Source organism: Balaenoptera physalus (genome assembly GCF_965194825.1).
Source record: "Balaenoptera physalus genome assembly, chromosome: 9".
Taxonomy (NCBI): Eukaryota; Metazoa; Chordata; class Mammalia; order Artiodactyla; family Balaenopteridae; genus Balaenoptera; species Balaenoptera physalus.
The window spans coordinates 39,596,443-39,740,621 of record NC_138888.1 but is presented as its reverse complement, the minus strand read 5'-3'; the positions used below and the strand labels follow the sequence as shown (position 1 = coordinate 39,740,621).

Here is a 144,179-nt window from a genome sequence, read left to right as displayed (position 1 = left end):
TATGCTTAACTTTTTGAGGAACTGCCAAACTGTTTTCCAAAGTTGCTACATCATTTTACATTCCCATCCGCAATGGATGAGGATTCCAATTTTCGAAATCCCTACCAACACTTGTTACTGTATGTCTTTATTACAGTTATCCTAGTGAATTTGAAGGAGTATCTCACTGTGGTCTTGATTTGCATTACCCTAATGGATAATTACATGACCATATTTTCATGTTCCTATTGGCCTTTGTATATTTCCTTTAGAGAAATGTTTATTCAAATTATTTGCCCATTTTCAAATAGGTTATTTTTATTTTACTGTTGAGTTGTAAGAGTTAATATCCTTTGAAGCTCAAAGTTTTTAATTTTGGTTAAGTCCAGTTTATCTAAGTATTGGCAAGCATGTGGAGAGACTGGAAACTTCATATATTGCTTGTGAATGTGACATAGTACAACCACTTTGGAAACCAGTTTGGCAGTTTCCTAAAATATTAAACATAAACTTATGCAACCCAGCCATTCCACTTCTAGGAATCTACCCAAGAGAAATAAAAAAGTATGTACACAAAGACACATATACACAAATGTCCATAGCAACATTATTTATAGTAGCAAAAACTAGAAATAATTCAATTGTCCATCAACTGAAGAATGGATAAACTAAGTGTGGTATTCTCATACAATGAAATACTATTCAGCAATAAAACATGCTACACATGGATGAACCTCAAAAACATTGTTGAATAAAAAACCCAGACACAAAAGAACTATATATTGTATAATTCCATTTATGTGAAATGGTATGAAAAAACAAATTTATGACAACAAAAACAGATCAGTGGTTGCCTAGTAGTGAAGGTGGGAGTGGGGATTGACTGCAAATGTGAACAAAGGAACTTTTGGGTTGATGGAAATGTTCCAAAACTAAACTGTGGAGACATTTACACAACTCTAAAACCTAAAAATCATACTTATTAAAGTGTGATTTTATCATATGTAAGTTATACCTCAGTAAGGTGTTTTCTTTAAAGAACGAAAGTAAATATTTTAATGACAATTAGCAGCATAACTTTGATTGAAATCAAAGACAAAGCATTGAACATTAGAGTTGAGGTCCTAGTAAGCTTATTAAGAAAAGATGAAGATAAAGTAAGATTTAAGAGTAAGAAACAAACTTTTATTATTCAAACATTATTTGACTCTTTTATCTCCAAAGAAAACCCAAAATAATCTACCAGAAAATTGTTTTAAATAATATAAGCACTTAGCAAACTGTCCAGATTTAAAATCAATATATTAGTATTAATTAAATTATACTATGTGGATACAATTTAAATATTTTATGTATAACACAAAAATATATTTATATATTACATATATTTAAATCTATATTTATATATTTATATTTATATAAAATATATACTACATGTTTTTTATATCTAAATACACACACAAATAGATACACATAAAATATAAGGTATCTCAGAATATACCTAATAAAGTGTACAATAACTCTATATAGAGCACTATAAAGTATTAATGAAGACATAAACAAAAAATTCCCCATTTACTGTATTTATTAATCACTTGCTAGTGGAGAGGAAGCTTCAATATTCCAAAAAATGTCAAATTTACAAGAAGAGACTTGCAAAATTAATACAATTCCTATCAAAACCCCAACAAAGTTCTTCATAGAATTTTTCAAGCTGATTATAAAATTTATATGGACAAGCAAAGCCCAAAGATAAACCAAGACACTTCTGAAGAATAAGGTGGGGGGGACTCTTGTCCTGGAAAACGTTGAGTTATTATCATTTATTAGTAGTTAAAACAGGGTTGTATTGGAGGAGAAACAGACATACCTATTCACATAAACATTATGAAGAGCCCAAAATAAACCAAAATTACATAACTTATAACATAATATTGAGCCAAATATGACATTAAGCCACAGAGAACTACATTTAGTGATTCAGTATGAAACCATTTTTATAAAGTTTAGGAACAAGTGAAACTAAAATACATTGTTTGTGGAGATATATATATACTATATTTTATAAAGGAAAGGGAACACTAAACAATAGATGTATGCTTTCTTTCATACTATAACTGTTAAAAGACAATGAAACTGAAGGCTATAAAATATCTGATCATGAAATACTTACTAGTTTTCAAGAATTAAGAGGCAGGTCATGTGACCTGCAGTGCTTGCCAGTGAATGCAGTATAATATTTTCCTGCCTCATTGACATCACACTTGGCCATATGACTTACTGTGAATGACCACAGATGATGCAGGAAGTATAGAGCAGGATATTCAATTGTGCAGTAGCAATTGTTCAGCACAGTTGTATCACTGACCTGGGTCTTGCTGCCAAAAGGACTGAAGGAGTCCGCAGAGCTCAGCACGTGTACTTCATCTCCTCATGCAGCACATGAATCCCTGTCCTGTTGCCAGGAGCTAACTGGCAGACCCACTCTTAGATATATAATTTCAATGCATTCAAATAAAGGGCAAGGGCTAACTTTATTGTCATGCATGTGGATCAGAGGTCAGGGTGTAGAACACATTTATCTCCCTTTATTCCAACAGAGAGCTCTCCACCTAATTTAATACTGGAGTTCTCAGAGCACAGAATATACTTGAAGGGGTTCAGAATATGGCAACCCCAAATATGTCACTTTGGTATACTGATTATTTTGAATTAAAGGTACATAAGAAACAGCCAGTGCATGAAGGTCATTCTGACCTTCCTTTGTACTCCTGAAAGCAGGAGATAAATATTCTATGCGAAAGGCACCCTCCCTGTGCCCAGAGAATAGAAGACAACCTTATCACCAGAGACAGGAAATTTAGGGCTGTAAAGGCTGTTAAACTAACCCTTATCTTCCTGGTTATTTCTTCAAACCCCTTTGTCTTGTCAATTCTTCACAAATGTATTGCTTCTTTGTCTAAAAGATGTAAAAGCTTCCTGCTCTGGTCACTTCTTCAGGCTTTCTCTTTTGAAGGCTCCCATATGCATGTAAAAATTCAATAACATTTGTATAATTTTGCCCTGTTAATTTGTCTTATGTCAGTTTAATTCTTTGGCATAGCCAGAGACCCAAAGAAGGTAGAGAAGAATTTTTCCTCTGCTACATACTTAATGTGTTATTTTAAATTTTTTCATTAATTTTTAGATCTCAATCTTTGTAAGACAATCTGTCACCCTCGAGAAGTTGCCTCGCCACCAAGACCCCCTCTGTATCACTAAGATATAAGCAATTAATGCCACCCCAAAATTGGTCATTGGATCCACTGAGTAAACTTCCCTCCAAATAGTTATCCCTTCACATAAGCAATTTTTGTTTCTCCAGAAAATTCAAAGGAATAGGAAAATAACACAGAAGAAACAGTATGATTAAGACAAAGATGATCAGAAAGAAGAAGGGCTAAGATTCAAAATAATTCCTAGGTTCTTGCACAAAATTTTCCTAAAGTCCTAATTAGGAATAGAGTCCTCATTTTACTTCATGTTGAAGAAGAGTGCTGTAAAATAATTATAACCAAAACCGAAGGATTTTATCATGATTACACATGATTACACTTAGACTTAGCATTCCATTTAACTTTGATCAAAAAGTGGCAAACAATTAACTAAAGAAATGAAGACCACTGAAGAGTATTTACAATCTAACTGAAGGACAAATTATACTGTTTTGTTCAGATTTTTAAAAAAATAGAAATCTTTGTAAGTGCAGAATAAAATAGCAAAGCCTTAGGAGATTTATAATTTAGATTTTGGACAACTAAATTTGGGAGTACAGGTATTCTGTGCTGCTGCCTGAAGACTTGGTACCAAATATGAATGTTTTTATAGAGTGCAAGTCAAGAAAGTACATTCAATTAACCAAGAGGTAAGCCCAGAGAGGAAGGAACAGAAGGGAAATGAGATCCTCTCCAGAACCCACACAAACTTGGATGATCTGTGCAAGGTATGAGGCTGCTAGTGGGTAGGGGCCCCAGTAAAGGGCAACCCACATAGAATACAAGGAACTCATAGAAAGAAAGCCTAGCACTTGGAAACTTGAGGGTACGACAGGTACATATGTACCAAGGTACTAGGTTCAGAGAAAACAAAGAAAACTCTTCATTTCTTCCTCTCTTATAACAGGAATCTCAGGTGGGACTGAAACTATAGAAAAGGATTATTAATCCCAGTGATAGAAGAGACAGGAGCCAATGTAGACATTGTACCTTATTCAATGTCTGGCACAAGGTCAATGCCCCAGATGAATTTGTTGACTTTAATTGATATAAGAAGGACATTTGGCATGGTCATTTCCTTGTAAAGTAATATACATGCAACCCTTTAAATAGAACAAAAATCTAGATGGAAAAAGAAGAGGGTGATAAAGAGTTTCCTTTTTCACATCCTAGGAAATGACTCTCTCTTAAGTTTACGTTTCTAATAGCTTGTTAGCTAACCTTAGTAATCCAAGCAATCGAAGGGTCTAAACTTTAAAATGGCACTGACAGCAAGATATAAGTAATGCCATAATGCAATCCAACAAGAATGAATCATTTCTTTTAGGTGATCTTTTCCCTATATTTTTGAAAATGCCCAAAAGTGAAATTCAGTGACACCCTCAGAAGCCTCCCAGGAGTAAGGCTCTCTTACTTTGTTAATTAGGTACATCAAAGACAAACATAAGAAAAGTTAGATATACTTTGCACACTACATTCTCACACTACACTACACACTTTTCAGTTTATATTTTCAAATTTAGAGGTTGGGTATTCAACCTATTTGGTTAAATTGGCATCAGTGTCAAAACCAAACTCTTCTGATCTCTTCTGTCCTCAAAAGGCACTGTGGTAATGTACCCTCTGTGACCATAAAAGCACTAAGAATAATAAGGAAAAAAGATATGTGAAAGCTACAGACATTATGCTACAAAAAAAAAAAAGATTATTTTTAAATGATGCTATGATCCCTAGGAAAGATATTTTAGTCACTTGAAGTTTATTAAAAACATAATTATACTCATTATAAAACAAAAATTGTCAGTGTTGTTATTCTCTCAAGCCTTCAGCCAGAGGCCAATGCAGCAGGTTTATCCAGTTTGAGCATCACACTGGCCTTCAGTTATTTCCCTCTGCTCAGATTTGGAACACTGAAACACGGAAACAAGACAGGCTGACACTCAGGTGAATGTTCTAGAGGTTTTGAAAATTCACATGGAGGCAAACATTTAAATCTATAACTAATGTGAAGTTTCAGGAACTTCAATCTTTCAATTATTATAGTTCATCATACAACCAATTTAGATAAACTTAAGTAATATAACACAGGAGCTAAAAGCACAGGCTTTGGAATCAGAGACTTAAAATGGAATCCTCACTTTGTCTCGTATTAAGTAACTTGGGATACATTTTTAAACCTCTCTAAATCTCTGTTTCTCCCTCTATAAAAAAATAAAAATAATATTATTAGTTACCTTGTGGCATGTATTGAAGATTAAAGTAAGATTATATATTTAAAGAACTGAGCATTGCCTGGTACAGAATAGGTGCTCATTGTTCTAGAATCTTCATTACTCTTATTCTTATTCTTATAAATGGGGTAGCTCTTAGGAAGACTTCAGACAAGTGTTGGAGATATAATTCTGATTTAGCAGATAGCAATGCCAGACACTGCTACGGGGGCAGGCAACCACTGATCTGTACCAGAAAGCCCCTGTGGTTGCTGAATGTTGGCTCCCAACACTAGCCCACACTTCAGCTAATGGAAGAGGCCCCCCCGATAAATGTTACTAATGTTTCTAACTTGCCCACTAAGTACTGGAAGAGAAATTCCAAGAGCTCTTCCAAATCTAAACAAAATTATTGGATTTGATTCAAGCAAAAAGTCTGTTCATTCCCAAACTGTGTGAACCAATCCCCAGAATTCAGAGCAAAATGGTTCTGGTTCTTTTTAATTAGGAGTCTCTTTTTGATGCCTGTGTCATCTAACAGCAGGGGCCTAAGGAATACTTCCCTTGTTAGTCATTAAAGCTGAAAGCTACAAAGCATTCATAAAACTCAGACTCCAGCCCTCAACAATCATCAATCTCTAAATCTAATAAACTTTCTAACCACAGTCTTCATTGCCAGTATAATGAGTGACCAGCATACACTAAATGAATCAGGGTTCTTTGTCTGGCAACACATTGATTCTGACAGATGGAAAAGGCCAGCACAGAAGAGACTCTTGGGGGAGTTGTTGAGAAGTTAACAGTATTGCCTATTAAACACCATTCATCTACACATACTGTGAAAAGTCTGAAAAATCATGTTATTCTTCTCATGTGCTCATTCCAGTGTACACAATTAATTTAATGTAGAAGGTCTTCAGGGATCTGAATCCCTCGTCTTTTTAACATTCTATGTACCACCTAGACAAAATGGAGTACAAGGAAGAATGACTCCTTCTGTGTGCCTAAGGAGAATGCAAAAAGCATGTATTCATAGCAGCCCTTATGTGGTACTACATTTGGATTGGAAATTAGAATTATTTTCTACTGCCTTCTTACTTATTTCTTTAAATACAGGGTACAGAATGGAAAGAAAGGGCAATAGAAGTGAAACAAGCTATTTGCCAACAGATAGAAACAACTTCACTTGTATCACACCTTAATTATTAGTATAATTTACATTTTGCCATTTCAGTGCCATTTCTACCCTATACTGTGACAGTTGGGAAGAATCATCTTCTAGATATCAAGCTACTGTCAATCAGGGGAAATTATTCCCCAAAGACAATGCAAGAGTGTTCAACTCTACCAACTTTTGCAAACATTCGAATAGGGAACTTTCCAGTCACTTCAAGTAGAATTCTACCACTATCCCCAGTCCTCTTGAGCATTAACAGGAATGCAGTGTTAGCAGGTAGGAGGCCCCTCCCCCTGTCCTCCACTCACAGCCTGCCCCAGCCACGCAATGATGCTCCATTGCTACTACTGGGTGTAAATACCCTTCCTTATGCTCCTGTGGAAGAGGAAAGGGAAGTGTCCTGTCCAGTAAGTCCACTGCTACTGCAGCCCTTGGTGAAGGACAGTGGGAAAGGCTTTCCTGTGCCTGGAGACAGAGCTGGGGGATGGGGAATTCTTGACTGGGGGACTAAATGAGTTGTGGGTTGAAATATGTATTATCCCAAAAGAGGCAAGATAATAATATGCAAGGAAGATAGGAAAATAATACAAATACAGTGTTTTGTATATGCTAATAGTACCTACTGTTTTATGATCACCACAGGTAGTGCAAACTTCCACAGATGACATATAAAATAAGCCAATTTTTCAGGAAATACCAACACAGGTGGGAACTAATTTTGAAATGAAAGGTAAGAAAAAAATAATAAAATGCTCTGAAATTTTTCCAAGTTTTTAATAATTGTATTTTATTAAATTAAGAATATTTCTTCAGCAAAAAAATTATTTTTATCAGGCTTTTAATGAGTAAACACTAAACTAAGTATTCTCGAAATTATCTGAGATGTGAGCAAAAATGTATTCACAAAGAAGTGTTAACTTCAGATTAATTTATACTAGTAAAAAAACATGAAACATTTTCATGTCCAAACCATTGCTGATTAAGAAAATGACGTATTTCAATATTATGGAATAATATGTAGCCATTAACATGTTGTTCATAAGGTTTTTTATTTATATGGGAAAAGTAGTGTGAAATAGAAAACTCAATATGTTTGATGAGAGTCAAGTTATTCTGCCGGAGAGAGTGGGAGAACTTGTTTTCTTTCTCTCATGGGAGAAATAAGATTTAGAAGAGAAGGGGGGAAAAGTAGTAGGAGAAAGAGCCAAATAACATAAGGAAATCACCCAGAAACTTTAAAGAATAAGAATTTCTAATATTCAATTTTAGGATTTACTTTAGCTTTGCCGAAGTAAACTCGGTTTGGTCCTCTAAGACCTTCACTTAGAGTCTCACACAAGCAGAGTTCTTATAAGAGAAGGGTATTTGGGAGAAACACAAAGACAGATACTGATTTCACCTATGGGTCAAAGTTCGGATAGATACAAAGAAGAACTTCAAATGAGAATCTGCTGAAGGTGGTAAGCTGGAGCCTGAAGTGACCATGACACTTGGGAAGGGCCCTGGGCTTTCCAAAGAGCATGTGATCCAAAACCTTACAGTGAGCAAGTGGCAGAGCCAAATCCACACATGCTCTTAATATAATGGTTGCCTTTTTTTCTACTCAATTGTGCATCTGTGAGCTTTCCAAATCATTTTTTTAATGGAAATGATTTCTTTGATAATTAGGAAAAAGGGCAGTAAAGAATTGAAATGAAGACGTTTCAGTACCACATGAAAGGACTGTTGAAGCTGTCCAAGGACACTTGGGTAACATCCATGCCTGAAAATCAAGTGGCAGATAGCATATCACTTGGTTGGAAAGGGAACCCAAATGTGGGTAAGCAAAGAAAAGACAATTTAGACCAAAGAAAAGACAATTTAGACCAAGGAAAGAAAAGTCAGCATCAGAGAAATCAAGCAGAACATGACTGGGTATTTTAAAGGAACAGAAAAATCTGGGAAATACAGAAGATGTTGTAGTTGATCAAATGGTACAGCCAGTTGGTAATAATAATCATGGAGTGTTTACTGAGAAAGGCCCTGTGATAAATGCTTTATGTGTATTGTTTCATTTAAATATCTCAATAAATCTGAGATAAATGCTATGGTTATCACTATTTTAATTTTTTTTAAAAAGAGGTACACAAGGATTAAATAACCTATGCAATGTTACTCAGATATTAAGTGGTATAGCAGGATTTGAACCCAGATAGTCCAACTCTAGATCTGCAAAAAACAATAATAATGACTTACTATGTGCCGGGCACTGTGTTAGAGGTCTCACGTGGATTACCTATATAATCCACAAAACAACCTATTGAGATAAGTACTATTATTATTTACATTTATGGGCAGTAAAACCAGGTCATCCTGGCTTATGGGAAAAGGTAACTTAACTGGTTCATAATTTATCTAATTTATGGTGCAATGATTCTTTATATTCTCCCATTTGAATATAAACTTTGAGCCCCATGGACATAAGGCACACTATCATCATCATAAATCTGTTTATCTGTATAATTATGTATTTATTCATTTAGAGGACATTGTGTAATAACCAGATGTTAGTGTTTTCCATGGTAAAAACGTGAAGGTAATTTTTAGGCAGGAAATGTATTTCAGCACATCATACTTGCTTAGATATACCTGCATCATTTTGTGAATTACTTATGTGCTTATGATTCATGGTTGCTATCAGTAGTTATGGCTCAAGTGATCTCAACTGATTTTAATATTGGCTGACATAAAGCATCATTAAAGTGATACATTTTGTGGAGTTGGAGGTAATATGAGGAGAATGGAAAAGAAGGAAAGAAAAATGAAAAAAGGAGAACATTTTAAGAATTATGTTTCCAAAGCCAAAGTCTAAGCTCTTGGGAATACCTGAAGGTTGGGCTGGGCTGCTGTACTTCATTTCAGATGACTATAGCACCCCCTGGTGAACAACATTAATATTTCATAATTTTCTCCAAATAGCATACGCTGCAAAATCTACAAGTGGCTTTTAGAAGTAGCTCCTTTGGTCTCTTTTTTCATTTTTGGTTAAGGAAGCATGTGCCCAAATTGAATTTAATTCATTTCAGAAGCTGTTCTAATACCAAAGTGAGTTTTATGTAACATGCAAATTTACTTCCAGAAACAAATAAGAATTAGGGGGACTTGAATACCTTGGATTAATCAAATTAGTTGCAGAACATACTAATTTAGAAGAAGCAAAAGCCTGAAAATTTTATCTACAAAGTACAACAAAAAATTTTTCTTCATTTGCATAATAAATTGCAAATTTTCACTTGGCTTAAGCACATAAATAACGTCACACACTTTGCTTCCCTACCTCTTTTAGATCTTTACTCATATGTCACTTTCTCAGTGATGTTTTTATTGATCATCTTATTTGTAACCGTAGACTCCAATACCCTACACTCCCTATGCCTTTCTCTGCTTCATTTTTCACCACAGTTAGGATGGCCAAATAAAATTTTGCCCAAATCAAGATACTTTTGAGAGTGGAAAATGATGCTATTAATATTTACACGGGGACAAATAGGCAATGGGTACACTGTAACATGGTCACCTCACTCACAGTACTTATCTTCTAATGTATTATATATTTTACTTTTTATTTTCTTTCTTTTCTTGGTAAAAACTCACAATGAGCAGGGAGTTTTGCCTGTTTGGTTTTTCTCTCGGTTTTGTTTTTTTTTTTTTTTTTTCTTATTGCTCTAAACTCAGTGCCTAAAATAATATTCATAATAGGTGCTCCATAATATTGGCTGAATAAATGAACATGTTTACCTGCTGTGGTCATTCAAAATGGCTGCAAATACTTGGTCACTTATTTCATTGAGAGGTAGCACTTATTTCTCCTTTCCTTGGATCTAGGCTGGATCTCTGACTACCTCAACCAATAGAACGTGGCAGAAATGCACTGTGACAATTCCAGACCTGGCCTTTAAGAGGACTGGCAGTTTTTGTTTTCTGACTCAGAGCATTAATTCTTGTTCTTGGCATGCTTCCTCTTGCAATCCAGCCACAGTGCTGTGAGGAGCCCAGGATATTCGGGTAGACCAGCCCCGCTGAGCTTTCAGCCTACAGCCAGGATCAATGACCAGGTTTTGAGTGAGCCATCTTGTCTGTTCCAGCCCATTTGAACCCTCAGGTGACTGTAGTCCTAGCCAACATCATGTGGAGCAGTAGAACTGATCAGGTAAGTCCTGAAGAAATAAAACAGTTGCTGCTATTAAGTCACAAAGTTTTGGATGGTTTGTTATGCAGCTCAGTAGATAATTGAAACATCTGCTATATCTATGCTGAGCACCAACATGAAGGACACAAAATGAGGAGGAAAAGATTGATCTTAAGGAACTATGAGTTTAAAGGGAGAAAAAACTCACTTATATGAATACTGTTTTCTTGTAAGTTGATTACTGCTATAAAAAGCCAAAAGTAACCTGGAAGTTTGTAGGAAGGATGTGTTCAAGGGGAGTTTAGGGAAGTAAAGAATTCATTCATTTGCTCAAGAGTGAGGAGATTATCACTAGATAGAATTTAACAGTTAGAGGTGAGTGGCAGAGTTAGTGGTGGAAGCAGAGCTAACAGCATGAGCACAGAGGTTAAAGAAGCATGAATACCTATTCCTCTAACAGCAAGAAATTTAGTTTGACCAGGGGATGGGATCTATGAAGAGAAAGGAAAGGCAGAAAGGATGATTAGGAATAGGTCATGGTGCCTTAAATGTTGTTCCAGTAGTTGGATTTCTTTCATGGTCAGAAGTCAGATGATTTGTTTTTTAACATCTACTGTTTTCCATCACTGATTATATAAACATTATGTGTAATCACTGTAAGTAAGAACTTTTTTTAAGTATAAAGAAGAAAATAAAATCACTTCAGATTTCTCTTCCCAGAGTTAATCACTGTTAATCTTTTGTTCTTGTGTTTCCTCTACACATTACTACAGTTGGGATATGGAAGACAGAAACAGATTGTATCCTCACTCTTTCACTAACATTCATTTCATGATTACCCACCTAATTAAGGATTCTCTGAAGATAGAGTCTTAATATTTACATAAAATTTATTGTATGAAAATATCAAAATTTCTTTAGTTCATATCCTGCTAGTAAATATTTATGCTGTTTTCAAATTTAGATTTAGCTATTATCAAAATGAACACCAGTTGTACATTTACCCAAATGTACTTGGGATACTGTCTTTGGCCTATACTTAAGGATTTTATAAGAAATGGTCTTATGAAATATTGCTATAGCTGTTGTGTCCTGGAATGTCTGTGTCCCTCCAAAATTCGTATGTTGAAGCTCCAACCTCCCAGTATGACTATATTTGTAGACAAAGCCTGTTAGAAGATGATAAATGTTAAATGAGGTCATAAGGGTAGGACCCTAATCCAATAGTGACCCTAAAAGAAGAGGAAGAGACACCAGAACTCTCTCTAAGAGAGGACACAGCAAGAAGGCAGTCCTGTGTAAGCCAGGAAGAGAATCTTCCCCCGGAACTGAATCAGCACCTTCATCTTGGACTTCCCACCCTCCATAACTGAGAAATAAATTCCTGTTGTTTAAGCCACCCAGTATGTTGCATTTTGTTATGGCATCCAGAGAAGACTAAGACAGTTGGCATAAATATTTGGCTGAGAACATTGTTAATTACATTGTACAGTTCATATTTAAGAAGAAAAAATTACTTTTGTAATGAGGAGAAAATAATTTTTTTATTATTTCATGGACATTTAATTGAACAGGAATCCTAATGCTCAATTTGCTTTGTTTGCGTGAAACCTTATAACCAGATATGTGGCTCTTTTCTGTTTGCCCCAATTTTCTTATTTATTATTTATTTAATATTTAGTTATAGTATATATATTTTTATAGATAACATTAGTCGTGTTTTGGAATAGGCAGTTTGCAAATAAATAAACAGATGAAATTAAATGAACATTATTTCAGCCACTTAGCAATAATTAAATTCAAAAGAGTAGTGATATAATGGAGCTAAGCATTATGCAAATTATTGAAACAGAATCATTATGTGAATTGACAGATAAATATATCTGTATTTTTCATATCTAAATGTATATGGTAGGATAGTTACAGAAATCATAAGAAATTGCATATTTAGTTAGGGACAAACTAAGGAAACATACTTACTTTCCCAAGTCATAGCCAGACAAGGAAATGAGATTTCAAAAATTCCTTGAATAAAGAAAGGAGTTTAATAATTTAAGGAAAGGCAAATGCTGCCTTCATAACTTTCATTGAAAGAGAAGACTGAGATGCAGGGAGGGTACTAACTGAACAGGACTCTAAAGGAGACCCATGTTAAATAAAATAGATGATATAAACACTTCTAATTTGATCTTTATTATAGGTATGATATACTTTAATGTAGAATAAACAATCTAATTTTTTCACGTCTCTAAAATGGCATCATACTAATGATATGCAACTGTATGGAATACATTACTTCCTGAGAAGAAGTGCAAGAGTTTTCTCTAAAAATATTACTATGTTTTAAGAGGTTCAATTAGTCACACAACATATCTGATCAGCTTTGTAGATTTGAGGAGGTTTTAGGGCTAAGTGAATGATTGCAAAATGGGAATATTTTGGCAAGAGCACAACAGTACTTTGAAAATTTCAACCAGTAAAAGTTAAATGCAAAATCTGTCTGGATATCATCTGTAATACAACAGAAGAGGAAGAGGCGAAGTTTTTAGAGGATTACAGTTCTTTAAATTTTAAGGGGAAATATATAATGTATGCAAAATGTCATTTTCCAGGAAGCAAGATCTTCAATTCAACCAATACTTCCAAATTAATATAAATACCTCCTTTTTTCTGAAAATATCTAGTGAAAAATTAACTAGAAACAGTGAAGTGTATTTTTAATAGTTATGTCTGAAATTAGTGAAACAGGAGAAAGAAAAGAGGGTTAGTCCATATAGTAAATGGTATTTCCTATCACATCCATGTGGCACAGTGGAAAGAACGTGGCTTTGAGAACCAGATGTCCTGGCTTCAATCCTTACCTCTATGATCCATGAAATATGCAAAGCTGTATACACATATACATTTCTATATACATGCACTTTCTAATCCTTAACAACGTTAGCTCATGTTATGAATGAGGAGACTGACAGGGCTTATTAATTTGTATGAGATCACAAAGCAGGTAAGTGACTGAATTTGAATTCTGGCACAATTTACTCTAAAGTCTGCATTCTTTCCACTCCACAGAAAAAGGGGTGAATAGTTGCAAAACCTGTGAAGAGTCTGAGATTTTAGCCTTTCTCAGTTTCACACATGCTAGCAGAAGACATGAGACTCCTGGATCAAAGACAAAGGGCTTTTTCACTCACAGCACAGCAAGCAGTATGAGTTTCATGTTTAAGTCAGTTCTCCCCCCACCCCCAAACACCACAGGGCGGTGTAGAGAGGCCCTGGTGGATGCTGGGCAGACAGTTGGGTTTGTTGAACCTCGAGTTCAGGAAAATCTTCAGTCTTATAAAGAGTGATGCCAGATAACAGTGTCATTGTTTGTCCAAGAGGGAGATAAAATTTTTACGATCCTGTTCAGGAAACAAATCTGCCCTCTACCTCTATAGGGTATATTGAGACTCTATCTTCTAAGACTGTTTGATATAAAAACAACCTTTAAAAGATAGCGTGGAACAAAAGCTGTCACAGTCATATAGAAATGCTATGAAGAATTGCCCCCCAGCAACGGTATCTGAGGAAAAAGTCTAAATAAAATAGATCGTGAGGTTTACTGGACAGTCTGACAAAAGCCCAAAGAGGTGTGATGAAGTTGTACTTGGTGAATGTTTGCATATATTCATATCTAAGTCTGATTCAAATGCAGTTCTTGGGGTCTGGTGTCCATGTCATCAACCCATTCACAACAGGACATAAGGCAGAGATGATTGGGAGAAAGGAAAAGACGAGCATCTTGGTGAAGGAGATTAGCAAAATTAGGTAAGATGTAAAGGCTCCAGTCAAGGAGAGTATGCTTGGGGCAGAAATTTATCCTAGACAGGAAAATCTAAGCAGAAAATCAGTTGTACGAATTAAGTCCATCTGTAAGGACAAACTCCATTCAATTTACTGAGCACTCAGGAAGTTAGTGTCTCCAGGGCAGTGGCAGATTTGTTTCCTGACCAGAATAATAAAGGTAATGTCTCCCTCTGGGGCAAAGATTGTGAAGTTTAGTTTGAAGCCCCAGATAATAGCAGGAATAATTCCAGGTTTGGTGGATTTATAAGCTTTAATGCACTTCTTGCTCAGATTAGAATTAGCTTGCTAGCTGGGCAGGGCTGCACTTGTTGATGAAAGGGTTTTCAGAGGACAGAGACTGAGCGAGGCAGAAATTGACAGAGAGACGAGATAAAGAGCAAAGCTGGGAGGTCACTTTTTCAAAGAGATAGTAAATGATCAAGTGAAATGTCATCAGCGAAAAAACGTGTCTTTCTGCACAAGCTAAACTGCTGCAATCTTTGCCCAGGAATTAGAAGTGAAATGTCAAGCTAGCTTAATAGCAGATCCTACATGATAGCAGAGCCAAAGGATTAGAATTTGCAGAGAAAATGTCTCCTCCTATTTAAAAGAAAACATTATTAAACAACTCAATTAAGTTAAATCCAAACCAGTTTGGAATCAAAGACGTTACCCTTTTCTTGTTAAATCCCTAGTCACTAGATAGCTAAACACTTGCATGGTCTTAGGAAAGCTGTTTTAAGGCACTGTATTATTTGGGAGAATATCATCTTTATGCACTTGCACTCTGGCAAGTCATCTCAGAGTCTGTTATATTCGAATCCTGTAATCATTTCTTGTAAAAAGGTAATATCATCTGCCATATAATATTGCAGTCATTTCCATAATAAAAGTTATAGTTAAATCTGATAACATCACTAATTAAAAGAAATGTATAAATATATATACATATATATATATAATTCCAATAAATTCCTAAGAATAACTTTAAGAATAAGCTAAGGGGCACCATTTTTATCTACTTATGAGTCATTGTATTCTCTCACTTTAATTTAAAGTTTTTATCATAATAAACTTTTTCCAGGTCTGAGATAACAAGAGCAATAATGGCTTCTCTTCAAACTTTGTGTGGAATAAAGAATAATTCTCATTTTAACTTCATAAAATTGATATAACAAGTGAGAAAAGATTATTTTTGATTCAAGTAACTTTAACTTTTTCATGTTTAATAATCATGCTTGCATAGAAAAACATATAAAAGAGAGAGAAATAAAAATGAAGAGAATGTAGTCCATTTTCTCAGCTATAATTCGTTGCCTAAAAAAACTGAAATTATTTTAATTAAATACACTAATATAGTTTGGAAAGAAATTCAAAAAATAAATATATTTGTTTCCAAACTTTTAGTAGAATTAAAGAGATTTCCTATACTAGTCTGCTTTAAAGATCACAAATGTAAACATTTCATTTTAAAACTTATCATATATGGAAAATTATTCCTGTAAGATACTTCAAGGGCTATTGTCAGTTTCCTCTATTTTTTTTCCCTAAATCTATTGTACAAGTGCAAAGAAAAGACAGGTTTTAATTACTTTTTTAGGATTGTTTCAGTATATATATATATATTCAATGAGAATAAATGTTGGCAAGGATGTGAAGAAAAGGGAACTCTTACACACTTTTGGTGGGAATGTAAATTGGCACAGCCATTATGGAAAATAGTGGTATGGCAGTTCCTCAAAAACTTAAAAATAGAACTACTATATATTCCAGAAATCCTACTCCTGGATATATATCCAAAGGAAATGAAATCGGTACCTCAAAGAGATATCTGCCTTCCCATGTTCATTGTAGTATTACTCACAATAGCCAGTACTATATGGAAACAACCTAAATGTCCTCTGATGGATGATGTGGTGTAGATATAAAATGGAATATTACTCAGCTATAAAAAAGAAGGAAATCCTGCCATTTGTGACAACATGGATGAAACTGTAGGGCCTTATGCTAAATAAAATGTGAGACAGAAAAAAGACAAATACTGTATGGTATCACTTATATGTGGAATCTAAAAAAAATAAATGAAAAGAAAAAGCAAATTTCATAGAAACATAAGGGTGATTGCCAGGGCCTGGGAGCAAGGGGAAATGGGGAAATGTAGGTCAAAGGGTATAAACTTTCAATTACAAGAAGAATAAATTCTGAGAATCTAATGTACAGTCTGCTGGTGACTAGTAAATAATATTATAGTTAATAGATAATATATTATCTATAAGAATATAGATAATAATATTGTATACTTGAAAGTTGCTGATGATAGATCTTAAATATTCTCATCACACAAAAAATAGTTAACTACATGAAGTGATGGATATGTTAATTATCTTGATTTTAGTAATCATCCCACAATGTATATGTATATAAATCATCATATTTTACATATACATTTGTCAATTATTCCTCAATAAAACTGGAGGGGGGAGTTCTATAATTAATAAAAGATATGTGATCTTTACTGTCAAGACGTTTTCTTGAAAAATCTTGATAGGTTTGAAAGTATTTTATAATCGCAGTATTACATTTATCATTTATTCTTAACATCCCTGGAGTGAGAAAGTCAATGTGAGGCATACAGGAGACAAAAGTAAGTAGGTCTACTGAAAATATTAATATACCACAGCTTTTAGTTAGCACAATTTAAGTTATGAATTTATGGTGCCAAGAATATAATGAGATTATCTGGGGAAATTAACTCAGGTCAAAGAAAACTATCTTTAATGATCTACAAGGAAGAGAATATCTCTGCAAGTGTGGAAAGTCCTTAAGTCTAAACCAAATGTTCTAAACCATCGAATTGCAAAATGCTGGAAATGTTGGACCTAAAAGTTATTATTACTCTTCTAAATTGGAAGAATATAAATATGTCAAAGGGATACAAGTGTTTTTGAGTCTCTGAGTTAGGACACTAGAATAGAACAGCCCAAGTCACAGATATATGATTCCTGGATTGACTTTTCCCAGTTGAAAAGATTAGAAAAGTAGAAAAAAAAAGCAAAACTTCAAACTCAAGGTTATATTGTTAATAAAACATGGATAAATAATTAGATTTTAGCCCTAAAACTAATGAGTGCTTGACTCACTACTTCCTCCCACAAACTAAGAACTTTACCTTGAGCAGGTAATTTTTAACATTTAAAAAAATATTAAGCAATAATTAAACAATTTCATCTACTAATTTAATAAAGAAAATCTTTATTTTCAATATGTAAGGGGAAAATTATGCAGCATGTTACAAAGGAAGCTAAACTTTATGTTCTAAAATCTTAATATGAAAACATCTTATCTACCCAATACGCTAAGATCATAGGAAGAAAACCAGAAAGAGAAGAAGGATTTTTTTAAAAGAATTATACTGAACAGAAGTTGTCTGATTCTAGAAAAAAATTTTTTTATCCAATTCCAGTCTCAAAATAGATTAAAAAGCAGTAGATTTCAAGATGATACAATTTACCATAAAAAACATCTTTTACCCCGACAGTAGTAAGAAGTGACTGATGTGTCAAATCCTCACCAACCCCTTGGAGCTGAGGCTGGTCCTTCACCACCTTGTGATATTTCTCATCTGCTCTGCTAAAACCAAGCCAGTTACCTCTGAGGGCCCTACACCCAAATGATTGGCTTCAAAGTTGGGATATTTCAGGTCATCAATTCCATGCATGCATCTTTCCTCTTTTAAGTTTGGTCACTGCCTTTTCCTGAACATAGTCTTTTGAAAAAATGGATCATCACCTAACTACCTTATGCTTTCTTTACATCTCTGCACAATTAATTGCCTTTCTCCCTACTGCTCTTCTCTTGCAATCCAAATTCATGTCACAGGGCTTTCTGGAATCTCTGTCCATTGTAAACACTCACCATTCCCGTCTGAAAGTGCTTTTTCTACTTCACTATTATGAACAAAGCCTCCTCTCCCACAATGCCACTGCCTCTAGTGCAAAGTGTCTCTTCTCCTACCCATCAGTCACCTCAGAGCCTAGAGAGAGCATTGCTTCTCTCCCAGCCCTCAGTTCTCTTCCATCTCTATGTAATAACTCACTGTGGATTTTTTTGGTGGTTTTTATTTATTTTAAATAGAAAGATTTAGTCAATCTGAGCTTCTCCAGATTTTTATATGAAAGAATAGATTTCTGGTTAGTTTGCTCCCTTTTTCTTTTTTTTACTTTCTCAAAGTTTATTCAAATTGCTAATTACAAAAAATGATACAAGCTTTGAAAAATACAAAATATGTAAAGTACAAAAGAGTATCTTACCCACTTCAAGTCCCATTCTCCAAAAGTAATCATATTAGAATTCTGGGGTGTTTTCCAGACCTTTTCTACACACACAAGTACATATACACAAAGATTTTATTTAAAATACATACATTGTTCTACAACTTTATTCACCCAACAATGTATTATTGACATCCATCCACATCTGTAGAAACAGATCCACTTCAATCTTAAGTGGATTCTACAATATGGATTCTACATGGATTCTACAATACGGCTGCACCATAATTTAACCAGTCTCTATTAATGGACATTAAAATTCTCTCTCCTTTTTTTTTTAATTACCAAAATGCTATGCTAAGTATCCTTGTGCAACCATTGAATAACTCATTGTTTTCTGAGTCTCTTTCTTCCTCTTGGCCGCTATCATCTGCTGACACTGAGCAACTCTTCCTATTCTTTGGAAATTTGCCATTTGACTCATAGTCTTGTCTCCACCCCAAGTGCTTTTGTTATTGTGAGTCATCTCAACATCTAGTCATATTATCCAACTACACAACAGCATTATAACTTCTGAACCTCTTAGCTTCAGCCACCTTCAACCTACTCTCTGCTTCAGTCACCGCCTCCCAATGCACATCCTTGTCACCACAGGGAATAGTTCCCTGTTTGGTTTCTTTCAAACAACTCTTCCTCCATCACTATTTCTTTTCCTTTCAGTTTCTCATGCCCTTGTTGACAACATCTTTCCACCACTGAGAAGGGCAAAGGCCCTTGAGGCCTCCATTTCCTTCTAATTTATCAATCCTTTTCTATCCACTTTTCATTCCCTAGAGCCCATGGTTTATCACCAGAATTTCTCTAGCCAGCATTTCTAAGTCCCTAGTACCCAAATTATTCCACTAAAACTAACCAGGCAAAACTCTAACCTTGAAGAATACTACAAACTCATCTTGCCTTTTCCTGTACTTGGATGACCAGGTCTTGCTGGAGAAAAATCACATGACTATATAGCTTAGATCAACCATGAATTCTCATCTCCAACCCCAGCTAGGCCCTCAGCACTTCCTGGCAATCTTGTTATGGCATCCTCTTCAATTATTTATAGTTCGTTTCTTCTTCTTTTTTTTTTTTTTTTTTCTCTTTTATTTTTTTTAACATCTTTATTGGAGTATAATTGCTTTACAATGGTGTGCTAGTTTCTGCTATACAGCAAAGTGAATCAGCTATGTGTATACATATATCCCCTCATTTATTCTTAATATGGCTAATTCATACTTCTTCCAAGTCTAGATGGAATTTGCTAATCAATCAATTTTTACCACAACCAACGTTATCAAAAATAAAGTTGATATGTTACTTTTACCAGGTTTCCAGGGGAACAGAGATAGTTAACCAAATGTCAACTGCTCATACATAAAGCAGAATGGTTTTATTAACCTTTAGCCACACAACAGTTGCATATTTTATTGATATAGGTCTGCTTCCATGTCTATTTTCCACATTAATCAGTAACTTCTTTGAAGAAAGAACTGAATCTTATTTGTATGTATAGCTCTTCATTACGTAGATACTCAATAACTACTGCCGTCTGAATATATTTGGAGAGCAGTGAAAGAGCTTTCCTAAATACTTTAGAAGCCTAAAATTAATCCATGACTGAAAGTACAGTTTATTTTGAAAATCAGAAAACACTAGTATCAAGAAAATATGAAAATATGGTTTGAATACTATGTTCTAATTAAAGAAGCAATTAAGTATGAGATATGAGTTAGTAGTTTTTTTTAATGTTTTTATATTTTGAAAGTTTTAGCATTTGAATGGGTAATTCAGTTTAAAATACATTAAGTATCTGTGATAGACTGATAATGCCCCCCAAAGATGTTTCCATGTATTAATGCCTAGGACCTGTGTGTATTACCTTATATGGCTAATAATGTGATTCAGTTAAGGATGTTGAGAGGAAGAACTTCTCCTGTATTATCCAGGTGAGCCCTAAGTGAAATCGTATGTATTTCCTTAGAAAGGTGGATGGAGTTTTGAAACAGATGCACATAGGAGAAGGTGATGTAAAGATGGTGGCAAAGATAAAGTGCTGTGGTTACAAACTAAGGAATGCCAAGGATTTCTGATACACATCAGAAGCTGAAAGAGGTATGGAACAGATTCTCCCCTGGAGTCTCTGGAGGGACCATGGCCCTGCTGACACCTCAATTTCTGATTTCTAGAAACTAAAACTATGAGAGAATAAATTTCATTTTATGCCACCCAGTTTTTGGCAATTTCTTACAGCTCCCACAGGAAATAAGTATAATATCACTGTTTTTCAGGCACTAAATGAGTCTCTAAAGATATGAAGATTAAAAAATAAAGGTGGAGAGGAGTGTGTTCCCTGACCACTGTTAGGTCCCAATTTAGTGAGGGAAGCTAACATAGAAATTAAAAATCACCATATGGTATGGCTTCCATACTGGAAACGTACTGTGGCCCTGGAAGCAGAGAGAAGAGATCTAGTAAATTGTTGAGGAGTCATGACCACATGGAACAGCATCTGGGAATCAAAAAATTAAAAGAGCATGATAGGTCTAGAGAATGGTGAACAAATTAAAGTGGATCATAGGTGGTATGGGAATTGAAGGGAGATGAAACTGGAATGGTAGATTATAAAGCAATGCATTATTCTTTAGACAATGGGCAGTCACTGAAGGATTTCAATAAGAAACCAACATGCCTTGATTTCTGTTTTAAAAAGATAATTCTGAAGCATTTATGTGGAAAATTCACTTAAGTGGAATAACTCATTCCCTTGACGATGCCTGAAAAATGAAGTGTTACCTAACTAAATTGGTTCCAATAGCAGGCAATGAATTTTCATTTGTTTTGGCAGCATAATCGCAAGCTCGTATGCTTAAATTCAACTGCTAGACAGATCATTAACATTTCTTTACTCAGCCAAACTAGAATTTTTAATACCTCTCATTCCTAAAAGAGTAGGTAGATTTAAATAGAGAGCCTTAATTTATCACATGGAGTATTATTGAAAAGTATCGAAATGGATTTTTTAAGGCAAGAATCTGGGAAATGTAGCCTCACAGAAAGGATTTCTTACAGCCTGATTTTCCCCCCTTCTAAATACTGAGTAATTTTCTCCAAAGGCTATTGAGTGGAGAATAAATTCATTATGTCCTATGGGTAAGAAATTATTAGCCTAATTGAGTCCCTGACTTATTCTTCCAGAAAAAAAAAAATCCCTAAGACAGAAAACGTTGAGAAATTCTTAAGGGATAACAAACGCTGGTCTTAAAAAAATACAGGAAGTAATATAAACAAGCTGCTTCTGTTAAGCAGTGGCCAAGTTGCACCAACAATGATCTTGCAGTTCCCACTGAGGAAGTAGAGAAAAGAAAAACTACTTCCTAAAGTAGCCACAAGTGAGTGAACAGAAGTTAGAGATAAAAATCTACATTTTGTGGGTTTAAAAAATAATGCAGAAATGCCAGACCAAAGAAACATTTTGAAACTGTTCTGTTCATCCAACTTAGATGTATTTGTTACTTAACAAGCCCACTTTTTAGGACTTTAGTGCCCAAGCCAAGCACTGACTGTTGACCAAGAATCACAAAAGCTATAGTCTTGAATTTTCAGCATTAGCACCAGTCCACAAAACTATGAGACCATGATCCAAGTTATATTTCAAAGATAAACATTTTTATTTTCAATGATTAAATCAAGCCATAGATCTCTGCTTCCCTTTTATCCTTGATCAATATAGCCCAAAGTAAAGGGGCCAGTAAATATCTGAGAGGAGGGACAATGGACATAGACAAATAAGCCTTTTATTGTTGCCTGAATATTCTAGATTTACCAGTTAGTTGCTAACTCTGCATTGCATGTTTTGCTTTGCTGCCCCTAATAGGTCTTTCTTCTTTTTTTATTTAATAGACCCTGATTGTACATATGGGAAATTCAGTGAATGGAGAAGATAAAATAAATGTTAATGAATTTATCACTATATTTGCACTAGTGATAAATTCACTTGTAAAATTCATGACTCTCAATGAATGTTTGATTGGAAAAAATAATGGTATTTGAAAAACAATAATTATCTACTGCTCTATTCTACCACACACTACAGACTTGGCACGAAGCAGAGAAAAAAGTAAACAGTCCTTGCTCTCCCAGTCAGTAAATCTAACTTTACTGCTGAATCAAAATTTTACAGCCAAAAGAAAACATTTGTAATACAATAGTAATTCTTTAAAAAAAAGATAATGGTGAAGGTGTTGATAGATATGCATTGGAAACAGGATGTTGGACTTGGAAATCAATGTGACAGAATCACTGTTTCCCAGCAAAGGCCCACATACCACAAGGGTCTAGTTCATTCTAATCTTGATCATACTTCTCCTTAATTTACATAATTGTGCTAATTCCTCTGAACTTCAGTTGTTCATATTACTTATGTACAAAGCATGGTGAGGGATATCAGGTAGATATGTCGAGGGTAGAGACCGTGCAGTATGGGGGCAGTGGTGAGGATCTCTGGAAACCCTACCCAAGGTTTCAGATCTTGCCTGTGTGTGCGTGTGTGTGTGTGTGTGTCTGTGTGTGTGTGCGTAAGGCTTTCAATTCTCCCTTGTCCTAAAATCTAAGGAGTTTATACATTTAGAATAACCTTGCAGGATTATCAAATCCACACTTAGATATAGGATTAGAAAATCTTCAGGACCATCAGTTCTCAGCAACTCTATTTCATTCTTCCAGAGTCATAAAAATGATGCTTCTGAGGTAAGTATCTGAGACAATATTGGACTAAAGGATCTCAAAAGAAGAGCGTTGAATTCAACATTGGTTGGGTCAGCAAAAGATTTGCAAAATAAATTTGGAACTGCATTTTCTAAGTTAAAGAGATGTTTTCCAGAAAAAGAAGAGTGAATGGAATTCTAGACAGAGGAAAATACATGCTCAAAGGTACAGAAGCACGGAAAGTTCAGGGAACAGAAAGTTCTGCACAGCAGTAGGAGTCTAGAGGTTTGGAAGAAGATGAAATATAAATTGAGCTCCCTGACTCCCACACCAAATGCTCAATCTTGGATTCTCATCTCTGCTCCCATCCTCTTCCTCAACATGCATTCCAATCACATTCCCCAAATATTTATCCCCAAGTGCTGACCTCTCATCTTGCTGAACCTGTACCTCCAGGCAGCATGTTGTATTAGGAAAAGCATGAGTTTGGAACTGGACTTTTGTTTTTGGACTTTTTTTGGGTTTGAACTGGACTGTTTTTTTGGATTTGCATCACTCTTTGCTAAATTATTAGCTGTATGACCTGAAGAAAGTTACTTAATCTCTGAGTATGAGTTTCTTCTCATGTAAAATGGGGAAGATAACGTCTTTCTCATAGTATTGTTCTGAAAATTAAACGAGAACATGCCTCTTGAAAACATAGGGCATATAGTTATGACTTTAAAAAAAAGTTAGTCCTCCCTTTCCACTAGAAAGCTCTAGAAAGGCATGCCTTTGAAAGGCAGATCATCCTGTTGTGAATTCTAGCTTCTTCTCATACTACTAGCTATATGGCTTTGGGTTTAACTCTCTAATCCTGTTTTCTTTTAATAAAAGAGAGATAATAAATCCATTCTGAGAAAGTTGTATCGATTAGATAAATGGCACCTCTTCCACTGCCTTGCAGTTATAGATTCTCCTCCCCTGAATATTCTCTCAGTACCTATGAGAACGTGCTGATGACTGCATAAAGATTCTCACAGTCCTACTCTTAAGGTTACAGTCTAGTGGGAGGAAAGGAAGGATCCCATGTACCAAGTGCAATACACAGTACATAGTTTCTTTTATCTTTATAACAACCTTGGAAATAAAGTAGGTATCAGTATCCACATTTTATACAAGTCCAACTGAGTTTCACAGTGGTTAACAACTTGTCCAAGGACACCAAAAAATAGAGGTGGAGTAATCTTCAAATAATATTTGTGTTTACTTCAGAAAATCAGTTGCCTGTTTCATCAGTCTGCAGCTCTTTCCTATGTAATAGCACTGTACATTTATATATGCTATACAGCACTGCCTCCAGCTTTAGGGATTGCTCTTACTTCTTTGAGGAAACTATCTCATTATCTCCTGAACGGCATGGTTCAGCAACATGGCACAGAAATTCAGGCTAATCTATGGTGGAAAATAGTTTGTCTAGCTCCTGAAGTCAATTTAGGAGTATATTCAACATACGTATCTTATAATGGTCAGAATAGCCTCTGAAGCAACTTTCAACCCCGTAAAATGGAATCGGAGCTCTTTCCAGCCTTGAGTTCATCCCATCATTAATACTTCAGGATTTTACTAAACAGTGAGAATTCCAATATTTTAACAAGCCAACAAACTCTTTTGAAACCTTGTAGCAATATTCAAATAACCTACTTTACAAAAGAAACAAGCTTTAATCTTATGTCTGAACAACAACATAAAAAGTAAGTCTATGAATTAACAAGTCTCAGAATCACATACTTAAACATTACTGCAAAACACAGTGCTGTTCTTGGCCATCAAAGTTTAAACAGAAGATTCTACATGCCATGAATATATTAGAAATGTTAATAAGGGGCGTTTTATAGCATTGTTTTTTAGATAGAATAAATTCATAAACATGGTATCAATTGAGAAATGACTAGTCATAAATCTATTTCTGAGCAGTGGGTAATTAAGAGAAACATATGAAATAAGTAGAATTATCCTCTTCATCTTTTTTTTTTTCTGTGAAAGGCCCAAATCTGGTTCCAATCAATGGGAAGATCTTTGCAAACTCTACCTTTGCAAGACTGATTAGAAAATTTTTAAAAATCCCACAAAACAACAACAAAAGTGAAATCTGTTGAATAATATAAGTTTTTCTCCAAATTATTTTTCCAAATTCTCTGCCAAAGCAAACACATGGTACGTGTTAGTCAGCTGGGTCTGCATCAATTCATCAGTTGTATGAACTGCACTGATTTTGTTGCCAAACCTATTACACTAAATCCCACTGTTTTTAAAACCTGACTCCAAACATCCTTTAAGCTTGTAGAACATTCTAAATGTAGCTTAAATGTACACTATTTTTAAATTACTTTTTTAAAGCAAACTTTGGGAATATTCCTCTTGGATAGATCCCACATTATAAATTCTTTTTGTACCTGCTAACAGAAATGTACAATATAAACCTTTGTTCTTTTGGCACAAAGTATAGAGAAAGGGAAAAGCTTGTTTTCTCTATTTTTGTTAAGATTTTATTTAAACATTCCCAAAAGTAATAGAAGCTGTTAGAATAGTTTGACAAGAAATGTTGTCAGATAGTTGGAATTGAGAATTTTAATATACAAATGTGTATTTTATTCTTTCTCCCACAGACTCCTGTCACTGAAAAGGTCACTTATTCTATCACAAAATAGAAATTATTCATTCACCCTATGATGATTTTAACCCTCACGTAAAGAACATTATATTTATTGCTGTCCCTGATCTTCAAAGATAAGGTTGATAATGATGATTACCACCTCCTTGTTTCTGAAGAAAAAAGACCTAGAAGAGAACAATAGCTCTTTCCATGAATAAGCATAAATTTTTATTATAGCAATAAAAAAGTCACTATTTAACAGACATAATGTGAATCTGCTACAATTTTCAAAAGGTTTTATTCTCAGTTTATGCCACATTCTAGTCTTTAATTTTAAATTTTAAATTGAGTAAGTCTGCAATTCAAGATACCTGAGATTTATCTACCTAATCTGAATATTATATAATTTAATGTAATATTATATGCCAACATCTCAGTGAGTAAAAATCTCAGAAGAAAACATCCACAAACCTTCACCATTTCATCCCTCAGATACTTGAATCTGTTCCCACCTACTCTTTCTTCCCACTGGTTAAAATGGATGAACTCTTTGTTCATCCCTTGCTCTTAGCAAATGCCAGCTCCTCCATTTGCTTTCTAATTTCATCTACTCTCTCCAACACAAGAACACTGCTTCCACAATACTCACTTCTCTCTCCTACATCATCCGTTTTCTCCCCCGTCTGAATTGTTCCATCAACATATAAAAATGTTGTTCTCCTATCTAAAGAAAAGGCCTCTCGCCATCATTACTCATTTCCCTCCTTCAGTAAACACTCCATATACTTCTTTCACTTTAGAGGAAAACTCCTCAAAAGATTGTCTCTGCAAATTCTGTCTTAAATCCACTCTGTTCAAGATTTTCTCCCACTACCCGCTGAAACTGTTGTTGTTGATAACCTTCATGCTGGTCAATTCAATGGCCACTTCTCAGTTCTTGTATTACTTGATCCCTCAGCAGCTTTCCACACAACTGGTCACACTCACTCTGCTTGTAAACATTTTCTTTGCTTCCAGGTCACTACAATCCCAGTTATCTTCCTTCTTTTTGGCCCCACTTTTTATTCTACTTTGAAGTTTCCTCTTCATCTCTCCAACAACTGCTGAATGTTGAAATACCCAAGGCTCAATCCTTGTATATCTTTTGTGTCCTCACTAATTCCCTTTCATCCATTCTCTATTATAACTCATGTTTCCCAATATGGCCTCAACTTCTCCCCTATGCCCCAGGTCCAACTACACAACATATCTCCACATGGATGTCTAAGAGACATTTCAGTTTACCATATTCAAAACTGAGCTCCTCATCTCTATCCTCTCTCCAAACCTGATCTTCCCATGTCAGTTAAGGGCAACTCCATAACTTGTAGTAGTTCAGAGAAAATGCTTTACAAAGTTTTCTCCCACAATTCACGTTGAAACCACAGCAAATACCATTAGCTCTACCTTCCAGATACATCTAGAATCAACTACTTCCCATTATTTCCCCCATTAGTCACTATTCCAAGGCCCCTGAATTATTGCCACTAGCCTCCTCTGGTTTCTCTGCTTCCACCCTTTCTCCCCTTTAGGTTCTTCTCAACACTGATAAAATATAAATCAGATCATGCACAATTCTCAAAATCCTCCAGTAGCCCTTTATCTCACTTAGAGACAAGTCTAAGTAATTGCAACAGCTACAAGTTCCTATGAAGTTTGGCTCCCTGTGCTTTTGTGATCTTATCTTCTACAATCCCATGTATTTATTGTGCTCTAGTCACACTGGCCCCCTTTATGTGGCTTGAATTTGCTAGGCATTCTGCCACTTCAGGGCCTTCATAATTGCTATTTTCTTTCCTGGAGTCCTCATTTGCTACGTAACCCCATGGCAAGTTTCCTTCAGCTCCTCCCAGTTTTAACTCATATATTATCTTCTCAGAGTGGTCTTCCCTGAGCACCCTATTTAAAATTGTAATAGTTCCCCTGAACACCCTCTGTCCCCTTCCCTTGGTTTATTTCTCTTTGGCATCATTATAATTTAACATACTGTGTAATTTACTTATTTAGTTAGTTTAGTTTCATTTCTGTCTCCCACACTTCACTTTGCAAGTTCCAAGAGGGCAAGTTTTTTAGTGTTATTTACTCCTATCGACCTGATGCCCAGAGAGTTGTTTCAAATATTATAGGGGTTCAATAAATATTTGTGAAATAATTATATAAGTAAGGAGTAGAGTCCATGGTGATTAAAAGCACAGATTTCAGTGTTAGGAAGACCTGGATATGAATTCCTGCTCTGCCTCTTACTAAGTAACTTACCTTGAACAACTAATTTTTCTTAGCCCCAGTTTACTCATTATAAAATGGATATAATGATACTTAGCACTCAAAATTATTTTTATAAACTTGAAAGGAAATAATAAAATTTAAGCAAAATAAAAGAGAAAACATCACTTTTGCAGTGATTCATAGTCACTATCAATAATTAGTAATAAAATGAGATTGTCCAAATATATATGATCAATTGTAATTGCTTTAATTGACCACTGTTAATTATTTTCATCATTTCAAATTTACTCAAAAATTATTTTTCACTTTATAATGCCATTTGATACTCATTAAAAGATGATTAAGAAAATTACAGTACATTTCTCACAAGTTTTGAATTATAAAATGTAGTTTTATAAATAAAATAGTTTTTTAGATATACTTTCCATAAAGAGTTCCATGTTCAATTTTAAAATGTAATTACAGTATTCTACAAAGACATTTTAAAATAAAATAAATTTAGATGTTAATCATTTTGGTTAGCTCCAAACTTACAATGAGCTTTATTTTAAAGTTGGTCCTCATTTTGTCTGATGGTCCAAGGCTATTGATCTTACAACAGAAATTTCTCCCACCATTCTACTTACCCATAGGATTTTCCCACCAACCTACCTTCATTTCCATTGTAAAGAGATTGCACTTGACAAAACCCAATATTGGCTCTGTTCCCAGATACATGGATTTCTACTTTTCTTTAATTTCTCTGTCTCCTTACCTCCCAGTATTCACAATGACTATCACCAACTTAAGCTCCAGGAAAATCAAATACAACTCTATTCCACAAAAACATTGAGGCCCCTTGCTCTGGTCTACTCCTCTTATTAGATAATTGGAAAAGTGGAGCACAGACATATCAAGTGGTTCAAGTTCACAAAGCTAGTCTGTGAAAAAGTTGGACCTTGAATCCATTTTGCCAAATAGCCAACCACCTGTTTTGTTTGGAGATTTTTTTTTTTTTTTTACTTTACTATATAGCCTCAGTTATCGTCTCAGCTTTACTCTAAAGCCAAACACCTTAACTGTTATCTTAACACATATATGTATGGTTCTAACAAACATTTTACTGTTGTTGTTGAATAATGTGATTGGAACATTCCATGTGCAACTGAATATTGTTTTCTGGCTATCTATCTTATAGTTTTAAGTTATTGGTATGGGAAAAGCCTGGGAAATGTAAATGCTCTTCAGTTATTAACAATTTTAACTTACATTTTAAATTGTAATGTAAAAATAAGTTGGATGTCCAACAATTAGTTGTTTGAATTTTTTAATAATTATTATTTTTATGGGGTATCTTATATTTCCCAACCAATGTTCTAAGAACAAAAATACATGCTCTGGGCCAGATCCCAACAGAACATGAACTTGAATGGAGGTCTAACTCCAGCTCTTTCCATTTGCTGCAGTAATACTTAACTTGTTTACTTACCAGGGAGAGCATTGTCTACTTTCTACGTGAAGAAGGATTTTAAAATGCAATCAAATATATTCATTTCTCTCTTCCCTTTGTGCCTCAAAACACTGAACTCATAGCTCACCTCTAAACAAACTTTTTCCAAGATTTCTGGTTCAGATTATGTTGGATGGTCTCACAATTTGAAAGAGATGTCTCTTTAAAAAATACTATTGTAACTTTTATCCTAAAGTACATGATATTTGTGGCTAATTTTGACTCCAAGCAAAACAGTTTGTTCATAAGTAATGCTGCCAGTTATGTAAACTGTTAACTAGACATCAGAGGATCCGTGTATTCAGCAATAGTACCTCTGTGGAAGAGGAAGTAACCTTCCATCTCTTTTTGCACCAATACTGGTACAGTAAATATATTAAAATTGGCTGGTGTTGGTCTCTATTTCAAATAAAGTTTGTTATGCAGAAATGACTAGGTGGACATTATAAACAGCAATCATATCTTTCTGATTCTCTATTATAATATGCAACTAAATAATATCATTGATTAGGTAATCCTCTGAGAGCAACATCAAAAGTTTTTTTAAAGCTTTCATATTTAAAATATTAATGGAAACTTTAATATCCTTATGGGAAAAATAACTCAGAAATGTAAATTTTAGTCACTGAGGAAGACCTTTCAGTGAGCATGCTGCTCTTAACTCCAAACGGAATGTGATACTTAATGCATTACTATGTATCTGCTTAGGCAACATTGGAAGAGATAAAAATAATCATAAGAGAATCTTAATAATGAAAAATAATGTCTTAATAGCTTAAATTTCTGAAATCCACCCCTCCTTGCCTATGTCAGAAATGTTCTACCTGCTTTTGGCTCACAGTTTAGGGTTACATATATGGAGAGTTCTGAGTTGTTCAGAATCTACCAGGAGTCATGAACTGATTTTGTCTTCACGTCTATCTTACCAACTGTGTAAAATGATTTTTTTCATCATATTTTAAGAACTTTATGGTTTCTTTGATAATAATTCAATAGCATTCCTCTTGTTAAACCACCTTGATTCAATTTTAATATTTTAATGCAAAACAAGATTTTTACCTCTTAATGAATTAATCATTTTTATCTCATGATTAATAGCATAATCAATGCTATTTATACAATGGATGAGATTAAATGTCCACAGTATGTTTATAGTCAGAGAGCATTTTGAGAAGAGAGTAAAGCAAGAAATGATACTAACTCATAGCAGTAGTAATGGCTAACAGAAGTTCATACTGTGTACCAGGCAGTACACTTCATGTTTTTAATGTTTTAGTTAATGTAATCTGTTTCAGAATATTATGAAGTACATGCCTCATTGTATCCATTTTAGAGATGGAGAAACTCAAACACAGAGAGGTTAAACAACTGGCCCAAGTGGTAGAGAGACAATTAGAACTCAGGCAGTTGAAAACCAAAGACTGTTCTCTTAACTACCATGCTCTACTGCCTCTGGGGTCTTTGGAAAGAACATGAAACACAGATTCTTCTAAAATAGGAGAAGAAACTAATGGGTGACATCATAAGTGTGTACAGAAGTGGAGGGGAGAGAAGTTAAGTACTCACTTGATAACTTGCATTTTCTCTGTAAAGTAGAAGGCAATATCATCTGTGGATGATTAGGTATTTGGATGTAGGGCAGAAAGTTTAAGGACCATAGTACACTCTTAGAGACACCAGACCAGGCAGCTTAAGTACAATTGTGACCATTAATTAGCAACCTATTCCCCAAATCACCTTCCCTACATTATCTTAAATCCTTACAGAACACTTTACAAGGTAAGAATTAAATGGAAACTGAGGATCAAAGAGGTTAATGGTTTGTTCAAGATCGCTCAGATAATAAGTGCTGAAGTTGGGTTATGAATCAAGGTCTGTCACCAATGTCCATGCTCTTCCACTCTGCCACACTGCCTCAGAAAATAATGGAAAAGGGGACCACTGAAGGCAAGTAGAAGTAATATTGAGACGTATTGAGGGCACAGCTTAGAATGAAAGTCATAAACTGTTGTATAACATCAATATGCATATGTTAGCAATGTTCCACACCAACACGGGTAGTTTTTGAACCCAAATTAGAAACAGATGTAACTGCTTTCAATTGTGGCAGGAAAATAACTGGTTAGGTGAGGATATTGAAAGCACGAGTAGAAGAAAAAAGTAGAGCCAGGAAAGAGCTGTTTAATTGAGAGAAGTGGAGAGGTTGTGGCCCTGAGGACAAATGGCAGGTTGAGAAGAAGAAACAACAGGAGACAAATGGAAGCAGAACAGGTATTGAAGAGAGAGTGAGATCTCTGAATCTAAAATATTTGCAAATGGAGGAGTTCAATAAGGTTTGACTGGAAGCAGAGATTTGCAAATTCTTAAGCAACCATTTAACGGTTTTCACGCTTTTGTGCATACCTAGAGACTGTGGCTTGCTTACTTTAGTTAATTCTAGTGCCACTCCTAAGACTTCATGAAAGATTATTTCAGTTTTTATAAGTTAAGAGCCTTATAGAATGATCGTTTGCTCTCCTTGAGTATTGATGTTTCAAACTATGAAATTTTTAAAAATTCCAACTTTTTGATGTTTTGGAACTTTATTAAAGATGGGCAGTTCTTCATCTGCATTTGAAATTCTATCAAATATACTGAGTTTCCATTCAGTGGCTACAAAGTCCAAAGTGAAGGCAGTCAATCACCCTATTTGGCTGGATCAACCATCATCACTGGACTTGGACAGTGTAGACCACAAACAATAAGTTTCTACTGCTAGAACTTGGCAGACAACACAGCTTCTGGTAAAAAATAATAATTCAAGATTACAAGTATCATATTACAAATAATCATTTTTAACCCCATAATCCAAGTTGTTGCATCCAAGCAACTTCTTTGAGAACATCGTTCTAACACCTATCTCAATTTACCAACAAATTAATGTGCAAAATTTATTCTAGTTAACTGTAACTGCCAATGAAATAGAGACACAGGTGTAGAGAACCAACGTATGGACACCAAGGGGGGAAAGCAGGGGGTGGGGAGGTGTGATGAATTGGGAGATTGGGATTGACATATATACACTAATGTGTATAAAATATATAACTAATAAGAACCTGCCGTATAGCACAGGAAACTCCACTTCGTTGTACAGTAAAAACGAATGCAACATTGTAAAACAACTATACCCCAATTAAAAAAAAAAAAAACTGTAACTGACAAGACCTAAACAGTTACTCAGTTGAAAATTCTGTCCTGACCACTTAAGGTCTCTGAAGCAATAGAAGATCTTGACATTACTGCTTGATTGACCTCCTGATCAGTTTATAGAGAACAACCTGTCTTAATTTGACTCAAAAAACGTAAGTACAGGGGCATAGCAGTTCCTTGTGGGTTTAAACTAAAACAAATCACTAGCAGGATTTTCCATTGAGTAAGTATTTTTAAATGATTGTCTAAAATGACGTATCTATTCCAGCAAATGGTGTGTCATATAAGGAAATGTCTTTAATGATTATCAGAAATGCACTCCCGTACAATGAGACAGTGGTTCTATACCCTAGCTCCACTGTAAGAGGCAAACTTTTATACTGAAAAATATTTTAAGAGCTGTAGTTTTTCCTCATCTCCTTTTCTCTACAAGCATAATAAGCAGTAAAACTTGGTGAAGGCTAAAATAGGTATTTCAGGCTTTACGTTCCATATCCCTTAGTATACCAGATAATCTTCTAACACTGATTTTGAAATGTTCTGCCTTGCCTGGTTTTTAATATTATGAAGAAATATGTTACTACTACTCTTCTTGGAAGATTAATTCTCCTTCAATCTTTAATGCTATATTCAATCCTTAAAACACCCATGTAAATTCTTTCTCACAGTGAAAAATTTACTTGTTGAACTTTTTTCTACTACAATGTAATAGAAATTTATATCTTGAAATAAAAATATATACCCTCCACAACAGGGTAACTACTTAACCTGGTAATATTTTACATACATGAGTAATGAGATGACTTCAGCTATTCAAAAAGCAATGGTAATTCATTACCACACCCTCCTTAACAACAGAAAAGATGAAGCAAAAATAATCTTTAAAAGTAAAATCACAGGTTTAAAAAATGGCAACTGTTTTTGGTGCTGTATAACATGGAGGGAAATGTGACCTACTTAGAAACTTTTTTTAAAAAACAGATTCTCAAGAATTTTATAAGCTATCATTTACTGATACTTTTCAGTATTTTTTCCTTTGTTCTTATTTTTCATTCATTTTCCAACTATTTGGCACCAGACTCAACACACTTCTTCTGTGATCTAGAATTGACCCAGTACGTTGTACAAGTACGAATCTTGAAGTTGATATATTTTATATCAGAAAAAAATCCAGAAATACATAGAGGGGTGTGTGTGTGCATGTATGTGTGTGTGTATGTGACCTTCTTATTTTATCTAAAACTTAGGAAAATTATAGTTGTCATATTTCGAAGGCAGAGTGCTTATAATAAATTTGATAAGGTATAATATCTTTTAAATTGATCCTGCAGTACTGTATGATATCACTTATATTTAGAATCTAAAAAATACAACACACTAGTGAATATAACAAAAAAGAAGCAGACTCACAGATACAGAGAATAAACTAGTGGTTACCAGTGGGGAGAGGAAAGGGGGAGGGGCAAGATGGGGGTAAGGGACTAAGAGGTACAAACTGTTAGATATAAAGGAAGCTACAAGGATATATTGTACAACATGGAGAATATAGCCAATATTTTATAATAACCGATAAATGGAGTACAACTTTTAAAAATTGTGAATCACTATATTGTACAACTGTGACATATAATATTGTACAGCAACTATACTCCAATAAAAAATTTAATTACATAGGGCTTCCCTGGTGGCGCAGTGGTTGAAAATCTGCCTGCCAATGCAGGGGACACGGGTTCAAGCCCTGGTCTGGGAAGATCCCACATGCCGCGGAGCAACTAGGCCCGTGAGCCACAACTACTGAGCCTGCGTGTCTGGAGCCTGTGCTCCGCAACAAGAGAGGCCGCGATAGTGAGAGGCCCGCTCACCGTGATGAAGAGTGGCCCCCGCTTGCCGCAACTAGAGAAAGCCCTCGCACAGAAACAAAGACCCAACACAGCCAAAAATAAATTAATAAAAAGAAAATAAATTAAAACAAAAAAATTTAATTACATAAAAAAATTGATCCTGTAAGACAAAATCTAATTTATATATGAGAGCATCAAGTGATGAATAAGCATGAGCACGATTACACTATAATACTGCTTTTATGCTTATATAAAGTAAATGGAACTACCTTTATTATGAAACTATTTTGACAATATCAACTACTATGAAAATAGAGGGGAATTTTTTCATTAAAGTGCTCTATTTGCTATAAAAACCTGCTGTGCTATAACTCAACAAAGCAGGATGTTAATCAAAAAGAAGCATTTTTCAAATGAGATTTTCTGGCCCTGAGATCAATGAGAAACAAGGCAGAGGCATGAGATACAACAGAAGCTACTATGAGTTAAAAGTAAGACTTACAATTGATTACTCCTTCATTCAACAGGCATATGTTTTTCTCTCACATCACAGTCCAAATGGGTTTTGCCAAATGCAACTGGCCTTCCCTGGTGATTTGATATCTGGCTTCTCCATCTTGTGTTGCTGATCTTGTGTGCTTCCAGGGCTTCCTCAGTGTCCTCTACATTCAGGCAGCCAATGAATAAAGAGCAAAGCTGAAGGACAACATCCAGGAGACTTTATGACTAGGTCTAGTAAGAGTAGACATCACTCCCACCACATTCATCTGGCCAGAACCAAGCAGATGGCCTGAACCAACTGTGACAGGGATCAGGAAATCTTGCCTTCAGGATGCCCATGAAGAGGAAATGGGCTTGGTGAGCAGTAAGATTTGAATTGTGTCCCCCAAAAAGTATATGTTAGTGTTCTAACATATATAACCCCCAGTATCTTAGAATGTGATAGGATTTGGAAATAAGGTCTTTACAGAGGTAATCAAGTGCAAATGAAGTCATTGGCATGAGCCCTAATCCCATCTGGCTGGTGTCCTTATAGAAAGGGCAAAATTTGAACATAGAGACAGACGTGGACACAGGAGAACATCACAGGAAGAGACATAGGGAAAAGACAGCTATCTACAAGCCAAGAAATGCCAGAGGCAATTAGAAGCTAGGAGAGATCTGGAACAGATCCTTCCCTAGCACCTTCAGAGGGAACACAGCCCTGCTGAAACTTAATTTTAGGCTTTCTGCCTTCAGAACTATGAGACAATACATTTCTATTGTTCTAAACTACCCAGTTTGTGGCTCTTTGTTACAGTAGCCCTATCAAACTAATACAACGAGCATCTTGGTGGTCTCTGTCACCCTTCCATCTCTAATAAATAGAGGCTAGGTTATTTAGAAAAACCTTTCCATAGAAAACAACCAACTAAAAATTCTGGGTAAAATATTTGTAAACTTATGCAAAAGCATCAAAGTTCTGACAAGGTAAGAAAACGCTAGGCCAGGACAGGTCGGTGGCCAAGATGGTGGAAAAGGAAGACCATGAGCTCTCCTCATTCCACAGGCACACCAAAATTATAGCTATTTACAGAGCAACTATTGGTAAGAAAAGCCTGAAGACTAGCAGAAAAATATCTTCCACAAGTAAAAATAGAAAGAAGAAACCACGAGGCAGTTAGGAGGGGCAGAGATGCGGTATAGTCAAGAACCGTACCCAGGGGTTGGTGACCCACAAGGGGAAGATAATTACAATTGCAGAGGTTCTCCCAGAGGAGTGAGGGCTCTGAGCCCCACATTATTCTCCCCAGCCTGGGAGTCCTGCACCAAGAAAACCAGCCCCCAGAATGTTTGCTTTGAAGACCAGCGGTGCTTACTTTCAGGGGACGCAGAGAGCTATAGGAAATAGACTCCACTCTTAAAGGGTGCACACAAAATCTCACATGCTCTGGGACCCAGGTCAGAAGCAGTAATTTGAAAGGAACCTGGGTCAGACCCACCTGCTGGTCTAGGAGAGTCTCCTGGATAGGCGGGAGGCAATCGGAGCTCACCCTGGGGCCACAGATGCTGACGGTAGCCATTTGGGGGAGCTCGTTGTACCACAAGCACACTGGTGCAGGCCAGTGCCATTTTGGAGTCCTCCCTCGAAGCAGGAACCTGGCCCCGCCCACCAGCCTGTAGGCACCAGAACTGGGATACTTCAGGCCATGTCACTCACCCGACAGGCCACCTGCATTAGGAACCCCTGACCTCCCAGCCACCTGAGAACACGGCCACCACACGAGAGGGCCCGGGACCAGCCCCTCCCAGCAGTGCACCGGCACTAGCCCCAGGACACCCGGAACCTTCAGGTAGCTGCCAGGATCTGCGTCCACCGCCAGCAGGGCAACTCCAGTTCCAGGAACCCCAGGGAATTACAGCCAGAGACCTTGGGGCCTTGCTCCACCCACCAGGGGGCCGGCACTAGGCCCTGGACCAGCCTCACCCACCAGCGGGCGAGCACCAGCTCAGGAGCCCCGGGGCCTGGCTCTGCCCACCACAAGGCTGGCACTCTCCTCAGGTTTCCGCCTTACTCACCAGTGTGTGGACACCAGCCCAAGGATCCCCTGGGCCCCAGCCCCAACTTACCAGTAGGCAGGACCACAGCAGCTCTGTGGCCCGCCAGAGCTCGGTCCTGAAGTCTCTGACTACAGGGCCCTCAGGGTCCTGAGTCTGTGCACTGGCACGTGGGGCTGGGTCCTGGGCCCTCTGGTGGGCAGAGCCATGCCCAGGGGTGCCTGTGGGTTCTGAGGGTCTTAAGGCAGCCCATCTGCTGGTGGATGGGGCTGCGTCTCTGCCCAGTTAGTTGCCTGACAGGCGTCCCAGTACTAGCACCGCCAGGCTGTTGGCTGGGGTGAGGCTGTGTCCCTGTGCTAATAGGCAGGAAACTCTCCAGATCAGCTAGGTCTGACCCAGTCTCCTTTCAAATTACTGTTTCGGACCTGGGTCTTAGAACGTGTAAGGTTTTGTGTGCTCCATTTAAGAGAGGAATCTCGATTTCCCCCAGCTCTCTGGGACTCCAGAAAGTAAGCGCTGCTGGCCTTTGCAGCCAGACGTTCTGGGGGCTCATCTTCTTGGTGCAGGAACCCCGGGCTGGGGCACCCGATGTGGGACTCAGACCCCTCACACCTTTGGGAGAACCTCTGTAATTTTAATTATTCTCCCGTTTATGGGTCACCCACCTCTGGTTATGGAACTTAACTATACCAAAACTCTGCCACACCTACCCATGTCCCTGTGGTTCCTTCTTTATATCTTCATTTTTCATCCATGGTTTTTCTGTAAATAGTTGTAAATTTGCTGTGACCATGCGAAGAGGTGAGCTTATGGTCTTTCATCCAGTTCAAAATAGGATTTTACGTTTTGCCAGGTACACATAGCATCACAGGCAAAATTTTGCCTTTAGTACAGAAAAAAAGTTAACTGTAGACAGTCATTCTTTCTCAATTTTATTTTCTCATTAAATAAGTCAAGTTTTGAATGTTAACTATTATCTAGTTTCTCTGAAACATTTTAGGAAATACAAAGATGCATACAGTAGGGTTCCTGCCTTCGGAGACCTAACCAACAAGTTGAGGAGACTAAAAGATATGAAACAGAGAATAATAAAAGATAAAATAACAAAGTAGTAAATTAAGTTCAGTTAGTAGGATTTCAGTGAATGCCATATAAAATCTTTCCATTGATTTTATTAAGTAAATCTATTTTATTAAGTATATTTTCTCCTATGAGATGAATATGTCTGAACCTTCAATCTATATGATGATGGAGGGTGTCTTTCAATCCTTGTTTGCCTAGATTCTGTAGTTAGTATTATATTTCTCCATCAGTGTATAAATATCACTGTATGATCTCAGGCCTGTTGAATTTTTATTGCCCTCTTCCAGATCAGATTAAAAGGAAAAAAAGATCAAATAAATATTTTATCACTGTAAGCAACTCTATTTAGTGTAATAAATTACATTCTGCATCTTGCTATCAAAACTCTATTTTCTGAAGTTTCTTTAAACTCAACTCTTGTATCCTCAAGCCATTTTAGAAAAGATGCAGGATTTAAAGAAATATGAATAAAAATAAGCTCATTTCAAGTAGAGAATCTATAGAGTAATAAATTTTAATGTTTTTTTAAATTTACAAGTGAGAGATGAGAGAATTAAATTCTCCAGTTTTCAAAGGAATATAAGACCACGTAATAAGAATAAGATGGAGCTCTAATATCTGGGCAAGTGTTGAAGAATACAACCCCAGATAGGAAAGCTGTTTGATATGGTACAGGTGATTGTGAAAATGCTTTCACACACACACACACACACACACGCACCCACTTATTTTCTGTGAATTACTGAAACTGATTCACTACAAACAACATCAATAGCTATGCATAACTACTCTGAAAAGTTTAAAACCACTGAAAAAGAGAAAGAGAATTAGCTGTCTGATCCCAAAAACATTCATCTTCTGCTCCACTGCAAACAGCATACTTTGACAAGTCTGTGTGCTCTGTGGGCTAAAACACATGAAAGATTTTGAAAATGTAAATAATTAAAGAAACCCAAAATGTATTCTTATTAAATTATTTAAGGGTAAACATTCCAAGAGATCCAATTTCTCTCATATTACAAGTGTCTTTATAGAAACAGAAGATACATGCAGGCCATATTTGGGGTTTGAGGGAACCTCAAATTCTTTAAAAACCACTTTGAAACTTCAAATCAAACACAATCAGCCAAGCTAGAATCCAGGCACGTCTCTAAAAGAGCCACCATTGTCAAATTCTCTTAGATGGTTCTTGGAAATCACGTCAAAGGAAACTAAAATAAAGAAAAATTCAAAAGATGATTAAAATTAAGATCCAGCTGTTGAGCTGATCTTTTCCAAGTGGCAAAAACATAAAAAAAAAAAAAAATCAAAACTGAATGGGAACACCCTAATCATTAGGATATTTTAATTCACTCTGAAAAAAAATCTTGCCCATCAATAATGTATTAGGAGTCTAAGGGTATGATTTAAGGATACTAGAAACTGGTGAGAGAGAGAGAAAGAGAGAGAGAGAGAAAGCTGATGATTTTATAAAAAATTGGTTACATAAGCCAGTGGACATGAATCTCTTTAATGTAATTGAAATAGAGCAGAAAGGGATTAGCAGGCCAAACCGAAACCCACTAAAAAGACATCTGTAATTGTCTTTTAAAATCTGTTACAGGCAAGAAAAAGAAAAACCACTTCTACTTCCTGGCCACTAAAGCATAGAAAGCTGCATCTGAAATAAGTGAAAAAAAGACAGAATCCTGAAAATAGTTCCTATCTTAATTATCTTTAAGTATCCTCTGTTATTATAGGAAAAAGTGAAATCATTAGTATTTAACCAACATATATAAACACCCACTAACATTAAAAATTATCCCACTAATTGAGCTAACTCCCAATCTAGGTATGGAAAATTGCATTACTTTTTCATTTTACAAGGAGAAATTCAAGGATCAAGGTTCAAACTCCAATAATTTAAGCAAATTTTATAAGGAACTGAAACATTTGTGTAAAATAAGGTAGGGTCCAAAGAACAATGAAAGATTTGCATCATTTCAGTTGCTTAAAAATATTAAAATATATTTTTGGCAGGCTGTTTTGTTCCTTATTTGGTTTTAAAGGTTCTATAGATAATTTTGAAACTACCCCATCACTTGAAATATAAGAGTTTACTCTTGGTATTTAAATTGTTTTAGTACAAAATGTAAGATGGGACATAGTTTCAACAGTTTAAAATATAAGGCTGGAAAAGCTTACCAGTGATCTTGATAACTAAGATGTTATACTTTATTAACTAAGGGCAATATTGCCAATTATAAAATGTTTATTTGGTACCTGAGTAAGACAAGTCTGGAAAAGCATACCTTTTAACTTCCCAAACCTTAGCATTCTAGTAAGGAAGACAGAATTGTACCTAAAACATGAATCAACAGCCTTAACTGGCCCTCACCCCTGGCCTGCCAAGGTGTTTTTCTGGTCAGCTAATTATTCACGACTATTTTTAATTTCCTCTATTCTAATCAAATCTCCAATTTTCTCCCAGGTCTCCCATTTAATTATGAACAAGTGACTGTGTCTCCTGCCTACCTAAGAAGTACAAGCCCTGAGACACGGATGGCAACTCCCCACAAGGAATCTGTAAACCTGCTTCTATCTGTGCCCATCCTCTCCTCCTGGTCTACGGATAAAATAAGGAAAGGAAAAGAGCCTCACCTCTTATCAAGACAATACCTAACCTGTGTGCTAAAGCCCATTCTCTGCTGCTTTACCAAGAACTCTTGCTTTTTGTATTCTCCACTTGCCCCATTTTTCCATCAGTATTATAAACAGTCTTAAATGTCTCTCATCTTCACAACCTTCCCTCAAGTCCCCTTTAGCTACTGTCCTATTTCCCTTCACGGCAAAATTTCCCAGGAGTGTGGCTTTATATTCACAATATCCCTTTCCTTGCTTCTTTCTTACCTTTCTGTGGTCTGACTTCTATTCCCTCATATCAAACGTCCACTAGAGTAATCAGTGAACTCCATATTGCTAAATACAGTAACTAATTTTCCGTTTTCATTCTGTTTGAGTTTTCAGCAGTAAAAGCCGGAACAGTTCACCACTCCTCTTGGAAACAATTTTCCTTTAGCTTTTGCGACACTGTGTGCTCTTAGTTTCCCTCCCACCTCCCTGCACTCTGCTTTTAGGACTCTCCGTCGACAACTCATTCTTTTTGCCCAGGCTTTCAAAGACGGAGTTAAGACAAGGTCTTAGCCCTCTTCTTCTGTAAATCCACAGAGGGCATTATTTTGTCTTTTATAATAACACATTTCTAATAATAAATGGGATAATGGAATTAATTTTTTACAGGTGAAAAATTTGAGGCTCGGAAGGCCTTCAAGATGGCGGAGGAATGAGACGTGGAGATCGCCTTCCACCCCACAAATACATCAGAAATACACCTACATGTGGAGCAACTCCTACAGAACACCTACTGAACGCTGGCAGAAGAACTCAGACCTCCCAAAAGGCAAGAAACTCCCCACGTACTTGGGTAGGGCAAAAGAAAAAACAGAGACAAAAGAACAGGGACGGGACCTGTACCAGTGGGAGGGAGCTGTGAAGGAGGAAAGGTTTCCACACACTAGGAAGGCCCTTCGCAGGCGGAGACTGCGGGTGGCAGAGGGGGGAAGCTTCGGAGCCGCGGAAGAGAGCGCAGTAACAGGGGTGCAGAGGGCAAAGCGGAGAGATTCCCGCACAGAGGCTCGGCGCCAAGCAGCACTCACCAGCTTGAGAGGCTTGTCTGCTCCCCCGCCGGGGCGGGCGGGGCTGGGAGCTGAGGCTTGGGCTTCGGTCGGATCGCAGGGAGAGGACTGGGGTTGGCGGCGTGAACACAGCCTGAAGGGGCTAGTGCGCCACGGCTAGCCAGGAGGGAGTCCGGGAAAAAGTCTGCAGCTGCCGAAGACGCAAGAGACTTTTTCTTGCCTCTTTGTTTCCTGGTGCCCGAGGAGAGGGGATTAAGAGCGCTGCCTTAACGAGCTCCAGAGACGGGTGCGAGCCGCGGCTAATTAGCACGGACCGCAGAGACGGGCATGAGATGCTAAGGCTGCTGCCGCCGCCACCAAGAAGCCTGTGTGCCAGCACAGGGCACTGTCCACACCTTCCCTCCCGGGAGCCTGTGCAGCCCACCACTGCCAGGGTCCCGTGATCCAGGGACAACTTACCTAGGAGAATGCATGGGTGCGCCTCAGGCTGCTGCAATGTCATGCCGGCCTCTGTGGCCGCAGGCTCGCCCCGCCTCCTTCGTACCCTCCCTCCCCCCAGGCCTGAGTGAGCCAGAGCCCCCGAAGCAGCTGCTCCTTTAACCCCATCCTGTCCGGGCGGGAAAAGACACCCTCAGGCGACCTACACGCAGAGGCGGGTCCAAATCCAAAGTTGAACCCCAGGAGCTGTGCGAACAAAGAAGAGAAAGGGAAATCTCTCCCAGCTGCCTCAGGAACAGCGGATTAAATCTCTACAATCAGCTTGATGTACCTGCCTCTGTGGAATACCTGAACAGACAATGAATCATCCCAAAATTGAGGCAGTGGACTTTGAGAGCAATGATATAGATTTTTTTTTTCTGTTTTCTCTTTTTGTGAGTATGTGTATGCTTCTCTGTGTGATTTTTTCTGTATAGCTTTGCTTTTACCATTTGTCCTAGGGTTCTGTCTCTTTTTTTTTAAGTATAGTTTTTAGTGCTTCTTGTCATTGGTGGATTTGTATTTTGGTTGGTAGGCTCTCTTTCTTTTTTTTTTTCTTTTTATTACTTTTTAATTTTTTTATTTTTAATATTTATTTTTATTTTAATAATTTTATTATATTTTATTTTTCTTTCTTTCTTTTTTTTCTCCCTTTCCTTCTGAGCCGTGTGTGCTTGGTGCTCCAGACAGGTGTCAGGCCTGTGCCTCTGAGGAGGAAGAGCTGAGTTCAGGACGTTGGTCCACCAGAGACCTCCCGGCTCCATGTAATATTAAATGGCGAAAGCTCTCCCAGAGATCTCCATCTCAACGCTAAGACCCAGCTCCACTCAACTAGCAGCAGACTACAGTGTTGGACACCCTACCAAACAACTAGCAAGACAGGAACACAACCCCACCCATTAGCAGAGAGGCTGCCTAAAATCATAATAAGGTCACAGACACCCCAAAACACACCACCGGAGGCGAACACAGGCACAGCCTCATCCTCCAGAACACAGGCACCAGTCCCCTCCACCAGGAAGCCTACACAACCCACTGAACCAACCTTACCCACTGGGGGCAGACATCAAAAACAGTGGGAACTACGAACCTACAGCCTGCAAAAAGGAGATCCCAAACACAGTAAGTTAAGCAAAATGAGAAGACAGAGAAACACACAGCAGATGAAGGAGCAAGGTAAAAACCCACCAGACCAAACAAATGAAGAGGAAATAGGCAGTCGACATGAAAAAGAATTCAGAGTAATAATAGTAAAGATAATCCAAAATCTTGGAAATAGAATGGAGAAAATACAAGAAACGTTTAACAAGGACCTAGAAGAACTAAAGAGCAAACAAACAATGATGAACAACACAATAAATGAAATTAAAAATTCTCTAGAAGGAATCAATAGCAGAATAACTGAGGCAGAAGAACAGATAAGTGACCTGGAAGACAAAATAGTGGAAAAACTACCACAGAGCAGAATAAAGAAAAAAGAATGAAGAGACCTCTGGGACAACATTAAATGCACCAACATTTGAATTGTAGGGGTCCCAGAAGAAGAAAAGAAAAAGAAACGGACTGAGAAAACATTTGAAGAGATTATAGTTGAAAATTTCCATAACATAGGAAAGGAAATAGTTAATGAACTCCAGGAAGCACAGAGAATCCCATACAGGATAAATCCAAGCAGAAACACGTCAAGACACATGTTAATCAAACTATCAAAAATTAAATACAAAGAAAAAATATTAAAAGCAGCAAGGGAAAAACAACAAATAACATACAAGGGAATCCTCATAAGGTTAACAGCTCATCTTTCAGCAGAAACTCTGCAAGCAAGAAGGGAGTGGCAGGAAATATTTAAAGTGATGAAAGGGAAAAACCTACAACCAAGATTACTCTATCCAACAAGGATCTCATTCAGATTTGATGGAGAAATTAAAACCTTTGCAAACAAGCAAAATCTAAGAGAATTCAGTACCACCAAACCAGCTTTACAACAAATGCTAAAGGAACTTTTCTAGGCAGGAAACACAAGACAAGAAAAAGACCTACAATAACAAACCCCAAACAATTAAGTAATAGGAACATACATATCAATAATTACCTTAAATCTAAATGGATTAAATGCTCCAACCAAAAAACATAGACTGGCTGAATGGATACAAAAACAAGACCTGTATATATGCTGTCTACAAGAGACCCACATCAGACTTAGGGACAAATACAGACTGAAAGTGAGGGGATGGAAAAAGATATTCCATGCACATGGAAATCAAAAGAAAGCTGGAGTAGCAATTCTCATATCAGACAAAATAGACTTTAAAATAAAGACAATTACTGGAGACAAAGAAGGACACTACATAATGATCAAGGGATCAATCCAATAAGAAGATATTAACAATTATAAATATTTATGCACCCAACATAGGAACACCTCAATACATAAGGCAAAGGCTAACAGCCATAAAAGGGGAAATCGACAGTAACACAGTCATAGTAGGGGACTTTAACACCACACTTTCACCAATGGACAGATCATCCAAAATGAAAATAAATAAGGAAACAGAAGCTTTAAATGACCCATTAAACAACATGGACTTAATTGATATTTATAGGAGATTCCATCCAAAAACAAGACAATACATTTTCTTCTCAAGTGCTCATGGAACCTTCTCCAGGACAGATCATATCCTGTGTCACAAATTAAGCCTTGGTAAATTTAAGAAAATTGAAATGATATCAAGTATCTTTTGCAACGACCATGCTATGAGACTAGATATCAATTACAGAAAAAAAAATCTGTAAAAAATACAAATACATGGAGGCTAAATAATACACTACTTAATAACCAAGAGATCACTGATGAAATCAAAGAGGAAATCAAAATGTACCTAGAAACAAACGACAATGAAAACACGATGACCCAGAAGCTATGGGATGCAGCAAAGCAGTTCTAAGAGGGAAGGTTATAGCAATACAATCCTACCTCAAGAAACAAAAAACATCTCAAATAAACAACCTAACCTTACACCTAAAGCAATAAGGGAAAGAAGAAGAAAAAACCCCAAAGTTAGCAGAAGGAAAGAAATCATAAAGATCAGATCAGAAATAAATAAAAAAGAAATGAAGGAAACAATAACAAAGATCAATAAAACTAAAAGCTGTTTCTTTGAGAAGATAATCAAAAATTTTAAACCATTAGCCAGACTCATCAAGAAAAAGAGGGAGAAGACTCAAATCAATAGAATTAGAAATGAAAAAAGAAAAGTAACAACTGACACTGCAGAAATACAAAGCATCATGGGAGATTACTATAAGCAACTATATGCCAATAAAATGGACAACCTGGAATAAATGGACACATTCTTAGAAAAGCACAACCTTCTGAGACTGAACCAGGAAGAAATAGAAAATATAAACAGACCAATCACAAGCACTGAAGTTGAGACTGTGATTAAAAATCTTCCAACAAACAAAAGACCAGGACCAGATGGCTTCACAGGCAAATTCTATCAAAAATTTAAAGAATAGCTAACACCTATCCTTCTCAAACTCTTTCCAAAATATAGAAGAGGGAGGAACACTCCCAAACTCATCCTACAAGGCCACCATCACCCTGATACCAAAACCAGAAAAAGATGTCACAAAGAAAGAAAATGGCAGGCCAATATCACTGATGAACATAGATGCAAAAATCCTCAAAAAAATACTAGCAAACAGAATCCAATAGCACATTAAAAGGATCATACACCATGATCAAGTGGGGTTTATCCCAGGGATGCAAAGAGATTCATCAATATATGCAAATCAATCAATGTGATACACCATATCAACAAACTGAAGGATAAAAACCATAGGATCATCTCAGTAGCTGCAGACAAAACTTTGGACAAAATTCAACACCCATTTATGATAAAAAACCCTCCAGAAAGTAGGCATAGAGGGAACTTACCTCAACATAATAAAGGCCATATATGACAAACCCACAGCCAACATCATTCTCAATGGTGAAAAACTGAAACCATTTCCACTATGATCAGGAACAAGACAAGGTTGCCCACTCTCACCACTATTATTCTACATAGTTTTGGAAGTTTTAGCCACAACAATCAGAAAAGAAAAAGAAATAAAAGGAATCCAAATCGGAAAGGAAGAAGTAAAGCTGTCATTGTCTGCAGTTGACATGATACTATACATAGAGAATCCTAAAGATGCCACCAGAAAACTACTAGAGCTAAACAATGAATTTGGTAAAGTAGCAGGATACAAAATTAATGCACAGAAATCTCTTGCATTCCTATACACTAATGATGAAAAGTCTGATAGAGAAATTAAGGAAACACTCCCATTTACCATTGCAACAAAAGGAATAAAATACCTAGGAATAAACCTACCAAAGGAGACAAAAGACCTGTATGCAGAAAACTCTAAGACACTGATGAAAGAAATTAAAGATGATACAAGAAGATGGAGAGATATACATGTTCTTGGATTGGAAGAATCAACATTGTGAAAATGAATATACTACGCAAAGCACTCTACAGATTCAATGCAATCCCTCTCAAACTGCCAATGGCATTTTTCACAGAACTAGAACAAAAAATTTCACAATTTGTATGGAAACACAAAAGACCCTGAATAGCCAAAGCAAACTTGAGAAAGAAAATCGGAGCTGGAGGAAGCAAGCTCCTGGACTTCAGACTATACTACAAAGCTACAGTAATGAAGGCACTATGGTACTGGCACAAAAACAGAAATATAGATCAATGGAACAGGATAGAAAGCCCAAAGATTAACCCACGCACATACAGTCACCTTATCTTTGATAAAGGAGGCAAGAATATACAATGGAGGAAAGGCAGCCTCTTCAATAAGTGGTGCTGGGAAAGCTGGACAGCTACATGTAAAAGAATGAAATTAGAACACTCCCTAACACCATACACAAAAATAAACTCATAATGGATTAAAGACCTCAATGTAAGGCCAGATACTATCAAACTCTTAGAGGAAAACATAGGCAGAACACTCTCTGACATAAATCACAGCAAGATCCTTTTTGACCCACGTCCTAAAGAAATGCAAATAAAACCAAAAATAAACAAATGGGACCTAATGAAACTTAAAAGCTTTTGCACAGCAGAGGAGACCATAAACAAGATGAAAAGACAACCCTCAGAACGGGAGAAAATTTTTGCAAACGAAGCAAGTGACAAAGGATTAATCTCCAAAATATACAAGCAGCCCATGCATCTCAATATCAAAAAACCAAACAACCCAATCAAAAAATGAACAGAAGACCTAAATAGACATTCCTCCAAAGAAGATATACAGATTGCCAACAAACACATGAAAGGATGCTCCACATCACTAATCATTAGAGAAATGCAAATCAAAACTACAATGCGGTATCACCTCACACCAGTTAGAATGGTCATCATCAAAAAACCTACAAAAAATAAATGCTGGAGAGGGTGTGGATGAAAAGGAACCCTCTTGCACTGTTGGTGAGAATGTAAATTGATACAACCACTATGGAGAACAGTGTGGAGGTTCCTTAAAAAACTAAAAGTAAAATTACCATATGACCCAGCAAACCCACTACTGGGCATATACCCTGAGAAAACCATAATTCAAAAGAGTCATGTACCACAATGTTCATTGCAGGCCTATTTACAGTAGCCAGGACATGGAAGCCACCTAAGTGTCCATCCACAGATGAATGGTTAGAGAAGATGTGACACATATATACAATGGAGTACTACTCAGCCATAAAAAGAAATGAAATTGAGTTATTTGTAGCGAGGTCCATGGACCTAGAGACTGTCATACAGAGTGAAGTAAGTCAGAAAGAGAAAAACAAATACCGTATGCTAACACATATATATGGAATCTAAAAAAAAAGAAAAAAGAATGGTTCTGATGAACGTAGGGCCAGGACAGGAATAAAGACACAGACATAGAGAATGGACTTGAGGACACAGGGAGGGGGAAGGATAAGCTGGGACGAAGTGAGAGAGTAACATTGATACATATACACTACCAAATGTAAAGTAGATAGCTAGTGGGAAGCAGCTGCATCACACAGGGAGATCAGCTCGGTGCTGTGTGACCACCTAGAGGGGTGGGATAGGGAGGGTGGGAGGGAGATGCAAGAGGGAGGGTATACGTGGATATATGTATACATATAGCTGATTCACTTTGTTATACAGCAGAAACTAATACAACAATGTAAAGCAATTATATTCCAATAAAGATGTTAAAAAAAAAACAAAAAAAGGTACATATTACTATGTATAAAATAGAGAAGCAACAAGAATATATTGTACAGAACAGGGAAATATAACCATTGTTTCATAATAACTTTAAATGACTTTAACTTTAAATATGTTTAAACCATAATAACTTTTATAATCTATAAAATATTGATTAGTGATTCAATATTGTGCACCTGAAACTAATAAAATATTGTAAATCAGCTATACTTCAATAAAAATATGAGCTGTTAGAAGAAAGAAAGAAAGAAAGAAGAAAGAGAAGTGGACTTTAAAGTTTTAAAAGGTAAAGTAGCATAATAAATGTACTTTCAAGTTATTTAGAATATTTTTTCAGAAAAACTATATGCATGTTTACAATATATGGATATATATGAGAGAACAAAGAAAATATGGTAAAATATTAAAAATAGGTAAATTTGAATAGAAAACTTCTAGGAGTTCTTTGTACTATATTTGTAACTTTTCTATAGTTCTGAGATTATTTCAAAATAAAAATTTTTAAACACTAGATAGATAAATTAGAATCAAAAAGTTTTTCATTAAATAATACTTTCATATTGCCTTGATAAAATCAATATCAATTTTCAGAATACATTCACAAACATTTTTTAACTTGCTCTTACAACCATCTCACAAATAGAATATGAAAGATGATTGTTTCTATAGTGTAGATAAAGCAGTGATAATCAGAGTGGTTAGTGCTCTTGCCTTGGCCCTCATAGCTGTGAGTGACAAAGTCGACAGTAGAACACGTGTATTTTGATCCATTGTCCAGTGTTTTCTCTGCCACATTATTCCTTAACATCTAACAAAATAAAGAAATTTTCCAAATCACCTCAAATGTATAAGTACATTAAAATTTGGGGTTAAGAAAATATGAAAAATGTATTCTGTCAATGCAAATATTTCTTTACTTCAGAGAGTTTCATAGACCAATATATGCATAAAGCTAGGTCAATCATATGTTTAAAAAAGATAAATGAAACATGACTCAGAAAAGGGGTCAATCATATGTTTAAAAAAGATAAATGAAACATGACTCAGAAAAGGGACCATGCAATATTCATAATTTTATTAATAGCCAGTCATGCATATCAGAATTGTGATTTTATTCACACTGTACTCAGATATGCAAATAAATTTATTGCCTCAATTACTAGAGGTAACATAATCTTCCTAAGCCCTCTTGGTAACAAGGAACCTTGCAATTGTTGATTAACAAAATCTCAGTCTCTTCTACTTTAAACCGTCTCCTTCAACTCAAATACTTGGACTATTTGAAGTTTAGCTGTGTTTAGCCTAGTTTAAATGCATCTTTTGGATGGCTTAGAGTTTTAGGAAAATGATCAGTCTTTGAGAGTTTGGGCACCTCACCCTTCTCTGTTCAGAAGACATCTGACTGGGTGAGGGAATCTGTACCATCCCCACAGAGGTCTGGGGTGGGCACTGGTGCAGCAGAAAGAGACCTGGGACTCCTGCCTGGTCTCTGCTGGGGTGAGACTCCTCTGGTCTGCTCTTGCATGCGTGACTGATCTGGCTTTTGGGAGTTCTCCTTTGAAAGTGCAGCTCTCCCTAGTCTTTTTAGAGAAAGAAATTCACTCTCCCTGGTCTTCTTAGAGACCTTGTATATATGTCCAGATATTTCTACAAGCCCCTACCCCTCCCTGAGAATGGATTTTGAGGGTGAGAGGCTTCAAACTGGGCGAGGAACATGGCAAAATAACACTGCCATCTGATCTCGCTAACCCTATTCCCTCCTCCCCCTCAATCCACTAAAGAAGTGAACTTTTCTTTTATTTCCCTACCCTTTTTTGCCAAAATTTCCCTCTCACGTCCCTTCTCAGATTACAGATTCATGATTCAATCCCAGGACCAAACATAGGGAAAACTACCCAATAATGTAATGTAATGGAGGCATAAAAAATCTAGTGTACCCATTACAGATATATAAGCATTTAAGTATGTCTCCCAAGTGGGTATGATAACAGGACTGAGATAGGCTGTGTTCTGACAGCACTATTCTCAAAAGACAACTCTTCCATCCTGCTGGTATTTGAAGGAAAAGGAAAGGCATTATTTGCAGTTTTCTTATGAGTATTTGATACTTTAGCCACCAGGCCCCTCTCAGTAGTCATAAGCATTTAAGTTCAGTCAAAGTTCACTGAAATCTAACTGAGCAAACAAACAAAAAGAGATGCAGATCACTCCACCCCCACCATCACACCATTCTGGCACATAGAACATGATCACGTGTGATAAACAGGTGTATGGGAGACATCTTGATTTCATCATCCAGGATATAAAGTGATTAAACAGTAGCAAATTTCTTTGCTCCCGAGTTGACTCTCCCGCAGCCTGAAGATTCCATACGTTCATTTATACAAACAAGTCCCATTTGGTATTTACTATCATACATTTTAAGCATGAACTATATACCATATTCACTAATTCCATAATTCATAATTAGAAACTGAAAGTTATTTGACAATATGCAGATATCCTTACAAACTGAAATTGAGTTAGAGGAAGGCCCATATGCCCAAAGCAGCATCATGCTGTTATCTTTTCACACCCTTAAATTCCATCTCTTCTAACATTCTCTTCCCTGCGTATAAATAAAATTGAGGCCAAAGAGTAACTATTATTTCACAGGTAATTTGGTAAGACTTTTCAGAGTCAAAAAAGAAAGCAAAATATTAGTTAAACTAATTATCATAAAGTCAAATCATACAAATAGAACAAAGATCAGATAAACTATTGGAAACTTTGTTTGAAGCAAAGAAAGACATTGCATAGTTGAAACACAGTGAGAAAGAGGAAAGAAAATTTCAGGTAGTTATGAGCTTATATCCTAACATAACCTTTGACTTACTGGACATAATATTGAGTCTTTATCCAATTAAATATCTGCAGTGCACATGTTGAAAGAGATCCTTAAACTTTAAATAGTAAAATATGTTTCTAAGAAGTTCTGGTCTGTTGGAAGGAGGAAAGCCATGCTATGCTCACCCTTAACCATAAAAGGCAGTTGCACTTCGTGGTATGAATAGTTCTGAAAGGTGATTTAACTGCAGGATCAATTATCAACATCTCTAGGCTATTATCTTCTTTGCTGGATTTTTTTACTTTGGGAGCAGACTTTTAAAGTATTTCAAGGAAGTACTTACTTTCATATATCCTGGATAAAATTAAGGCAGTTACAGGATGCAAATTAATTGTCTTAGTTAGCTTAGGCTGCCATAACAAAATACCATAGACTGAGTGGTTTAAACAACTGAAATTTGTTTTCTCACAGCTCTAGATGCTGGAAAGTCCAAGATCAAGGTCCAGCAGGATTCAGTTTCTGGTAAGATCTGTCTTCCTAGCTTTCAGATGGCTGCCTTCCCATTGTGTTCTCACATGCAGGAGACACACACACACACACACACACACACACACAGATCTTCCTCTTCTTATAAGGCCACAGCCTTATCAGTGTAGGGTCCCATCCTTATCAACTCATTTAACTTTAATTATCTCCAAAAGACTCTATCTCTTGGGACTTACCTGGCGGTCCGGTGGTTAAGACATCACCTTCCAATGCAGGGGAAGCAGGTTCAATCTCTGGTTGGGGAGCTGAGATCACACATGCCTCGCAGCCAAAAAACCAAAACATAAGAACAGAAGCAATATTGTAACAAATTCAATAAAGACTTTAAAAATGGTCCATATGAAAAAAAGTCTTTAAAAAAAAGACTCTATCTCTATAAGTAACATTAGTGGTTAGGACTTCAATGTATATATTTCAGAAGGATACAATTTAGTCAATAGCATAAATCAATCATTTCTTAGAAATGATCTTTAGAATTATACAATACTATTTTCTACTAATACCTCTTTATCCAAGTAAAAAATAAATTAATTAATGTCTTGATTGAAAATAATGAAGGCTGGAAATGTGCAGTTTTACTGTTGACCCCAAGGTTGAGAAGCAAATGTTAGTAATTTTCTAAGCCTGAAGGATTTGTTCCTAAATATTTGGACAATGACCATTAGTTAACAGGTTGTTGCTAATATAATTTTGAGGTCTCCACATCTGAAAGTTGAATGTCAAAATATGTGTTTTCTTTTCCTCTGCTGTGTTTTTAATCCAAGGTTTAAATCTCTATGTCTTAAAAGAAAACCTACCAAGTTTATCTTAACATTTTTTCTTAACAACGAGTCAGTTTTCCTCACCATGAAGTCCATTAGTTTTATGGGGGTGCCAGCAATCATCAAAGTCACAGAGCCAAGGAATGAACTGGCAAAAAGCCTGTTATGAAATTTTTGGGTAAAATCCACTAATAAAAGAAGACCAATAAAAACAAACTCGTGTTCCTTTTTGTCCTTATTCTTACTTTGACTGTTACATTATCTTTTTGATCTTTACCTCTAGGACTGAACAATATCTGATTTGGCTTTCAGACTATTAAGCTGTTTTCTAAAATATCTGAAACAAAGAGCAGGTATTTTCCTGTTGTGCTTTGGTATCTATTTGCTGAGAGCAACAGATGTCAGAAAGTAATGTTCCTGGTCTTTCTGCCCTCTGCATGCCAAACCCTGAACAGATTCATATAACAAACTGAAGTTCCCCATGAAGTTATTTCTATGGCATATTTGAAGATGCAGGTGAAACAGTTAAAAGCATACTGTAAGATATATTTTATTTGTTAAGAACACGTTTTTGATTGAGGATATGACTACATAAGAGTTAAATTTTAAGCAATATTTATGAAAACATAATTTGTTATTTTTAAATAGTTATCGATTGTCCATTAAAATGGAGACAAGTGTGAAATGCTTTAATCAAATCCCACAATTATCATCCAAATGACACTCTCTTTATTTGTTTTAAACTAATTTTTAAAAATCAGTACCTGAAAAAATCAGAATATCAGATTTAGTTTTTTATTTTCTTATAACCACACATCTTCTGAGGGTGCATGAATGAGCATTGTCACCATCAAACAGAAAGAGAGAGAAGAGAAAAAGGGCTTAGATGATCAGCCCCGTCTAATTGATGTGGTTGTCTCAGCCATCTGATAGAAGATGGCAAATAGGAATAGTTAAAAAAAAAACAAAAACAAAAAAAGGAAGGACATGGAAGAAATTAGAAAGTCAAAACTATCTTCATGGAAAACAATCCAGTGTCAATCTATTGTTTCACCAATTTGTTATACATTATGGTCATCTCATGGTCCTGTCTTTTCCTTGCAGGTCCTGTCAAACCCCTTAAGTACATCATGGATTTATGGCAATTTGCAAAATGAAATTATGGTTGTATCTGGCTCACCAATAAACAAAGGAAAAGGAAATGTAAAAACTAGATAGCAATATGTGATCTATTAAATTATAAATCCACATTTAATGAATTAGAACTGTAAAAAACACGTTGTGGATTGTCCAAAAATATAGTAGTTCAAAGTATAATTATAAGTTTAATTCAATAAATCAATTGAAAGCAAATTAGGGAGGAATTAGATAATATGACAATTATATTTAGTATAAATTTTGAAAATTCAAGGGGGATTTCTATTTCTCTGTAATAGAATAACAAACAATAAGAAAACTACACAGATCAGGGGTTGGAAAACTTCTTTTGTGAAAGTTCAGATAGTAAACATTTTAGGCTTTGCAAGCCACATATAGTCTCAGTCTCCTCCTCCTTTTCAACTTCTTTTATCTCTTATCTTTCTTGTTTTTCTTGCATCTTGTTTTTCTTTTTTTGCAACCTTTTAAAAATTTTAACAATTCTTAGCTCACTGGTCATACAAAAACAGGCTGCAGGTTGAATGTGGCTTATGGCTGTGTTTGCCAACCTCAGATATAGATAAACCAAACAAAGCTAGTATCTTTATAGTTTTCTAATATGCCATAATCTCACTACTCATTTTCTATTTTCATGCCTTTGAACTTGCTGTTTTTCTCACCCAGACTGCCCATCCCTCTTTCTTGCCTAATTCAAGTCACATATCATTTAATATAAAATTTACATTCTACTTCCTCCAAGAAACTTATCTGATCAACATGATATAACTAATACCTTTGTTATGAATATAACCATAGAAATATATGAAATGTCACATAATTCATTATTTGCATTAACAATTCCAGGTACCAATAGCCAGTTTTCTTATGTACAACTCTATAATTTTATTGACCATATTTCAATATTGTAATTATTTTAAAGTTATGCTTAGTACTCTTTAAGTCTCAAATTTGGTGTACTATGTTTTATTGCTTTTCTGCTAAGATTAATTCTACTAAGTTAATGCATCTGTTCTGCTAACAGCCTGCTTTAAAACAACTATAGGGACTCAGGGAGGTTCTGCATCTGCTTAGGATTCAGAAAACCACAAGAGAATGTTGCTATCACCCTAACAACAAGAAAAAAAATCAAAATCTACATTTTCTTTACTCCGTAGGAGAGCTGAAGTTGCAGGGCAAGCAAATGCTCTGAATTCCAAAGAGTGACAAGCTCTCTGAGGAGAAACAGTACACACAAATTTTCACCTTTGGCAAGGCATGAGAGGATGAGATGATCACCATAGAAGTGGGTAAGAATAAATCACACTAAACTTTAAAAAATTCTTAAAGGCTGAGAATGGACTAGCATATAAGTTTGGAAAAACTGAAATCCCTCGAAACAAGTATATTTTACACTCACTCACAAACATTTTTCCATGAGCCAATTCCATGAAAATTGAAGGTCATGGTAGAAAACTGGAGAGAGCTTCCCTCAGTAACATCAGTATGCAGGTGTTCAGCTACACCTGGGGAACAGATACAAAACTTTGTATTTTCTCAGATCCTTCTCTTATAAAAAGTAAAAGCATTAAGTTGCTGGAATAGAGACAGGAAGTGCTACTGTCCCTAGGATCCAGGCAAAAATCCTGTTTCTAGGGGAGGGGTAGAGGCATAACCCATCTGCTTCTGGGAGTGATTAGGAAGTCCTCCTATCTTCAGGACATAAACACTTCCACTGTTTCTGGGGGATGAGTAGAAAGGGAAGAAGGAAAATCTGCTCATGAAAGAGGGCAGGTAAAACTCTTGGACCTGAGATCCTACACTGATACAAAGCAGAGGTCTGCTACCAGTGGGGAAGAAGCAGGAAACACTCTCCCACCCAAGACGTGTGAAATATACAAGGCAGGGTTTGGCTGGCATGAGTTAGAAAGTCTGGACTATGAAAACTCTACTCCCAAGGCCCAGGAGCAGAGATCCTACCTAAAAATGAGGCTAGACCAGGATAATATAGCACCCTCTTCCCCTAACATGAGTAGTAATCAACAGCAATCTGGGGTGAGGTAAGAACATTGAAAGATATCCTCTCTGTAGCATAGGCATCGAGGACTGCTGAAAGGTGAATGTGGAACAAGAATACTGAGAAAAACCCTCCAGCACTCCAGGCATCACTCCTAGCACAAGATAACAACAGCCCGCCACAATAGGAATTTAAAGCCTGGAATGAATAAAGGTTTAAGTAGCAACAGCCAAATCCAAACCCAGCTCAAGTACTGACAAGATTTACTCAACCCTCCATATTAACAACCTGACAGAAGAGATGGGCTGTTTTCTGAGAGGAAATAATTTTTACCTCAGTCTCAACTGTTCTTCTATACATAATATCCAGCATTTAGACAAAAATTATGAGGCATGCAACAAAGCAAAGGAAAAATTATTGTCAAGAGATAAATCAGTCAATAAAATCATACTCAGAGTTGTTCCATATGTTGGCACTATCAGACAGCAACTTTACAATAACTGCGATTAACATGTTAACAGATCTTCTAGAAAAGATGAACTATATACAATATAAGATAGGAATTTTCAGCAGTGTTACTGAAACTGTAAAACAAGAGTCAAATAAAAATGTCATAAATTTTAAAAGCACAGTATCAGAGATGAAGAATTCCTTTGACATGCTTATCAACATACTGGCTATAGCTATGGAAAAAAATCATTGAACTTGAAGATAGGTCAATAGAAATTATCCAAGCTAAAAATAGAAAGAAAAGAGAAAGCAGATACAATACCCAAGAGGGGGAAGACAATATTAAATGCACTAATATACATGAAATTTGAGTCCCCAAAGAAGAAATTAAAAACTGTAGTGAAGAAATATTTGAAGACAACCAACATTACAAAGAGGAATAAAGATAAAAATTTACAGCAGACTTCTCATCAAAGACTATACAAAGCAAAAGATAAAGAAATTACATTTTTAAAATATTGATAGGAAAAAAGGCTCCTGAGAATTGTATACCCAGCAAAAAGAGAAACAAAATCTTTTAAAGGTTAAGATAAAATTAAAAATATTTCTCAGACAAGAAAATAGGGGGAATTCATTGACAGCAGACCTGCACTACTTTTCTGTTAAAGGAAAGTGTTCATTCATCAGGAACATGAAACCAGATGGAAATTTGAATTTATACAAAGGAAGGCAAAGTGCCAGAAATAGTAAAAATGAAGGTAAACATAAAGATTTTTTTCCTTATGCTTACTCACTTTAAAAAGATAGAAGACCGTCCAAACCGAAAATACCAATAATGTATTGTGGGATTTATATCATATGTAGAAGTGAAATGTATGACAATGATAACATAAAAGATGAGATGGAAGAAATGGCATAAACTATATTCGAAGGTAAATTATAATAACTTAAGATGCAATAGCAAACTCTAGATCAACCACTTAAAAAAAAAGAGGTAAGGCTAATAAGCCAATAAAGGAGATAAAATAAAATCATAAAAAATAATCAGTTAGTCCAAAAAAGAGCCATGAAAGAAAAACAAGAGGGACAAACTGATGGGATAATAGAAAACAAGTAGCAAGATGGTAGATATACACCAGTCCTATCATTAAAGTAATAATTACATTAAATGCAAATGGTTTAAACACTTCAATTAAAAGACATATATTGTCAAGTTGGATGAAAAAGAAATAGCCAAATGTATGTTCTCTACAAGAAACACTTATTTGGGTTCATTTAGCAGAGTGGATCTCACAATTTGATGTATATCAGAAGAGCTGAGGAACTTGTTATACTAAACAGTGACTGTGACTGGCTAATTTTGCTCATTAATGTCCTCTAGGTTCATCCATGTTGTCACAAATGGCAGTTTCCTTCTTTTGGGGGGCTGAATAGTATTCCATTTTCTTTGCCATTCATCTATCAGTGGACACATGGGCTATTTTCGTGTCTTGACTATTGTGAATAATGTTGCGGTGAACATGGGAATGCAGAAAGCTCCTCGATATTCTTTTGGATATGTACCCATTGAGTCCACTTACTTGGGAATCTAAAATAGTCAAACTCATAGAAACATAGAATACAATACTGTTTACCAGAGGTAACGTGTTGAGGGAAATTGGGAGTTGTTTTTCCATAGGTATAAAGTTTTAGTTATACTAGATGAATAATTTCTAGAGATCTGCTATACAACATCATGCCTATAGTTACAATAAATTGTGCACTTGAGAATTTGTTAAGAGGGTAACTCATGTTGTGTTTTTACTCAAAAACAAACAAACAAGGAAAAAGCAAAGACACGGGAAACTCTGGGAGGTGCTAGATATGTCTATTGCCTTGACTGTGGTGATGGTATCATGGGTGTTTGCATATTTCCTAATTCATCAAATTGTACACATTAAATATGTACATTTATTTTTATAAATTAATTATACTTCAATAAAGCTGTTAAAAAATTTTTAAAAGAAACCCCTTTGACTAAAACACAAATAAATTAGAAATAAAAATAAGGAAAATATATACTATTCAACACTGATCAAAACTAACTTGAAATGATTAAAATCATATCAAAATAAACTTCAGAATAAGAAATATTACCAAGGAAAAGAAAGATATTACATAATGATATAGAAGTCAATTCGTCAAGAATATATGTTAATCTTAAATTATATACACTCAATGACAGAGCTCTAAAATATAAAAATCAAAAATTGATAAAATTGAAAAGAGAAAGATATATTTATCATTGGAGATTTCAACAAATTCTCTTTGAATCATTGTTAGTACCAGAAGAGAGAATATCAGTAAAGATAAAAAAATTGGAACAGCACTATAAACCAACTTGACCTAATTGACATTTATACAACATTCCACCTCAAAACAGAAGAATATATATAGTCTTTTCAAATGCCCACGGAGCATCTACAAAGATATGTTGGGACATAAAGCAAACATTAACAATTTTTAAAAATTTAAGTCGTACAAAGTATGTTTTATGATAACAATGGAACTAAGCTAGAAATCAGTATTAGAAAGATGTCTGGAAACTTCCCAAATGTTCATAATTTAAGCAACACTTTTAAGAAACTATGGACCAATGAAGAAAGCATAAAGGAAGTTATAAAATATCTTGCACTGAGTAAAAAAAGAAAACACAACATATCAAATTTATGAAATGAATCTAAAGCAATACCTAAAGGGTAATTTTTGGCATTAAACGCTTAAATTAAAACAAAAAACAAAACACAAAGGTCTCAAATCAATATTTTAAGCTTCCACCTGAAGAAGCTAAAATAGAAGACCAAACCAAAGCCAAAACAAGCAGATGGAAATAATAAAATAATATACAATATATTTCTAGAGTATCTATGGTAATAGAATGTGGGATTTGTTTCAAATTATTTACTTTACTCTCAAATATAGATTTTCTTTAAGCTTATCAGCATTCAAAACATTAAGAGACAAACAGAATTGACAGAATTTCTATAATAAAAGCTAATTGTCAAAAAAGTTGTACTTTTCATTTTTTAAATTTTTTATACAATTTATTTATTTATTTGAATTTTTGAGTTTTATTTTATTTATTTTTTATACAGCAGGTTTTTATTAGTTATCTATTTTATACATATTAGTGTATATATGTCAATCCCAATCTCCCAATTCATCCCACCACCACCATCCCACCCCTGGCAAAAAGTCGGACTTTTTAATGTGATACATCTTTATAAGGATGGAAATATATGTTAAATATTGCTCAGCCAACTAAATACACAAGGTTAAATTTGGTTACTTCCTCTTGGAAAATAAACCTTCATAAAGCTTTCATAATGTTTCAAATAGTCCATATTTTTCTCACATAGATTACTTCGAGACCTGGATTATTCCATAGAGAATCAAAAAGCTGTCCAATTTTAGACTGGTATTTTAATAAATTCTAAAATTTATGATGTATGAGTTTATTTGGCTTTAAGAAATAAGATCTAAATGAAATTCCAAATCACAGTTTATAGAGTTGTATTTAGTTTTTTAAATTACTTGCTATTCTACATGGACTTTATTCTAGTTTATAAAAAATGAGAGCTATATTAATAAACACGAGTTACAATTTGACACATTTTATGACTGGAAAATAATCTAATCATGGCTTAAAATCTCTTAATCTTGGCTCAGATATTTTGGCATTGAAAAATGAAAGATTTTCATTAGATACTAATTAACATAAACTTTTCTGGCAATGTAAGTCTCCTTTTTGTCATTTTAATTTCTAGAACCTCTGTTTAACTAAAAGCAAAACACTAATATAGCTAGCTAAAAATCATTATAGCCTCTATTAATGCCAGATGTTTTAGGCCATACAAAATTGTTTGTTTCAACTTGTATTTCTTATGGAATTAAGTAATACATTTTTCATTCTGGGATTCTTATTACTTGACACTTTAATAAATATAGTTGTAAGACTCTCAGGACTGTATCATTCTCAATTCAGTGAGCATTTATGATAAAGTATATATTCTCGACTTTTTATCATTAATAACTAATGGGTTATTACCACCAGCCAACATTTGTTAAATTTACTCATAAGTAAGGTGATTTATCATTAGATTCTCTAGCTGCAAAAACTTTTAAAATAGTAAGCTTCGGGAAATGGAAAGAGAGAAAATATAACACACATTAATCCAACCTTTCTAAAGAGCACAGTGTGCACTGAAAATCAGAACTAGATCATTCATAAAAGTTCCCTGCAAGAAGCAACAAGAGAAGCATAATAATTAAATTAACTAAGGAAAGACCCCCCAAAAATACAGAAATCAGAGAAGAATTAAATGTAAAAGTGTAGTTGTAAATAAAACTAAATTTGAAATAAGATTTTGCTGTCATTATTGATTGAATCTGAATGCACCTTTTAAAATACCACAGTTAGTTCCATTTCCAAGAATGACAGCTGATGTTTTTCATACCCACATGCTCAATTCTAGTTGAAGTATGTGCTGACCAACTTTGCCATCTTTGACCTTTCCTTTTCATCTAGTCTATCAATATAAGAAAAAGTCAACAAGTATAAACTGAAGTTGAACATATTTTCAGCACCAAACAGTTTTAGAATAGTATAACATCATTTAAAGCTGTGGAACCAGAACACTCTAACTGGTCAGTTTTACCTTTCCTCAGTTCAGATAAGCTTTACAACAATTTTTTTTAATAAAAGTATAGTTGATGTACAATATTATGTAAGTTACAGGTGTACAATATAGTGAATCACAATTTTTAAAGGTTATACTCTGTTTATAGTTATTATAAAATATTGGCTATATTCCCTGTGTTGTACAATATATACTTGTAGCTTATTTTATACATAATAGTTTGTACTTCTTAATCACCTACCTCTATGTTGCCCCTCCCCCTCCCCCTCTCCACTAGTAACCACTAGTTTGTTCTCTATATCTGTTAGTCTGCTTCTTTTTTTATTATATTCTCTAGTGTGTTGTATTTTTTAGATTCCACATATAAACGATATCATACAGTATTTGTCTTTCTCTGTCTGACTTATTTCACTTAACATAACTCTCCCAAGTCCATCCATGTTGCTGTAACATGACTGAGTAGTATGCCATTGCGTGTGTGTGTGTGTGTGTGTGTGCATTCACCACATCCTCTTTATCCATTCATCTGTTGATGGACACTTAGGTTGCTTCCATATCTAAACAATTGTAAATAATGCTGCTATGAACACTGGGGTGCATGTATCTTTTCAAATTAGTGTTTTTGGTTTTTTCAGATATATACCCAGGAGTGGAATTGCTGAGTCATATGGTAGTTCAATTTTTAGTTTTGAGAAACTTCCATATAGTTTTCCACAGTGGCTGCATCAATTTACATCCCCACCAATAATGTGCAAGGGTTCCCTTTCCTTCACATCCTCACCAGCATTTGTTATTTGTGTTTTTTTTGATGATAGTCATTTTGACGGGTGTGAGGTGATATCTCATTGTAGTTTTAATTTGCATTTCCCTGATGATTAACGATGTTGAGCATCTTTTCATATGCCTGTTGACCATCTGCATATCCTCTTTGGGAAAATGTCTTTTCAGTTCTTCTGCCCATTTTTCAATGGGGCACAACCATTTATTTTTGAAAGATATCTAATGTTATCAAAGACAAAAGCCTCAGGAACCCCAAAACCAGATAGACCAGAGAAACATTCTACATTACTTCTTATTCCTTCCTATGTATGGGACACCATACTAAGGTCCTCTTGATGGAAATAATACATTGTATTTACTCTAAAGCAATATAAGAAGAGGATAACTTCCCTCCTTTTATGGCATGGCTTTTATATAACTTGTTTTCATTTATTCAACAAATATTAAATGTCTATTAGTTATTTATTAAGTACCAATGTAGTCCTTGGTACATAATTTCTAAAATATTAACTCATCTTCTTGCCTGAAGGGTTTCTTTCAAGTTTTACAATTAATTTAAAAGTTAATAATCTTGGGTTTTGGTTATGTTATTGTTTTGTAAATCTTAACAGGGCCCATGGTTAAAAACAATAAATCTTTTACCTGACATAAAAATGAACTCAAGTGGGTTTGCAGGACAGTCAGGAAGTCAGCCTGACCACAACAGCTGAAATTGAAAGGAAAAGTACTAGATATTTATTACATGATGGGAATTAAAGGATAGAAGTACCAAGACATGAGTAATCAATAAAGATAAATGCAAGAGAGAAACCAAAGAGAATAAAGTAACAAAGGAAATTCCTGGATCTAAAAAGTATATTACGGATAGTATTCTTGAGAAAAATTTCAGAAGAGAGGACTACTTGAAAAGAAGTTCATTTATTTGACCAGAGGAGTTGTCATAGTTACATTTATCACACATTATGATTCACTATTACAACCTAATCATCCAGTGGTTCCTCTGAATATAGTGTATCCTCTTTTTTTCTTTTTAAAAATAGCTTAATAATATATATCCTGTTACTTTTAGACACATCTTTTTGTAATTAAGATCACTTGAACAAAAATATATTTATTCTACTCTAACAATTTCTTGTTTCACTTCAATTCCTTTAACTATAGCTTAATTCAAGTGAAAGTGAATTAAATACTTTTATATTACAAATAGAAAATGTATTATGATCTATTTTTCTAAAATAGTTCTCATTCATATTTCTTTATCTGAATGAAATAGCTTTATTATTTCATCTAATTATATCAATAATATTTACACAACATAAAACTTTGAAAAGAGACACACAAATATACAGAAAGTAAAAATCACCAGAATGGGAAAACTTTTATTAATATTATGGTGTCTATATCTTCATGCATTTCTTTAACTTTTTTCATTATCTTTAATAGTGGCTTAACGTCATGTATATGTCTCTTGTCATATGGATATTAAGTAACCATAAGGATTGGAAGAATCTGCCAAGGAATACTTCATGGATCTTTAAAGTAGCTTAAGTAATTATATAAACCATGCCTTTTCCATTTATGTAGACACCTTGTGAAAATATTTTTTCCAAAAGTTGATAAAGGAAACATACTTTCTGTTTGATAGTTTTGAATAGTTAAACACAGTGTATTAAATACAAAAGCTAAATCCATATCTCGTAATAAACACAAAAGCTAAAAGCTGCACAGTAGATGCAGCTTTTATTATCTGTTTCTACTGATAAGGGAAAAGAAGTTGAAAACTGAGTAGGAAAGTTCAGTGGGAACCAACCATTATTAAAGATCTGCCACATGTCAGGAACTTTAACATTATCTCATTAATCTTCACAAAAATCCTCTTCCTTATGAGGAAATAAATAAAAGTTTATTTGATTAATATGAAAGTAGACAACACAATCTGGTGCCCACAGGATGAATCTCAGCCAAAGATGTATTTTTAGAATATTTTAATTACTTGCCAAACTTAAAAACCAGAGGATTGAACACAGAAATACATATATCCACCTTCTCTCAGAACAAAAGATCTAGTAACACTGAGCATGGAAACAAGTGACTTCCAGTTTGGATGAGGCACAGACACTTCAGATCACCAAGTCCCCATCCTGCCAATTTCTCATTTCAGTTTTGCTGGGTCATTGTAGGCTTTTAAGTTTGTGATCTGGCTTTGAGAAAATTATCCGGCTTTATATTTTTAGTAAGGCACAAGGTTAAAAATCAAAGCCAGGTCTGTTTCTCTCCAAAGGCCTTGCTCTCATTTATGGCTCTGGTTTAAGTCTTTTTGTGTATAAAGATGTACATTGAGATTTTCCATAAATGATTCTGATTTGTCCCCTGCTTCAATTCCACTCCTGGGTATATATCCGAGAAAAAAAAAAAAAAACCTCTAATTTGAAAAGATTCATGCACCCCAATGTTCATAGCAGCATTATTTACAACAGCCAAGATACGGAAACAACCTAAGTGTCCATCAACAGATAAATGGATGTAGAAGATGTGATATATATTTACAGTAGAATACTACTCAGCCATATAAAGAAAAATGAAATTTTGCCATTTGCAGCAACATGGATGGATTTGGAGGGTATTATGCTAAGTGAAATAAGCCAGAGAAAGACAAATACTGTACGATATCACTCATATGTGGAATCTAAAAAATACAGCACAGTAGTGAATATAACAAAAAAGAAGCAGACTCACAGATACAGAGAATAAATTAATGGTTACTAGTAAGGAGAGGGAAGTAGGGAAGGACAATATAGGGGTAGGTGATTTAGAGGTACAAACTATTATGTATAAAATAATACAAGAAAATATTGTACAACACGGAGAATATAGCCAATATTTTATAATAATTATAAATGGAGCATAACCTTTAAAAATTGTGAATCACTATATTGTACGCCTGTTAACATATAATATTGTACATCAGCTATACTTCAATTAAAAAAGAGGAAAAGAGCTTTTTTAGAATTCTAGCTTTAGAAATTTTTCCCAAGAAAAATCATTAAGCCTTCCTTTTATTTTAGATTATTCAATTTGTATGAATACATAAATCTTCTTAAAAAAAAAAAAGAAACACTACTGTAAGCAACATTTTCCTGAACACCAAAGTTTTATCATAACCATTTTTAGCTCAGTTATTTACTTTTCCCATATATTGTCAGAATAAAATTTTGACTCAAGTCAAAATAAAATTGGAGAATCATAAGTTAATATCAATATTGTTCTACCTCATTTAGGTATACCTTGTAATTCTATGAAATGCACAGGTAACATTTCAGGTAAATTAAACAGGTAAATTAAAAACTTTAATTTCAGTGAAAGCTGTAAATGATCCACTTTGCATACAGATTCCCCTCACGTATCAGTATAATAAACCAAATCTTTATAGTGTTTAAACTTTTCATTAAAACTAACTCAGTTTGCCATGTCATCTCCAAGCACCTTTATGATTTAAGAGAACTTCCAACAATACCCACACTTAACATCTAAATATTACTGACATAATGGAGAAATATTTCAATATGCATACATTCAACATTGAGCATTATAGATGTAAGTGCAAAGAGTAGATTTTCAGACAATCATGGGTAGAGAGATAGGCTCTTCAGCTTAAAAAGAATAGCCATGACAAGATAAGCAATTTAAACAAATTTATCCCAAATAACCTGGAAATTCCTACATTATCATTGAGGCACTTTGAAAGAGCTGGCCCCATAGTGAGCCATAACAGTTTTTACAAATACTTCTACAAAAAGTTTGTTTGGCTACTATTTAAATACAGATGAACCAAGAAAACTGATGAAAATTACTTTGGTTGGCCTTAATTCTTCTATACCTTCTATGAGCACTCTGCTTTTAAAACGAGTCCCGGATGGCTGGCTTTCTCAGGTTTATGCTGGCAAACATATATATTCTTGTACTTAAATAAATTAAAGTCATCTCACTACTAGGAAAAGCTACTAGTTTAAAAAACAAATGAAATATATCAAATAACATTTTCATCAGGAATAATCATAAAATATTACTGCTGACCTCACAAAGAGGCAGACCTCACAATGTTGAAATATAATTATAGGCACTAAGTAGTAACATTGACCTCTCAAATATGTTTTAGAAAAATCAAAGAATAGAGGTTCAAGTAAAAAAAAATCTCCATAGTAAAATCAGGTTAATGAATTGTAAATTATTTTAGAAAGCCACGTAAGCCCAGAACACTCTAATATGCTACATCATAAAGCTATACTTCAAATGTTTTCCATGTATGTTTTCAACAATATATCATTAGTTTCATTTAAAGCAGTTAAAATATATACAGATTTTTTAAAATATTTTTAAAATTTAAAAATATTTTGAGGAAAAATCTCAATATCAATTAGAGTAAAATGTAACCTTTAAATCTCTCTGAATGCTCTGTAGTTCCAGGATTATGACTATCTTGATAAAGTAGAAGCCTCTTTCAACTTCTTGTCTTTTTATTTCCTGTAAGTAGCCTTTAGCCTGTGTCTTCCTTAACAGAGTCTACCTATAGTAACCACAAATTATGTAAAAACAATGACCTAATAGCATATATCAAAATATTTTCTTCATGAAACTTTTATATAAAATCAATCAATGTTCAGAAAAGGAGATTAAAAGGTAATTTGTTTACAACCTTTATTTTTAGATGACATTTAAAATCTTTTTCTAGCAATCCAATTGAAAATATTTATATAATTGAGTAGCTGGAATTACATGTCTTCTGAGTTTCTTTCACCCCAATATTGTGAATAAGATAGATTTAAACTGCTTTAATTGGTATACTTAACTTCCTTATATATCTATATCTAATCATTAATAAACTTCTCTATTTTACCTATTAAAAGACTCTCAAAATAAAATTGCTTCTATGACATAATTTCCATTTAAAAAAAAAAACTCAGCAAAATATAAAACAAATGTATTTACTGAAAAGCCCTTTAAACAACAAATAATGTATCTTTCTGTTTTCAGTTAATGATAAAAGATAACACTTCTAATTTCTTCCTTCTCCTCATAAATGGTTGATGCTCATTCATGGATGAATTATAGAGAAGGAAATGCCAACATCTTTCTCCTTCAAGGACTGAAATCTTAATTCTTTGGGTAATAACGTGGTAGTACCAGTGATGTTGAAAACATAATACCAATAAATTCCAGCTCCCAGATTGTCATAGCAATAAATCAGAAACTATTTTAAGGGTACTGGAAGCTTGGGTACCTCACAAATTATTCAAATGCCATAGTCAGATCTGATAATGTATGTCATAAACAATAAGTGCAAAAATTCTTGGACCAATGAACTATTATAATTTATTTTGTAGGCTACAAAGTACTGAATGAATAAACATAAGAGGAGTTCAAAAACTGGTCACACTCTTAGATCACAATATGAAAAAAGGATCGAAAGGATCTCCTTGAAATTTCCTAATAAGTAAAGGAAGAAATGAATGTCCCATTAATGACTAAATCATTACAATATATCTGTAATAAATATGAGAATCTGGAAAACATGCATGGCTGTTTAGTAATAATTTTGTCTAGAATATTCGAAAGTGTGTGACACTGACTTGGCACACACAAGAATGTAATGGCTTTTGTTTTCATTTTCTTTTTCAGGTAGAATCCAAAGATAGTCTGAGAGCAATCAAAGGTTGTGGTGAGGAACATGGATGTTGAAATGGTGGAAACATGGGTATGACCTCCAATTCTGCCCCTCACTAGCTCTGTAATTTGGGTAAGTTAATCAACCTTACTAGATTTGGTTCAGTTGAAGTAACATGAAATCATTTGATAATTATTGAACATCCATTTGTACTCGGCACCATTCTAGGTGCTAGAAATTCAGCAATGAACAAGACAGACAAGATCTATGATATCATGGGGCTTAAATTACAGTTGTCAGGGCAGGGAAAACAATAACAAGTAAGCAACTAAGATAATTTTATATATTTATATGATAGGTAGTAAGAAATAAAAGTAAATGATGTGTTAAGGAGAGCCTGGGACACTCTTCAGATGAGATATTGTGAAAGCTTCTCTGAGGAGGAGATATTTGAGGTGAAACCAGAGGAAAATCCTCCTGTGACAATCAGGAGGCAGAATGTTCCAAACTGAGGAAATATGCATTTCATTAGAAATCTATGAGGATTAAAAAAATGATTGTACAAAAGGCTTAACATAGTAGCTGGTATATCAAAAATATTCTACAATCAGTAACTCTAATCAAAAGGAAAATATTTGCTTATCAATGATCTCTATTAACATATATAATTTCTATATGGAATATCTTTGAACATAAAAATCACATAGTATATAATTTACATCCTTATGCTCATCTCTTTGAGATGGATTATTAAGAACTGAACAATATATAATATTGATGGCATTCTTGAAATTCTGGCTATTAATCCCAGAAAACAATATATGGGTAAAAAACCCATATGACTAGAAAGGCAAAGATTGAAGAGGCAAAGAGAAAAATAAATATCAAGGAAAGGAAAAGGAAAAAAGGAGGAAATGGTTCTAGATCAGGAAAGAAATTAGGAAGAGGATTTTAGGAATTGTGGTCAAAAGAGGATCCATGAGTCAGAGTCCAGTCCATGTTTATCCACTAACTCACTCTATGTGAAAAGAAGGAAGAAAAGTAAAAGGCGTGTGTTTGTGTACGTGTGTGTAGCCTAATATGGCCAGATATTTTTAGTATATTATCTGATTTATCACTTACAACAGTCTTATTTGAACTACTTGTACTCCATTTAACAACTGAGCTTACATAATTAAGGGACCTTAGAAAACTCATTTTCCTAACATGTATAACTAGAATTGATTAGATGATCTCAAATCTTCCCATATAGTTCTAAAAGTCCATGATTCTGATAGTAGGAAAAGAAAATTATCTATGTATAAAGATGATGAATATAAAGGTTCTAAAAAATAGTTGGTCATATGACCTGTCAATCTTTATAAAGACAGGCTTCAAGAATATTTAACTAGGAACTGCAGTCCTAAAAACATGAAATTCAGTCTCTTGGGAGATGGGTGAAGAATGAAATATTCAGACAGGGAAGAGCTGGAACGAGGCCCTAGGAGATTTGGGGGGAAATCTGAATAGCCATCCAAACTACTCAAGTTTTATCCAAACCAAATATCCAGGCCTTTTGAAGTTTGCCAGTTACTAATCAAAAACCCACTAAGCGCTTAGTATCTCAAGACAGTTTTAAATAACATCAAACCAACTATCATGTAATATAACAAGTAAAGCCAAATATGGATTTTCTCTTAGAGCTGCACAGACACACAAAAATTTGTCTGAAGTAGCGCTAGTCAAGTAAGAGTTTAAGATAATTTTAATTGCTCTTATGTTATTGTACTCTTGAAAACATCCCAGTGATTTTTTAAAGGGTTAAGAAAACCAACTTTCCATAAAAACTGAATTATTAATGATAACTATCTGGAAAATTAATAGTTAAGGCTTTGCAAGTATTGTTTAACACTCTATTGCAAACACTATTAAAAAAAAATTAAGGTTTACTAATGATGAAATGAAAGCCTCAATTGTCCAAGATTCTTATGTCTTGTAGGGCTAGGTAGACAAATTTTGAACCTGAAGTAAATTAATAGTACTGCTTTGATCTTAATGCATTTCATTCTCTCAAAATTATAATATTTTGTCACAATCAGAAGCTGTGATATCAATCAGCATTCTGCAACTATGGTGTAAATCAGCTGTTGGACAACTTTCTTGAAAAAATCTTCAAAATCTCAATAAAATTATGGAAGTATTACAAGATAATCTTAACATCTTTTATTGACTTAATTCGACATGAAATAAATATATTACCACAATATGCTACTACTATCATTTTTTCCACTTTCAGTCGACTCATTTCTTTTCCTTGAAGCAAAATTAATGAAATGTCAGAGTGGAAAAACATTCAGTTCTGCTGAAGGAAAAAAAATTAATCTTACTGAAACACACATGTTCTCTTTTCCCCAGTGCAAGTTCTATATGTACATTATGTTAAAATGAGAAAAAAAAATAAAAATCTGTGCATGTATCTGTGTAAACTTATCTAGAAAGGCAAAGGGAAAAGCATTGGGAATTCTGAGAAGATGGTGACTGTGCCTTTATCAAGAGGCACCTGCCAGAGCATGGAAGATGGCAGAACTCAAATGATACTTCTAAGAAGCCTCCCAGTCACTTGCTATTATATTTTGCTATTTGATTTCTCTACACAGTATTTATCTAATATTTTCTTGTATATTAAGTGATTACTTATTGTTGGTTGGTTGATAATCTGTCAGCCTCCACCAGAATATAAAGCTCATGACAGCAAACACCTTAACTCTCTTGTTCACCATGTACCCTCAATGGTGAGAATATAATTGACCTTTAATTTGGCAATGAATGAATGCAGTATACCAACAAATTTGACAGCCATGAAACTTCAAATATGTAAGAAGGAAAAAAGAATTAACTAAAACTTGATCAAACTAGAAAAATTTTAAGTAAACAAAAATAAAATAACAGCAAAAATAAAATGAGATGGAAGAAATATAAGCAAGCCTTTCAACCATTTCAATAAATAGTAAAAAGGTTGCTTTCTCCTACCAAAAGACAGATAATCAAACTGTTTTATTTTTAAAGCAGCTCTTTGTTGTTTTTGAAAACTACATCCAAATCAGTGACAATGAACTATCAAAACTAAAAAAGGGTAAATGCAAACAGATTTAAAAGATTAGATATTTAATATTTGATATTCATAATTAATTAATATTGGATAAAGTAAAATTTAAAGCTAATGACATTGAAATAGAAAAGGGCGACATTGTAACATATTGGCAAAGGATATAATTCATCAAAAAGATAAAAATGTAATATTTTTAAGCAACAAGCAACATGAAAATTTTTAAAAATTAAGAACTCCTGGGATAAAAAGATTAACTTGATTAAAATATAATTATAGGAAAATATTATATCTTTTTCAGAATTTTACAGAGTAAGTAGTTAAAATATCAAGAATATTAATTATTTAATTAATTCAATTAACTGATTGAATATATATGTATATATAAAGTAGTACATTAAAAACAGAGAACATATATTCTTATGTTCATAGAAAAATATACATCAATTTTACATCACATTTTAAAAATTCTAAAAGTTTTAAAAAGGATATATTTCATAGGTCTCATTCTTTAAATATAATCCAATAAAAGCTTACATTAAAGGATAAAAATTTTATAAAGTAAAAATTTTTTTAAAAATGGTCCTGAAGAACCTAGGGGCAGGACAGGAATAAAGACGCAGATGTAGAGATGGACTTGAGGACACAGGGAAGGGAAGGGCTGGGACGAAGTGAGAGAGTGGCAGGGGCATATATTTGGTAGTGACCAAATGTAAAATAGATAGCTAGTGGGAAGGAGCCACATAGCACAGGGAGATCAGTTCAGTGCTTTGTGACCACCTAGAGGGGTGGGATAGGGAGGGTGGGAGGGAGACTCAAGAGGGAGGAGATATGGGGATATATGTACATGTATAACTGATTCACTTTGTTATAAAGCAGAAACTAGCACACCATTGTAAAGCAATTATCCTCCAATAAAGATGTTAAAATTTTTTTTTAATTTAAAAAATTAAAAATTTTCAATAATCCAAGAGAAAAACAAATTATAAATTATTTTGAAAGTACTTAGAAATATTACACTAGTTCATATGGCACAACTAAAATAAGACTCAGATGATAGCTGAAAAGCCTTTATTATCAAATAAAAACAACTTAATGTGAAACAAATATTCACTTTGAGGAGCAGTTAAAAAAAATTATAATAAACCAAAACAAGAAAAATAATGGCATCAATAAAAAGAAAGTTGAAATTACTGAAAAAGAAAAGACAGAAGTAGAAGGATGAACATAAGAAACTAACTTAAGAAAAATGAGAAAATCTGGCCAAACTAATAATCACAGAGGATTTTAGAAATATAAAATTTTTTTACCAATTCAAATAGTTTTCATGGCTGTATTGTATATCACCTTTAAAGAACAAATACTTCATATTTATTAAACTACTCTGAATTATAGAAAAAGAAAAGTCCTCTAGTCTATTTTACTAGGTAGCAAACCTTGATTCAAAAATCCAATAAAAGACAATCCAAAAAGAAAGGAGAGAAGAAGTGAAAAAGGAAGAGAGAGTGGGAGGGACCAAGGAATGGAGGAAGGAAGGGTAGGGGGTACTGGCATAAAAATAGATATATTGATTTGTTGAAAAACTACCATACTGTTACCAAAGGACTTCACCATTTCACATTCCTACCAACAATGCATGAGGCTTCCTATTTCTCCACATCTGTATCAACACCTGTTATTTTCTACTTTCTATTATAACCATCTGAACAAATGCAGAGTGGTATCTTATTGTGGTTTTGATATGCATTTAACTAATAACTAATGATTTTGAGCATTTTTATGTACTTATAGACATTTGTGTATCTCTCTTGGAGAAAAATATTTTTCACATTTTTAAAATAGATTACATTTCTTTGTTTCATTGAGTTGTAAGAATTCTTTGTACATCATGGATACTAGTTCCAAATGATAAACCTCAATTTATCTATTTTTTTGTCTTTGCTTGTGCTTTTGATATCATATCTAAAAAACTGTTGCCTAATCCAAGGTCACAAATATTTTTGCCTCTGTTTTCTTCTAAGAGTTTCATCATTTTAGCTCTTACATTTAGGTCTAAGAAGCACATTGAGTTAATTTTTGTATATGGTGTATCATGAAAGTCCAAATTCATTCTTTTGCAACTGGATATACTTGCACAATTTGTGGAAAAGACTGTTCTTTCCTCATTGAGTTATCTTAGCACCTTTGTCAAAAGCAATTGACTATAAACTTAAGGGTTTATTTCTAAACTGTTGATTCTATTCCATTAAGCAATATGAATATACTTATGCCAGTACCACACTGTTTTAATTACTGTAGTTTTATAGTAGGTTTTGAAATTGGAAGTGTGAGTCCTCCAACTTTATTTTTCTTTTTCAGTATTGTTTTGGATATTCCAGTTCTCTTGAATTTCCATATGAGTTTTAGGATCAACTTGTCAATTTCTGCAAAAAAGGCAGCTAGGATTTTGATAGGAAGTATACTTAGATAATCATGTGATTTTTGTTCTGTATTATATTCACATAATGTATTACATTGATTGACTTTTGTGTATTAAAACAACTTTGCATTCCTGGACTAAATCTCACTTGGTCATTGTGTATAATCCTCCTCTTGTGTTACTGGATTCAGTTTTCTAGTATTTTCCTGAGGAAATTTGCATCTATATTCATAAAGGATATTTGTCTGTAGTTTGTCTTTCTTGTGATGTCTTTGTCTGGTTTTGGTATGAGGGTTAATACTGGCCTCAAGGAATGAGTTAAGAAGTATTACTCCCTCTGCTATTTTTTGGATATGTCTGTGAGTATTGGTATTAATTTCTATTTAAATATTTGGTAAAATTCACCAGTGAAGCCACTTGGGCCTGTACTTTTCTTGTGAGACTTGTTTGTTGACTAATTAAATTTTTTCATGTTATCAGCCTATTCAGATTTTCTATTTCTTCTTGCATTAGTTTCAGTAGTTTGTCGTTCTAAGAATTTGTTTATTTCATCTAGATTATCTCATTTGTTGACATACAAGTATTCATAGTATTCCTTTATAATTCTTTCTATTTCTGTAAGGTGAATAGCATTTGTTTTTAATTCTTGATTTTAGTAATTTGAGTCATCACTCTATTTCTTGCTCAGACGAGCTAAATGTTTGTCAAATTCATCGATCTTTTCAAAGAATCAACTTTTGGTTTTGTTGATTTTCTCTTCTGTTTTTCAATTCTCTGTTTCATTTGTTTCTGTTCTAATCTTTATTATTTCCCTCCCTTTTGCTTTATTTGGTTTAGCTTGCTCTTCTTTGCTTTAGTTTCTTAAGAAGAAAGTTTAGGTTATTGATTTAAGATCATTCTTTTTCCTTGCTATAGGTAATTATAGATATATATTTCCCTCTAAGGACTGTTTTTAGCTGCACCCCGTAAGTTTTCGTATGCTGTAGAACTGTTCTTATGAGGTATAAATTGGGGTTCTTTTCAGGAGGTAGTTGTCAGGTAATAAAAATTCAAGGGGGTCTGTGTTTAAACTGGCATTGATCTTGTCACTCAATAAGTCTAATATTGTCACTCAAGAAATATGCAGATTTAAAATGGTCAGTATTCAGTTCTCCAGATTAACATCTCATTCACATGGAATATTCCTACACATTCCTACAGTCTTATAGTTCATACTGCTACTGTCTCCTGAATAGGGAGAAGAAGATAGGGGAAAATTTTTGACAAATATCTCCACTTCCAGAATCAGCCAAAAAAATTTTTTTTTGATCTTTCATTCCATTTTGGAGTTTTAAGATAGATCTCTTATTATTTTATGTATATAATTTTCTCATGAATCCCTCAAATTTACTGCTTTTTGTCCTGGCTCGTACCCCTTGGGGATATATTATAGTATGTTAAGAATAAAACATGTGACTTGTTCCAAGAAGGATTTGTATTCATAGTCTCAGAAAAAGATGACTTTCAAAATGTCCAATTGTTTTTCAAAATATCTGGAAAGACACTGATAAGGTATCCTAAAAGTAATCAAAATTGAAGTTGCCAAGACTGCTTCATTTACAAGTATTTTTTTACTCTTACTACTGAAAACTGGGTCCTCCTCTAAACCACAGTGTTATTATCTGCAAGTTATGGTGGCAGTTTAAAATACTGGGAGAATTACTTAGAAGAATATTCTAACAGCCACATAGGTCACTGTCTTTATACTTAACTGAAAAATGTGCAGAAAAATCTACCGGACATTTTTTTATTCATCATTCCCACTGGATTTCTGAGACTTTGCTCTTGAATATCCTACTTATGGCTTGGAAACATTTTTCTTTTTAAATGTGCTTAACTTCTTTTAAGGTTTCACATTTTTAGTGGGCTTTGTCTTTCTCTTTAATTCTCAATAACACTTTTTTGGCCATGATTTACCTATTATTTTGTAAGAATTCACTTGGTTTTCATTCAGTCTAAATAACCTCTTTTGTATACCAAGGAATTTGATCAATTAGAATAATATCAGTTTCAAAATTTATGAAACTTGGAACTTTTTCTTGCTTAGTCTTTTCTTTCAAGCAACTGGCTATTCTCTTGGGTTTTAGGAATCTATAAATCAGGAGGAAAATGTATACTGTCATTTCTCTCACTGAGTCCAATTTGGCTCCCAGAACCAGGACCGTTTCCCACAGAAGACAAACTCAAACTTTTAATTTCCTTTACCTCATTCTGTGACCCAATTTAAAACAATACTGTAGTCGTTTAAGTCCTACAAACTTATTATACCTAATATTTGACCTGCAGAAAATATAAAGGTTTTTTTTGTAAGCAAAAGACACAGGACCCATACCTTGCCATGGAATTTGTTTCTGATTCATTAGAACTTTATACGTTCTTCAATTCTTATGTCTAGCCACAAACACTTTGACAGTGTTTACCTAGACTTCCTTACAATATATAGCTGTAGATTAAAAATGGTAGAAAACCAAATAATCCTGATATTTTTTTAACATCTTTATTGGAGTATAATTGCTTTACAATGGTGTGTTAGTTTCTGCTTTATAAAAAAGGGAATCAGCTATACATATACATATATCCCCATAGCTCCTCCTTCTTGCATCTCCCTCCCACCCTCCCTATCCCACCGCTCTAGGTGGTCACAAAGCACCGAGCTGATCTCCCTGTGCTATCCGTGAGCTATCTATTTTATATTTGGTAGTATATGTAAGTCCATGCCACTCTCTCACTTCGTCCCAGCTTACCCTTCCCCCTCCCCGTGTCCTCAAGTCCATTCTCTACAAGTGCGTCTTTATTCCTGTCCTGCCCCTATGTTCTTCAGAACCTTTTTTTTTCTTTAGATTCCATATATATGTGTTAACGTATGGTATTTGTTTTTCTCTTTCTGACTTACTTCACAATGTATGACAGACTCTAGGTCCATCCACCTCACTACAAATAACCCAATTTCGTTTCTTTTTATGGCTGAGTAATATTCTATTGTATATATGTGCCACATCTTCTTTACACATTCATCTGTCAATGGACACTTAGGTTGTTTCCAGGTTCTGGATATTGTAAATAGACCTGCAATGAACACTGTGGTCGTTGACTCTCTTTGAATTATGGTTTTCTCATGGTATATGCCCGGTAGTGGGATTGCTGGGTCATATGGTAGTTTTAATTTTAGATTTTTAAGGAACCTCCATACTGTTCTCCATAGTGGCTGTATCAATTTACATTCCCACCAACACTGCAAGAGGGTTCCCTTTTCTCCACACCCTCTCCAGCGTTTATTGTTTGTAGATTTTTTTGATGATGACCATTCTGACTGGTGTGAGGAGACACCTCATTGTAATTTTGATTTGCCTTTCTCTAATGATTAGTGATGTTGAGCATCCTTTCTTGTGTTTACTGACAATCTGTATATCTTCTTTGGAGAAATGTCTATTTAGGTCTTCTGCCCATTTTTGGATTGGGCTGGTTTGTTTTGATGTTGAGCTGCATGAGCTGCTTGTATATTTTGGAGATTAATCCTTTGTCAGTTGTTATGTTTGCAAATATTTTCTCCCATTCTGAGGGTTGTCTTTTCATCTTGTTTATGATCTCATTTGCTGTGCAAAAGCTTTTAAATTTCTTTAGGTCCCATTTGTTTATTTTTGTTTTTGTTTTTGTTTTTCTCTAGGAGGTGGGTCAAACAGGATGTTGCTGTGATTTATGTCATAGAGTGCTCTGCCTATGTTTTCCTTTAAGAGTTTTATAGTGTCTGGCCTAACATTTAGGTCTTTAATCCATTTTGAGTTTGTTTTTGTGTATGGCGTTAGGGAGTGTTCTAATTTCATTCTTTTATATGTAACTATCCAGTTTTCCCACCACCACTTATTGAAGAGGCTGTCTTTTCTGCATTGTATATTCTTGCCTCCTTCATCAAAAATAAGGAGACCATATGTGTGTGGGTTTATCTCTGGGCTTTCTATCCTCTTCCATTGATCTATATTTCTGTTTTTGTGCCAGTACCATAGTGTCTTGATTACTGTAGCTTTGTCATATGGTCTGAAGACCAGGAGCCTGATTCCTCCAGCTCCCTTTTTCTTTCTCAAGATTGCTTTGGCTATTCGGGGTCTTTTGTGTTTCCATACAAATTGTGAAATTTTTTCTTCTAGTTCTGTGGAAAATGCCATTGGTAGTTTGATAGGGATTGCATTGAATCTGTAGATTGCTTTGGGTAGTATAGTCATTTTCACAATATTGATTCTTCCAATCCGAGAACATGGTATATCTCTCCATCTGTTTGTATCATCTTTAATTTCTTCAGTGCTTATAGTTTTCTGCATGCAGGTCTTTTGTCTCCTTAGCTGGGTTTATTTCTAGATATTTTATTCTTTTTGTTGCAATGGTAAATAGGAGTGTTTCCTTAATTTCTCTTTCAGATTTTTCATCATTACTGTATAGGAATGCAAGAGATTTCTGTGCATTAATTTTGTATCCTGCTACTTTACCAAACTCATTGATTAGCTCTAGTAGTTTCCTGGTAGCATCTTAGGATTCTCTATGTATAGTATCATGTCAGCTGCAAACAATGACAGCTTTACTACTTCTTTTCCAATTTGGATTCCTTTTATTTATTTTTCTCCCCTGATTGCTGTGGCTAAAACTTCCAAAACTATGTTGAATAATAGTGGTGAGAGTGGGCAACCTTGTGTTTTTCCTGATCTTAGAGGAAATGGTTTCAGTTTTTCACCACTGAGAACGATGTTGGCTGTGGGTTTGTCATATATGGCCTTTATTATGTTGAGGTAAGTTCCCTCTATGCCTACTTTCTGGAGGATTTTTATCATAAATGATGTTGAATTTTCTCAAAAACTTTTTCTGCACCTATTGAGATGATCATATGGTTTTTCTCCTTCAATTTTTTCATACGGTTTATCACATTGATTGATTTGTGTATATTGATGAATCCTTGCATCCCTGGGATAAACCCCACTTGATCATGGTGTATGATCCTTTTAATGTGCTATTGGATTCTGTTTGCTAGTATTTTGTTGAGGATATTTGCATCTATGTTCATCAGTGATATTGGCCTGTAGTTTTCTTTCTTTGTGACCTCTCTGTCTGGTTTTGGTATCAGGGTGATGGTGGCCTCATAGAATCAGTTTGGGAGTGTTCCTCCCTCTGCTATATCTTGGAAGAGCTTGAGAAACATAGGTGTTAGCTCTTCTCTAAATGTTTGCTAGAATTCGCCTGTGAAGCCATCTGGTGCTGGGCTTTTGTTTGTTGGAAGAGTTTTAATCACAGTCTCAATTTCAGTGCTTGTGTTTGGTCTGTTTATATTTTCTACTTCTTCCTGGTTCAGTCTTAGAAGCTTGTGGTTTTCTAAGAATGTGTCCATTTCTTCCAGGTTGTCCATTTTATTGGCATAGAGTTGCTTGTAGTAATCTCTCATGATCTTTTTTTCTTCAGTGTCAGTTGTTACTTCTCCTTTTTCATTTCTAATCTATTGATTTGAATCTTATCCATTTTTTTTTGACGAGTCTTTCTAATGGTTTATCAATTTTTTTATCTTCTCAGAGAACTGGCTTTTAGTTTTATTAATCTTTGCTATCGTTTCCTTCATTACCTTTTCATTTATTTCTGATCTGATCTTTACAATTTCTTTCCTTCTGCTAACTTCGGGGTTTTTTTGTTCTTCTTTCTCTAATTGCTTTAGGTATAAGGTTAGGTTGTTTATTTGAGATGTTTCTTGTTTCTTGAGGTAGGATTGTAATGCTATAAACTTCCCTCTTGGAACTGCTTTTGCTGCATCCATTAGGTTTTGGGTCATCGTCTTTTCATTGTCATTTGTTTCTAGGTATTATTTTGTTTCCTCTTTGACTTCTTCAGTGTTCTCTTGGTTATTAAATAGTGTATTGTTTAGCCTCCATGTGTTTGGAATTTTTACAGATTTTTTCCTGTAATTGATATCTAGTCTCGTAGTGTTGTAGTCGGAAAAGATACTTGACACAATTTCAATTTTCTTAAATTTACCAAGGCTTGATTTGTGACCCAAGATATGATCTATCCTGGAGAATGGTCCAGGAGCACTTGAGAAGACAGTGTATTCTGCTGTTTTTGGATGGACTGTCCTATAATATGAATTAAGTCTGTCTTCTCTAATGTGTCATTTAAAGCTTTTATTTCCTTATTTATCTTCATTTTGGATTATCTGTCCATTGGTGAAAGTGGGGTGTTAAAGTCCCCTTCTATGATTGTGTTACTGTCGATTTCCCCTTTTATGGCTGTTAGCATCTGCTTTATGTATTGAGGTACTCCTATTTTGGGTGCATAAATATTTATAATTGTTATATCTTCTTCTTGGACTGATCCCTTCATCATTATGTAGTGTCCTTCTTTGTCTCTTGTAATAGTCTTTATTTTAAAGTCTCTTTTGTCTCATATGAGAATTGCTACTCAAGCTTTCTTTTTTTTTTTTTTTTAATTTTTATTTATTTATTTATTTATTTATTTATGGCTCTGTTGGATCTTCGTTTCTGTGTGAGGGCTTTCTCCTGTTGTGGCAAGTGGGGGCCACCCTTCATTGCGGTGCGCGGGCCTCTCACTATCGCGGCCCCTCCTGTTGCAGAGCACAGGCTGCTGACACGCAGGCTCAGTAATTGTGGCTCACGGGCCCAGCTGCTCCGCGGCATGTGGGATCCTCCCAGACCAGGGCTCAAACCCGTGTCCCCTGCACCAGCAGGCAGATTCTCAACCACTGAGCCACCAGGGAAGCCCCCCAGCATTCTTTTGACTTGCATTTGCATGGAATATCTTTTTGCATCCCCTCACTTTCAGTCTGTATGTGTCCCTAGGTCTGAAGTGGGTCTCTTGTAGACAGCATATATACGGGTCTTGTTTTTGTATCCATTCAGCCAGTGTATGTCTTTTGGTTGGAGCATTTAATCCACTTACATTTAATGTAATTGTTGATATGTATGTTCCTATGACCATTTTCTTAATTGTTTTTGGGTTTGTTTTTGTTGGTCTTTTCCTTCTCTTGTGTTTCCTGCCTAGAAAATTTCCTTTAGCATTTGTTGTAAAGCTGGTTTGGTCTTAGTGAACTCTCTTAGCTTTTGCTTGTCTGTAAAGGTTTTAATTTCTCCATTGAATCTGAATGAGATCCTTGCTGGGTATGGTAATCTTGGTTGTAGGGTTTTCCCTATCATCACTTTAAATATGTCCTGCCACTCCCTTCTTGCTTGCAGAGTTTCTGCTGAAATATCAGCTGTTAACCTTATGGGGATACCCTGGTATGTTATTTGTTGTTTTTCCCTTGCTGCTTTTAATATTTTTTCTTTGTATTTAATTTTTGATAGTTTGATTAATATGTGTCTTGGCATGTTTCTCCTTGGATTTATCCTGTATGGGGCACTCTGCACTTCCTGGACTTGACGGACTCTTTCCTTTCCCATGTTAGGGAATTTTTCAAGTATAATCTCTTCAAATATTTTCAGTCCTGTTCTTTTTCTCTTCTTCTTCTGGGACCCCTGTAATTCAAATGTTGGTGTGTTTAATATTGTCCTAGAAGTCTCTAAAACTGTCCTCAGTTTTTTTCATTCTTTTTTCTGTATTCTGCTCTGTGGTAGTTATTTCCACTATTTTATCTTTCAGGTCACTTATGCATTCTTCTACCTCAGTTATTCTGCTATTGATTCCTTTTAGAGAATTTTTAATTTCATTTATTGTGTTGTTCATCATTGTTTATTTGCTCTTTAGTTCTTCTAGGTCCTTGTTAAATATTTCTTATATTTTCTCTATTCTATTTCCAAGTTTTTGGATCATCTTTACTATCATTACTCTGAATTCTTTTTCAGGTATACTGCCTATTTCCTCTCATTTTTTGGTCTGGTGTGTTTTTACCTTGCTCCTTCATCCACTGTGTGTTTCTCTCTCTTCTCATTTTGCTTAACTTACTGTGTTTGGAGTCTCCCTTTCGCAGGCCGCAGATTCGTAGTTCCTGTTGTTTTTGGGGTCTGCCCCCAGTGGCTAAGGTTGGTTCAGTGGGTTGTGTAGGCTTCCTGGTGGGGGGGACTATTGCCTGTGTTCTGGTGGATGAGGCTGGATATTGTCTTTCTGGGGGGCAGGACCGCGTCCGGTGGTGTGTTTTTTGGTGTCTGTGACCTTATTATGATTTTAGGCAGCCTCTCTATTAATGGGTAGAGCTGTGTTCCTGTCTTGCTAGTTTTTTTGGCATAGGATATCCAGCACTGTTGCTTGCTCATCGTTGAGTGGAGCTGGGTCTTAGCATTGAGATGGTGATCTCTGGGAGAGCTTTCACTGTTTGATATTACATGGAGCCAGGAGGTCTCTGGTGGACCAATTCCTGAACTTGGCTCTCTCACCTCAGTGGCACAGGCCTGACACCCAGCCAGAGCACCAACACCCTTTCAGCCACACAGCTCAGAAGAAAAAGGAGAAAAAAAATAAAGAAAGAAAGTAAATATATATATATATAATAAAGTTATTAAAATAAAATTTTAAAAATTATTAAAAATAAAAAGTAGTAAAAAGAGAAAGAAAGAAGAGAGCACCCAAACCAATAAACAAATCCACCAATGATAACAAGTGTTAATAACTATACTAAAAAAAAAAAAAAGAAGACAGAACCCTAGGACAAATGGTAAAAGCAAAGCTATACAGACAAAATCACACAAAGAAACATACACATACACAGTCACAAAAAGAGAAAAAGGAAAAATATATATAAATCTACACATATAAAAGAAAAAGAAAGACAGCAACCAAATCATTAAACAAATGTACCAATGATAATACACTCTAAATACTAAACTAAGATAAACATAAAACCAGAAACAAATTAGATGCAGAAAGCAAACCTCAAGTCTCCAGTTGCTCTCAAAGTCAACCGCCTCAATTTTAGGATGATTTGTTGTCTATTCAGGTATTCCAGAGATGCAGGGTACATCAAATTGATTGTGGAGATTTAATCCGCTGCTCCTGAGGCTGCTGGGAGAGATTTCCCTTTCTCTTCTTTGTTCGCACAGCTCCTGGGGTTCAGCTTTGGGTTTGGCCCCACCTCTGCATGTAGGTTGCCTGAGGACATCTGTTCCCTCCCAGACAGGACAGGGTTAAAGAGCAGCTGATTAGGGGGCTCTGGCTCACTGAGGCCGGGGGTAGAGAGGGGTACGGAATGCGGGGTGAGCCTGGCGACAGAGGCCAACATGACATTGCAACAGCCTGAGGCGTGCCGTGTGTTCTCCCGGGAAATTGTCCCTTGGTGATGGGACCCTGGCAGTGGTGGGTTGCACAGGCTCCTGGGAGGGGAAGTGTGGATAATGACCTGTGCTTGCACACATGCTTCTTGGTGGCTGTAATAGCAGCCTTAGTGTTTCATGCCCGTCTCTGGGGTCCGCGCTGATAGCAGCAGCTCGTGCCGTCTCTGGAGCTCATTTAGGCAGTGCTCTGAATCCCCTCTCCTTGCACACCATGAAGCAATGGTCTCTTGCCTCTTCAGCAGCTCCAGACTTTTTCCCGGACTCCCTCCTGGCTAGCTGTGGTGCACTAGCCCCCTTCAGGCTGTGTTCACACAGCCAACCCCAGTCCTCTCACTGGGATCCTACCGAAGCTGGAGCCTCAGCTCCCAGCCCCCGCCCATCCCAGCGGGTGAGCAGACAAGCCTCTCGGGCTCGTGAGTGCTGGTCAACAGCGATCCTCTGTGCGGGAATCTCTCCGCTTTGCCCTCTGCACCCCTGTTGCTGCACTCTCTTCCATGGCTCTGGAGCTTCCCCCCCACCACCCACCCATTTCCACCAGTGAAGGGTCTTCCTAGTGTGTGGAAACTTTTCCTCCTTCACAGCTCCCTCCCAGAGGTGCAGGTCCCGTCCCTATTCTTTTGTCTCTATTTCTTCTTTTTTCTTTTGCCCTACCCAGGTACGTGGGGTGTTTCTTACCTTTTGGAGGTCTGAGGTCTTCTGCCAGCATTCAGTAGGTGTTCTGTAGGAGTTTTTCCACATGTAGATGTATTTCTGATGTATTTGGTGGGAGGAAGGTGATCTCCATGTCTTACTCCTCTGCCATCTTGAAGGTCTCCCCAGTCCTGATATTTTTGAGAGTAACAGTCACTAGTTTTTTTAATTCATAAATTATAGATTGTTTAATGTTCTTGTTATCTGTCTCAAAGAAAGATATAGAGATGAACCTGTTTATAAATAATTATTTGCTTCTGTTAAGTACAATTAAGGATCATAGAGTTAAAGACAGGCAAATTGGTGAAGCATCATTCAAAACTCACTCATATTTGCCAGTTACACCCAAATATTCAAAGGCTTTCTCTTAGTGTCTTCCAGATAACTAAAAATTATTTTTCTTATGCCATACTCAGACTTTCATACTTATATTGAAATGTCAGCAATTCTAAATCATGAGAAATTTAAATGGAACTTTCAAACAGAGACCTTAGAAATCCAATTGAACACTTTTAAATGAATAAATGGAGGTGCAAAAGGCCAAAGACTTGTCAAGATCACACATAGTTAGTGGAAGATATCTGATTCAAACATAAGTCACTAAAATCCTAGCATTGTTCTTTCTCACCAAGCTTCCTATTGAACAATGAAGTGTCTCTTAACCTTAGAATATATTTCACACACAAGAAAGCATGAAGACATAAGGAGGAAGACAACTCCAATGGAAACTCCTAGCTATTAAATCACAGGTTTATGAATTTCGCTAGGATGAAAATACTCAACACAAGTAAGAAATATATACTCTTAAAATCACAGATATTTCTAACTCTAAAAAAAATATGTTTTAAAGCATCTTAAATCCTGTTTCTTAATATATAACAGACTCTTTTCAAAGTTGACTAAAGTTAAAATTAGATAGGTCAGCATTCTATTTCTTTGCATGCCTCTCTCCTTTTGAAATACAAATTATAAAAATCTTTCCCATGAGGTGAAATACAACAACTCAAATGTTGTCTTGTGTTAACTATAACTCCATAATTATGCACTACCTATAGTGCTCATGTGTTGTACAGTATGTATTTTTTTTCAAGTCAACAATTCTCCATTGAAAGGAAAATATCTCTTATTCTGGGGCTTGTACTGAGGAAAAAGCATTTTGGAAAAATTATTTTTCCCCACAATAGTTCCACAATTTTGCCTGACTACTATTTTGGCTTAAACTTGGAACCACAAGATTAAAGTCTAATGTTTATAGTCTTTTCATTCTAATTTTATTTCTCTGGACTGCCTATAATCCCTTCTAATCATTTCGGCTATGGCAATTTTACCGACTGTGATAATGCCTGCTCCAACATTCAGGTTTTATGTGTGTAGCTATGTTATTCCACTGGTTTGGCATGTTTGTGTCACATTATCAAGTCTGAGTTTTCTCAGTGGGCCTTCTTTGAGCTTTGTAGTCATTATTTTGAAGTACTGCTTCTTGCTGAAATGTTGGTTCTGTCCGAACAGTCCACTGTAATCTTGTTCTATGCATTATTATTCTTCTTTATCAGATGAAAATTTTAAATATGAATGAAACAAGCCCCCATTTGCCTTTGCCTTTCAACTTTATATCTAAGAGAAAGTATAAACATAGTTCTGTACTATTAAGTAATATTTATTATAAAGCCATACTTTTTAATATAAAGATATACTAGACAAGACCTATCAAATAAGTAAAAGCATGTTGGATATTTCTAAATCAAAAACAGGGTAAAAGCTCTTCTAGAAGAATATTTATCAAACCACGAAACTCAACAAAGTACCTCAGATTCAACTTAGGAAATAAAAGTAAAAAATTAAACTATGACCAGAAAAACCATGGAAGCATCTAAGCTTCATGTTTCAATAAAGACCTTGAGATTTAAAATACTAATACATTTAAAATACTAATAGCAACTGCTATTCAAGACTGGCTTATAAATTCAAAAAAAATATTTCACAAGCTACCAGAGCCTATTACTTCATTTTGCAAAATTCATACATGAACTGCCACACTTGTAACTTCAGAGAAATTGTAGAATTATTCTGAAGAAAGAGACCAGACGGTCTGAAAATGGACTAGTGAGGATTTTCCAGGTTGCTACTCTTTCACTCTTCTCATGGGATTCAAAGTGGCTACTGCCCTGACTGATATTAATGTGTCATTTTCAAGTGCCATTGTGGCCCACTGCATCTGATATCTTTCCAGGTAATAGAATTCTGGAGACCTAGTTCGATGAGCATTAGGAAGACACGGGATTAGACTAAAATACTGAGTGCCTCAGGGACACATGCTTGGCAGGAAGCTCAAAATCCAGGAGCTTTAAAGAAGACTATTTTGGAGTATCACACAGGTTCAAAATGTTTTTGAAGTTCCTGACCAGAAGACCCTGGTCAAATTATGGGAAGTTAAACATTGTCAAGATGATAATCGCAATAATTTAAATCTGTAAAATAGCCTTGAATGCAATTATTAATAGAATGAAAATGAAATAAATGTTTCTCGTATTCTGTAGAAATCAACCATCATCAATTGAAGAAATATATTCATATAATGCTAAATGATCAATAATAACTATGCGGTAGTTCCTCTTAATCTGCCTCAACTCTTCTGAATTTGTATAAAAGAACACTTCAAAATCAAAGGTTTTTTTAAATTTTTGTTTTAAATTGTATTATATAGTTGATTAACAAACAATGTTGTATTAGTTTCAGGTGTACAGGAGATTATCAAAGTTATTTTTAATGACTGAGCAGCTAATTAAGCATTAACAAACGCCATTGCCATTTACATGACAAAATCCAGAAGTCCTTCAGGATTAATTAGGTGACATCAACCCTCAATTCTCCCTAATGAGACCTTTGTAAGTCTTAGAACTATTTAACTTTTTAAACTTGAAAGCTATATAGATCTGTCAGAGTTTGTCCTTTTAATTGAAATAATATTTTATATTTTGCCTTTAAAGTGTTAAGAAAAGTCTCTGACATTAAAAATTCAGTGTCAGTGTAAGTTAATAAGGAACTTTATGAAAGATCCTAAAGCAGTTCTCCAACTCATAGAAGATAAGAATAGCGTACGAAGATTCAAGGGAATGTTTCAATAATTCATTCTTTTATTTGGTACCTTTTTAATTATTTAACTCCAAAAATCCGAGTCCATTTCTAGACCACATTCATTCAACTACATGTTTTTCATCCTGTTTTTACAAAGTGACTCAAACTCTATTTATTTTTTTAAGTGATTATAACATATGTGGAAATGTGGTCACCTGTGATTCATCCTGTGCCTGTATGGCACTGACCATGTGGAAGTGAATCAGAAGTTGGACTCTAGTCTCATCATGACTGATCAACTTGGTAGTATGTTCATTTTCACACTGAAACAAGCAATGTGAAATCAGAGAACAGTGTTAAGGAATAAACATTTGTTTTCAATCCTTTAATCAGAAAAAGCTAAAATTTCATAATAAAAAGTATGAATGTTTCATTTTAAGAGCTAAAGCCATATCTACATATGGGATTTGTTGTGAAAGACTTTCATTTTTCTCTCTGAATGCATTTGTGTGGACAAGACAAAACATTAGGTCATCTTTGAAGAGAAGTAATTGAAAAGGTTCTATGCTCAGGCCCATGTTACCAAAGGCAACTAAATCTTGAATGCTTTGAATTTGTTATGACCAATGTATAGATTATAATGCTATACATTGACTGGGCAACATTTAATATTTTAAATTTTTAGGAACTGACCTTTCATATACTTTCTCTCTTCTTTCCCCCTCATGAAAATCATAGTTATCATTAAGAATTAACCAAGTTGTACTTTCAAGAAAATTTTAAAATACTTATAGATACTATTCTCAGATGCATGCTTTAGAAAGGAAAATTACTTCTTTAAACCAAGATTTCAAGCTTTAAAAAGTCACAGAAGTTTATCATGTACCTTATTTTTGCAATATCTCCACATGAAAAGTGAAGATATATATATATATATACTCATTGTGTCCAAATCAATTAAAACTGGTTTTAGTTTTTTAAACATAATTATTTAGCATTTGAAGTTGCTAAAGATTATGTACAATGGATATTTTTTAATCTCATACAGTTTGTGATCTTTAGTCTTGTGTGCTAAAATATCCAGTTGTTACCAGTTGCCTTTTGTACACTAAGATTGCATAAAGTGTCTCATTGATTTAAATTACAGAAAATGTTTTCAACATCTATGTTTTCTGTGCCTCCCTTTTACAATACTAACCTGAATAAATGCTATGCCCCTTTCCTTAGAGGAGAATATGATTTGATATCTAAAAGAAAATTCAACACAGGCTAGCATACAATCAACTTTTATTTCCTAAGTAAAAATTTAGAAATCAGTATTAAAAGTTTTTCTTTTGAAACCCTAAAGGCAATAGTGGCATCAATGTAGGTATAAGGTAGTACTGGTTTATTTCCATATTTAGGTGCTAAATGGTAAAATTTGGAGGGGAAATACCAAAGAGAAGCAGCTAGGAATGGTCCTGCTTTGTGGTTTGGCTTGCATGGTGCAAGACCCCCATAAGCACAAGAAGACAATATAGCTAGCACTATAAAATACAGAGAGGAAAACAAACACTGGACAGTAGTTGATAAATCTAGTAAATAATAACATCACTATTAACATAGTAGCAACCCATACTCACTTCTCCCCAACTTTCACCACACTTCCAGGGCAGAAGAACAAATATAACTTGTCTGTGTCTTCAGAGTGAAGAGTGAGCTACAACTGTCTCAACAAGTTTGAAGCAGTGTAAATTATCAGGACCCAAAAGAGAATCAGAAAATAAGAACTTGATTTTGATTTTTAAAAAGAAAAATGTATAAAATAAAGCACAGGCAAGACTCAGGAAGCAGTTCAGAGGCAGAACTTTCTGAGATGCCCTAAAGCAATGGGACACAGCAAGAGGGATCCTTTATACTATGCCCATGGCTGAGAGCCTGGATGGGAGAATGTGTTAGGATGCTGACTAAAAAAAATTTCCCAATAGGTTTTCCATGTATACATGTACCTGCAGGAGTTTTACTTAAATTTTCTCTTTAAAGAGTAATAAGATGGAAGCAGCCCTACCTTATATTAAAACATACTATAAAGGTACTATAATTAAAAGAGTTTGGTGTTGCTATAAGGACAGAAATAATCAATAAAACAGAAGAAATACTATGAATACTTAATATTAATTTTAATAATATATTACATAATATAAGGAGGTCAAATGAACAAGGTAAGAAAATAACTTTCAATAAATGGCTCTGAGACAATTAGCTATTTTGGCTACAAATCACTTTAGATCATGTTTTCATATAAACCAAAATAAATTTCAAGTGATAAAAACTATGTTAAGATAAAATGCTAGAATAAAATAGTGACTTTTTACTAGCCCCTGAATAAGAAGGACACTCTAAATTTAAATTAGTGAGATAAGTCATAAAGGAGCAATATATTTGACTTCACAGAAAGGTCAAATTTCGGTGCACAAAAAAAAGCAAAAACAAATGTAAAGTGAATTAATTATTTGACGGGATTGATGTATTGTCATCCAATGCAGAGCAGATTAAGCATTCTTCCAAAAATGACAGTTTCACCTTTTTCATGTCACCAAACTTGTTCTCAGCTGCTGGGACATAAGAGTTCTAGTTCCCTATTTATAACTTCCAACTTTTTCTGCTGCTAGAGAATGTACAAATAAAAATAGTAATATAGAGATAAAACTCGATTAGGTACTAGCATAATATAACATTTTTAGAAAAATATTGTATAAGCTACTATTTTAGCTTATACAGTCAATTTTCACCAGATACTGTCTATTACAATACAAATTATGCAACTGTTGTAACAGTTCACATCCTCAAGTCAGGAGCCTTGGAATTCCCAGCAGAAATCATTTTAGTTTTCATTTCTCTTCCTTGGGGAAGAACACCTTTTGTATTCTCTATTTTGTATATATATTTTTTGTTTTTATATATTTGTGTATATTTTGTGTATGTATACGTTCATATATATATATGATAGAGAACTTTTTTTTGAAGATTTTTTTTGATGTGGACCACTTTTTAAAGTCTTTATTGAATTTGTTACAACATTGCTTCTGTTTCATGTTTTGGTTTTTTGGCTGCCAGGCATGTGGGATCTTAGCTCCCTGACCAGGGATTGAACCTGCACCCCCTGCATTGGAAGATGAAGTCTTAACCACTGGACCACCAGGGAAGTCCCTGATAGGGAACTTTTTTATTTAAGCGGAAAATTCTTTCTTTAACTATATAAGGGATTTTATAATTCAGAGAAAATTGTTCTTTTTGCATACAATTTTGTCACATGAAATCAAATTAAGGGTGTCCACCTGACGTTGTTTTATAAAGCCATGCAAATTTAAAACATGTTAGAGCAAAGATAATCAAAGCACTCTTCATAATAAATGGTGCTTTGCTTTTACTTTTACCTGGATTTCAAGTCCAGAATGTAAATTAGACTTCAGGTTTATGAAACAGCTTGATTAGCAACCATTCTAGGAATTCATGAATCTATAGTAAGAATAATCACTAATCAAGTATGCAACTATGTGGCAGGCACAGTGCTTAAGAGTTAACCAAACTTTAATCTTTACCATAATCACATGAATTAAGGACTTTCATTATTAGCATTATAGGGAAAAATATCTAAATAAGGATATAAATTTGTAGATTTAGTCTAAATATTGGGATCAAATTTTGGAGGACACTTAAAAACCATTCAGTTGCAGGAAAATTATCAATCATTGGGTTTTTGTGATTATTCTTTTATTCAATTACTAGAAATTTTTCTATGAATATATGATGTTTAGTTATTAATTACTACAATTTCACTCACAGAACTTTGACTTTAAGTGAAGAAATTCCATATGCAATTTCCTTTGTAGCATACCATGGTATCTCACATAACTTCATATAGGTAAAAACAGCAGGATATTGGCCCTTTAGAAATAAAGATTTGTTTTCATTTAGGAAAACAAAGTTCTCCTTTTAATAAAAAGCCCCCAAAAAAGTGATCCCTAAACAGAAAAATTTTATTTTAGAAATTATTGTGTATCTGCAGAATTATTTCCCCTACATATCTATCATCTGATGCCAGCATACTTTTTCAGCAGTTACCACTTGTTAGAATTCATGTTTTTGGGTGAGTGATCAATTGTTTCATGTTGATTTTCCCCAGCAAGCTATAGTTTCACCTCAGCTGCAAAAATTTTCTAAACTGAGCAAAGCCTCCATAGGAGAAGTCAGGATATGATCTTTCAAACACAAACAGTGTAACTCTGTAGGAGTCTATTCAGGAATTTGAGAAAGAAAATGTGAGAGAGTAAGTTTGTAGCATTTACGCTGTTTGCAAACCTGACCTTAAAAATTGATTAAAATCCACATATAAATGACTGTACTTAACTCTTGTATAGGACTTCTGATTTACTAAGTTTAGTTAATTTACCAAAATTTATCCTAGACTAAATACATATTACTAGCTATCCTACAAAAGAAGTTAAGTCAGAAGCTTGGAACAAGTTGTTCAAGGGGCACCCTATGTGAGTGCCAAGTTGGATATACAGCTTTTAGTCTCCTAACCGAAAGTCAATAATACTGAGGGTATCCCTATAGTCAAATATTGATAACATATAGATTTCCCCCAATAGATTGGATTTATTCCATGTCTTCTTTCCAAAAGGGATTGAAGTTGAATGTTTAAGAATTTGAACAGACAATTTGACATATGTTTGCATGACTATCATTCCCTCAGAGAAGTCTGATGAAAATAAAACCAAATTTTTGTTAGATTCTGCAAGGACTTAACCAGTTGCTCCCTAAACTACCAGAAAATACAAATCGAAATGGAACTTGTATTCCACACATGACTCAAAGGGGCTCTGCATCAAGAGGATATCAACATCAGAACTCCATTGCTCTCCATTCATAACAATCATGCTACAAAGTAAGTAAAAATTCTATCTCCCTCTTACATATGTCTTTCATTTTCCCTCAGCCAAAGGCCCCTCATTTATTCCATTAATCTAACATAAAAGCATTTCCTGCATTGCAAAATGAAACTTCGTTACACAAATGGGTTTACATTCAGTGGCAGAGACTTTATCCTCTAGTTTCCTTTCTCTTATCCTTCCTTTTAGGAACACTCTTCTCCTCCTCAAGATATGATCACCCAACTAGAGTTCCCAGCATTCCTTGCAGCCTCATGTGACCATGTGATTTGTCTCTTGCTAATGGTAATTAAGCAAGAGTAATGGGGGCAACTTCAGCCTTCTATCTTTAAAAGAGAAAAGTCACTTGCCCTCTAATTATCTTTCCACATCTTACAGTAGATAAAGCAAACAGTGGTGAGCCAGTGTCCACCAAGCAATTGAAGACAACTTTAGGGAATAGCAGAGCAACAATATAGAAAGAACCTGGGTTCCTAAATGACTCAGCAGCCTCCCTCTAGTTAGTTACATTAAACATCTACTTTGTTTGAGCCACTGTGTTTTAGGATTTCCTTGTCACAGCCTCTTATCTGTACCCCCAAATACAATTATTCAAATTAGAACTCCTTTCATCTCATTTCTACTATTGATGCTTTTGTCTGTGTTGAAACATTGCTGCTGGTGATAGTTTTGCCCAAGTATGTAGCAAAAGACTATTATGGGGTCAGTATTGCTTCTCTTTTTGGACAAACATGCTTATTTTATACTATATACTTGAGCCACTGGGTTTATACAAACTTGGGGCATCCAGGCTGCTACACTTTAGTCCCATGATATTTGTTTTTAATCATTTTATTATACCATCAACACTATTTGAAGTTTTTCTTCACTGTGTTCTTGTAATGAATCTTATTTCTGCCTTTTTGTTTATCATCATAGAACATTTATTTGTGTGTCTGTTTATAATCTATAATCTGCATGTGTATGACCAAGGACAATCTGGCAATAGTATTTATTTCACTGATAATCACCAAATTTCCTGATAGATCCTCCCAAGCTCTCCCATTGGACTAATGCTGGATATACAAGACCTACAGCAGCAGTGTTACTGCAGGTGTTAGTCCAAGTTACTGTGGCCCCAGTATACACATATTCATGATGCAAGCTTTGTTGATAACGTTCTACAACATGGATTTACTACAAACAAAAAGATAGTTATTCTCTTTTGTTCTTTAATCCTTTTTTTTAAGGCAAAGGTTAAAGTCTCAATGAAATGACACACAACTGTATTGAAAAAGACTTACATAGTATCTGTTATTTTTCATCTTTCTTACAGCTAGAAAAACAAATGCCTAATGCCTTTCCTTTCATTTTTGGGCTCACAAATTAGAGTATTTTCAAAGAGAAAAGAACCTTAAGGACTTCTTTTCTAGGAGTTTTTAAACTGTGTTCCTGGCACCCTAAGACTCCAGAGCAGTATCTTAAAGTATGCCTGAAGAGTGGTTGGTGGAGGAGGCTGAGTGGTAGGGACCAGAGGCTCCCACCCTGCTTCAGATGAAGCAGTTTTCTTTAATCTTTAAGATGTTAAGGTTCCATTTGAGATTTCATTTTTTAAATGTGTTTCCTAATATTTGAAAAGTGCTAATCTAGTCCAAACCAAATGAGGGAACTAAGAGCTCAAGGGAATAAGATTTACTCATGAAGTGAGAGCAGATTTGTGGTGAAGTTAAGATGGGATCCTAGTCTTTTGACATCTTGTCCAGAATTGTTATACCAAAGCTACAGAGATGATTTAATAAAATGTGGGCATTCAATCACACACTGTTAAAGTGACATAGCTATTCTGGTATTCATGTGACTTATAGGAGTTTCAACAATAACTTCAAATTTCCCTGTATTTTTCATCTGGCTTGTAGTTCAGAATAGTGCTAAATGTTTTGATTTCTGTATCCAGCAATTAAGATTAGTATTAATATTTTTCTACTTTAGAAAAAGCAACTTTTTTAATTTAAAAAATTATGACTGCTCTAAAAAATTTTTTTAAAGAAGGAAATTATGACATAGCAGAATGCACAGGACTCTAATAGGAAACATGATTCTAAATACTGCTCTGCCATCAAAGAAACAGATTTGTGTCCTTTCTTTACCAATCACATCATCTTAACAGACCTCAAATTTCTTAGTTTTTAATGTGATTAGTCTATACAGATTATAAGGTGTCTTCCAGATCTAAAAATCTAGGACTCTCTTTTCTAGATTAATCCTGTCCATCTGCAGATCAAGCAATAAAGTGTATAATTATTCAGTGTATATCTCTGTGCATAATGTATGTATGTATGTTTTAGCATATGCCTACAAATCAAGGAATCTTCAAGCTTTTAATTTTATGGCTCTATTTTATGGGTTTTTTCCATTTTTAAAAATATACTTTTATTTGCATTCAATAAATTCACCCTTTTACATGTAGAGTTCTGTGAGTTTTTATGAACATTTACAGTTACATAATCACCACCAAAATCAAGACATATAACAATACCATCATGCCAAAAAATTCCCACCTCCCTTTAGAGTCAATTCCACACCATCCTTATTCCCTAACAACTACAGCTCTGTTTTCTGTCACTGTAGTTTCACCTTTGCTTCTTTATGTATTTTTTTTTTAAATCTTGAGACTTCTTACTTTTTTACTTTCATCTGTAGTTCTGAAAGTTAAATAGTATACACTACACCTACTCTGATGGTTGCCTTATATCTTGTTTAATTTTAACAACAAATTTGATAACAATTCTGAGATGCAGACATCACTACACTGACTTTATATATGAGGAAACTGAGACTCGTAAGAAGAAGTAATTTTCCAAGGTAACACAGCTAGTAAACAAAGAACCCCAGCTCCTTAACGACCACAGCACCACGATACACACCCTGATATAGCCGCTATCCAGACTTCTTGTACGTGAGAGCAAAATAAACTTTTATTTGTTTGAGCCTTTGTTATTTTGAGTTTTCTGCTACATGAAGCCAAATCTAACCTCATTGGTTTTGGATCCTCCTTTTTGAGCATCCTTTTCTCAGGACACATGTTAATCTCTCCAGCAAGCTTACCAGACCAAGGGAGAGATCATAGTTTAATTACATTTTCGGAGACTTAACTGTGGCCAGAGGTCAAAGTGCTATCTCAAATTCTTATTTTTAAAATCTTCATCTATTGGAATCTAAGTCTGTATTTCAATTAGTTCCAAACCCAGAGGAGGACAGGGATGATATTTATTGGAGCTCCTAAATGCCAACATTTATTTTCATTTTTAATTTGCCAGATGATTGCCCATTCTCCAATTTGTGTTATGTATAATTTTTAAAAACTGCTTAGTCTTCATTTTAGATGCATATTAAAAATACACTTTGCATCACACTCACATTCACAGAGGTGAGTTTGCTTTAGCAGAGGCAACCGTGATGCTCAAATCGGACAAATCTACTTCATACTCACAGATGCAAGATCCGCAGGCCAAAATTCTCTCCCTTTAACCCCCTTAGAATATCATGTACAGTGGAACACAGCTCCCTGTACCAGCTTTCTTAATCTTAAGGCTATTGACATATGAAAAATAGTGTCTCCTGTAGGGAAGAAGGCTAGAGTGGTCTGTAACTAAAAAAAGACATTATATGGGAAGAACTGAGGACTACATTTTAAAACAGTGTGCCTTCACATGAGCATTTATGTTAAACAATCTGATGAAAGTTCATAAATATTTACTTCACATTGCAATCTGCATACATATTTTCATATCAGATATAGGAAGAATACAATTAAAACATCAAACTGTTACATACACAGTACAAAAACAAGCTACTTGAATGAGTAAGTTAAAAAAATAGGTAGATTGTTAGGTTTTTTTAGTGTTGGAATCAGTAACTTAAAAAAGGGAAAATAATGTTATCTGGTATTATTAGATGATAGCATAACTAACCTTGTAGAAATGGGAAGGAAGTCATACTATGTACATTTCTCATGGAAGAAACTTTTTTCTACTCTCAGTATGAGTACGTGCTCTGGGGGACCAGTGGTTTTATTTTTTGCCTATGGACTTTCTCACTGTTGTATCTCACAGTGTTTTGCTCTTTTTTTTCGACTGCTAAAGCTAACGGACATATTTATGTACCCCTTCCAGGAAGCAGATATAAATTCATGACCTATGTTTTATATTCTAACATCATTCCAGAGGTCATCTTTTCTTTCTAATCTTATTTTCCTTTTGTTTATTTTAAATCATTTATCTTTTTAAATGAAGATATTCCTGTACTATTTCTTAAATCATTCATGGAAAAACACAAATTCTAAATTAATTAACTAGTAAATTATGCTAATATTGGTATTTTTAGTTACCCGCTTAGGACACCTAAAATAATCAGGTATTAGAATAGAATGTGAATGATACTTATATTATCATCTTACCTCTATAAGATCAATAATCAGAGGATGTTTACAGAGTCCTTCACTGTCAATGGTATAAATTCTATTTAATTCATAGGGAAATAAAGACATGAGAAAGCAAATAAGTCTAATGGTTCAAAAATTAGAAACCTGATATTAATGCACTGTTACTGACTCCATGTTCAGACTAATATGTCAGTTATTCATCAACAGAATGAAAGTTAAAGTCAATCAGCTTTATTATTTTTAAAGTGTAGATATATTTAAATGTAACCATATGAATGTGTTTTGATTGGTTCAATTTCTTATTACAGATGAACTCAAGTTAAAAGAAAAATATATCTGCTAAAATATTTGTGTAGATATATGATTCACTATAGCAATATTTTACATAGAGTAGAATAAATCAAAAATGCTTTATGCTGATATAGTTTTTACTAACAGTTCAGGAGGAAAGGGAAGAGAAAACATTTATTCTTTTTAGAATCTTTTGCCTTTATTAGGTGCCCAGGCAATTTGTCTCTAAACTTTTCTGTCCTATGTGCAAACATTCAACATCATTAGATTGAAATAGTTTAACTGAGGGAATTCCAATTTATACCTCTTCTAGATCAATTATTATATATTAGTTGTTTTAAGTGCCTCCTCTCACTTTCAAAGGTGTCCTGATTTGAGAGGCATTATGTGGTCACCCTAAATATGATGGATTTCAGTATCTATCAGGAATGATAGATAGCAATAAGGTCCTTACTTCTAAAAGGCCATGATTCTGTCTCTGGGAGACAAAGATCTCTGAAAACTATGGCTAAACATTTTTATGAATTGTCACTTAAATTATCTAGTCTTAGAGCATATTTAGGGATTTCTGTACAAAGTGCATAAAAATAATTCTAGATCAAAGCTTTGAGAGGTTAAGTGACTTTCCCAAAGCCACACATTTACTAAGTGACAGAGCTAGGATGCTATCCCAGATTTGTTGGATTCCAAATACAGTGCCTTTAACTAGCTATGCTACAATAACACCCCCTGCCTTAGTCCATAATTTTTGTCCAACTCACAGTTTGTTAGAACTCCACCATACAAGTGCTGGCACACTGCTCCCTCACTGCCCAATTCAACACCTCCCATAACCCCCATCGTGAGATCATGCCAACTCTAGTTTCTAATACTTCTATTCTTCTCTGCCAAACCAAAATTAACATTTTTTCTCATGACCTAACCTGAAGTTTGTAACAAGTGATAATAGGTAATCAGATAAATTAATCATTACTAATGGGTTGATATCGAATGTGCAATGTCTTCTCAGGGAAAGTTGTATTCTAAGCATTTAAAATAAGTATTACAATATGGTAATTAAGGGGCAGTATAAATATTACAAACTAAACATATGTCAGTCGAGTTAGAGGCATGAGAGTCAGCAGAAGGGCAGTATTTTGGGTCAACTGCATTCTGACATCTGTCAAAACTACTGCATAATCTTTTCAGCCCACTGCTATGTAAATCAGATCTAGCTATTGTCAGTCCATCATTAACAATATGTATGAAATTGCTCAAGTAGAATAATAGGGACAAAACCTTCAGTGTATTTCCCCCAAAAGTATAAAAATAACAATATGCTTGCATTGACCTAAACAAAGAGCTCACTGAGCCATGTACCTGCAGAAGATAAACAACTCTGCAATGCTTTACAGGTTTGCTGACTTTGTGAGAAAGTAACCAGGGCTAAGTGAAGAAAGTCTATAAGAGCAAACATTCAGAATGAATGGTCAGTAAAATCTCAAGTTGTATGCTATAGAATAATGTTGTAAATTATTTTTACATTTCACCTGCTTTAAAAAAAATTTTATTCAGACCATAATTCTTTTAGTGTCCTGTCCTCATATCTCAAAAACATTTTTACCTCTCAGAGGCAAACTCTTCACTTCTGTCACTGCTTCTCAAATCACTAAGCCAAGACATCATACCTTACAGCTTTAAGAATATAGATCCCCAGGTCAAAGGAAGAAAAGCAAAAATTATTCCATTTATTTTATTGACATGGCTAAGTCATTTTTGGTCTATAGCCTGATTTTCACTGGCCTTTTTTAAAATTAACTTTTATTAGAGTATTGATTTACAACGTTGTGTTAGTTTCTGCTATACGACAAAGTGAATCGGTTATATATGTACATATATCCACCCTTTTTTAGACTCTATTTCCATATAGGTCATTACAGAGTACTGAGTAGAGTTCCCTGTGCTATACAGTAGGTTCTTATTATCAATGGTTATCTATTTTATATATAGTAGTGTGTACATGTCAGTCCCAATCTCCCAATTTATCCCTCCCCTCTCCCTTCCCCCTTGGTAACCATAAGTTTGTTTTCTACATCTGTGACTCTATTTCTGTTTTGTAAATAGGTTCATTTGTACCATTTTTTTAGATTCCACATATAAGTGATATCATATGGTACTTGTCTTTCTCTGTCTGACTTACTTACTCAGTATGACAATCTCTAGGCCCACCCATGTCACTGCAAATGGCATTATTTTGTTATTTTTTATGGCTGAGTAATATTCCATTGTATATATGCACCATATCTTCTTTTTCCATTCCTCAATCGATGGACATTTAGGTTGCTTCCATGTCTTTTTAATGAGATTTGTATCTCTCTCCATTTGTGGTAGAGCTTGTTTTCATGAGAATGCTATTCCCATATTCACTTGCCTGCAAACCATTCCTGCAAAGATGGGTACAGTGCTACCCAGAAAAGAAGTTGTCATATCTCTTCAGTAAAGTAGACAGGTGTCGTCAATCACACAGCTGATTCCAAATCAAATTTTTGGCAAAAGGTGGCAAAAGAGCACCAGAAATTCTGATTTTACGCGTTATAAGAGGCATGATACTGCTGTTCAGAAACTCTTCAATTTGTTCTCGACTGTTTCTAAGTTAAGCCATCTTCCACAAACCCACAACCAAGTGCATGCCTGCTCACACCCACTAGTGGACTGGGACTTAGGATGCAGCTAAGGTCTTACCAAGCTTATAAAACTTACTTAATTCCTGTGATGTCAAGGGGCCAACAATCAGCATCTCCTCTCAAAAGTCAAGAAAATACATAGTCTTTAGACAGGCATCAAACAATACTATTGGCAGTTTACTTCATTCAAAATGATGTTCTGGTGTTAATTTGATAATGCTTATGAGGTTGTTTGAGCTCATTTGGAGCCAGTATAAATATGTACAGAACTTGTGGCAATAGCTGTTAAATTCTTTGCTTACCTGCCTTAAAGTGTTCAGATATCTGTTCGCTAAGAAACATCCTCCTTCTTTAATACCCAGTAATGCTTTTGATTTTTAAGCTGTCTCCCAGACCATGGCCAAAGTGAGTTGTTTTGAGCATAACTGATATCTAAACTATCACTGATCTCCTGTTTTTCTTAGCCCTCTATTTCCACCACTGCCACAATCCTCATCCAACTTAACAGGATTTCTCACCCATATTACTGCAATATCCTCATAACTGATCCCCTTTCTCCCAATCATGCCCAATTCTATCCACTTTTTTGCTCTGTAAATTAACTTTTTTTCATTGTGCCCCCTTTCTACCCTATTAAGACATTTGCTTAACTTCCCATTTCCTTAGGATAAGGTTAAACAAAATCTTAACGTGGACTATAAAGTGTAAGAGAATCAGGGCTGCCTACACTTCCATCACTGGTTTTTCCTGCTTTCCCAACCTTTCTGCTCCCCATACTCACCATAGTCTCTCTTGCCTACAGAACTTTGAAACGCTGATCTCTGCCTCCTCTCAATTATCCCACCTTCTCCATCTTCCAGAATCCCTCCAACACTTTACTAGCTCACTTCTACTCCTCCTGCAGTCTCAGTGTTAATTTTACTTCCCCAAGAAGTCTTTAAATGACCACTGGTGTCCATGTCATATCCTTGTGGTGTATTCTCATTGCACCCTTTACTTCACCTTTCTTGATACTCTTAACTATTGAAATGATTTATTATCTATATTTCTTACAGGTCCTAAGTTCTGTGACATCAAGAGCTCTTTCTGCTCCATGCTTGACAACATGTATATCCAGTGCCTAGCACATAACGGAAGCCCAATAAATATTTGTTGACTAAATTAGTGAAGGTGATAGGACTCTTTGATTTCTGCTCTAATAGCAAAGTCTCCAAGAAAAACTTACTGAATCCTAGGATAAGTGCCCACGCATTTGACACTCTTCCAGAAACAGACTCTAATTTCTATTGAATTTGCAGAACTCCATGTGCCATTTTGAGCATAAATGGAATGCAGAATTAAAAGAGAATTTTAAAGTCAGTATATGTTCTGCCTGGGAAAAATAATCTAAATACATATGAATAATTATGTATATACTAATATCCCTTCACTCTGATAATGTATGTTCCATCCTATTGCTTAAGGAAGAAAAGTTTACAACCCCATCACTTTATATATGCACAATTTACTTTCCTATTTTTAAGTCTTTCCACTTATCACCATTTGACAAAATTTACTTGTGTATATATGTCTTATTATTGCAGCCTCCAAAGAATATATGCTTCATGAGAGCAGGGACCTCTGTCTGATGTTGATCACTATGAGTTCGTGCCTGACTCATACATAGTAAGTGTTTGATAGATATTATTGGATAAGTAAATTGTCCTTGTTTCTTGTAGCTAAAGTAGATAATTTTAAAAATATCAATCCCAGGCTGACCTTAGAAATGGATAAATTTTGAATGATTTAATGGTCTAATTGCTGAAAATATGTTTCCTATCCAGATGCCACTGTGTATGAAAACATATCATTGATCCCTGTTCTTATTAAGGGTTTGGCTTTAAAAATACAGACTCTAAGGAACATACACCAAGGTTTTAAAACTGTATCTTTCCACTTGGCAAGAGTGATCTAGATAAATAACAGAAAGTGATTCTAGTGAAGGAAAAACTGTAATACAGGTGGTAAGGAAGGATGGAAAAAAATGCCAACTACTTTATTCTTTTTTTTTAAAGAGTTTTTTTGAAGTTTTTTTTTTGATGTGGACCATTTTTAAAGTCTTTATTGAATTTGTTACAGTATTACTTCTGTTTTATGTTTTGGTTTTTTGGCCACAAGGCATGTGGGATCTTAGCTCCCCAACCAGGGATGGAACCGGTACCCCCTGCATTTGAAGGTGAAGTCTTAACCACTGGACCGCCAGGGAAGTCCCTCACCTTCTTTAAACTTTTGCCTGGTATTCTCTCTTTTTGAATCCCAGATGTACTGATAATCAGGGCCATACTAAACCAGTGAGAAGCTAGTCTACTTTTTAAGATTTCTACAGATGTCACTTCAATGCCTACTCAGTTAATTTGATTTGTTTTACTTCTGTCATAACTTCCCATCAAATGTGTGAAACAGTCACCTTTCCCTTGTACCTCAAATCACTTGTCTTCTGAGTAGCAAACTTTATTGCAAGCTTATAATGTCAGGCTACATAAAACCATTCTAGAAGAAACACAGAAATAGAGAAGTGACCAGTTATTCTAGTTCATGTTCAATTAGTGAGGGTTATCCAAATCGATACAGGGAATGGACTTTTCACCTGCATATTTCGTTCTAATTCAACTCTTTGTTCAGCTACCAGGAAATTTATTTTACAAGGTTTTGCAGGAATTTATGGATTTTTTCCATACTCAATGACTTTTAATAATATTTTAAGTATCTTTGAGAATTAGGAACTGGATGTCTAAAAATTAACATCTCTCAAACAATATTCACAAGACTCTGATTTGACTTTCCCCTGTACCTGTCAAACTTTTTTTTTTTTTTTTTTGATGCTTACTTTCAATGCAAAAACAAAATTAGCAGCAAGTGTGCACTCTGAGGAAAATGAAGTCAGACTGCTTTCAGCAGCACCTTCAGCTAAATGCTTCTTAACAAAATGAATTTTTATCCACCTGGAGAATTTTAGAAATGTAACAATATTCAGAATATACTTGGATCTGGGAATACCGTGACCACAAAATCACTTTTGTATTACTGTATCCAAGTGAAATAGCTATTAATCTTAAACTATTATAGAAAAAATTTAATGAGATTATTAAAATAACTATTAAAACCCTTTACTCTCAGACATTTTGATATTATGAAAAATTTTTTAAAGTATATTTTATATATGTGTAATTCATATATAGTGGAAAAATCATATACTTTAGGATGGAGAAAACTTATTTTAAGTTTCAGATCCAGCTCCTACTGGTATGGTCAAGTTACTTGACCTCTTTAAGCCTCAATTTCCTTAGTTTAATTATGAGAAAATATCAGACAAACCCAAATTGAGGAACATTCTACAAAATCTCCAACCAATATTTCTCAAAAATGTGAAGATCATGAAAAATAAGGAAAGAATTCACAAACTAGAAAAGACTATAGAGACATGATGGTTATAAACAATTTCTATCCCAAGACTGAATCCTGGAATAGAAAAAAGCATTCATGGAAGACAAGTTAAAGTTGAATCAAATCTGGAGTTTAGTTAATACATGTACCAATTTTGGTTTCTTAGCTTATTTAGATAACACAGTAATAATAGGAAAAGCCAGATATTGAAGATATGGGTGTTCTCTGTACTATCTTTACAACTTTTCTTTAAATTAAATTTATTTCAAAATAAAAAGTTTAGTACAAAATTAATTTAAAAAATAAAAATAACCATAAAACAGAATTATAGATAAAATGAAATGCAGCTAAATAATTATAGTCTTCATTTTGCCATTATTTTAATCAAAATAAAAGGCTTTCAATATATAAAGTATAAAATTTTCTACCATATAATCTACACTGTGAATCAATAATTTGAGTAATTTTTATTAAGTTATCTAAAATATGTAGACATATGTTCATTTGCTGGAGTCAGAGCTCTCATTAGCTTCTCAAAGGGTTCTAGAACTCAAAGAAGCCTTAGAAGGAGGAGAAAGAGCAGAAGAAGAGGAGGAGGAGGAGAAATAACATTCACGGCGTACAAGCTCGTGGGACAGGACTATGTTAATGATCTTATCTGAATTATCTCACTGAATTCTCACAATTTCCTGAGTTATGGTTATTATCCCCATTTCCCCAGTCAAGCAAAAGGAGCTTATGATCTTGCCCAAATTCACACTGCTAATAGCCAGGAGTATTTAACTATAGTGCCCAAACAAATGTACACTGTATTATACTGCTCTCCTGTAAGCCCAAAAATTTAAAGGCCACTTGTCCACGTGGATGGGAATGACAGAGTTCTATCAACAATTCTAAAAAGAAGAAAAAAGAAAAGAAAAATTTAAACAAAGACAAGAGGGCAATGACAAAACTTGGTAAATTATTCACTCACTTTTTTAAAGGTGTTTAATTTAAATTATCTGTGAATTATCTAAGAAATATTTGGCCTTATAGATACCCCTGTACTGTTTTTAATCGTTGCTCTTCTGAAAAAATTATTTTAAAAGTTGTTTAAAACAACCTAAAAGCCACAAAGAAAATCTGTTTCAGTTTTGAAACATGTGTCAGTTTAATCTTGGTGACTCAAATAGCAAGCCTCAATTAGAACTCAGCGCTCTGGACTTCTTGTTCACTGCTCCCACTCTTGGGAACTCCTAATATTCATGAAACTTAGACTAGAACTCATGGAAATAGCAATAGTAGTGCAAGCATAGCTAAAGAAAGTGAGTCCATTTGGGAAACCTTATCAAAAGAGGAAAATGTTCTTTCATCAGCTCAGGTGATTCAAGCAAACTGTCAACTTACATGTTTCTATAATAATTATTTCCTTCAGCTGGACTTACTACATCTCCCATCAATGAAGTCACTGCATGCATACAAGGTTGTAAAATCAAGGCCCATCCCTGTTGCTAAAATTTATAATCAAAAGAACACAAAGAACAAACACAAAAATAAGCTTCATCACACGGGACTGACAAACTCAAGAAAGATCTAAGACTTATCCATTATGAAAACCTAAAGAGAAGGGTTTGTTTCAGAAGAGGAAGAGATGACAATGAGATGGATATTAGCATTTGGGCTTCAAATGTCTAGAGCCATTGAAAACATGGGTTTCTTTTCTACATTATGACTGTTGAGAGCCACTTGGTTTCATTCTTTTGCAGAAGTGCATTCTGCCTTTTGGAAGGAAAAACAATGATCTTCAGCTCACTGAATTATTCAGAGATAACATGGAGCATTGGAAATAACAAGTTCCCTGATACAGCTCCATGAAATTAATAGTCAGGCTCTCAGTGCCATACTAACATATCCAAAGTGACCTAACCAAGTCATCTCTCATGCTACATTTCTGTCCTTCTCAAAATATGTGAATTACTACAGTTATAGAAGGGTGACTCTTCAATCCTTATAGTAAGTTTAAGAGATATACAAATCGACTGCCAGTAACTAGTTTTTTGGTGTGTGGTAGCCATCATCAACCTAAGAGCTCTACACAGAATCCATGTAGACTGAACTAACTACCTGATTTGTTACTGTATTCAAATGGGAAAGAACATGCAAAGTTCTTTGCACAGAGCTTTCTACATAATAAAAACTCAACAAATCTCAGCTATTATTTGATTATTGTTAGTTTTTCCTGGTCCTCTCTCTGATGTTAAACTTGAAAGAAACACATTTGTGAAATCATAGGTAAAGACAACTAAATCTGGAGAAGTCTATTAGATTACAAGACCAAACTAGCATATTAAGGGGGATAGGGGCAGGGAAGAATCTAAGAAAATTTCACAACCTCTCTTCCTGATTCATTTTAGTGTTAACAACCCTGTCAGGAAATTCCTCAATTATTCTAGCCTAACTACCTCATACTGCAACTTATTTCCTCATGTTCTGGCTTCAATGGAGATAGAGAACAGATGGTCACTCTCCTTTGCGTAATAATAGTAAAAAAAATGTTTTATGGGTTCAAAGACTTAGTAAATCTTTTCTTGATTATTTTCTTCACTCAACAAATAAGTCTAGTTCATTAAACACCATCAGTAGCAATATGTTTGAATATAGAAGACAAGTGTTAAATATCAAGAAAAGCTTGATATACATCACTATTTATGTGCACAAGACATCCTCAAATTTGGCTATTTTGAGCAAGTATCTGTATAAATCATACAGCAACAGGATAGCAAGTGATTTCTTTGAAGATCTCTTTGAAGAAGAGATTTCTAGGAACTAAATACAAAATAAAATTAAGAAAATTCTTAAGTAACCAACAGTAGGATAACTTCTGCAAAAAAAAAAAGAAAATGATTGGGATCAGTTCTGCCATATTTTTAAACTCATGTTCAATTTAAGAGAGATTTGAATAGTTTTAGATTAATTTACCTAGGCTAATATAAGCTTCAGAACAAATGATAGAGTTTTATATTTTGTGGAAACAAAACAACAAAATTCTGGATAAAAAAATAATACACATCATTAAAATCTTTGATAAGACTGATGAGAAAAGACATCTGTTGATTTAGCTGACAAGACTTGAGAACGCATCCAGGATTGAGTAGATGAAAACAGAAATGCTTACTAAAAAGTAGCATGTCTAAAACCTAGTCAGGACATTTTTACATATACTTAAAGAGCGAAAGAACGATTTCTGGCATCAAAAGGACAGTTCATTCATCTGCATCTTTAGGAATTGAATTTTGTCATTTTGTGTTTCTCCTTTCAATGTTTTTTTTTCCCCACTAAATTTGTTTTTGATAGCCTCTTTCCCTCCTTCTCGCTTTCAAACATATCCAGCAAATTTTGAGCTTTAAAAAACTATTCTATTATTAAAATCAAATTATATTACTGGTAACCAATCCCTTATATTTTAGAAGTTATTAGAATTCAATCTAAAAAGTGTGAATAGCTTTTTTTTATCCCTTGGGCTATGGGATAAAGTGTTCATGCTTTATGAGTCTCATCTCATTTTCACAAGAGTTGGACAAACCTGTACACAGGGCTGAGCATCACATATTTTCCAGATTTGTTTTTCCACAAATTTATAGTCACTCAAATCCAGTATGTTTTTTCTTAGGAAATATTCTCTTAATTTTCAGCCTGTTCATTTTCAGAAAAACTTAATCCACTTGTAAGAATCATCTCACAAAGTAACTTAAAAATCAAATCTAATTTATTTAAATGGAAGTTAAATTCATTTCTAAAAAACAAATTATCTTCTCCTGTCAAATATATAACCATCCTGCCTGTGTGAGAGATTTGTTAATAAGAACTCACAGAAACAACATATCCATGTTTTTGCTAACAGAATATGCCAGCTTCTTTTTCCTAATTCTTGAATATTTTTCTCTTTGAGTTGTCCTATAGCCGTTCTATGTAAAAGTAAAACTTTCATTCACCAGTGGAAACAGGTGAACTATGTATGTGTCCAAATCTTATTTTATTTTAGATAAAGAATTAAAAATAAACTCTAAAGGACTCTTTTTTTGAAATCCCAGATTATGTTAGATCCTTCCTTTGTATATTTTAATGATACACCATACTTCTCTTTCAACATAAAAAACACAGTCATAATTTTTTAAATTACTTTGAGAAGTTAGTTATTTAATCTCCCTCTCCCCTGGGAGAACCTAAATTCCATGAGGGTGGTTACCTTTTTCTCTTATTCTAGTACATTGCTGCATAAAGTAGGCACTCAAATATTTATTGAATGAAAGAATTAGTTCATGAATTTCAACTTTCTGATATTTCGTTGAAATTAGGAATAATCCCTTATGGCTCTAAGAAATGGCCTTTAGAGGAGGAGGCAAGATCAAGATGATAGAGTAGGAAGAACCTGAGCTCACGTCCTCCCACAAACACACCAAAACTACATTACATATGGAACAACTCTCTCTGAGAATAGCCTGAGGACTAGTAGAAAGGCTTTCTACAACCAAGGATACAACTGAGACTGGTCGGAGGGGAAGAGAAACAATCTCATCAGGATCCACAGGAATCCCTCCCCATGCCGACAGTAGGTGACCCAGAGGAGGAGGGACATATCACAAGCTTGGCAATCCACCCTAAGAAGCAAGGGGTTCCAGCCCCACGTTGGGCACCTTGGTCTGAGGGTCTGGACCTGGGAAGACGAGCCCCCTTACCTGGTGTTGAAAACCAGTGGGGCTTAGCAGAGGACTACAGGAAACTGAGACTCCACTCTTAAAGAGCATGTGCAGAGAGTGGCTCCCTCTGGGTTCCAGCACAGAGACAGTAGATTGAATGAAAAGTGCCTGGTGCTCTGGCTGACCTGCCAAGTCTTCCCCAGAACACCCTGAAGACCATACGGGGCTGCAGCTCCTGTTTCTCCGGCTCCAGCCCCACTACCTGCCAAGGCAGTGACTGCTATTGCACTATGGGAGAAGCCATGGTTTGCACTGGGCTGTGGCTCCAGGCCCTCCAGCTCCAGCCTCATCCCCCACCAAAGCAGTGACTACCAGCACGCCCAAGGAGAAGCTCTGGCCCAGCTCACTTAAGATCCAGCTCCCCACCCAAAGTCACGGGGCACATGCAGACTGCATAGGAATGCTCCCACACAGAGATACACCTTCAAGACTGGGATAGGTAACTGTTTCACCTAACTTCATATAGACAAACAGAGAAAGTAAAACAAAATGAGATGACAGAGGAATAAAACCCAGGAAAATATACAAATGAAATAGAGATAAGTAATTTACCTGATAAAGAGTTCAAAACAATTGTCATAAAAATGCTCTCTGAACTTGGGAAAAGAATAGAGGAACATGGTGTGAACTTCAATGAAGAATTAGAAAATATAAAAAGAGCAAATCAGAGCTGAAGAATACAATAACTGAAATAAAATGTACACTTGAAGAAATTAACAGCAGATTAGGTGATACAGAAGAATGCATAAGCAAACTGGAAGGCAGAATAGTGGAAACCTTCCAATCAGAACAGCAAAAAGGAAAAAGAAAAAAAAAAAGGAACTCTTGTGCACTTGGTGGGAATGTAAATTGCTACAGCCATTATGGAAAACTGTATGGAGGTTCCTCAAAAAATTAAAACTAGAACTGCCATATGACTCAGCAATTCCACTCCTGAGTATTTATTCAAAGAAAACAAAAACACTAATTAGAAAATATATATGTACCCCTATGTTCATAGCAGCATTATTTACAGTAGTCAAGATATGGAAGCAACCTAACTGCCCATCAACAGATGAATAAATAAAGAAGAAGTGATGTATGGGCTTCCCTGGTGGCGCAGTGGTTGAGAATCTGCCTGCTAACGCAGGGGACACGGGTTCTAGCTGTGGTCTGGGAAGATCCCACATGCTGCGGAGCAACTGGGCCCGTGAGCCACAACTACTGAGCCTGCGCGTCTGGAGCCTGTGCTCCACAACAAGAGAGGCCGTGACAGTGAGAGGCCCGCGCACCGCAATGAAGAGTGGCCCCCACTTGCCGCAACTAGAGGAAGCCCTCGCACAGAAAAAAAAAAAAAAAAAAAACGAAGACCCAACACAGCCAAATAAATAAATAAAAATAAATAAAAGAAGAAGTGGTGTATATATATACAGTGGAATATTACTCAGCCATAAAAGAGAATGAAATCTTGCTGTTTGTGACAACATGGACAGACCTGGAGGTTATTATGCTTAGTGAAATAAGTCAGACAGAGAAAGACAAATACTGTATGTTTTCACTTATGTGTGGAATCTAAAAAGCAAAACAAACAAACAAAGAGAACAGAACAGATACAGACTCACGGATATAGAGAACAAACTAGTGGTTACCACAAGACAGTGGGGTCGGGGGAAGGGTGAAATAGGTGAAGGGATTAAGAGGTACAAACTGCCAATTACAAAATAAATAAGTCATAAGGATATAGTATACCGCACAGAGAAAATAGTATTTTATAATAACTTTGTAGAATAACCTATAAAATATTGAAACATTATGTTATACACCTGAAACTAATAATACTATAAGTCAACTCTACATCAATAACTTTTTAAAGAGAAAGAAAAAGAAATGGCCTTTAGTAAATTTGATTCATGGCACTAAAAAATTCATTTGGACCCCTAATACTATTTCAGCTGTGTTATTGAACATAATGCTGGTAAGGATAGAGAAATAGATACTTTTCTCTGGTTCATTAAACACTTCTATAAATGATAGAAACTGACTGCCCTGATAGTCTCTTTTATTTTAAACAATTAAAAAAATGGTTGGGTGATAGTTCTGTCACAGAATAAAGTTGTTCCATTAAGCATCTCACTATAAAATGATTCTGTGGTGCTAATCATATCCCTAGAGATGTATATAAAGAAACTTCTTCATGTTTCTCTTGCCCTTACATGCCAGAATTGTAAAGGCATTCTGTTATATCAATTGTGCATCACTTTATGTTCATTGTAGCCATGACAGTGTAAAACTAATTAAGGGGCAAGTCCCTGGAGCCCATTAGCTTTCATCTTCCCTTTGGGACCAATTACATAAAGAAAATAAGCTCCCATAAACAAGTGATTTTTGCTCATCTCATCTCTCATTTTGTCTTAGTAAACAGGAATATTTACTTGGACTTGTGAACTTTTGAACAAGGTGTCCTGCTTCCAAAAAAAAAAAAACAGAAGCCAGAAACCAGCCTGGGTAATACAGTTATGCCAAAACTTATCTGACTGTCAGAAGGCAACCCATGGAGGGTCAGATCCACAAAACATTTCTCTGTTTCTTAAAACTCAAACAGTGCTGGAAAATTTCCAAATGTTTTGCGGGGCTGGAGAGCTAATGTTCTAATTCTATTAAAACATATTAATGGGACTATCCTTTCTCATCAATACCAGTTAATCAATCCAAAGAGAGGTATTGATCACAAGGAGTTATCTCAGTTATAGCAATCTTAATACTCCTATATAATTTAACATAAAAATAAGGAGCATCCAAGATATTTAAGTACATTTGTTTGAAGGGCAACTGGAGCACGAATGACTTATTTTCCTTGACAGCTCTAATAAAGCCTTCAAAAGCAATGCAACCCAAACCATCAGTGGCTTCATTTTGTTTAATACACAGTTAAAGTCTTCACTAGCCTCTCCAGTGAATGATTTGACAAAATAAGACTCTCGATTTGAACCATATTACATGGTATATTAGGTAGAAAATGCCAAGAACAGAAAGCAATCATCAGACGCGGGATCCGTGAAGCAAATTTACTGAAACTGTTAGTAAATTTACTGGATCATTGCTTTTGGAATTCCACATAAATCATGCAGGTCACTGTATTTAGAAAAAGTATGTAACTGCCTAAATGCAATATCAAAGAATGATAACAGAATGCTCCCTGAAATTACTTTTGTTGAGAATGACCTTCCTTTGCTTCAGCTTTTCCTTCAGATCCAGTCAAATGTGCTTCAATCCTTATTCAAATAAAGAGTATGGGATAGCTTTTCAAAACCAATAACAGAAAATTGCTTTTGGAAAGCCAAACAGAGAATACACCTTCACTTGCGTACCTTAGTACATAGCCGTCACAGATCATAGTCCTACAACTAATTTCAGCCAGCTCTCCAGCCAAAAGTGCTTATGAACAGCAAATACCCAATAACAGAAAGTTGCTGCCATCTACAGTCTTCATGAAACTTTATCCTAAATATTCAAAAAGTTTTCTGAAATCACGGACAAAGAGTCCCTATTTTAAACAGATTCAACATATCAGCCTGTATTCCAAAAAAAGAATACATGAGAAAGCACCCTGTTCGTTAAAACCTTCCAGATGATCTCTGAGATTTCTTATTAGTTGGACTTGATCTTTTAAACCCAGATGGATTTAATTTTAAAAAACCAAGTATTTAAAACCTAGAATAATTTTAGTAAATTAGCTTTCTTGTACCAAGTAATATATAAATAGCAAAAAATATCTCTTATGACCTTATCTATATTTTCACAGTGGTCTTAATCATCATCTAATTAATTTTTTCCTCTTATAACCACTTAATTAGTAACATACAAATTACTGTTAAATGCTACGTGGTAAAATGATTAACTGCTGAGAATCTGAATTGAGAAGGCTCATCTTCAAATTCTGGCTTTACAGCTTATCAGTGGTATGACATTGGAAAAGTAACTTGGCATCTCTGTGCCTCAGTTTCTTCCTTATTAAAGTGGAGAAAATGCCTATTCTGTAAGGGCATTGTGAGATTTAAATTTAAAAATTCATTAAGAGCACTAATAACAGTCACTGACATTTAGCTCCTTAAGTTAGCCTTATCATAATAAATTCTATTGTTATGAGAGTAAAAGTCACATATGAAAAGGTAAGGAATGGTACTTCATTATCTTATCTCTATGTGTGTATGTAAATTTGTATATTATATATATATATATGGAGGTGTTATCTACATTCCCATAAGTCAGCATAGTAGGTGAAGCCAAAGTATTTTATTCCAGTGGTTCTCAAACCTGGTTGAGCATTGGAATATCTTTGGGAGCCCTTAAAGATTGTGGATGCCCCACTTCATTCCAAGATTCTGATGTTCGTAGGCCAATTTTTTTTTCAAAGTACCCCAAGTGATTCTAATGTGTGGCCAAAGTTGAGAACCAGTATTATATATTCAGTTGTACATTTTTATTATATAACATAACAAAAAATTAAAATAAGATAAATTATTTCAACTATGCACATGAGTTGAAAACTTGTTATGATATTCATCAACTGTATAGCTAATTTTACCACGCCCTGTATATTGTTTTTCAATTATGTCTATGTTGAAAACATTTATTTATAAAATAAACCATTTTCCTAGTTGTCAGCACATTTTGACAGTGAAGTGGAAAAAAATCATATTTATTTTTACCTATCAACAACACCACCACTAGAGAGGATTCTATTATTAAAGCATACCTGCTTATTTGGTTGAAGCATTTTAGCTGGTTAATTAATGGTTTAAAAAATTGGGAGATTTCTGTAAGCCTGATTCTTACAGGCTTTAGCAAGTTACCCTAGCCAAATTGGAGTAAAGACTAAAGACTAATTCCATATTTGTAATCTGATAAAAAATGGGACAAGAAAAGTAAAAAAGAAGTCATCATAGTCTATAAAGTTTATCATTTTACATTTCTACAAGTGCATTTTGAATTTTTAAACCACAAGATAATATTTACAGAGGCTGTGTTGTATCTGGATTCAGTAGCAAACATCACTGTAAATGTTTATCAGTTTAAAAAACACATCCACGTTTATGTTACAGACAAGTTTCTATATTCACTGCCTCATACCATAAAAATTACTCAAAATGTAAAGTTTTTATGATTCTAACTGCATATCTGAGTTAGTTCTAACAATTTCAGTATGGCTAAAATAATGCTCTCTATTACAGTATGAATATGAAAACATAGTACCGAATTAGAATCTTTCAGTAGCAACCTTCATCTTAAAATGGAAATTTTTAACAAATGGTTTACTATTTGCCTAGCAATGCTCACCAACAAATACTGGTATATTTTACATTGCAAACAGATGCTTTTCTACTTCTTCCCAGAGTATGCATTCTAATATGGTCTATGTGGTCGACATATAATTCAGACATTAAAATTACAAAAAAGAAAATATTTCACTCAAAGTGCAAAATTAAACAGCCGAGGGAGGGAAGTAGGCTTCTCAAATATTAGCAACCTTTAGGTTGCGTAGGGTAAAGCATGGCATAATTACTTACATTTTGTGTGAATTTAATGCACTAAACACACACATGTGCGTGAGCGTGCGTGCGCACACACACACACACACACACACACACACACACACACACACAAGCAAGAGTTATAAGTATTACAGGAAAGGTCTATACTCCAAACTAGAAGAAAGGGCAATGTAGGAAGAATTTACCCAAATAATTTTTTAAAACCTGCCTCTATTCTTTATAAGTTTAATGCCACAAACTGTAAAAAGCTAAAATCAATAAGAATTGACTCAAAATGAGTGTTTCAAAAGCATTATAATGCCTAATAAGTTTATAACAAAGATGAAATAGCTATCATTTTAACTGTCTCTGTATATAAATCTACATGATGATAGAGATTAGGCAGAATTATGCTAGCATCAGAACGATAGAATTTTAGGGATACAGTTATAGTAAAGACCATGTAGTCAAGTATTTCTCAATCTTTTAAAGCTATGACAATTTTTGAGAGATAATAATAATAGCTAATAATTGGATAGATGTTTTGGAGACTTATCACGTGCCAGATGCTGTTCTGTGTGCATTATGAGGTAGCGATTATTATTTCTCAGCTTTCTAGGTGAGGAATATGAGAAACAGAGAGGTTGAGTAACTTGCCAACTACTTCCTGGCCCGGCCAGGCTTCAAGCCTGAGGAGCTGGCTTCAAAGCCTAGATTGGCATTCCCTACAACATATGGCAATAACAAAAATATGTCCTCTATCAATATTTTTATTTTAAAAATAGGTTTTTAATTTTTTCAAGTATTTTATAATATTTAGTATACCTTTTGCAACAATTACACCCATGAAAGATTCTTATACTCCTCCCTTACTCTCCAAATTGAGAATCATTGCTCTTGTCCAGCTTTCTTATTTTGCAGATTCATGTTTTAGGAATACTATGTAAACACTTATATTGGGTGATGAGCCAAACACAAACTTTTCCTCAGTGATATTTTCAAAAATAGCTATATAAATGAGTAAAAGGTGTTAAATTTAATAAAAGATGGAGAAGTATCTGATAATTCAAAAAGCAAAAGATAACCTGAAGGATGCCTGATAGTAGCATTAGACAGGATCTTAGAGAATGGATTGGACTTAGATAAATTTAAATGGTTGATAAAAATGTTCCAAGTATATGGAAATTGTGAGTGAGGGGCAGAGAAGGGAAAGTGCATGATGAATAAGAAACAAAGAGTCAAGTTTTTCAGAAACAAAAAGTATATAAATATATATAGGAAGAAATAATGTTGAAAGTAGATGAAGGAGGTTCTGGAAAGTTAGACAATTCTGTAAATAAGGATATTTGAGGTGGATGGGTATAATAAGACAAAAGCTCAGTTTTAGGCAAGTAAATCTGGTAGCAATGTGTAAAATAGATTGGTATGCTCATGAGATACACCTGGTAAGAGAACTACAAGAATAGAGGTGGAAATGGATCAAATAAGGGGAAGGAGAAAAACATATTATACAATTAGAATCCATACATTTTGAGAAACAAGTGGATAGAGGAGTCTAAGAGGACACTGAATTCATGAGACAGAACAACTGTGAAGATGAAGGGCCATAAACAAAAAAAAGTAAACACAAGAGAACAGCAGATATGGGAAGGTAGACCATAATTTCAGTTTGAAATGATGAATTTGAATGGTCAGAACAGTCAGGGGAAGATATCCAACAAACATTTTTTAAACATTGCTTTGAAACTCAACAGCAAAATCAGGGTTGGGAACACAAATATAAGTATTATATTAGTTACAGATTCTGTTATAAGATATATAAGAAGATACCAAGGCAAATAGTATAGAGTGAGAAGAATAAAGAATGAAAGTAGGTCCTTGGGAAACAACTACATTTAGGAAGATAAGAGAAAGAATTGAAAAGAGGAGTCATCAAAGAGAGTGGAAATTCAGGCAATATGTAATTAGGAAGTTATGGGTGGGAAGAGTTTTGAGAGAGTATGAGGCAAAGCCTGAGGAAGTCCATCGGATTTGTTAATAAGTTACTGACATCCTTTGAAAAGGCATTTGTGGTAGGCAGAATAATGGCTCCCCCAAAGATGTCCACATCTAAATCCCTGGAACCTGTGTGAATATGTTACCTTACATGGCAAAAGGGATTTTGCCGATGTGATTAAATTAAGGATTTTGAGATGGGGAGATTACTCTGGATTAACTGGATGTGTCCTAAGTATAATCACAGGGTTTTTACACGTGAAAGAGGGAGACAGGAGAGTGAGGGAAGGAGTTGCGATGATGGAAGCAAAATTTACAGTGATGCAATTGCTGGCTGGGGGCCATGAACAAAGGAAAGCGTGTGGCCTCTAGAAACGGGAAAGGCAAGGAAACCTAATTTCCTCTAGAGTCTCCAGAAGGAACAGCCTTGCCAAATTTCGATTTTAGCCTCATGAGACTCATTTCATACTTCTGACCTCCAGAACTGTAAGATAATTACTGTGTGCTGTTTTAAGCCACTAAGTTTATAGTACTTTGCTACAGCAGAAATAAGAAACTAATACATTTTGGTTAAACTAGTTGCCACTCCATCTAGAAAAAGGGTACAGATGAACTTATTTACAAAACAGAAGTAGAGTCACAAATGTAGAAAACACACTTATGGTTACCAGGGGATAAGGGTGGGGAGGGATAAACTGGGAGATTGGGGTTGACATATACACACTACTATATATAAAATAGATAACTAACAAGGACCTACTGTATAGTACAGGGAACTCTACTCAATACTCCGTAATGACTTACATGGGAAAAGAATCTAAAAAAGAGTGTATATTTTATAACTGATTCACTTTGCTCTACACCTGAAACTAACACAACACCATAAATCAACTATACTCCAATAAAATTTTTTTTAAAAAAAGATAGTTAAAAAAAAAAACAACTAGTTGCCACTTTTCACATAAACTCTTGAGCTATGGAGTTAAGAAACCTGAAATCAAATCCCAACAGCTCAAGTTACTTAACTTTTCCATGCTTCAGTTTCCTTGTCTATAAAGTGAGAGTAATAATAGTACCTACTTCACAGGATTGTTGAGAATATTAAATGAAATCATACATGTGAAATATTTGGATTAGTGTCCAGCACATAGCAAGTGCTCAATAAAGTTTGTTATTATTATGTCATATGATGAAGGGTTAAGGAGTACCCTAACTAATAGCAAAGAAGTAAGGCAGTGAGACCTGGAGAGAGCTGAGACTTGTAGAAGCTCAGTGATCTCAAGGTCACCAGACTACTTTGAACTGACCCAAGTCATATTCCCAGTTATGTTGACCTCTGGTCCAACAGATCTTTTGCACTATAATACATTATTTGTGGCAGAGACTGCTAACTGTCCCCTTCACTTTAGTAATAGAATTCCTGCATTTTCTCCTGGCACAGGGTCACACAACAGACTACTTCTTACATTCTTCCTTACAAATAGATGTCTCCGTGTGTCTATATTCTGACCAGTGGGATGTAGATAGAATTAAAGTATTCCACTTCTGGGCCAATCTTCTAAAGGGAAGATGTTTGATCTCTATTTTCTCCTTCCCTTATTCTAAAGGCTAAAACATGGTCAAAGTGCTAGTGAAGCAGCTCCAGCCATGCAAGAGAAGACTTCACCCTAGGAGATGGTGGACAAGAAAAAGAAAGGAAACCAGATTCCAGGATGATCTCATTGAACAGGGCTAACCACTGCCTTGGACCATCCACCTACCTCTAGACTATCACATGTAAGAGAAGCAACTTCTGTTTTGTCTAAGACACTTACCTGATCCATCTTCTATATACTTATACTGCTTCTATAAATAATTTAATTAAATAGACGGGGAAAAGGGAATATAGAGCAAAAATAGAGGAACCCTGAGGCTTCACATTGATAAATCTAATCACTACTCTAGGAAAACACTGGAAATCTCTTTTCTGAAGGGTAATAAAAATATTGATCATAACTTTAATTGCAAACACATTATGTTCCAGGCACTAAGTTAAGCTTTTAGTATACATTGTCCCATTAAGCTCTACTGTATTTCTAGGAGGATGGTCCTAATATATCCTCATTTTCAGATAAGAAAGGTGAGCCTTAATGATATTAACTAAATTGCCCAAGGTCACATGAGTAGAAAGTAATAGAGTTGAGATTTTTAACCAAGGCTGGCCAAATTCTACAACCCCAGATCTTCCTTACTCTAAATTCTGCCTCCCATGGAGGAATAGTAAATAATTTATTAATTTTGGAAGTAGCTAAGGTACTAAGACTATCACATGTACTTTTATATTATATTACTGCCAAGCAGTTGTGATTTTTTTTTTTTCTACTGGGAAACATACTTTACCTTTTCTTTCACCTAAATTTTATGGGTATCTGGACATTTTTTAAATTGGAAATGTAAATTTGAGTTACACATCTTATGTGCACACACATACACAAACACATCAAACTTTTCAAGTTAACAGTGGGGTCAGCTCGCTCAAAGTGAGGGAACAGCTGTATAGGGTTTGGAACCTAAGCTGATAATTGCCTTCTTGCTCAAAGGAGCCAATATTAAGCAAATTATAATTTCAAATTATTATATATTCTTCAAATAGACATTCTTCAATCAAACAGTTACTAAAGATTATTTCTGGAAACTGAAGCCTATCTCCTAATTACATGTTTTTTGATCTTTGAATGAGACTTCTCAAAAAAATAGATTGTAGTTTTGTTTAAAGACTACCCAGAAATTTCAGTCCTTTTTCTAAAGCATATTATTTCCTTTGAGTATAATATATATAGTTGGGCATGAGTAAATACCACTAATTTGAGATTTGATTTCTAGACCAGCAGTCATTTCAGGAAAGGACAGCAAAACCTGATTGTGAATATGCTATTGACATTTGGACCTCTATTTAGGAATATAAGAATTCTTTCATTAAAACTATATCATCAAAACCATGTAATATGTTACAAGCAAGCTACAAATTTGGTGTTCAGTACTAAATTTAATGGAACTCAAATCTAGGCCCATTGAAAGAGATATTTGAATACAGATAATTTCAGATTTACAATCAAAATTTTGTTCTTGCCATAGACTGGATGTTTGTGTCCCCCAAAATTCATATGATGAAACCTAATCCTCTCAATGTGATGATATTAAGAGGTGAGATCTTTGGGAGGTGACTAGGTCATAAGGGCAGAGCCCTCTAGAAGTGGATTAATATCCTTGTAAAGCAGACCCCAGCGAACTCCCTTGAGCCTTCTGCCATGTGAGGACACAACAAGAAGATGGGCATCGATGAACCAGAAGGCCAAAACATAGACCCTGTCATCATGGAGCTCTCAGTCTACTGGGGGAGTTGATTTCTAATCAGAGCACTATGAATAAATGTTAAATCACAGCTATGATAGGTTTTATGATGGAAAGATTAGATTGTTACAATAGGACAAAACAGGTATACATGATATTTCTCCGAGGGAGAAATGTTTAAGCTGTGTACTAAAAAATTAAAGAAGTTACCAAAGAATAAGATGAAGGCTGTTGGAACTGTTTGGGGAAAGGAGAGAGCATCCAAGAAATTAAAAGGAAGACAGTGTGGATCTTGGGGCAAGATGAGGTTGAAAAACAAGTCTGAGCCAGAATTGGCAGGGCTTTATACACCATGTTAATGATTTTAGTCACGGTCTTGGGAACGATGGGAAGCCAATGGAATGACAGGGGGACATAAAAATTCCTTGTTCTCCACTGTCCCAGAGAAAGGGAAGCCATGCCAAAAGCAAAGAAAAACAAACAAAAAATTATCTTGATGACTTCTTGGCTATTTAGGGATTTTTAAAAAGGTAATTGTGACTATATATGATTTCACCTTGAGGGTTAACTTTAGAACTAACATCCTCCCATCACAACCACCACCCCTTCCCATTAATATGTCTGCCACTAGATGTGTACTCTAGAAGTACATAGAAGGCAGAACATCTGACCAAGTTATAAGGGAAGTTTAGAGGTATTAAATTCTGATATTAAATTGTACTTTGTCATCAGCTGTTGACTTATTCCTTTTTCCACAGCTGTCTTAGAATAACCTCCTTCTTTTTAAAATTCTCACTCATTTACCATGGTTCCCCAAAATTTGAATTATGGAATTTGTGAAAATATAGCTACAATGGCTATTAGGGAATAAACCTTAAGAGTAAGTTTTCCAGTTTGTTCTAAATATCTTTATAAGTTGTAATAAGGTTTTATTATGTATAAAGTGTGGGAAAATGATATAAATTTACTAATATAAAAGAACACAAGACAATTGCCTGAGAAAGTTATAAAGAAGTAAATAAATTCCTTTGTGAATAAAACAAAAGCCAAAGAAATAGCAGTGTGACAGGCTGGAAGAGATCTGAAATATACTTCTAAAGTTGTTTAAATTTTGTGAAAGGATTTCAGAGGAGGTGGAAAAAATTAAATGGGTTTACAAGAATTATTCCAAATACTTAAAAGTATTTTATAAGACCTTCATTTCAAGTGATTATGAAAATGGAGAACAAATTCTTCTAGAATCAGAGGAGTATAAAGAAGAAGGAAGGAAGGAAGGAGGGAGGGAAGGGAAGGAAGGAGGGAAAGAAAGAAAGAGAAATAGAAGGGGGGAGGGAAGGAAGAAGGAAGGAAAAAAGAGGGAGGAAAGGATGGAGGGAAAGAGAGAATCTAATTCTTACTCCGAGAAAAATATTAACTTTCTAAATTGAATTATTGTCACTTATAAACTTATTAAAGAAACTACTAAGGCCTTCTATATCCCAAAACATTGAGATCTCCTAAACTTAACATTTTTCAGGTTTTGGGCAATAGTAACACCAAATAATAATAAAATATGGGGCTTTCAAGTAAGACTTCTCTGTAGTAGATGCTGAGCTTCACTGAGATAATAGAGAACAGTTAAATCAATTTTTAATGACAAAAAATTGCCTCTATCTGAATGACCTCCAGATCTTGAGAAAACCTCATTTTATAAAATAGACATGCCACCAAAATGTTACTAATAAACCTTTTATTTTTTCTAATGGGATCATATCTCTCCACTAACTTATAATTTCTAACTTGCTTTATCTTCATCCGAAGTCATTCTTCAATTGGCAGAAACGCCCAACAATTTGACTTTTAGTTTCTCTGTCCAGAACCTGTCCTATGGTAAATGATTTATAATTTTTAAAACAAAAGAACCAATAGATATTACTTTTTAAAAGAAGAAAAGGGGCTTTGCAGTGAATATTTTTATGATACAGATTCATGTAACAGAATCAAAATTCAAAAGAATACTCACCTTACCTTCCAAACTGTATTAGTTAAAATTGGGTAGCCTATCTTACAATAGCAAATAAACCCCCAAGAATCAGTGGCTTAACATATCAAAGTTAGTTTATCACTTCCTGATATTAGCTAGGGATCACTTAAAAGCATCTGTCTTTCATGTGGTGACTCGGGGATTCAGGTCCTCTCCATCTCAACTCATGGCTTTCAGGATTGCTGTGGCAATAGAATATTCTGCTAGAAGGTCCTAAAGGATAAGTCATGGTCAGAATTATTAATTTGCATCCATCATTTCTACCCATCATCCACTAGACAGAATTAGACACATGGTCTCCATCTAACTGCAAAGGGAACACATAGATATTTGGTGAGGTCTCTCTCAGCCACCATTAACAGGTTTTATTATTTGCAGATACACTTCAAAAAGTGTCTACAGCACATTAGAATTCATGTTCTAATAGGTTTCTATTGAGTGTGTATGTGTGCATGTTTGAATAGACAGGAAATCACTGAATCATACCAGCTTGACTGAACACTAAAACTCTTCTTCTACAAATTCTTATCTTCCCTTGCTATTCAATTAATTGGAAATTTCCTCTCCTCTTCCATCTCTTTATCTTTCCCTTCCATCACTTGTTGCCTAGGAACAGCATCCCACCTCCAACTTGTCCATTCTTATTTAACCAGAAGGCTGATCCAAGGTGTGATCTACCATAGTAGAACTAGTTAAAATGCAGGTGACTTAGAAGAAGAGAAAGATAGAAATCATTAGCTACCACTCAACATTCAGTTGCCAACCACTGTCACTAAGTCTTCCATCCCAATACTGATTTGGGGGACAAAATACTCAGCCTCCCTCCCATATTCTCACTCACCAAACAACAAAGGGAAGGAAAGGCAAGAAATAGAAGTTTGAGGATCCTAAGAGAAGAGAGAGAATGTTTCCTGCTTTCTAACAGCACCAAGAAGAAATAAGACCGAAGGAATAAATGGCGTTGTGGTATATCTAGATAGAAACATAGCCCTTCAAATGATCCCCATGCCCCAAATGTGGCAATGAAGCAGTAGAAAGCTTCTAGAACTGAAAGAGCCATACTTCTAGGAACACATGATGTCATTGCTAGAACAATGATAAGATATCACTGCTGCCACACACACATGCATACCTGGAGAAGACCCTGGAATGCTGGCATAAACCACAGAGAGCTGGAGGAAACACCAGGAGGGATGGAAATTACCAAAATTCTAGCCCCATCCCACTACAACAAGAGAAATGAATGAAAATTCAAAATGCAAATTGAGCTGTTTCATGGAAAATTAATAATTACAATCTATGTTTGTAAACAGGTCCATATCTGTTATAGTCATATATAATTATTTAAAAATATGTGTATACATGTAAATTATAGCAAGAAGGAAAAAGCAAAAATAAAACATACTAACTTCTAGGGATTATGAATGAATCCTATCATGAAAATGTCCATAAATGTAGTTTTAATAAGCCAATAGCGCATACTTACTTAAATTACAAATGACAATATGGTTGTAAAGCTCTCAAGATAGTAAGACAATTTAGAGAAATTTAATAAAATATATGAAAAAGTGTTGGCCAATACTTAGTAGCCAAAATTAAATTATAGATAGATTAAATATTTGAAAGTAAATAAAAAATTCTCACATGGATCTGATTTGTTTCTATTCTCTTTAGTAAAACTTCCAATGAAACAATCTAACCAGGCCCTTTTGAAAGTTGACACCATTATTAAATTTTAAAAGTTGACTTCTTAATTTTATTTAAATTCATGTTGATTTTCCCTTATCTTTAATATCTACATGTCTAATGTCATAACTGATTCATGGCTAAACTAGGAACACAAAAATTTAAACATTTTGTTAATTGTCTACAATTAACTGATTTTATTCTAAGGCATGCCTATATTTTTGATCAACTCTAAAGCATTTTGACTATCAACTAAATATCACCTGCTGGTGGAATGAAGCAATAGGCACTCTAGTGAGCAAACAACACCATGAGTATTTAAGGCATAAACAAAATTAGCTCTGAAATAAGAATGGGTCATTGGTAAATACCAACTGTAAAGTTTTTATCAGTAAGGAGAACTATTTTATCCCTTATCTTGATAAACTGTGAAGAAAAAGTAGAAAAAAAAAAGTGTAGCTAGTTGAAACAGTAATTTAAGGCCCTAACACAAAAATTTTGAGAAACCAATGAGAAACATGACTACTTCATGAGTATCTTCTCCTGCAAGGGTCATTTGGACTTCTCATTAAATATTGCTTCTGGAAGCTATGTTGAAACTTCAAAGTGCTTTCCTCCACTAAAGATAGAAGATTTTGCTGCCTGTTGTAAATAATTTTGTTGCAACATATCATTTAGTAAGGCAAGTAAAACGTGGCTCCTTACTCTCATTTAGTGAAGTAAAGGTACCTATTAAAAGCTAAAGACACGTAATTTGAATTGCTTCTAGCTGAACAGTCATCAGCTGGACACATGCTATGCAAATAACACCCCACTTCCTGCTCTTCTCTGCATTTAATGCCATTAGTTTTACCTCTTGAATTTTGACACTGAAACAAAACAACAAAATTTTTTAATAAAAATTGTGCAATTAAACTACAAATAAGGTGAGATATTCTGCCTAACCCAGTAAAATATAGTCTTTCATCATGGTTAACATTATTTTTCTGTAATTAATTCCACGGCAAAAATAATCTTCTAAAGTTTGACAAATATCTTCATATTATAAGAAATCGTGTAATAAAATCATAAGCAAGGGACTTCACTGATGGTCCAGTGGTTAAGAACCCGTCTTCCAATGCAGGAGACTCAGGTTCAATCCCTGGTCAGGGAACTAAGATCCCACATTCCATGGGGTAACTAAGCCCACACACTGCAATTACTGAGCCCATGCGCCACAACTAAAGAAGAAGCCTGCAAGCCACAACGAAAGATCCCGCGTGCCACACTAAGACCTGACGCAGCCAAAAATAATAAATAAATAAATATTTTTTAAAAATCATAAGCAAAAAATTCAATTTATCAAACATACTGAATGGTCACAGGTAAGGGCTTTGGAGTCATAATTTACATCCTGGTTCTAACACATTTTTTATGACCCTGGACAATGTACTGTATCTCATTAGGCCTCAGTTTCTCATATGTACAATGGGAATAATAGTACCTAATTCACGTGGTAGTTATGAAGTTTAAAGGAAATAATAGCCTTTTAAGTACTCATCATAGTGCCTGGAACAGAGCAAGCATAAAAAAGTGATTATCTAAATATTATTTTAATGTACGCTATGCATGGTGTCTAAAATCAAGTAAAGGAAGATCATTATAAGTTTTGAAGGATCAGGCTTAACAAAATCCCTTATCCATAGAAGCTTTGATGAAAAAAGTTCAAAAAATTGGTTTGATAGCATGCTATGTATAGGAGAAAAACTGTTTGCTCAGTGTTAAATAAAAAGAAAACCATTCTACATGGTAAGAAGAGAAAAGGAACACATCCTTACATGATAGTCAAACTGCTGCAAACCAAAGGCAAAAGGAACAATCTTAAAAGAAGCCAAAGGAGAAAAAAAAACCCACACATTTTATACCAAGAAACATCAATGAGAATAACAGATGACTTCTAGTTAAAAAAAAAAAATTGAAGCCAGAAGACAATGGAACAACATCTTTAATGGTCTGAAATGGAAAAACAAAAAAGAGCTGTCATTATAGCATCCTGTATCTGGTGAATTATCTTTCAAAAAATAAACACAAAATAAAATCATTTTCATATACATGAAATTTTGACAACATTTACTGCCAGCAGATCTAAGAAATGCTGAAAGAAGTCCCTCAAGCCAAATAGCAATGAAAACAGGTAGAAATTCAAACAGGAAGAAAAAAAAAATCACTGAAAATGGTAAATATATGGATAAATACAAAAGACAAATTTTTCTCTTTTTAATTTCTTTAAAAGACAATAAGCTGTTTAAATTTTTTTTTTAACCTTCTTAGAGTGTAAAAACTTTCAGGAGAACATCATTTCCATCCTAACAACAAGAAAAATACAGATAATCTAAAAATAAAACAAAACAAAACTTTTCTTGAACCCATCAGACACCTCTGGTAACAAGGCAACTAACTGAACTGAATTTCAAAGTGTGACAAGTTCCTCTGAAAAGAGATTGGTCACATGAACTCTTTCATCTATGGCAGAGCACAAGAGGAAGAGGTGGCTGCCAAAAAAAAAAAAAAAAAAAAAGAACAAGAATAAATCAGCTAAAATTTAAGAAATTCCTAAAGGCCAAGTGTGGGCTTGTAACTGTTTGCTCGCTCACAAACTCTTTTTCCGTGGATCTCTGCTAAGTACTCATAAGAAAGATTCTGGGCAGAAGAGGATACCAGGGAGAGCCACTCCCCTCAATGGGGACATCATGTGGGTGTTGATCAGCTACCAATAAGGCAGAGGCACAAAGCAGTGCTGCTTCCATTCTCTCACATAAAGCAAAAACCTTAAGATGCTGGGCAAGAGGCATCAAACGTTCTTGCCCACCACACCCTAGGCATGGCTTAAGTAGTAGAAGGAATCCTTATCTTCCACCCCAAAATATCAGACAAAGATCGACTGCTTCTTGAAGAAACAGCTCTCTGTTTCTGTGGAAGAGGCAGGAGAATCTTCTAGCCCACAATCCTACACTGATACAAAGCAGAGGTCTGCTTCCACTGGGAAAGAGGAAGAAAATTCGATCCTGCCCAAGCCTCTCCAAAGATATAATACATATCTCTTCTGTCACAAGAAGGAAGACCAGGGATACTGAGAAGGCCTTACTCCTAAAGTCCAGGCATACAGGCTCTACCTAAGACCGAGGCTGGACAAGAATACCAAGTACAAAGACTGCTTAAATATCAGGGTTGAGGAAAGAATACTGAGATAAACTATCTGCTACCCCAGACTCCACAATAAGCACACAGAGTTCATGTGTTCAATTTCTTTTCAGAGGGACTTGTCACACTTTGAAATTCAGTTCAGTTGGTTGCCTTGTCAGGCCACCACTGGAGAAATTTGTAGCCTAATGTGTAATGAGAATGATGATAACAACAACGAAACCTAAACCCAACTCAACTACTAATTATATTGAACTAAATTCCCACAGTAATGAACCGACAGAAAAAGATGTATGCCATTCCAAAGCATAAGTATTATTTCTGTCAGCCTTTGTAGTTCTTCTCTATATAGTGGCCAGTGTTCAATCCAACATTACAAGACATGTCAGTGAGTCTAGAGTTCTCCAGAGAGATAGAACCAATAGGACGGGTGTGTGTGTGTTTATAGAAAGAGATTTGTTGTAAGTAACTGGCTTATGTGATTATGGAGGCTGGCATGTCCAAAATCTGCAGGGTGAGCCAGCAGGCTGGAGACCAAGGAAGAGCTGATGCTGAAGTTGAAGTCTGAAGGCCATCAGGCTGAAGACTCAGGGATAAGCTGACATTACAGTGCAAGTCTGAAGGCTGGCTACTAACAGAATTCCCTCTTGCTCAAGAAATGTCAGTCTTTTATTCCACTGAGGCTTTCAACTGACTGAATGAGGTCCATCCACATTATGAAGGGCAGCCTGCTCTACTCAAAGGCCACTGATTTAAATGTTATCTCATCCCCAAACACCCAAACAGAAACATTCAGAATAATGTTTGACCATATATCTGAGTACCAGAATATTATTAAGCATCACAATTTACTTTTTAGTAAAAGCAAGGAAAAGAAAAAAAAAAAAAAGAAGAAGAAGAATGTCAAGAGATAAAAGAATCAACAGAATCAGAGGCCAAAATGCAAATTACCAACATGATAAATGAAATAAATGACATTACCACAGATCCTAAAGACATTAAAATGATAAGGAAATATTAGGAACAACTTTATAATTTTGATAACACCATAAGGAGGTACTAAGTTACATGGCAATGTTGATGATGTATAATTCCCTTATGGTTATGGGAAGGGGGATGTTGAGTAAATGTTAACAATAATAGAATCTGCCATATCCAGTAACACCACTTCTGTTAAAAATATCATAATACATTACTATGTGCACATGGAGGTTGCAACATTATTTTAATTGTAAAAACATTAGAAAGCACCTGGAATAGAGGAATAGGTGAATATATTTTAGTACAACTTTACAATGAATATTTTGCAGATAAAAAAACAATTAGAACTATCCATTTAACAAATTATCCTTTTTGCTTAAGCTATTTCCAGTGGGTTCCTATTCTTTGCAAACTGTATTGTTTTGCATACTTTTTTCTCCTGAGCATTGTGATTTTCCCTACTCAGATATATAATCATCCTCCTAACCTATGGGCATCTCAAGTATGCCCAAGAAACTTGAGACATTTCCATCCTCCTAGTCATGAAGAGGTCATATACACAAACCTAGTAGTGGAAAAGTTTCCTTTAAATATGGAATAACAACACCAATAATAATAATAAAGTCCAAAAAAAATAAAAAATAGGGAACTATATTCAATATCCTGTGATAAACCATAATGGAAAAGAATATTTAAAAAGAGTGCATGTATATGAGTAATTGAATCACTTTGCTGTACAGCAGAAATTAACACAACATTGTAAATCAACTATACTTCAATAAAAAAATAAATAAATAAAAATTTAAAAACTGATAATAGAGTGCAGAGCAATTCATATCATGACAACTGTTAATGCCAATTTTTTAAAAATCTATTTTCACATGAATCTTGTCTCAGTATAGCTTGAGTTAGAAAGGCCTAATCCCCTGAAAACTATAACAATCTTAAAACTTTCAGTTGCCAGTCCATCAACTGTTAATTATAATTCAGATGGTCAAGCAGCAAATGATTTAAAATAATATTTTATTCCACAATATTATTTACACAGTGTGGTTGGATATGTTTTGGAGTATTTAGACTGTACATTTCCCAAAATAATTCAAATCAGTAAAAATACTTGGGCACTTACTACATGCCTAGTTACATGCTAGATACTATAAAAAGTAAATTTAAAAGATAGATATTTGCCCTTGAAGAGTTTATATAACATTTGGTGAGAATATTACAGAAAAACACAAATATAATACAATACTATATTAGCTATTTCACTGTACCTGATTTAAGTCAAGGCAAACGAGCTTTAAAATGGTATATTATTTTCTCCCGCTTTGCACTCAGTTTGTGGCACTAAGGTCTCCTCTTCTGAATACATTTCAACCCATTACATTTTACAATATTATATTAAAATAATCCATTCAAAACTTTTCCTAACAAACTGTAAGCACTTCTACACCAATTTATTTTTGTCTTGTTTACATCTTGAGTATGCAGCAGAACTGAATAAATGCTCACTGAAGTGCAATAAAACTGCACTATTCCCTATACTGACTTGAGTTACGAAAGGAGGACTCTAGGAAGGACGGTAGGCAGTAGTGTTTCTTTATTGCCCCAGCATGTTTTGAATACCCTTCCTCTGTATGAGGAATTTCCCACTGTTTAACTCCTGCCTCTCCAAGGTAGAAAATACCCCTGCAGTGAGGCGTAATCCTGAAACTCAATCAGACATTCCAGTAGGAGAACTTAGTGAGCAATGTGAGGAACTACACAGCATGGTTTTCTAGTGAGGGTGGAAGTGAGAGTGTGTCCAGCTCTCAGCCACAAAGCGATTGACGTGTGTTCCTGGCGCAAAATTGCAGCAGGGAAAATTCTAACATCTAGCAGCAGCAGCAGCAGCAGTTTCCCTTCAGACAGTTCTACAGTGTGGTTTGGGCATTTTTCCTGGCCATTTAGCCTTGAGTCTGGTTCTTCAAATCTCCAACAGGCCTGTGAGGTTCTCATTATCCTTTTAAATGAACTCCTTTTCTGTTTAATTCACCCAGACTCCTTTTCAGTTGCTTTCAGTTAAGAACATTAGCTGATGCAGTTCGTTTGAGCAAAGGAAAACTATTCTAAGAATCAATGATACGCTAAAAATTAAGACATACTTTTCTGTATATGTGGGAAATAGGGGTAATTCTCGTTATCAGAAGTACTATATTGGCAAGAAACTCACATTGTAGGAAATGGACCAGGATAAGTTAGAACCAACACTCAAAGAGCCATTCCCTGAAATCCTGCCATCCCTGAGATCTGGCAAGTTGATGTGAAGAAATTGGCCTTCCAATCACTCCAGTCTCATGCAGGGAGAAACTAAATGGTTTATTTTTCTTATTTCAACCACTATTCCCAAGACGTGCTTATATGCAGGAACTCAATAGCAAAATTGTGCAAGGACAGAAACAATAACATTTCTGAGGGTCTATGCAGCCAAACATATCCTATGTGAGCTGGGTTTTTATTTAAATAGTGTGGTGCGTGTTTTGTTTTCTCAGCTGCAGTCTGTTGTAATAGAGTAATTTGACTTTCAGTTTATGAGTGGTTCTAAAGTACCACTGGAGTGAATCCACCAGCTCTTGCCAATGATGAGGGACAATAATCTTCTGACCAGTGGTTTCTCAAGCCTGGCTGCATATTGGTATATCCACAAGGAAATTTTTTAAACACTGAAACCTGGGTCTCAGTACCAAAGATTCTAGATTAATGGTTCAGGGGTGTGACCTGAGCATCAGGATTTTTCTATTTTGCCAGGTGTTTCTCACGTGAGCCAATGCTCAGAACCACAGATCTAGACCCTGGCTAATCCATAGACCAGAAACTTGTGGAAGTTTGTTGAAAATAAACCATCTCAGTCATCACTTCCGTACTACAAATCAGAATCTGCATCTTTAAAAGGTCCCAAATGAACTGTACAAACACCAGCTGAGAAACACTGGCCTAGACCATTTTTCCATCACTTCGGCCATTCAATGAAACTCCATAATCAGTATTTCAATAAAATTGTTCTTTCACCTGTCTTTTCCTTTCCCTTTCCCTTCTTCTTTCCTCCTCCATCCCCTCCTATCCTTTCCAGTGTTGTTGAAACATCCTAAGCAAATGTTTCTCTTCAGGTTAATAATGCATATGCCTGAGATCTGTTTAAAAAGTCCATCTTTCTCTGGAAATTAACCATTTCACAATTAACCTGGCTGTGGGTTAAGATACTGAGTGTGCTATGAAGCATAAGCTAATACTAATCACGGGAGTAGCATGTGAGGAAAACATTGTTGTGAAGGATGTTTTGCATATAAAGGATATTTAATTTTGAAATGGAAAAAAACACATATGCAACATTCTGACTTTATTAAATTGACAATAAAATTGTCAATTGAGATTTTTACAGAATGAAGTAATAAGCCCTTCTGAAATTTGCAAGTAGTTATATTTATAGTGTTCCACAGCAAGGAAAAATATAATAAATTACTTTACATGAAATTGGGTTGGTTTTGTCTGGCTTTTTCTTTTTTGTTTTGTTGTTTTCTTTATTTTTATAAATGGAATAGCTTAGAAAAGAAAGAGAAATTAAGGAAACATAAAAATATATTCTCTGTAATTACCACTCATTTGGCTTATAACATGGTACTTAATCCTGATAATTTCATGAATCCATGAATACTACATGTAAGTATTTTAAATTTTTAAATTTAGTGTTTTAGCTCACAATGTAGAATATAAAAATCTGCCAAACAGGGAAATTCCAGAATCTTGATAATAGTTTTTAAATTCAAAACCAAGAGACACTTTTTGGAGGCACAGATTGTTATTCCACCAGATTTAAACCAAACATTCTCTGGTCTTTTTCCTATCTTCCCATTATTTCACAATACCAGGGCTAGGATAAGTTTCTCCCTGCTCAAATTTTCCGTCACTTCCATATTTCCCCATCCTAAGAGTGCTCACACCTCATCATACTTATCCCTTTGGTCCCTATCTTCCCCAGGAAACATTAATTTCAGGGTACGAAGAAACAGATCTAGCTGTTTATTGCTATATTCCCAGGTAGGGTCTCAAAAACTTTTTTGTAAGAATAAAATAATCAACTAATAATAAGTGATATCCAAGTGTGTATTTTATTCACTAAAGTTATAAAAAAATTTCTCCCAATCTGGAGATAATAATTTATAGAAGTTAGGGACTCTTTTATAAATCTAACTCTTTTATAATCTAATCTATTTTTTAAGTATAGGCCTCTCTAATAAATGTGAGAAGTGGAAATAAAGCACCCAGAAAGGAAAAAATCTTGCTACATTTTTCCAATTTGAAAATTGTGCTACTCAACACAAATAAAAATAAGAATTTCCTCTTTTTTACACTCATCTGTGAAAATCACACAACACAGGTCAAGCAGGTCTTACCCAGAATATAACTTAAAAGCATTCCCCATCTTGCTGTCATGAATATTTTCTTCAAGATTCTTGACATACTTCATACAATTCCATGCTGATCTTTTATATTTTCCTTGGTTATGCCTTCTCTTACCTGAATACACTCTTTGGTGATGTTGATGAGGATGATGATTGTTAGTTTTCTGGAATGCTGTCTGCAAAGTCACATTAGGAGATTTTCCTATTTCCCCTTTATCAGAGTTTATTTTTTCTCCTATTCCCTTCTCATAATAAAAATATTTTTTACACATCAAGCTGCAAGAGTCTAAATTGGAGGCATCTTTACCCTTATTGATGTCATTCAACAAATATTTAGGGTGAACTTAACTAAGCTAACTTGTGGTAGAGACAAAGGATGGATATCCTTTTATGAGTTTTTAGACCAGTACAGGAGATTAGATTTTCATTTACACAACAGTGGCACACAAATGTCATGAGAGAGATTAATCACGTATTTTGACAGGTCAAAGGATTTATGTACTTTCCTCCTCTATGGCTGTATCTTCTCTAGGCACTACTCGGAACTACTATGTCAGTTAAAAATTGCAGCCAAGTCATACAAACCCCCCAAAAAGGTGGTGTAAACAAATAATGTGTTGTGTTTTTCTCACATCATGAGATGTCCAGAGATAAGTTGTTGGTGGCATTAGTTCAGCAGCTCAAGAATATCAGCTCTCAAGTCTCTGCATTCCTCTGGATCCTTCTGTCGGGATGGCTTTGTGGTCATAAGATGCATGCTCCACAACTGGAACTCATCCACAGTCTAGTCAGGAAGAAGGGCAAAAAGACATATACCAGCTAAATCTGGCTCTTTGGAAAGAATTTTCCCAGAAGCCTCACTTCCACTTTCAAATCATTGGCTGCAATTGAGTTGTGTGACTATTTTAAGATTTTTACTTTGTTGGTCTGATTTAAAAATGTGATCCTCTGTGTTGTCTTACACTATGATAGAAACACATATACATTAGATGATCACAAAGATCTATAATTAGGCCAAAACTTTGAAATCACTGATGATGTTAGTCAAATTCAGGGAAACCTATTAATAAGGTAGCAATTTTTCTTTAAATAGAAGTGTTAATTACATGTCCAAAGAGTAATATGGAATGCTTATCATCATTAAAGAAGTTATAGAATATAAAATAGTGTTTAATATATATTTCAAACACTGTACTAAAAAAAGTGTTGCATATCTTGATTTCAAATTGATTTATTTAAATCAATTCTCTAGTAATGGTTTTACCTGGAAGAAGTCTAAAAATGCCAACCCAAAGTTCTCAACTCTTGTGTATTCAATAAAATACCAAACTAGGTACTGTTCTGAAGGAATTTTGCAGATGTAATTAAAGTCTTAAGTCAGCTGATCTGAAGATACAAAAATTATTTGTGGGAGAGAGATGATCTAATCACATGAGCCCTTTAAAAGCAGAAGAGAAAAGCAGAAGAGGAAGTCAGATAGACTCAAAGCCTGAGGAAGTATTCAATACACCATTGCTGGTTTGAAGATGGATGGGGACATAAGAGAAAGAATGCAAGGAGCCTCTAGGAGCAGAAAGCCACCCCCAGCTAGCAGCCAGCAAGGAAACAGGAACCTCAGTCCTACAACTCCAAGGAACTTATTCTGCCAACAACAAGAATGAGTTGGAAGCAGATTCTTCTCCAGATCCCCCAGATACAGCCCATCAAGACAACATCTTGATTTCAGCCTTTGGAGACCCTAAGCAGAAAATTCAGCACATTGGCCTTCTGATCTGCAAAACTGTAAGCTAATAAATTTGTGTTGCTCTAAGCTGTTTTATATGTGGTAATCTGTTACACAGAAATAGAGAACTAACACAGATGTTGGTGTCAGGAGTGGGGTGCTCCCAGAACAAGTACACAAAATATGGGAGTGGCTCTGGAATTAGGCAGTGAGTGGAGGCTGAAAGAAGTTTGAGGAGAACCTTATGGAGCACTGTAGAGGAAGCCTAGACTGCCATGAATAAACTGTTAGTTGAACCATGGATGTCAAGTACATAGACTGGGGACAGCTCAGAATGAAGCATGGAACATGTTAATGAAAACTATGGAAGGAGGATCAATATCATACTGTGGCATAAAGATTAGCAGAATTTTGTCCTGAATTTATGTGGAAAGCAGAATTTCGAAATGATAAACTTAATTATTTAGGTGAGTAGGTTTCCAAGCAAAGTGTTGGAGGTGCTGCCTGGTTTTTTACCTGCTGCTTATAGTAAAATGTGAGAGGAGAGAGAAAAACTGATGAAAGAACAGTAAACAAAAAGGAACCAGGACTTGCTCTGGGAAATCCTCAGCCTATCCTGATGGCAAAAACTGCTAAAATTAAGAGATTGTTTCTGAAAGTGAAGCACAGAGAAAAAGCTGAGTGTGTCTGGGCACCCCTTTGCTCAAATTTTGGAAAGACCAGAAGGTCAGAATATTAAGTCTCAAGAGATTAAGGGTTTGCTTCACAGATCTTCTTAAAACGGAATTTCTAGGAAGCTTAAGGGTACTCTCCATCAGCCATTTCAACAGAAGCCAAAGATAGAGAAAAGATTATCTCAAAATGTGTTATGGACTTGAGATCTGTCTATTGAGATGAATCCCTGTGCCAGGGAGACGCACAAGTTTCTTGAGAAATCTATGTCAACAGAAATACTGCTACAGGGAGATCAGCTCGGTGCTTTGTGACCATCTAGAGGGATGGGATGGGGAGGGTGGGAGGGAGGGAGATGCAAGAGGGAAGAGAAATGGGAACATATTGTATATGTATAACTGATTCACTTTGTTATAAAGCAGAAGCTAACACACCATTGTAAGGCAATTATACTTCAATAAAGATGTTAAAAAAAAAAAAAAAAAAAAAAGAAATACTGCTAGTATAGACCAAAAAAAGAAAAAGGAAAAAAATTACAAAATGAAAGATTATTGGACCCCTGAAATTCCATTGGTGGGAAGTGGGCCTAGAGCCCAGAGAGTAGAACTGAGAGCTCAGTGGGGAGAGCTGAGAGCCACAGAGAACTGTTCCCAGGGTTTGAAACCTAAGGGAGTCTGCCCAGATGGATTTCAAAACTTCTTTGGAATAGAAACTCCCTTTTATTTTCCTTTTCTCCCATTTTGAGCCATACTGTCTGTAACTATTATCTTCTTGATGTCCCACCAGTTTCTGTTTGAAACAGATTCGATGTTTATTTAGTATCACAGTCCACAGATGATAGGAATTGTGCACAGGAGTCTCATCTGCACTGATTCAGATGCTTTAGATGATGAGATTTTGAATTTTGAGATGATGTTGTATTGGAATGAGACTTTTGGAGATCTTGAAATGGGGTGAATGTATTTTACATGTGAAATGGATATGAACCTTTGGAGGGGGGCAGTAGACTGGGGTAGATAAAACTATGGTCATCCAAAGATGTCTTGTTCTAATCCCCAGAATCTATGAATATGATATTATTATCACTCCGATGATTATATAATATTGTAGAGCATGATTGACCTTAAACTAGGGGGATCACACAAGTCCTAATGTAATCTACTCTGACCATAAAAGAAGAGAACTTTTCTAGCTGGTGGGAGAAGAGAAAGTCAGGAGAAGGATTCAACATGCCTTTGTTGACTTTGAAGATGGAATAGGCATGAGTCAAGGCATGCAGATAACTCTCTAGAAGCTGAGAACCACCTCCAACCAGCAGCCCTCACTGTTAAAACCTGAATAAGCCTGGAAGCACATTGCCTCTCCAGTAAAGCCACCAGATAAAAGCCTACCGTATTTGCCCCTTTAATTTCAGCCTTGTGAGACTAGAGTAACTAGCTGAGCCTACCTGGTTTTTTGACTTATATAACAGTAAGTTATGTAACGAAATAATACACGACTATTGTTTTAAGCCACTAAGTTTGTGGTAAATTGTTACACGCAATAAAAAACTAATATCATGTTGAAAAAAACAAAAAGCCTTTGGAAAGACATTTGGCATCAGAAATCATCTTGTTATGGGAATGCCATTCATTTTAACCAAGTAACAGATATATTTTCTCTGATTGCAGCCTGTGGAAACCATTTTTATGTGAATCTAGAAGTAAAACATGGATTTAATAATTTCCTTTTCAAATTGAAATTTTAAGTATAAAAATAAGAATTCAAAATAATGAACGGGCTAATGAATTAAAGGAGAGACTTTTTCCTAAAGATTTCCTAATTAATTAATTTAACAAATGTGTTTTGAGCACCTATCATGTACCAGACTCTTAATGTGTTGTTAGCAATGTAAATATAAACCATGTATAGTCTCTATCCTCAAGGAGCTCAGAAGACAGAAGAACAATAATCCCAATAATAATGACCAACATTTTTTGGGTACAACTTATGTGCCAAGTGTTGTGCTAGGATTTTATCTATTCTCCTTTTCAACAAACAGATAAGTCCACGATGAAGGACATGATAAGTGAATATATTAGGCAACACTTATGGTACAAAGAAACTAGCAAACATGGCTCACGAAGGAGATTGAGAAGGTTTGAGCTGTTAAATTGAAGATTAACTAAGGACTCATAAGACAGATAAGACAAAGAGGAACATTCAAAGCAGAGAAAATAGTGTGTATTAAGTCTTGAGAGCATGAAACAATGTGGTTTATCTGGGAAAGTTACAGGTATACTAGCTTGGCATGAGAAAAGATGGTAACATTGAAGAGTCAAGCAGCAGTCAGTCAATGGAAGAACTTGTATGCTTAGCTAAGGAATTACAGACTTGTGCTAGCTGTTCCAAAAATATTTTAACTTTAATTATAAGAATAGACCCTTTTCTCTTTGCCACCTACTTCCTCATTCTTGTGTTGAAGGAGGTTGACCTACCTTGAAGAGAATACATGCAATAAGAAAAGTTATTTTAGACACCCTAGTGAAAAACTACTCAATGAATTTTACCTGTTCCCACCCACATATTTTAACCACTGGGAATAAGGGGACCCAGAGAGGTTACACTATTTACCTAAGTCCCATAACTAGAAAGAAGCTTATTAAGAGTCTGGATTCAAGCATTCTGACCCCCATTCCAAGAATCTTTCTACCTATGCCTTCAGTTACTTTTGTAGTTTTCACATAATGATGTTTGAAAACTAAAGATGTTTTTATATTTAAAATATTTGAAATATTATTTTTAAAAATAGGTAAAACTTTTAAGGTAAGTGTTCAAAAGGAGTGTGCAGTTTTAGAAATCTAATATAATACATATGACTAAATGATTTGGCCCTGGGTTACTTACTCAAAAGAAGGAAAAAGTAAAATAGATGAGAAAGAAGAGTGTAAAAAACTCTGATCTCAGTCTTTGAGATGCAAGCATACTGAGGTTCTCTACTCAGCCAGAGTACCTCAGAGTCCTGGGCTGTTCAATTGACATTCATGCCCAGGAACACCATGGAAGCAGACTGTACTCTTCTCAAGTCTGACACAGCAGAAAATTTGCATAAAATGTTTTTATAGATGACTCTCTGGCAGCTATTACAATCTCTTCTCTAACTTTCTTCTCTTCACACATATACACACACACAGGCACACACGCACACATATACCTTCCCATTACTATACTAATTCACATTCCATAGTGATAATCTATAATATTTGACAAATGAGTCTTCCAATATTTCCCTTTTGCTTTTCCTATCTTTTAAAAAATATATTATTTCCTAAAATACAATCAGTCATAATCTCAAACCATTATGGATTCCCTAATGTTGTCCCCTAAGACAATGTCAATCATGGAAGACAATATTCTAATATCCAGTACCCTCATATGAAAAATCTCAGGGGCACAGGTTTGTTTGTCTGTTTATTTTATTTATTTTTTAAATTTATTTATTTTTGGCTGCATTGGGTCTTCGTTGCTGTGTGCAGGCTTTCTCTAGCTGTGGTGAGCGGGGGCTACTCTTCGTTGCAGTGTGTGGGCTTCTCATTGCGGTGGCTTCTCTTGTTGCATAGCACAGGCTCTAGGTGCACAGGCTTCAGTAGTTGTGGCACGCGGGCTCAGCAGTTTTGTCTCACAGGCTTAGTTGCTCCATGGCATATGGGATCTTCCCAGACCAGGGCTCGAACCCATGTCTCCTGCATTGGCAGGCGGATTCTTAACCACTGTGCCACGAGGGAAGCCCAGGGGCATAGGTTTTATATCAAGAAAAAAAGTATGCATTTTTGTAGCTCTCCTGTGTCTATCACAACAGTTATAAGCAGACCCAAGACAGAGAAGAATGCCAACAAGTTAGCTTCAAAGGTTAAGGATTCTCACCCCAAAAGCTTTTTAACTAAGTGAAGAATGATGTTGATTATTTAAACAAGACATTTTAGACTTAGGAAAGTTTACTTGTTTATTCATAAATTCTTTCTTGGGTTTAGAAAAAGAGGAAGGGGGGAGAATAAAATAACTCCATAAGTTTTAAACTGTGGGCAAAAGTCTTTATAAAACTTAAATAGACATAGGTATTAAAGCAGTTGACTCTACCCACTGTGGGCAATTATACTAGTGTTCAAAATATTTGCAGCCTCTCCTTATGATACCCTCCCACTAAGGGAGGATTGTATATTCCCAACCTATTTAAATCAGGCATGGCCATTAGACATCCTTTGGTCAATGAAATATAAGCATAAGAGATGTGTCCTGCCCCTCCCAGGCAGAAGCTTTAGGAGCCAAGACACTGTTCACCATGTAACTGGTAATATTACAGAGACAACTCCATTATCATTTTACCTGGCATAAGGTGATGGAAGCAGAGTCACAACTGACCTATAATGGAGAAAAAGTGTGAGCCAGACATAAACTTTTCTTTGAAAGCCACTGAAATGTTAAGGTCATTCGTTATTACAGCCTAACCTAGCCTATCCAAAAGTAGGAGGAAATTTCCTCTTTGCCTAAAGCAAAGATGACACTAAAGAGTGAAACACTGGAAGTACGCTCCCTGTCAACAATGCCATATAATATTGTATTGGAAGACCTAGCTAGCTCTGTAAGACAAGAATAGGAAGATGGATAATAGATGATAGGTATATAGGTTATAGATACATAGATACGTAGATGTTTATTTATATTATGATATCTACATATATGTTATATATATATGTGTGTGTGCTTTTGTTATTATATATATATATGTATACACACATATATGAAAGGTAAAATAAAAGTGCTCTTTTCACAAGAGAACTGATAGCCAAATAACTACAATTAATCAGAGATTTAGTAATGTTGCTAGATGCATGGTCAATGTAACAATCAATGCAGAAAATCAATCATACTCCCATACACCAATAGCAAACAGCTAGAGAATGAAATTTTTTAAAGTTTCCATTTATAAGAGCAATAAGATACCAGAGATAAAGCTAACAAAAGATGTCATGAAAAAAATGATAAAATATTATTGGAAAACATTGAAGAAGATCTAAATAAATGGAAATCTACACCTCCAAATTAGTCTATTAAATCATCCAGTTACATCCAAACTCACAGAAGGTCAGTTTATTGAAGTTAACAAAACTTTTTATCAAATGTATAAGAATAAGCAAAGACCCAAGAATACTAAATATAATATTGAAGAAAAATAGTAAGATTCAAGATAAAGAAATACAATACTGAAGAAGAATAATAAGGTATGGAGAATCACCCTTGTGATCTCTTGGCTAACTATAAACTAATTGAGACAATGTGATATTGGCTCAGGGATTTAAGAAAAAAAGAAGAAAAATAGATCAGAAAGAAAGCCCAGAAACAGAATATTTGAGAACTTAGGACATGATGAAGATGAGGTTACCATATACTGGAAAATATCTTTAGGCCTTCAGGATGGGAAGAATAAACCATTAAGGAAAAGATTGATAAATTGACCATATTAAAATGTAAAACATTTTATGTATGTCAAAAAACACTATGAGAAAAAGAGAGTAAGACGGAGGAGAAGAGGAAGGAAGGGAGGGAGGAAGTCTTGGAAAGGATATTTGCACTACATATAACCAGCAGAAAATTAGTAGCCAAAGCGTATAATCACATGTGATCAATAAAAAAGTACAACGATAAAAATGAGGAAAGAATAAAAAGAGTAAATTCCTAGAAAAGGAAACCGGAATGGCCAATAAACATATGAAAATATGATAAAGCATTAGTAATCAGAGAAATCCAAAGTTAAATAAGATACAATTTCACACCCCTCAAATTGGCAAAAGTTTGAAAGCCTGACCACATAAAGAAATTGGGAGATTTCATGTGTTATTGGGAGGGTAAAATGGTGCAATCTATTTGGAAAACAATTTGGTCTTATCTAGTGAGGAGAAGATGTGCATTCTCTCTGATCCAGCACTTCCACTCCTAAGTAGGTACCCTAAAGAAACTCTTGGATGGATCACCATGAGACACGCACAAGAAGGGTCATTGCTCTACTGTTAATATTGATGAGGTTCTCATCCATAACAGGGGATAAAATTAATACTTACCTAACAGGGTTGTTGTAAGGAATAAATGAGTTAGAACATGTAAATCCTTAAAACAGGACCTGAAATCATGCAAGTGCTCAATAAGCGTTAGCTGTTGTTAATAAATCCCCTTACATTATTTTGATTCCCGGCATACGCCCTAGGCTCAGTACTTGAAGTATTTTCCTTTGCAAGCTTTCTTTTCTTCACAACTGCTGACCTCATTTAATGCGTAGTTCCCTAGGTCCCAGACAAGTCAGCTGGCCATGTAATAAGACTGCAGTCAGGCCTGCTGTGATCTGGGTGGGACTTGCTCATCCTCTCAGGTCATGTTTATGCTAAACCTTTTCTCCAGAGGTAAGCTGGGAAACTATCCCATTTTACATTCTCCCCAGTGAGGTCTGCCAATGTTCTTAAAACTATCAATATTTTGATCTATGTGATTAATGAATGCTAAATCATACCAATTAGGCATTTCAATTTTACCCCTTAACAGGATCTTCAATTGTAAGATTTTACTTTAATTAAATGTAAAATGAAAGAGAGAAGGAAGAAAGAAAGGGAGGGGAGGGAAGGGGAGAGGAGAGGAGGGAAGGGAAATTGAAAGAAGAGATTCCAACTGCATGTAATTAACAACATAGAGAAATGCTTTCGGCAACCCTATCCAAAGTTTCAGCATGAGTAAATTTTATGTCCCACTCTTACCTACAGCTCTTTTATGACTCCTGTCCCTGTTTGAATAATTACTCCCATTCCCTCAGAATCATGTCCTTTGAAACTCTCAATCCTATGAACAAGTCAATATTAAGGATTAATGGATACTAACATAACAATGTGTCGTCGTTTCCAGATACCTTATTGAGACTTCTAAATGGCCCCTAAATTAGATATAATCAATTCACCAGGATTCTCTAAAAGTAAATTCCTCCAGTGCTAAAAGTTTTAGTCACCATGGCCATTGAGTATGGGAGAAATTCTGAAGGAATAGACTTTTAGGAATCTACCAAACCACATTAACTATCTGACTCATTTATAGGTGAGATTGGCTCTGAAAGTACCCTCAATCCCATCCACTACCTGTTTCATGTTATAATCATGAGTGGGAGAGGAATTAACTTAATTTGAGGACTAAGAACGTATACTCTTCTTATTAATGACCAGTTTATTTATTTTAAAATATTTACAAAGCATTACAATGTATCAGGCAAGCATTAACCTGCTTAGTTACAAATCATTATTTGATTTTTGTTTCACCCTGTATTTAACTATACCTTTTTCCATTCTCACAGCTGACACTTGCTCCTGTCCCGTCTCCTCGTCTTTCCCCCCTTCTTCAAAACTGACAGACAATAAAGGTATGAGGATGGATCATGTCCATCACCCGGCGGAAGAGATTGGCAAGAGGTAGGCCAATAGCAGTAAACTGGGAAAAAACCGACGATTCAGTGAAGTTATGACACTGTCATCCAGAAAGAACCAAATGTTCCAACATAAAGGTACTTTCTCTGGAGTTATTTTTGCTAAAACACTGAAGGATTGTATATTCTGCTTCTATGGGGGAAGCTGCTTGCTGAAAAAATTCGTGTATATGTTTTGTGATGTGTCTCTACATGTATGGGGACGATGATGTGACACAGGTTCTGTGATCTCGAGTGATACATTAGCACAGTATATGGCCGTGAATAAGGAATACTAAAAATTAATCCTTATTAAAATTGTCAGAAGGTTGAAAACCACATACAGAATTAATCAAATGCTGTTTATTCAGAGCTAACTCTAGTGAAAAGTTAGCTACTATCTGTTTAGTTCTGGTAGACTGCAAGGGGCTTGAAAGGAGAGTAAATTTTATAGAGCAAAAGGAGGATATTTTAAGAAAGTCTTTGATTGGTCAGTGTTCTGTTAAGGTGGGGTTTTCTAGTGGGTGGGATTTGGGGAAGTAAGATGAGGAGACTTTCCGATTGGCTTTTGGCAGCTTTAGATTGGTTCCCTATACTGGAACATAGCTTAAAGATTTCCAGGTAGGTTAGGGCCACATGGGTTTTCCTGTTTCAATAAAAGACAATCCGGTCCTCTGCTTTAGGGTTCAAGCAATTCACAAAGGTAAATTATTTTTCCAATGATTCACTTTTAATGACTTTTTTACTTACCTTTATTACCTCATATACCACATACTGTATAAGCTTTTACAAAAATAGTGGTTATTTCCATTGTTCAGAAACTCCTTGCTCAAGCACTATATAAAAGTTTGCGAATAAAGTGCTAAAAATAGTACAATAAAAAATAATGCAATAAAAAATTTTTGAAAAAAATTAAAATAATAGTTTTTGGTTTAATTATATTATAAATTAATAAGACCACTAAAATGTTATGAAAAACAGATATAGTTCATTATTTTCACTCTAACTGCATGACATTTGAAAAATAATAATAATCCCAGGATGTGGATCTCTAATCTGATGATCTCCATCCCTGACCAAGTCCTCAATTTGTTGTTTCTTTGCTCTTTGGAGACAAAGTTCCCTAGGGTGGTTGTTTGTTTGTCTGTTTTGTTTTTTTTTTTATCAACAAAGAACAGCTTTTTTTTTTTTTTTTTTTGCTCTTGTTGAAATGGTATTTTAACATTTTTTTTAGATTATTGTTCCTTCCCACATATCAGGATGACCATAATCCTCCCTGCCAATTGTTAGGAAGACTGTTGCAATTTCCCTTTCCTTTCTTTAGTTGCATCAAATACTCTAATCATCTTATTCGGCATTTTGGTCAGGGATGTCTTCTCTATGCCTTTCAGCTATGTCTCTTCCCACAACCACTCTAAACCTTTTAACTTTTTACAGATGTAAATGCTGAATCATTCCTGCCTTTCATCATAAGTGGATTCCTCCTAGACTCTTCAATTATCCCCAGACTCCTACTTTGAACATTTCCCAACTGGATTGCACAAAGTAGTAAAGTTGGTCCAGATTTGCTTTTTAATACTAACAAAGACACTCGCTTAATGAGTTTCTACTCCAGATGAGGCCCTTTGCTAAGTACCTTCCATACATCTTCCCAATAATTCTATAAAGTAGGAATTTACAGATAAGGAAACTGAGACTGAGTCCAGGAACTAGTAACTCATTTCATCACACAGATAGTAACTGGGGAACCAGTACATGACCAATCTGATCGCAAAGTCTGTGTCCTGCCTTAAACCTTCATCAACTGATTCCTGACAACTGTCTGCACCAGAATTACCTGAAATACCTGATAAAATTTAGGCTTCTAGGCCCAGCCCAGATCTTTTGAATTAGTATCTCTGAGGAAGAGAACCAGCTATATACATTTCTAACAAGCCTCCAAAATGATTCTTAGGCACACTGAAGTTTGAAAGTCACTGAACTGCAAGGCCCATATTTTATGTGTTGTTCTCTGTGTCTCATCACCAAGCACAGTATCTGGCTAATAGAGAGTAAGTGCTGATGAGCCTAAATCAATAAGCCTACCATCAGGAAAGGGTGTTGGTATTGATTCTGTGCCTTTGGCTCTCTAGGAAAAGGTTCTATAAAAACACTAGGAGAGATTAGTACTTTTACATCACAGTTGGGTATTCCTAACACTGACATTGTGCCAGCTTAGGGAGAGCCACCCTCTTTTGGCACACACCACAGTAAGGCCTTGCACAATGGCTTCTGTTATGGGAGATGGTTGGAAGGCTGATAGATATCACAAGATTGTTCATGATTTAAAATTATGTAAGCCTTAGATTTTTAAAAATCTCTTGTTCAAGATATCCTATTCTAGTAATGTTAATGGTTGCATAAAACTAACTTCTAGCATCCTGTGGTAGTACTGGCCACACCTTCCATAGTCTGATAATAAATGGATAGTTAAGAAGGTTTACTATGAACCATTAGCCGAAATAACCATCTGCTGGAAAAATAGTTAATTATGTGCATAAATAAGACTACAGCTAGCCAGCAAAAGCCTTTGGCTTAAGGTAATGGGAGAATTGATGGCTCTAAAAGATAATATTTTAAAATATATTTCTTACTAAAGAAAGGATATGAGGGTATTGACTCTGTGGTATTGGGGGCTGTGCTGCTGTTTCTCTTTAACATCCTGCCTTATGGGAAATAGGAAGTACTAAGTCAATTGTCAAGATAATGGTAAAATCTTTTCTATATAACTTGGAATGCTAGAAAAATCAAACCAAATGAATGCTCAAAATACCAGCTCTGTTTATTCACTCAGTATCCTGCTGGCTAGTTTTCTTGAGAGATGGGAAATTGGGATATATATATATATATTTCTTCCACTGCCTATTTCCTGCTTTAGGATGAAGACAGTAGATGCTAAACAGGGCTAAAGGAAGCTTCATATTCAAGATGATGACCTCTGGGTAAGAAGCAGCCTGGATATAAGAAGGAATTAACAACAACATGGGGTTCCCTTAGCCCCTCTTTTGGGGAAATCACAGTCTTGGCCCTCCTCTTAAAGCCCGTACATTAGACAGCCAACAATAATCAGTATTACTCCCTCCAAAGGAGTTATTGCCTTTAGATGCTTTTCTGTGCCAGTTAAGCTTCTACTCCTCCTTGCTTGTGCATGTAGGGAAGGGAAAACATTGAGCTCTCTTTCTTCTTACCTCCTTTTCACTAGCATAATGTATGAGAGAATGCATCACGACGATCATTTATGCAAGTCTCATTCCAATTGGTGATCCGAAATGCAATTCTACCTGGAATTTAAATTGTCTTACTTTTTATCTCACATCTAATTGACTACAATAATCATATAACTTACTAAACTACTCTCAGAGAGTTTATACTGCATTAAAGATTTGAGTACCCCAGCTGATCTGAAGCTGTCTTAATCAGTAGAGACAATTATATTCATTCTCTTGAACTTTCCTAACAGTTTCACACTCACAAATTTCTCTCAAGGTTCATGTGGATATTTACCCATTGGCCATTTCCTTCCTAGTCAGGTCACAGGCCATATGTTGTTCTAAGAGTTCTTTTTCCCCATCACTTCCTCACAGATGATTCAGAGGCTGCAGGTAATTCTTGCCTAGTTCTCTTTTGTGCTGTAGTCACTAGCAGCTGCTTTGCCGACTCATTTTTTTGGTTTTGTTTTGTTTTAATAGCCAAGAATCCTATAGCTCCTAGGATTTGACCAGAGTGTTATTAGTCTATTGTCATTGGATGAAACACAATGAAGGTGCATCCATGTGCTGAGGGAAAAGCAGTGAAGAAGTGTCCTGAGGCCAAACAATCCTAAAACTGAGGGCAACCACTGGGTAAAATTCCTCAAATCCAAGCTTTCAGGGCAAGTCCCATCAGATATATGCAACATAGCTGCTAAATACTACAGAAATTAAATTAAATCAACATAGTAAGAACAGACAGATCAGAGAAATAGAAAAACTGCCAGCAAATCTCAGATACAATAGAGGAGACATCATAAGTTAGAGATGAAGAGGAGACAAGGCTGAGGTACATGAGTTTTGGGAAATATATAATTTAGATACTCAGTAAGTATAAATTACACATGGATTCAAGTTACATTTAGTCAGTAAATATATACTTACCTGATCTATGGAAAAGAAAAAGTTTTCTAAAATAAAA

At 35.2% G+C, this 144,179-nt stretch overlaps 2 long non-coding RNA genes across 7 annotated transcripts in view; one reads left to right on the top strand and one right to left on the bottom strand.

Annotated features, from left to right (window-relative positions):
- LOC309666931 overlaps positions 1-2,345 on the bottom strand; it is a 281,226-nt gene extending 278,881 nt beyond the window's left edge. For 3 of the 4 annotated variants that reach the window (XR_014267360.1, XR_014267361.1, XR_014267362.1), the window contains exon 1: positions 2,153-2,224. This is a non-coding gene — a long non-coding RNA (uncharacterized lncRNA). Of the gene's footprint in view, positions 1-2,152; positions 2,225-2,260 lie in introns of those variants that run through there. The other variant, XR_014267359.1, reaches the window with a different exon arrangement.
- Positions 2,346-44,344: 41,999 nt separating this feature from the next.
- Positions 44,345-142,665, top strand: LOC309666947. 3 transcript variants are annotated; one of them, XR_014267405.1, is made up of 4 exons: positions 44,345-49,367; positions 52,380-68,069; positions 116,073-116,241; positions 139,863-142,665. It is a non-coding gene; the product is annotated as an uncharacterized lncRNA (long non-coding RNA). The 3 variants fall into 3 exon arrangements; XR_014267406.1 differs by lacking the exons at positions 116,073-116,241; positions 139,863-142,665 and adding an exon at positions 71,334-78,935 and having other exon boundaries at positions 52,380-52,430; positions 55,528-69,357; XR_014267404.1 differs by lacking the exon at positions 116,073-116,241.
- The last annotated feature ends 1,514 nt before the right edge of the window (positions 142,666-144,179 follow it).